We start from the raw sequence: 117,870 nt of genomic DNA, 5'->3' as shown, positions 1-117,870 counted from the left end.
AGTATATAACGGTGTGTACATAACAGTAACTATATGACTGTCTATATTTTAGCGTGTTTATATTATAGTGTATGTTTGTCTGTGTATATTTTATAGTATATAAAAGTGTCTATAGCAGTGTGTATACTGCAGTGCATGTATAACAGTAAGCACAGTACATATTATAGTGTATAGTACAATACATGTAACAGTATATTAGCAGTATTAACAGTTAACATTAGACGTTGGTGTATGCATAGCATGTGTGTTTATACATGGTGTATAACATATCAATACCAAATATATGAGTATATAACAGTGTGGACATAACAGTAAGTATATAACACTGTGTATAGTTAGGGTGTTTACAGACCAGTGTGTTCATCAATGTACAGTGTATATTAGAATATACTGTATATAACAATGTTTATAGCAGAGTGTTAATTACAGTATTAATAGCCATTTTATATACCAATTACAAATTACAGTGTGTAACCACTTATATAAAAGTATACAGTATCAAATATATATATATATATATATATATATATATATATATATATATATATATATATATATATATATATATATATATATATATATATATATATATATATATATATACTAAAAGAAAGAAAAGAAAAAAAAGCTAAAATCAGCTAAATCATTTAAATGTATATATAAATATATAAGCAGTTTTTGTGTATTATTAAGTTGATTTCTTTATAAAGATAAATATAAAAGCTGTATTTTTACCTGTGACGCCTCACAGTTCTTGGTCTGGTTCTGTATTTTAGTTCTAGCTGTAGGTGCTGATGATCTCTCACCTGTACACTCTGATACAGGCTCCCGGCTCTCACCGTTATTTATAGATGTATATTTACATATGTGTAATTGTATGGCAAAATGTGGGTGGATCACGAGTGTGTCTAACCAATTGCGCAAGGAATGTTCAAACAATAGCTGAAACCAGTTCTGTAGCTCTTTAGAAAACGTTGAGGTCAACTAATTATCTTAAATCAAAAACCCTGCAGTAAAACTGTGGTGATTCACATACAAACAGAAACCTGATTAATTAACTCACTTAAGCTTCACACATACAGCTGCTTTATAGAGACGCTGGAAAGAACAACGGCGCTTTATACTAAATATAATATAGAAAACATCTACACTCCTGGTAATGCTCTACATAAGCTTTTGGAGTGTCTGCGGGGATTTGTTCCCAACGAGATGAAAGAGCGACTGCAAGGTCAGGCTCACAATCTACAATTCAATTTATTCCAGAGGTGTTTATTTATGAGAGCACGTCTTACTGGACCTCCCGCTGTGCCCAAGAGAACAGTCATACTAAAACCTGATAGTTCCTTCCTTCAACACACTGCTCACGTCTTTATGATGGTACTACAGTGACGTTAATACTATATATGATATATTTACTCTATTTTATTATTTAAACATTTTAAATCGTTTTGTTAACAAATGTGTGTGATGTGGCACTAAGGGATCACCACTACCAACAAAATGTTGGTAACTTGTGGCGTTCTCCTGAACCTTGAATCAAACATGTGTTGTGGATTAAAACTTTGTGAAGGTACAGATCATGTGAAGGTTTAAACAGCGATTTTAGAGAGACACAGAGGACCTCCATCCTCCTTGGATGGTCTGGAGAATATTAGACTTCAAAGTAGACAAAACACACAAACATAAAATTAAATTGAACTAACAGCAAAAAATATCTAGCAAAAAAAATCTTCAGTTCTTCATTATTCAGTCCAGTCTGTAATAAAGTTCTGGACATTCTTGGTGCAAACACGCCCGTTCACATCTAGCAGGAGCAGCACTGTTGGCACTTCAGTCTCGACTTGCAGGATTCAACCTCGGGTGGGTAAACAGGTTTCCGTCAGACCACCTCAGGGTAAAAAAACAGCAAATGGCGTTAAAATGTACCTCCACCACCGTCATCAAACCTGAGTGATCAGACGAGATAAGCAGAACGACAGCAATCCGACGTCCCTGATCACCACAAGTTATTATAACCTAGAACCCCCAAACTATAGTCGGGGTGGGCAGTCAGCAGGCGCAGAAGCAAACATGTCATGTCAGCAAATCCGCCAAACATGAGAGCACCAGATTACCAAATTATTTGACATTTACATTTACAGCATTTAGCAGACACTTTTATCCAAAGCGACTTACACAGTGAGCGGAACACGATGAGCAATTGAGGATTAAGGGCCTTGCTCAGGGACCCGACAGTGGCAACTTGGTGGTGGCGGGGCTTGAACCAGCAACCTTCTATTTACTAGTCCAGTACCTTAACCACTGAGCTATCACTGGCCCTATTTGACAGATAATGACGGATAAGTTATTTCAGTGTTTAAAAATGGGGAAACGGGGCATTATTTGTTTTTCCTTTTAAGATCAAAAATTAAATAACAAACAAGAAGAAAATGAAAAACTTTTTAAAGTATTTTAATTTTCCGAAATCAACATTTTTTATCACTTCAACCGGAAATAAACACACAAGTGTGTACATGTGCTGACATGCGTGTATTTCATATATAAACAGTGTAAATCTAACACGAGTGTAAAAATAATTCGTATTTCTTTTTCTCGGTCAATAAACATCCAAACATGAAAAAAAAAAACTGATTCTGCAGTAAACAAGGAGCAACAACAATTAAATATATTTTAAAAAGTTATTTGGTTCATTTTTAGTTAAAGCTGTTTCTTAAAACTGCATGAAGCAGAACGCTGATTAAAATGTATTAAATGTTGTACTAGTTACACAGTGACGTGACCAGTTCTGCCTGTATTACAGAACTGAGTCCTACACAGTAAAAAAATTATTCATGTAAATGTTGTGATGACGATGAGACGTTTGTAAACAACATTGTTTTTTTTAGAATAACTTTTTTTTTTTTAAGGAAAATTGTTCTTGTGTGAATTATAAGGGCAGGAAAAAGTACGACAGACACAAATATTTTGACTTTTTGCTGTCTTCGCAACACTTGTGCTTGATTTACACTGTTTATATGAAGTAAATAGACGCCTATCAGCACATGAACACGCTTGTGTGTTTATTTCCGGTTGAACTGATAAGAAAAATGATGATTTTGGAAAAATAAAATACGAGCAGTTTATCAATTTCTGCTTGTTTGTTATTTGATTTTTATCTTTCAAACGAAAGACTAACAACGCCCCGTTTTCTTGTTTTTCTACTTTGGAATTTGAAGTGAAAAATTTATGACCAAAGGTACTGCCTTTCCAAACTATGTCCAATCTATTCAAATTGCAGCTTGATGCACCTGACCACAATATTAAAGGCCAAAGGATCTGTGAACTTCATCAGTATTTATAAGAGACACATCAAACAGCTGTAGCTATAAAAAGAAATTAAAATGTACACGTTCTTTGTATATTTACACAAACACGCATCAGAAAAAAATCTGACTTTATCTTTCCATGACCTGATTATAAGCCACTTTTATATATAAAAAACACAACTTCACTCCTGACCTAAATACTATAACAACGGTGGTTTTGTTGGCTGGTACAGGAACAAGGAAAAGTGCATGGATTATATTAGGGTCACTCCTCACACAGTGACAGGTGTAAATTCAATTTTCTTCTCAGGTTTTATTGACTTAGTAGCTAATCACATGATTTGCAGGAATCTGAAATGTTTTGTCCTTTGTTTGCATGACGTTGGTGCTATTGACAGGTTTTACATTTTCAATTTCAATTTTATAATATTTAGACATTAGAAAAGTTCCAGGGTGAACATACAGGAGTGTTACACACTGTGGGTTTAACTAAAGAAAGTGATCAAAAATATTATAGAAAAAACACAAAAAAGAAAGAAAAAAGATAATTTTAACTTTCAACCCAATAAAAAAAGCTGTTAAACGTTTCTACAAATTTTATTTTCAGAAATTATTGGACACTGGGTAAACTGTAGTATTTCTCCCAAACCTTGGAAAAGTGGAAAGAAAAAGTTGCAGAAAAATGTTTTCACTGATCAACTTTATTGTATTTTGTTCATATAAACATGTTTAGAATTTGATGCCAACAATGAAACGGACACTGTGCTCTAGACCAAAGATGAAAAGAGCCATCCAGACTGTTATCAGCAACAAGTCCAGGGTCTGTCATGGTATGGGGGTGTGTCAGTACCAGGGTGTGTAATGGTATGAGGTGTGTCAGTACCAGGGTCTGTCATGGTATGGGCTGTGTCAGTACCAGGGTGTGTAACGGTATGACGTGTGTCAGTACCAGGGTGTGTAATGGTATGGGGGTGTATCAGTACCAGGGTGTGTAATGGTATGAGGTGTGTCAGTACCAGGGTGTGTAATGATATGAGGTGTGTCAGTACCAGGGTGTGTCATGGTATGGGGGTGTGTCAGTACCAGGGTGTGTAATGGTATGAGGTGTGTCAGTATCAGGGTGTATCATGGTATGGGGGTGTGTCAGTACCAGGGTGTGTCATGGTATGGTGGGGTGTCAGTACCAGGGTGTGTCATGGTATGGGGGTGTGTCAGTACCAGGGTGTGTCATGGTATGGGGGTGTGTCAGTACCAGGGTGTATCATGGTATGGTGGGGTGTCAGTACCAGGGTGTGTCATGGTATGGGGGTGTGTCAGTACCAGGGTGTGTCATGGTATGGGGGTGTATCAGTACCAGGGTGTGTCATGGTATGGGGGTGTGTCAGTACCAGGGTGTGTCATGGTATGGGGGTGTGTCAGTACCAGGGTGTGTCATGGTATGGTGGGGTGTCAGTACCAGGGTGTGTCATGGTATGGGGGTGTGTCAGTACCAGGGTGTGTCATGGTATGGGGGTGTATCAGTACCAGGGTGTGTCATGGTATGAGGTGTGTCAGTACCAGGGTGTGTAATGGTATGAGGTGTGTCAGTACCAGGGTGTGTAATGGTATGGGGGTGTATCAGTACCAGGGTGTGTCATGGTATGAGGTGTGTCAGTACCAGGGTGTGTCATGGTATGAGGTGTGTCAGTACCAGGGTGTGTAATGGTATGAGGTATGTCAGTACCAGGGTGTGTAATGGTATGGGGGTGTATCAGTACCAGGGTGTGTCATGGTATGAGGTGTGTCAGTACCAGGGTGTGTAATGGTATGAGGTGTGTCAGTACCAGCGTGTGTAATGGTATGAGGTGTGTCAGTACCAGGGTGTGTAATGGTATGAGGTGTGTCAGTACCAGGGTGTGTAATGGTATGCGGTGTGTCAGTACCAGGGTGTGTAATGATATGAGGTGTGTCAGTACCAGGGTGTGTCATGGTATGGGGGTGTGTCAGTACCAGGGTCTGTCATGGTATGGGGGTGTGTCAGTACCAGGGTCTGTCATGGTATGGGGGTGTGTCAGTACCAGGGTCTGTCATGGTATGGGGGTGTGTCAGTACCAGGGTGTGTCATGGTATGGGGGTGTATCAGTACCAGGGTGTGTAATGGTATGAGGTGTGTCAGTACCAGGGTGTGTAATGGTATGGGGGTGTATCAGTACCAGGGTGTGTCATGGTATGAGGTGTGTCAGTACCAGGGTCTGTCATGGTATGGGGGTGTGTCAGTACCAGGGTCTGTCATGGTATGGGGGTGTGTCAGTACCAGGGTGTGTCATGGTATGGGGGTGTGTCAGTACTAGGGTCTGTCATGGTATGGGGGTGTGTCAGTACCAGGGTGTGTCATGGTATGGGGGTGTGTCAGTACCAGGGTCTGTCATGGTATGGGGGTGTGTCAGTACCAGGGTGTGTCATGGTATGGGGATGTGTCAGTACCAGGGTCTGTCATGGTATAGGGGTGTGTCAGTACCAGGGTGTTTCATGGTATGGGGGTGTGTCAGTACCAGGGTCTGTCATGGTATGGGGGTGTGTCAGTACCAGGGTCTGTCATGGTATAGGGGTGTGTCAGTACCAGGGTGTTTCATGGTATGGGGGTGTGTCAGTACCAGGGTCTGTCATGGTATAGGGGTGTGTCAGTACCAGGGTCTGTCATGGTATAGGGGTGTGTCAGTACCAGGGTCTGTCATGGTATGGGGGTGTGTCAGTACCAGGGTGTGTCATGGTATGGGGGTGTGTCAGTGCACATGGTAAAGATCATTTACACTCTGTGATGCAGCATTAATACAGTAAAGTACATTGAGATCTTAGAGCAACATGTGCTGCCTTCAAGACGTCGTCTTTTCCAGGGACGTCCAGCATTTTTCAACAAGACGATGCAAAACCACCTGCTGCACACATTAGAAAGGCATGACTGCAGAAGAAGAGGGTACGAGTACTGGACTGTTCCAACGGTTTTTGGAATGTGTTGCAGGCCGGAAATGCAGGAATGTTTGTTTATTAATGAATGAAATAAAGTTCACAAAACAAAACATTAAGTATCTTGGGTTCAAAATAAATGTGGGAAAGCTGGGTGTTTTTATTTGCATTTTCCATCCTGTCCCAACATTTTTCTGATTTAGGATTTTGATTCCTTGAGGATTTTTTTCCTGATACCTTGTTTTTGTGTTTTTTTACATGTTTTACCTGCTGTATCAGACAGTTCATTTATTAAAGCTTAGCAGGGTACTGTGTGCCAACCCCAGCAACGTTTTAGTGATCAGAAGGTTCCTGTACACCCATTTACTGACTGTTTGCTGGCTTTGCTGGTTTTGTCAGATGAACATGGCTATGACTGATCAGTTGCCTTTGAAAACCTGAGCACCAGAGCTCTCCAACAGGTTTGTGTTGGCAGCAAGGATAATGTGTGAGTCCAGATGAGTTTAAGCTGATTGATTATTAGATTCTCACTTATCATGTCATCAGACACAGTAAAGATGAAACTCGGGGGGGAAATGGGTATAGAGGTTTTATATTTCAGCTTTAGCAGATCCACAGGTGTACTTACTAATCACCCTCATTATTCATCCCCAATCTTGCTGTTCCTTTTTCCACTTCCTCCTTCTTTGTATGGGTGGTCTTCCTGAGAAGGAACCCCCAACACTAAAGCTGATCCTCTTAGTGTGCTTTATTAATGCTCCAGTAACTTGCAGTGAGCTTCCTGACAACATAATTCAAAATATTTTATGCATTCTTTATTTTGCTTATAATAGTTTAAATTCTATTCTCTTATAACCTTATTAAATAGTATTTTTTTATAAAAGTTGGTCTTTTTCAGCACTTCAATATGAAGCAGATGTTTTTTCCATGATGTTTCCTGATGATCTGGTTTATGGTTCCTGCAGCATTCTTTTTGTGGTGTTGTGTTGCCTATCCATTGTTGTCACTGATCAACTTTCGTGCTTTTTGTTCATATGAACATGTTTAGAATTCTTCTGATGCTTTACACACATTCAGGGCAATTTTAGTAGCTCCAGTTGGACTGGTTGCATATCTTTAAACTTTGAGAAAATCAAGAGGAGAAATGTGTCTTTCAATAAGGGTAGTATTAACTGGTCAGTTAGAGGACAGATCCCCCTATAATATAACTTCCCTTCTAGATTAGTGATTAGCTGCAGGGAGACCAAGAAAATTGTTTGAACTTTTAAACATGACCTCCCATTTTAAACACAGTAAAGCACAAAACTAAAAAAAATGTCCAGTAACTTTAGGAGGTCAGATTTGTGTTAGTTGTAATGCTGTTGTAATAATGTCCTGGTATATGATAGTTTACTGCTGGTGAAATGTAAGATCCTGCTGGCTACCTGATCAGTGTCGTGCTGCATATTAGTAGTTTAGTCGTGTCACATTTGAGTAAAACAACTCGTGAAGTATTACGAACCTCTTTTGAATGTTTTTCAAACAGAGAAATCTTCCCACAGTTCACAATTGGCCCCGTGCTAGAATTAGGACACATGTCGATACTGTTTTACAATGTGGAATGTTGTGTTACACTGGTGTCATCTGAATACTCCTGAATTTTACTCTTATTTTGCCTCTGTTCCAACTTTTGAAGTGTGTTAAAGGAATCAACGGTAACACTTTACAATATGGGTACATAACGAAGCATATACTAACACTTAACTACCAGTATATTAACAATGAGTTAATACATCAACTAATAATTAGTGCATCATGAATTAATGATATGTATACATTAACAAATTAATGAGTGACATATGAATAGCCATTAATAAAGACAGTTGTTAACAACTAACATACTATTAAGTAATGCTGGTAACTAATTAATTACTTACTGTATTAATGAACATTCTTTCAGTAATGCACAATAAATTGTATATGCAGACTATTTAAATTAGACACTATTTATATGTATATCATCTTTATATATACATGTATATAGGTCAAATTATATACCTGTAGTTATCAGGTCTTGAACAACAGTTGTAGTTGGTGTTTTTGAGAAGGTAAATGGAATCAGTATTCCACAGTTTTTTTGTCCTTTATGTTTCACACACAACACTGAATAAAGCTGGGAAATGCATGGAAAAAAATATTGACATTTCTATTATACATAACCCATCACTGACCAACTATTTTTTGGATGGTAGACCATTCTGAACACACCTGTGGCCTATCCTGGTAGTGACATGTTAATTAAGCAATAGAACAGGAGGGGTTGTGTGAGCTGCTAACTGGGCTATTAAGCTAACTGTTACAAACACATTAATGTTCCCTACATAGTGCACTAGATTGTGTATCAGATTACAGATATATGTTCCCTACATAGTGCACTAGATAGTGAATTAGACAATTGATTTATGTTCCCTACACAGTGCGCTAGATTGTATATCAGATAACGGATTTAAAACGTGATCGGGGAATAAAGGCTGTGTCGCCTGCGTGCGCGTTTGTGTGCATGAAGCTTGTCGTTAATGGCGACACGTCAGCGGAGTAACACAGTTATGGTGTGAAAAGACCGTGCTGATATTCGTGATAACAGCACGGTCTTCTCACGGAACGTTTCGTATATACAGTATATATATACAGTGTATCACAAAAGTGAGTACACCCCTCACATTTCTGCAGATATTTAAGTATATCTTTTCATGGGACAACACTGACAAAATGACACTTTGACACAATGAAAAGTAGTCTGTGTGCAGCTTATATAACAGTGTAAATTTATTCTTCCCTCAAAATAACTCAATATACAGCCATTAATGTCTAAACCACCGGCAACAAAAGTGAGTACACCCCTAAGAGACTACACCCCTAAATGTCCAAATTGAGCACTGCTTGTCATTTTCCCTCCAAAATGTCATGTGATTTGTTAGTGTTACTAGGTCTCAGGTGTGCATAGGGAGCAGGTGTGTTCAATTTAGTAGTACAGCTCTCACACTCTCTCATACTGGTCACTGAAAGTTCCAACATGGCACCTCATGGCAAAGAACTCTCTGAGGATCCTAAAAGACGAATTGTTGCGCTACATGAAGATGGCCAAGGCTACAAGAAGATTGCCAACACCCTGAAACTGGGCTGCAGCACAGTGGCCAAGATCATCCAGCGTTTTAAAAGAGCAGGGTCCACTCAGAACAGACCTCGCGTTGGTCGTCCAAAGAAGCTGAGTGCACGTGCTCAGCGTCACATCCAACTGCTGTCTTTGAAAGATAGGCGCAGGAGTGCTGTCAGCATTGCTGCAGAGATTGAAAAGGTGGGGGGTCAGCCTGTCAGTGCTCAGACCATACGCCGCACACTACATCAAATTGGTCTGCATGGCTGTCACCTCAGAAGGAAGCCTCTTCTGAAGTCTCTACACAAGAAAGCCTGCAAACAGTTTGCTGAAGACATGTCAACAAAGGACATGGATTACTGGAACCATGTCCTATGGTCTGATGAGACCAAGATTAATTTGTTTGGTTCAGATGGTCTCAAGCATGTGTGGCGGCAATCAGGTGAGGAGTACAAAGATAAGTGTGTCATGCCTACAGTCAAGCATGGTGGTGGGAATGCCATGGTCTGGGGCTGCATGAGTGCAGCAGGTGTTGGGGAGTTACATTTCATTGAGGGACACATGAACTCCAATATGTACTGTGAAATACTGAAGCAGAGCATGATCCCCTCCCTCCGGAAACTGGGTCGCAGGGCAGTGTTCCAGCATGATAATGACCCCAAACACACCTCTAAGACGACCACTGCTTTATTGAAGAGGCTGAGGGTAAAGGTGATGGACTGGCCAAGCATGTCTCCAGACCTAAACCCAATAGAACATCTTTGGGGCATCCTCAAGCGGAAGGTGGAGGAGCGCAAAGTCTCGAATATCCGCCAGCTCCGTGATGTCGTCATGGAGGAGTGGAAAAGCATTCCAGTGGCAACCTGTGAAGCTCTGGTAAACTCCATGCCCAGGAGAGTTAAGGCAGTTCTGGGAAATAATGATGGCCACACAAAATATTGACACTTCAGGAACTTTCACTAAGGGGTGTACTCACTTTTGTTGCCGGTGGTTTAGACATTAATGGCTGTATATTGAGTTATTTTGAGGGAAGAATAAATTTACACTGTTATATAAGCTGCACACAGACTACTTTTCATTGTGTCAAAGTGTCATTTTGTCAGTGTTGTCCCATGAAAAGATATACTTAAATATCTGCAGAAATGTGAGGGGTGTACTCACTTTTGTGATACACTGTATATATTCATTATTAGGAAGCCTGCAGTAGCTGGTGAATGCACCCCGAGTTCCCAGCGAAGCAGGTGTTACAGAGCTCAGAAAACAAAGGCCTTAAGTAGTAGGTCCTCTAATTAGGGCTGATCACCCGCAGCTGTGGACCGGCTTATTTAAGCTACCTACTCTAGCCAACCGCTTTGCTGACATAACTTGAAAATAAGTGTTATATTTACTTAACTTTTTCAAGGCAACCGGTTTCCTGGATTTCTTTAAGTAAGATCAACTTAGCACATTTTTCAGTGTAGAGATGTTTTTGTATAATTGTATATGTTCTAAAGACAATAAAGTAAAACATAGTCTGTCATGCTGGTCTGCTCAGTTTGTTTCTTATGATCTCATATTTTATGTGGCAAGAAACATTTGGAAGTTGTGCATTTTAGTAGATGGACTTCAAAAGATTTGCAGGCATTTTACAATTTTTTAAGTTACTCATACTTAATTAATGATTTATTAATATATACATATGACTAGTAAATGTATATGTATGTCATGACTTGGTGGGGCACATCATCATGAATTCATGCTGAATGTAGACACATTTCATGATGCATATAGATACACTACCTAATGATGTGTAAATATGTAGTTAATTAATAAATGGATAGTTTATTAAAAAAATTAAATTTGAATCATGAAACAGTGCACCAAACCAAAATATCCAGTCAACAATGGATGGGCTACAGTCTCTAACTATAGCCCACAGCAAGATTGAGCTGCAGGGTAGATATGGCTAATAAAAGGGCAGGTAAGTGTACACTACAACATCTCAGCAATGCTGTTTTGCCAGAAACATTCATGTCGTTGCAACACACATTAACATGTCACTACCAGGATAGGCCACAGGTGTGTTCAGAATGGTCTACCATCCAAAAAATAGTTGGTCAGTGATGGGTTATGTATAATAGAAATGTCAATATTTTTTTCCATGCATTTCCCAGCTTTATTCAGTGTTGTGTGTGAAACATAAAGAACAAGAAAACTGTGGAATACTGATTCCATTTACCTTCTCAAAAACACCAACTACAACTGTTGTTCAAGACCTGATAACTACAGGTATATAATTTGACCTATATACATGTATATAAAAAGATAAATAACTTTTTATATAAGTATATTTTAAACGCACAATTTAAACGTTAATCTTTCGCTTTTAGTTAATATAGAGTTTTATTTTATCTATCGTAAAAAAGCGCTGGTGTTTTTCTAACGTAAATCACTGGTTGTTTTCGAAGTCTGTTGCTAGGAAACTTCTGCTACCGGCGTCCGAACGAAGCGCGTTTGTGTTAGTTTGTTTGTTTTGTACTTCAGCGCATAAACACCTTATTCATCCAGAATTAAAACCGTTTTCTGTCCGCACGAAACGCGTTTGTGTTTGTTTTGTACTTCAGCGCATAAACACCTTATTCGTCCAGAATTAAAACCGTTTTCTGTCCGCACAAAGCGCGTTTGTGTTTGGTTGGTTTTGTACTTCAGCGCTTAAACACATTTGTTTTGTGGAGAGTTAAAACCGCTTTCTGTCCGTAGGAAGCGCGTTCTGTTTGTTTGTTTGTACACCAGCGCATAAACAACTTTTTCGTCCAGAATTACAGCCGGTTTTGTCCGAACGAAGCGCGTTTGTGTTTGCTTGTGTTTGTTTATTTTTATATTCCAGCTTATCAACGCCTGTTTCGTCTGGAATTAAAGCCGTTTTTCTGTGACTACTAGCAGAAGTGCCGGTAAATCCAACTTAAACAGCAACTTCAACTCATCTTCTAAAGCTAAGTACATTTCTCTGTTATAATGGCCCCAGCAGGAGCTCTGTATCCTTGTGTCGAGTGCAACATGTTCAGTTATTCTTTCTCCATTGTTAGTGATAACTTTATATGTGATAAGTGTAGATTAGTTGTTAGTCTGATGGAGAAGATCTCAGTGTTAGAAGGGCGCATTTGGGCTTTAGAACAGACCACTACTAGTGAGTGCTTAGATTCAGCTGTAGCTGTCCCGAATGCCAGCAGTTCAGGTGCAGAACCCCAGACTCCGGCATTAGAGCCCTCACAGCGGGGCGACTGGGTGACGTCTCAGCGACATAGACGTAGGGCAAAGCACCGACCATCTCAGTTGCACGTGTCCAACAGGTTTTCCCCACTCAGTGACCCACCCGCTGAAAAGACTGTTAATGTAAGTGCTCTGGTTATAGGAGATTCTCAGCTCCGACACGTGTGTATTGCAACCCCCATAGAGACACCAGCGACCATAGTCACCTGTATTCCGGGGGCCAGGGCGCCTGACATCAGAGCAAATCTGAAAGTGCTGGCTAATGCTAATCGTAGATTTTCGAAGATTGTTATCCACATCGGCACTAATGATGTTCGTTTACGGTAGTCTGAGGTTACTAAGAGTAACGTTAAAGAGGTGTGTGAGTTAGCTAGGTCGATGTCCGAGGCAGTAGTGTGCTCTGGCCCCTTACCCATTCGTCCCAGTGGCGAAACCTACAGCAGGTTGTTGTCGCTGAACCGCTGGATGTCTAAATGGTGCTCAGAATACAGCATTGATTTTGTAGATAATTGGTCCACTTTTGAGGGAAAGCCTGGTCTTTTGAAGTGGGATGGTGTCCACCCCACGTGGGAGGGTGCTGCTCGCATTTCTTGCAGCATAGGTGACAGGCTTTACCACCACGTTAGTGTAGCGACAGATAGTGGTAAATGACTACCCAGAGCCAAGACCAGGCAGCAGACAAACAGTATATATATATATATATACAGTATATATATATATATTCATTATTAGGAAGCCTGCAGTAGCTGGTGAATGCACCCCGAGTTCCCAGCGAAGCAGGTGTTACAGAGCTCAGAAAACAAAGGCCTTAAGTAGTAGGTCCTCTAATTAGGGCTGATCACCCGCAGCTGTGGACCGGCTTATTTAAGCTACCTACTCTAGCCAACCGCTTTGCTGACATAACTTGAAAATAAGTGTTATATTTACTTAACTTTTTCAAGGCAACCGGTTTCCTGGATTTCTTTAAGTAAGATCAACTTAGCACATTTTTCAGTGTAGAGATGTTTTTGTATAATTGTATATGTTCTAAAGACAATAAAGTAAAACATAGTCTGTCATGCTGGTCTGCTCAGTTTGTTTCTTATGATCTCATATTTTATGTGGCAAGAAACATTTGGAAGTTGTGCATTTTAGTAGATGGACTTCAAAAGATTTGCAGGCATTTTACAATTTTTTAAGTTACTCATACTTAATTAATGATTTATTAATATATACATATGACTAGTAAATGTATATGTATGTCATGACTTGGTGGGGCACATCATCATGAATTCATGCTGAATGTAGACACATTTCATGATGCATATAGATACACTACCTAATGATGTGTAAATATGTAGTTAATTAATAAATGGATAGTTTATTAAAAAAATTAAATTTGAATCATGAAACAGTGCACCAAACCAAAATATCCAGTCAACAATGGATGGGCTACAGTCTCTAACTATAGCCCACAGCAAGATTGAGCTGCAGGGTAGATATGGCTAATAAAAGGGCAGGTAAGTGTACACTACAACATCTCAGCAATGCTGTTTTGCCAGAAACATTCATGTCGTTGCAACACACATTAACATGTCACTACCAGGATAGGCCACAGGTGTGTTCAGAATGGTCTACCATCCAAAAAATAGTTGGTCAGTGATGGGTTATGTATAATAGAAATGTCAATATTTTTTTCCATGCATTTCCCAGCTTTATTCAGTGTTGTGTGTGAAACATAAAGAACAAGAAAACTGTGGAATACTGATTCCATTTACCTTCTCAAAAACACCAACTACAACTGTTGTTCAAGACCTGATAACTACAGGTATATAATTTGACCTATATACATGTATATAAAAAGATAAATAACTTTTTATATAAGTATATTTTAAACGCACAATTTAAACGTTAATCTTTCGCTTTTAGTTAATATAGAGTTTTATTTTATCTATCGTAAAAAAGCGCTGGTGTTTTTCTAACGTAAATCACTGGTTGTTTTCGAAGTCTGTTGCTAGGAAACTTCTGCTACCGGCGTCCGAACGAAGCGCGTTTGTGTTAGTTTGTTTGTTTTGTACTTCAGCGCATAAACACCTTATTCATCCAGAATTAAAACCGTTTTCTGTCCGCACGAAACGCGTTTGTGTTTGTTTTGTACTTCAGCGCATAAACACCTTATTCGTCCAGAATTAAAACCGTTTTCTGTCCGCACAAAGCGCGTTTGTGTTTGGTTGGTTTTGTACTTCAGCGCTTAAACACATTTGTTTTGTGGAGAGTTAAAACCGCTTTCTGTCCGTAGGAAGCGCGTTCTGTTTGTTTGTTTGTACACCAGCGCATAAACAACTTTTTCGTCCAGAATTACAGCCGGTTTTGTCCGAACGAAGCGCGTTTGTGTTTGCTTGTGTTTGTTTATTTTTATATTCCAGCTTATCAACGCCTGTTTCGTCTGGAATTAAAGCCGTTTTTCTGTGACTACCAGCAGAAGTGCCGGTAAATCCAACTTAAACAGCAACTTCAACTCATCTTCTAAAGCTAAGTACATTTCTCTGTTATAATGGCCCCAGCAGGAGCTCTGTATCCTTGTGTCGAGTGCAACATGTTCAGTTATTCTTTCTCCATTGTTAGTGATAACTTTATATGTGATAAGTGTAGATTAGTTGTTAGTCTGATGGAGAAGATCTCAGTGTTAGAAGGGCGCATTCGGGCTTTAGAACAGACCACTACTAGTGAGTGCTTAGATTCAGCTGTAGCTGTCCCGAATGCCAGCAGTTCAGGTGCAGAACCCCAGACTCCGGCATTAGAGCCCTCACAGCGGGGCGACTGGGTGACGTCTCAGCGACATAGACGTAGGGCAAAGCACCGACCATCTCAGTTGCACGTGTCCAACAGGTTTTCCCCACTCAGTGACCCACCCGCTGAAAAGACTGTTAATGTAAGTGCTCTGGTTATAGGAGATTCTCAGCTCCGACACGTGCGTATTGCAACCCCCATAGAGACACCAGCGACCATAGTCACCTGTATTCCGGGGGCCAGGGCGCCTGACATCAGAGCAAATCTGAAAGTGCTGGCTAATGCTAATCGTAGATTTTCGAAGATTGTTATCCACATCGGCACTAATGATGTTCGTTTACGGTAGTCTGAGGTTACTAAGAGTAACGTTAAAGAGGTGTGTGAGTTAGCTAGGTCGATGTCCGAGGCAGTAGTGTGCTCTGGCCCCTTACCCATTCGTCCCAGTGGCGAAACCTACAGCAGGTTGTTGTCGCTGAACCGCTGGATGTCTAAATGGTGCTCAGAATACAGCATTGATTTTGTAGATAATTGGTCCACTTTTGAGGGAAGGCCTGGTCTTTTGAAGTGGGATGGTGTCCACCCCACGTGGGAGGGTGCTGCTCGCATTTCTTGCAGCATAGGTGACAGGCTTTACCACCACGTTAGTGTAGCGACAGATAGTGGTAAATGACTACCCAGAGCCAAGACCAGGCAGCAGACAAACAGGCCTAACCAACTGTCTGCGAGTCGCCATCGGACGTCACCCGGAATCCTTAGGTCACAAACCATTGAGACTGTGTCTGTTTACCGTGGCAGGTGTAAGCCAAAACTAAATCAAAAAGTATGTCATAATAACTTAATTAAAATGAATCTAAATGAGCATCATGAAAACCCTAGAAAAGCTAAACTAAAGTTAGGACTTCTAAACATCAGGTCACCTGCATGCAAAACAGTGATTGTAAATGAAATAATTACAGATAATAGTCTTAGTGCACTTTGTTTAACTGAGACCTGGGCTAGACCTGATGAGTATCTAGGTTTAAATGAAGCAGCTCCCCCGGGTTACAGTTATGAACATAAGCCATGTCTTAGTGGTCGTGGTGGAGGAATAGCCACAATTTATGACAAAGACATACCTGTAGGTCTTACTGTAAAATCATCTCCAATAACAAACTCATTTGAGGTTCTTATCTCTGACATAGCCAATAAATGTTCATCTGATAAAACTAGTATGTTTAAACTGGTTACTGTTTATCGACCCCCTGGTCCTTACTCAGAATTTCTTAACGAATTTGCCGATTTTCTTTCTAAATTAGTCTTATCAACTAAAAAAGCTTTAATTGTTGGTGACTTTAATATTCATTATGAGGATAAGTGTAATCCACTCAAAATTGCGTTTGACTCTATTTTAGAATCTTTAGGCATCACCCAAAATGTAACAGGACCCACTCACCGCTGTAAACATACCTTAGATTTAATACTTACTTATGGTATGAACCTAGACAACCTGGTACCTCAGAATGACTTAATTTCTGATCACTGTCTACTAATATATGAAGTGTCCCTATCCAATAATATACAGCAACCACATCGTTTTAAATGTAAGCGCACTATTACATCTGCAACTGCAGTAACGTTTATAAACTGCCTACCAGAATTACCAAATATATCAGCATCAGAACCTAAAGAACTAGATCAGGCAACTCAACACCTAGAGACCGTACTGCGCACAACCTTAGATAACGTAGCCCCACTCAAAACTAAACTGATTAGGGAGAAAAAACTTGCTCCATGGTACAATGACCACACATGTGCTCTTAAACAAGCAGCACGGAAATTAGAACGCAAGTGGCGTCACACTACACTGGAGGTGTATAAGATAGCTTGGAAAGATGCTCTAACTGAATATAAACATGCCCTTATAAAAGCTAAATCTTCATATTATTCGTCCCTAATAGAGAAAAATAAGAACAATCCTAGATTCCTTTTTGAGACAGTGTCCAAATTAACTAAAAACCTCAATGAAACTGAATCTAAATTACCACCCGACTGTACCAGCGATGACTTTTTACAATTCTTTAACGATAAGATAGAAAAAATTCGAATTCAGAGTCAGAGTGTGTCACCTGCCAAAGTTACATATGAACTCACTCTGAGCAGCATTGGTGATAATAGTAACGAGTTAATCCAACTAAATTCCTTTAATCCAATCTCCCAAAATGAACTAACTGTGTTGATTAAATCATCAAAGTCATCATCGTGTATACTCGATCCTGTTCCAACTCGTTTACTTAAAGATTTACTCCCAGCTATTGTAGAGCCCCTGCTTACATTAATCAATGCATCCCTTAGCCTTGGGTATGTACCTAAATTATTTAAAAGTGCTGTTATTAAACCCTTGATTAAAAAACCTAATCTTGATCCACATGTTCTAGCTAATTATAGGCCAATTTCAAATCTTCCTTTTGTCTCTAAGATATTAGAAAAAGTCGTTTCCAAACAGTTATGTTCTTATTTGAATGAAAATTGTATTCATGAAAAATTTCAAACTGGATTTAGACCCAACCATAGTACCGAAACCGCATTAATTAGAGTAGTTAACGAGTTGTTAATGTCTTCTGATAATGGATGTGTCTCTTTTCTTGTTCTATTAGATCTTAGCGCAGCGTTTGATACGGTCGATCAGAACATTTTACTGGATAGGCTAGAAAATACAGTAGGTGTTAAAGGACTCGCACTCTCTTGGTTTCAATCATATTTGACTGATCGCTCTCAATTTGTTTATGTAAATAATAAATTCTCAGAAACTACAAAAGTAAAGTGTGGTGTTCCACAGGGGTCGGTACTGGGACCGCTATTATTTACACTCTATATGCTTCCACTAGGAGAAATTATTCATAAACATGGCATAAACTTTCACTGCTATGCAGATGACACACAGCTGTATATATCAGCCAAACCAAATGATACCGACACAATCAGTAAGATAGAAGATTGTGTAAATGACATAAAAAACTGGATGTCAGGTAATTTTCTTTTACTTAATTCAGATGAAACAGAGGTTTTACTTGTTGGCTCTAAAGCTGCAAGAGACAAGTTGTCTAACCTGAAGCTAAACCTAAACACTTTCTCTGTTACTCCTAGCCCAGATGTAAAAAACTTAGGTGTCACACTAGATTCAGATCTTTCCTTTGATACACACATTAATAATATTACTAGAGTTGCTTTCTATCATTTGCGTAATATTTCTAAAATAAGAAATATACTATCTGTTAATGACGCTGAAAAACTGATCCATGGGTTTATCTTCTCCAAGATGGCGCAGAGTATGGCTGCCGTGTTTGCGAGCTCCCTCCAGTGTTTGTAGTTTTTTGTTAATTTTATGTATATATGTAACTTTTTTTACACTAAATGTTGCCAGCACCTTTATCTACGACAGACAGACACTTTTGGACATAAGATCTTCAAAAACTCACCGCGCACCGGACTTCGAATTTCTCAACGAAGTTCCATTGTTTGTAAACACAGATGAGCCCCCATTCACCAACGCGTCCGAGGAAACGCCACAGGCGCCGGAAAAGGAGCAGCAGAGCCGGAATCCTGGTCAGGCTGAGACGCGTGCTAACCGTCCTCCTCTCCCCAGCATACTGCTGGCGAATGTACAGTCCTTGGACAACAAACTCAGCGAACTCGGGGCACGGATCTCATTCCAGCGAGAAACAAGGGACTGCTGTATAATCTGCCTCACAGAAACGTGGTTATCATCGGACACGCAGGACCTAGCCATTGAACCAGCGGGATTCTCTGTGCACCGCGCCGACAGAACAAAGGACCTCGATGACGTCGACTGGGAGATGTTCAGAGAAGCGTCCAACAACAACATTGATGAGTACACCGACACAGTCACTGGATTCATCAGTAAGTGCATAGATGATGTTGTTCCCACTAAAACTATCCGTGTGTATCCTAATCAGAAACCATGGCTGAACTGTGAGGTCCGTGCAGCCCTGAACTAACGTACTGCTGCTTTTCAATCAGGAAATACAGAGGAGTATAAAAAAGCCAGCTATGCCCTCCGTAAAACCATTAAAGCAGCAAAACGCGAGTACAGAGCAAAAGTGGAATCGCAGTTCAACAGCACCAACGTGAGAAGCATGTGGCAGGGATTAAACACAGTAACGGACTATAAAGTAAAAACTCGCGGTGCAGTAAACATCAGAGCTGCGCTTCCAGACAAGCTAAACGCCTTTTACGCCCGTTTTGAGGCAAACCACACCGCGCCTCTGGTAGAACCGACCGCTACGGAACCGAACACACTCACTGTCTCCGTGGTTGACGTGCGCAGATCTTTTAAACGCATTAACACCCGCAAGGCAGCCGGACGTGTCCTTAAAGTCTGTGCGAATCAGCTAGCAGGAGTGTTCACAGACATTTTCTTTTTTCTTTTTTTTTTTTTTAAATAATTTAGCGCATCCAATTTCATCCCCGTCAGTCAATCTCTCATTATGCCGGTCCCTGCTCTTGACTGGGGGCTGACGAGGCCGTTCCACGCCTCCTCCGATACGTGCACAGCCGATCGACCGTCTTATCACCCACACTTGACGAGTGGAGCGCGAGTATTGCGCACGGAGGATCACACACTCCGCCGCACCCCCTCCCGTCTCCATGCAGGCGCCCCCAACCAACCAGCAGAGGGCGCAACCGCCCCATTCCTGAGAGAGTATCCCTCCGGTCTAAAGTCCCGCCCCCCCACCTGAACAACATGCCAATCGTTGTTCATATAGCCGCCCAGCCTTTCGACCGGTGAAGGCAGAGCTGGATTCGAAACGACGCTCCTTCGAAGTCCAGCTCTGGTTGCAGCGCATGTTTTTACCGCTGCGTCACCTGAGCGGCTCACAGACATTTTCAATCTCTCTCTTTCATCCCAAAGGCTCTGACCTCTGTCGTAAGCAAGTGCTTCGAGAGGCTGGTCAGAGACTTCATCTGCTCATCACTGCCTGAAACCCTGGACCCTCTACAGTTCGCTTACAGACAGAACAGGTCCACTGGTGATGCTATAGCCCTGACACTACATACTGCTCTATCTCACCTGGACAAGAAGGACACATATGTGAGAATGCTGTTTGTAGACTACAGCTCAGCTTTCAACACCATTGTACCTTCAAGACTGGACATTAAGCTCCGCGACCTGGGTCTGAACAGTTCTCTGTGCAGCTGGATCCTGGACTTTCTGTCTGATCGACACCAGGTGGTCAGGATGGGAAACATCACATCCTCCTCACAGACCCTCAACACCGGAGCCCCCCAGGGCTGCGTTCTGAGTCCCCTGCTGTACTGCCTGTACACACATGACTGCACTGCTAGTCACAGCTCCAACGTCATCATCAAATTTGCAGATGACACGACGATCATAGGTCTGATCTCCAACAACGACGAGACAGCCTACAGAGAGGAGGTCAGCTTCCTGACACACTGGTGCCAGGAAAATAACCTCTATCTGAACGTCAACAAGACCAAGGAGCTGATTGTGGACTTCAGGAAGCAGGAGACAGCGCACGCCCCCATCACCATCAACAGAGCCACGGTGGAGAAGGTCAGCAGCTTTAGGTTCCTCGGGGTCCACATCACTGAGGACCTCACATGGACAGAACACACCACACGGGTGGTGAAGAAGGCCCAACAACGCCTCTTTTTCCTCAGACGGCTCAAGAGGTTTGGCATGAGTACCCGTATACTCAGGAAATTTTACACGTGCACTGTGGGACGTGTACTGACAGGCTGCATCACCGCCTGGTACGGGAGCTGCACTGCTATGGAACGGAAAGCCCTGCAGAGGGTCGTACGGACAGCTCAGCGTATCACCAGGGTTCAACTGCCAAACCTCCAAGACCTTTACACCAGCCGCTGCCTGAGGAAGACCAGGAGGATTATAAAGGACTCCACCCACCCAAGCCACTGCCTGTTTTTACAGCTGCCGAGCGGCAGGAGGTACAGGAGCATCAGGACCAGAACCAGCCGGTTCCGAGACAGCTTCCTCCCCCGAGCCATCAGACTGCTGAACAGCAAAGGACAAGCACACCCCTCATGATCAACACAGTGATCTCCCCCCACATATAACCCCCCCATACAACCCATTCTGCAATCTGCACCTTACCATGTGTATTTCATATCTTGCACAATAACTGTACATCTCGGACTTATTATTCAATTGTGTTTTATATATTATATTCATTCACTTTTCATAATTTTGTACATCTGCACATAAAGAGTATCTGTATATAGTGGAAATGGTGCTAGTTTTATTCTGTAAGTTAAGGTGTATATTTTTGTTTCATGTGTATTGCAACTGTGAGGGACCGAGCACCTAAGCATTTCACTCACCTTTCACACCTGTGTTAATGTGATGTGACAATAAAGTGATTTGATTTGATTTGATTATAACTTCTCGGTTAGATTATTGTAACGCTCTTCTAACTGGATGCTCTAGTACAGTGGTTCTCAAACTGTGGTACGCGTACCACTGGTGGTACGTGAAGCAGCACGAGGTGGTACGCCAGATAATCTCGGAAAAGTAACTATATGCACCGAAAAATTTTTTTTATAATAATAAATAAAAAAATAACGTGTAAATTACTAATAAAATTCTTATAATTCTGTTTTAATAAAATTAGATTAATTAAAACAAATCGTATTCAAACTAATGTGTTATTTAAAAAATTCGGGGCTACGCAGACACCGTACTTCATTACGTCTATACTTCACGTTCGCGGTTTCCATCTGGAAATTTCCGAAACGTTATCAGTAAAGTTATCAGTAAAGTTATCAGTAGATCTCTCGCTTTTATCAGATCAGATCTGCGTTTGAAGCTCACTGATCTCGTTCCTGGCTGCTCCGCTAAACAGATGCATCCCACTCACTCACATGCCGATTCTATTGAACGGATCTTTGAAATGAACGAAAGGAGCCGAATCTTTTATTTCTGCACAATTCTTATCGGCTGTAATCCACCCATTCAGCTTCCATCAGTAAAGGGGAATTAATCGTAAATCGTAATAAAGGCTGTGTATTGTCGATATTCAAATCCGAAACACTTTCAGTATTGCGGAGAGCGAGACACACACACACAGAGAGAGCGAGAGAGAGAGAGAGAGAGAGAGAGAGCTGGTAGTATAATTACAAATAATTGAGAAATAAACTATAAACTTGTTTAATTCTGTTAAATCTGATTATTTCAATGTGCTTATGTTTTAAAGCAGAAACAAACACAGTCACATCTCTGTACAAGAGAGGATTTTTCTGAAACTTAATGAAATGCAACCACAGTCTGCCTCTTCCCTATAGTGTTTTTGCCTTTTGAAATTAATCTTTCTTATTTAAGTGATGTTTGAATTAGCCCTACATTTAATGCAAATTTGATGTTAATATCGAGGGTGTCTTACCTAGTTTACCTAGTAGCGTGAAGAGTCACTTTTTGAACGGCTCTAATTAGGTGTGTGTGTGTATATATATATATATATATATACTGTATATATATACTGTATATATACACACACACCTAATTAATGTGAGCCTTATGTGGTTCTGTGATGAGAAACATAGGTGGTACCTGGAAGATAATGATAATGGGTGGTACTCGGTCTAAAAAGTTTGAGAACCACTGCTCTAGTAGATCCATAAACAAACTCCAGTTAGTTCAAAATGCAGCAGCTCGAGTGCTAACTAGAACTAGAAATTTGATCATATTAGTCCTGTTCTATCATCTCTACACTGGCTGCCAGTTAAATTCCGCATTGATTACAAAATACTTTTACTAACCTATAAAGTGCTACATGGTCTGGCTCCACAGTATCTGAGTGAACTTATTAATCACTACAACCCAGCACGTCCACTTCGCTCACAAGATGCAGGGTTACTTATAGTTCCTAAAATTAAAAAGATAACGGCTGGTGGAAGAGCATTTTCTTACAAACCTCCACAACTTTGGAATAATCTTCCTGCCTCTGTTCGGGATTCGGACACAGTCTCAATGTTTAAGTCTAGACTGAAAACATTTATTTTCTCAGGTTTTTGATTAGTGTATACAAAGGTGCAGAGCTTGGGGGTTCTTGGTCATAGAAACTTGTGGTGATCAGGGATGTCGGGATGCTGTCATTCTGCCTCTTTTATCCGATCACACTGGTTTGATGACGGTGGGGAGGTGGGCGCTGAAGTCCTATGAAAGCCTTCATGACCTTGTTACCTGCTCGCTCTCCCTTTTAGTTATGCTGTAATAATTAGGGCTGCCGGAGTCTAAAACTCTCTGTAAAACTGTTTTACTCAACTCTCATGGTACATTAATTTTAGTTCATTTATTTCTGTGTTTGTATGATTTGTGTAAATCCTATTTATTTAAAGTATCCTCCAGGCCACCCAAGAAGGACGGGCCCTGCTGAGTCTGGTTCCTCTCAAGGTTTCTTCCTGTAATTTTCAAGGAGTTTTTCCTGCCACAGTCGCCCTCGGCTTGCTCAACAGGGGTTTTTGTATCTGCTGGTTTTGGATTTTGTAAAGTTGCTTTGAGACAATGTCTAAAAGCGCTATATAAATAAAGTTGACTTGACTTGACATGATATACATATAAATAGTGTCTAATTTAAATAGTTTGCATATACAATTTATTGTGCATTACTGAAAGAATGTTAATTAATACAGTAATTAGTGAACAGCATTACTTAATAGTATGTTAGTAGTTAACAGATGGCTTTATTAATGGCTATTCATATGTCACTCATTAATTTGTTAATGTATACATATCATTAATTCATGATGTACTAATTATTAGTTGATGTATTAAGTGTTAGTATATGCTTCGTTATGTACCCATATTGTAAAGTGTTACCGAATAAACTTCTACATTTGTTTATATTTACAAAATACATTGAAGCTGATCAGTAAAAACATTGGAAATATTTTCTCTCTAATTTTATCAGCTAACTAACAATTCAAGAGAATGAACACGCCACTGATTCTTCTTTTTACAGACCCTGGTACTGACACACCCCCATACCATGATACACCTGGTACTGACACACCCCCATACCATTACACACCCTGGTACTGACACACCCCCATACCATGATACACCCTGGTACTGACACACCCCCATACCATGACACACCCTGGTACTGACACACCCCCATACCATGACACACCTGGTACTGACACACCCCTATACCATGATACACCCTGGCACTTACACACCCCATACCATAATACACCCTGGTACTGATACACCCCCATACCATGATACACTCTGGTACTGACTCACCCCCATGCCATGACACACCCTGGTACTGACACACCCCCATACCATGATACACTCTGGTACTGACTCACCCCCATACCATGATACACCCTGATACTGACCCACATCATACCATTACACACCCTGGTACTGACACACCCCCATACCATGACACACCTGGTACTGACTCACCCCCATACCATGATACACCCTGGTACTGACACACCCCCATACCATGATACACCCTGGTACTGACACACCCCCATACCATAATACACCCTGGTACTGACACACCCCCATACCATGACACACCTGGTACTGACACACCCCCATACCATGACACACCTGGTACTGACACACCCCCATACCATGACACACCTGGTACTGACACACCCCCATACCATGATACACTCTGGTACTGACTCACCCCCATACCATGACACACCCTGGTACTGACACACCCCCATACCATGACACACCCTGGTACTGACACACCCCCATACCATGACACACCCTGGTACTGACACACCCCCATACCATGATACACCCTGGTACTGACACCCCCCATACCATGATACACCCTGGTACTGACACACCCCCATACCATGACACACCCTGGTACTGACACACCCCCATACCATGACACACCTGGTACTGACACACCCCCATACCATGATACACTCTGGTACTGACACACCCCATACCATGACACAACCTGGTACTGACACACCCCCATACCATGACAGACTCTGGTACTGACACCCCCCATACCATGATAAACCCTGGTACTGACACACCCCATACCATGACACAACCTGGTACTGACACACCTCCATACCATGACAGACCCTGGTACTGACACACCCCCATACCATGACACACCCTGGTCCTGACACACCCCCATACCATGACAGACCCTGGTACTGACACCCCCATACCATGATACACCCTGGTACTGACACCCCCCATACCATGATACACTCTGGTACTGACTCACCCCCATACCATGACACACCCTGGTACTGACACACCCCCATACCATGACACACCCTGGTACTGACACACCCCCATACCATGATACACCCTGGTACTGACACCCCCCATACCATGATACACCCTGGTACTGACACACCCCCATACCATGACACACCCTGGTACTGACACACCCCCATACCATGACACACCTGGTACTGACACACCCCCATACCATGATACACTCTGGTACTGACACACCCCATACCATGACACAACCTGGTAGTGACACACCCCCATACCATGACAGACTCTGGTACTGACACCCCCCATACCATGATAAACCCTGGTACTGACACACCCCATACCATGACACAACCTGGTACTGACACACCTCCATACCATGACAGACCCTGGTACTGACACACCCCCATACCATGACACACCCTGGTCCTGACACACCCCCATACCATGACAGACCCTGGTACTGACACCCCCATACCATGATACACCCTGGTACTGACACCCCCCATACCATGATACACTCTGGTACTGACTCACCCCCATACCATGACACACCCTGGTACTGACACACCCCCATACCATGACACACCCTGGTACTGACACACCCCCATACCATGATACACCCTGGTACTGACACCCCAAATACCATGATACACCCTGGTACTGACACACCCCCATACCATGACACACCCTGGTACTGACACACCCCCATACCATGACAGACCCTGGTACTGACACACCCCCATACCATGACACACCCTGGTACTGACACACCCCCATACCATGACACACCCTGGTACTGACACACCCCCATACCATGATACACCCTGGTACTGACACCCCCATACCATGATACACCCTGGTACTGACACCCCCCCCATACCATGATACACCCTGGTACTGACACCCCCCCATACCATGATACACCCTGGTACTGACACACCCCCATACCATGACAGACCCTGGTACTGACACACCCCCATACCATGACACACCCTGGTACTGACACACCCCATACCATGACACACCCTGGTACTGACACCCCCCCATACTATGACAGACCCTGGTACTGACACACCCCCATACCATGACAGACCCTGGTACTGACACACCCCCATACCATGAAACACCCTGGTACTGACACCCCCATACCATGACACACCCTGGTACTGACACACCCCCATACCATGACACACCCTGGTACTGACACACCCCCATACCATGACAGACCCTGGTACTGACACACCTCCATACCATGACAGACCCTGGTACTGACACACCCCCATACCATGACAGACCCTGGTACTGACACCCCCCATACCATGATAGACCCTGGCACTGACACACCCCCATACCATGAGACCCTGGTACTGACACACCCCCATACCATGACAGACCCTGGTACTGACACACCCCCATACTATGACACACCCTGGTACTGACACACCCCCATACCATGACACACCCCAGTAATGACACACCCCCATACCATGACAGACCCTGGAACTGACACACCCCATACAATGACACACCCTAGAACTGACACACCCCCATACCATGACAGACTCTGGCTTTTGGACTTGTTGCTGATAACAGTCTGGATGGTCCTTTTGGTCTTTGGTCCGGATCACACAGCATCCATTTTATCCAAAAAAGACCTGGAATGTTGATTCATCTGACCACAATACACGTTTCCACTTTGTGATGGTCCATCCTTGATGCCTTCAAGCCCAGAGAACATGAGGCTTCTTTTTTACATAGTAAAGTGTTAAGTATCATTAGTGCAGTAACTCTGTATTGTAGAGCTTGATAAAGGTTTGATAAACTAATCCCTCACCCATGTGGTTATATCAGCTAGTGTTGAGAGGAGGTTCTTGATGCCGTCTGAGGGATGGAAGATCACGGGGGTTCAGCTTAAGCTTGCGCTCTTGGCCTGCACTGTAGAGGAAGAACATGCAAATCCCTTCCAATTTTTTTTTGAGGTTGAATTGTTTTTAAACATTTTCATCATTTTCTCACACATTTGTGGACAATCCTCTGGAGATCATCTGCAATCAAATAAAAGTCAAAGTAAATGTAAGGAACTCTGCATTTTTATTTTATTTGCATTTTCCTTTCTGTCCCAACTTTTTCTGATTTGGGGTTGTAGAATCGGACCTGGTATCCACTCACCACACCCTTCCTCATTAAACCCTCTGATCTGGGATCTAATATCAGTTCTGTCTTCTTCAGAATGAGATCTGATATTGAAGATTTGAGTTCATCACTTCAGCACCAAGTTCAACACTGGTAATGTAGAGACTCCTTCTGGGACTGAAGTAACAGAGTAAAAGTGGTAAAAGGGTTACATTTGCTTAATAAACTACAGCACAGGCATTATCGTTAACAGGTTTCCATGAGTAAACTGGCATTCATTGGCATATTAACTGATATTTAGTTTATTCTACAGACAATATAGTCATGCTACATTTTCATCCAGAGTAATAGTGCTTAAGTAGTCATTTACACAAGCTAGATAAACTTAGAACAAGTAAACAGAGACTAAGAAATAACATATAATAAATATATTTAGAGGTATTATTCACCTAACATGCTGAATACTATAGTTTTAATACCTTCGTCTTTGTTTCTTCTTGGCCATTTTGGTATCACTGATGCAATACCTTTAAATGTATTACAGAAATAAAACATATTTAGATATTGGTATTAAAATGTTGATGTCAAATAAACACACACCTATTTGTTTAATCACTAAGATTGCATTTTAGAAAATACTACCACTAGCCACATTGGCTATTATTAAGACAATACAATTGTAAAACAATAAATCCAATGCCAACAACTACATTGATTAGAAAGGATTCATCCAGTCAGCTCATCAGCTTATAATTATGTTATTTAAATAAATTAAACAAAATATATAACACAATTAATGAGTAATTAAAATAGTGCTTTGTAATCACTGTTTATGTTTTAGCAGCTCCAGTTACCATGTCTGCATGTTCTCCATTCTTGCTTGACTTCAGCTGCTTAACAGTCTGTGGTTGTCGTGTCCGTTTCTCCTTTTCATGAGGACATTCTCAATAAGAGATCGATCTGATCTGCAGGCAGGCCAGTCAAGCACACTCACTCAATGATACCTACACACAAACCTATGCACCTCCATACAACGACAGATGTTAGCTTTTGTACATTCCCGGAGCGTCGATGTATTTACCCGTAGAAGCTGAGCGTCTCTTCACTTCTATGGGACTGTATGGAAGGTTTTTTTCATTGCTTCGAAACTCGCCGGTCATTGGATAAATGCCACAATTTTATCGTCTGGACGCGGAGCTTCTGCAAGATGATTGGAGGATCAGTCGAAAGGCTGAATCCCGTTTTGATTGACAGCTATTTTGAGACCTACACCATCACTTAATCACTGGGAGCTTCAGTCCCATCGCGGATTTTGCGAGTTAAGTCGAAAGACAAACTGCTGCAACCCATTTCAGGCCATTTTCTTGAAAAGGAACGGAGGGCAGAATTTATATATAAATAAATTGACAAGTTTTATGATGTAAGCTGACAATGAGCTTCCTCTCTTTGAAAGACCAGCAGCCGCCACTGATCTGAAGTTAATTTTGTTCTTACCTTGACTCGACGCCATTTGGTGCCACAAATCGAAAGTAAGCTTATCAGAACAAAGGTTTGAACCTGCATCACTTCCTCTACAACAACCTCCATCTACTGTCCTCTTATAGAATTACACCCCATTATCCATTCGGTTCATCCTCATCCTTTTTATGTATTTATTTATTTATTTATTTATTTATATTGTATGTTATTGGTTTAGAGGAGGATTAGAGTGTAATAAGATTGGAGTTTATTTTGTATGCTGTAACTGCTCATCATTCCACCGTGAGATCTGATTTCATTATTCATAGGAAAAGTCTTATGTGACATTTCAGTCTGTAAAAGGTACATTTATTTAAATTTACCTTTTTCCGTGGTCAGAGTCGCGGTGGATTCAGCAACACAAAAGTCTAGAACACACGTATTCTTTGCTGAGATGATAGTGGCTTCTTCATATTGAGCTGAAGTCCCTCTTTTCACTCTGTTTTTAACTTTCCTCACAAGGTCTTCAGGTTATTCCTGATCTTCTGCTGTTAGTGTCAAAAACCAACTCTTGTTCTAACAGGGTTTCAGCAGATTTGTATCCTTGGACTGTTATCACTTAAACTAGAGTAGGGAATGTTTATTGTGGAGGCTCTTGTGTAAGTCGCTCTGGATAAGCACATCTGTGTAATGTGCAGATTGAAGATTACTGATGTTTCTTCCACCAATCCTGAATCCTTGATTATCTTCCTTCAGTCCTGATTCACTCATTAGATGTGCTATCTGTGGTATTTCCATGTTTAGATGTAACGCACCTCGTGAACCTGACTTGAGAAGAACCTTATTTATTTAGCAGTCTCAAGTTCTCCACAAGAGGGAAGCACTAATCCAGTTTTTGATTTGGACAGCACCAACATTGTGTTGCTGAATACTGTGACAGAATAGTTCTTTTCTCAGCGTCACACACCTTAATCATGGTACTTTTAAGCAGCAAATTTATTCATAGCACCAAATGTTCAATTCATTTTAATTTAAATGTTAATTGTTGCGGCATAATCCAAAAATGTAGAGTAAAACTCTTGGACAAGTTGTAGTATCATGGGTAAATATCTTTGTAAACAGCAATCACAGTGGTCCTTCCCAACTACCAAGTAGTTCTACTGTTTTCACCAATCTATCACAGGGCCTTGGCCACCCCTGCTCCCTTAGACACACACAATCAAATAGGGATGTAACGATACACTCTACCCATGATGCAATGCGATTCACGATACTGGGTTTACGATATGATTTTTCCCCGATTTTTTTAAACAAAATGAAATTAAAGACAAATTATGTCAAAGTTTCCTTTTATTATTTCTCTTAAAAAATGAAATACTGTATGTGTGATTATCCTTTATTTATCTAAATAATGAATGTACCTTTATTTCTGAGGTAGGTACAAACTATGCAAAACAATGCTGCACATTTCTCTTTTTTAAAGAAATGAGTAATACAAATAAAGAAAGTATCCTCACATTAATAAATTTGGAAAATCCCGAACCTGGCAACCCTGTAGTGACGTCAACCAGGCGAGGAGAATAGCGCCAGCACCCTCTGCTGTTTAAAGTGATATCAATTCATTATACATGCGAACCGATTTTAATCTATTTTTAACTGTCTTGTGGTGCATCGTTACATCCCTACAATCAAGTCTTTGTAGATGCCCAGTCCATAGTAGACGGTTGCTGGGTTGAGACTCACCACTACCAGGTTACCACTGCTGGGTCATTTCGCAATATCCTCAGTTGCTTGAATTGTATTCATGTACAGGTGTAAGTCAGGTTGAATATAAAAAAAAACTAAACAATAGATGTAAATATCAAGCTGTTCCCCCATTTGCCCCCCATGACAACCTTTAGGAAAGCTTATGCTTAGGTCAACGTAATTAAAGAAAAATAGACATTAATTTTAACAATTGTTTCTTTTATCAGAGTTTTTAAATACAGTGATGAGAGGATCAGATGTATGTGTGGTTATAGATAGCAATAACCAAGTTCAGGCCAAAATATGTGATTGTGATCTATAGCCAATCTGATCCTCAATCTTGAAATGATGTGCTGCAGCAAAGCTAATCACAATGTTCATCTACAATCACCTTATTTAAACCATAACAACGAAACATGGCACAAACGCTCTTATCCAGACTGACTTATGGAGGAGCTTCCATAGTAAACATCTTTAATCTAGTACACGTCTAAGAACATGAATCTTAGAGATGTTAATAAGACAGTCTGTTAGATAAGACAGAGGTTCCACCACTTGGGTGCTAGATCAGAGAATATCCTTGATGCCTGTCTTCCTCAAGTTCTGACTGGTGGACCAAGACAAGATAGACTTGTATCTCTGAATGCTGTTTGATGAGTTATCTAAGGTAGCTCTGGCTGGTCCATTTTTGGGTTTTTTAGACAAGTGTGATTGTTTGAAATGTAATGTGGAGAAAGTGCAGCAGTGGGCAGATGTGGCAGCGTTTAGGTTGGCAGGCCACTGCATTTTGGACAAGAATCTGAGTGACCTTCACAGACAGGAATAATCAAAGCTGAGGAGCAAATTAAGAACTGAGCAAATTAAGCAAATTACAACCCATTAAACGCTTTCATGCCAACCTGCATTCATTTCTGACATCAGTATTATTTTTACTATATAATTATCTCTTTGTAAAGTGCAACCAGTTATTAGTTGAACTTTCTCCCCGGCACACAACTCATTGTTTCATTAAAAATCTGTTACTTAAAGCTCACACCTCTGTAAATCACACGTGTGATAATTGTCAAGTTGCCAACAAGAGTTGGGAAATGCTGGCTCAGAGTCGACAAATAATAAGTAATGCCAACTGCTAGTAGGGCAGCGGTAGTTTAATGGCTGAGGTGGAACAGTGGTAGCCAAGTGTGTAGAGCTGTGAGTTACCAACTGGGTTTAATTCTTGCCACACGAACGCTCTTTTGACTAAATTTGCATACTAAGACATACTGCAAGTCTTGTAAGAAGCCTTCTCAGAAGAGCGGCTGCTGTTATAGCTAAAAAGATCACATGTAGATGTTTTTTTTTCTATTTTTCCCCCAATTTTTCTCCCCTAATCTGGTCATGTGCAATTACCCTGATTGCTCCTCTATACTGATTCGACCCTTCACCACTGACTGAGGGCGCCTCTCAAATGACATACGCCCCCTCCGGTACATAGTCAGTACAGGCTGCATTTTTAATCTGCACGAGTCGAATTCATACACTTGACGGGCACTGTGTACGGAGGGCCACACCCCCATCAGCATTATTCCTCAGCCCTGTGCAGGCACCATCAGTCAGCCAGCAGGGGCCGCAGTTGCACCAGTTATGAGCACCTATGGTCCGACTTTTTTACCCTCTAACCCTGAAAAACAGCCCAGCCCAGTCGGAAAGGCAGAGCTGAGATTCGATACGATGTATTCAAAACCCCAACTCCCCCAAGTATGCGCTAGCGTACTTTACCACTGTGCCACCTTAGCGGCTTACATATAGTGTATTCTCCTTCACAATTGCCATGAGCACCAATACATCCTCAAAACATGACAGACCCTTGACAGAACTCTACAATGGTAACAATCTGGTGATATGGATAGTCCTTCCTCTTCTTTGTCCGAGAGAACATGACGTCTGTTATTTCTATATACAATATAAAAGGCTCACTCAGGTTGTCAAAGGTACTGACAGCTCAGTGTTTAGTGCTCTAGGCTGTTAATTTAGAGATTAAGGGGTTTAATCCTGGCCTTATCAAGTAGTCCTTTTTAGGCTCTTGAGTATGTATGTATGTATATGTGGCAAAATGGCTTCACAATCAAACCACACACACTTAACCAATCCTAACACTACAACAGCAATAAAATGCAAAGAATGCAGAGGTGTTGGTAAATATCAGAACTGACACTAAGAGCATTACTGAAATCCTACTGAAATCCTACTGAAATCCACGCTATTGTCCTGGCCACCACTGTACCAACAGGTTCTGCCGGCTTTACAAACCACACAGTGAATGAAATGAAAGTAACTGACTGGAACATTTCCAAAATTCTTGCCTAATTCCATCTAAGTGTTTAATAATAAGCTGTGTTTTACATTAAACTTTTAAGAACACATGCTAATCCAGAGGAAGGTTGCAGTTGCTAGCAATAAACAACAGTAATAGAGTAATAAATACTGTATAAATAATTAACTATGAATTATCAGTCATAGCTACTAGCAGACGTTCTGTCTTGTGTCTTTTTCATAGTTCTTTAATAGACATGGCAGTTGTAGTCTAGTGGTTAAGGTACTGGACTAGCAATCAGAAGGTCACTGGTTCAAACCCCTCCACTGCCAGGTTGCTGCTGTTGGGCCCTTGAGCAAGGCCCTTAACCTTCAATTGCTCAAACTCTCTCTATACTGTCACTATAATGTAAGTCGCTTTGGATAAAGGTGTCTGCTGAATGCCGAAAATGTAAATGTAGACAATACACATTTAATTCTGCATTATTGCATCAGTTTCAAGTGAGCTTGTGCCTAGAAATGTCCACTAATTTTTGTTGATGTTGTTGACGTATGGCTTCTGTGTTGTATAGTATCATTTTAACATGTATTTCTATAGGCAGCAACCAACAACATTTATTGTTATGCAGATAGACTGCTTACATTTTTAAAGATATCATGCACATCGTTACATCAAGGGTGTAATGCCTAAATTTGTTTGTAATCAACTTCAAGTTGATCTAAATTGCAGGTTTGTATTCATCCTCGGGTTACACAGGGTTCAAAACAGCGGCTTGAGATGCTTTCCCCATATCTGAACATCATGCAGAAGGTAGATTGTCTGCTCTAACAGCAATTGCTCTATTATGAGTGATTAAATAATTGATAAATGAATGATTTGCTCACTATTTGGTCAAAAGTATGTAGACATCCTCATTTGTGACTATAACAACCTCCATCCTCGTTGGAGAGCCTTTTATGAGATTTATGAGTGTGTCTGTGGAAACACAGTCATGCCGAAAGAAGAAAGTTCCTTCCCTAAATTGTTGGCACAAAGTTAAAAGCACTTAATTTGTTTGTAATCAATAAGCTTACACATGTACTCAATAGTTAGGTATGGTGTCCACAAAGGAGAAATATCATATATGGCCAACATATTTCATAATCTCTTGTGGGGCTAAATTTGCGCTGACCCTGGCAACCGACTGACCCACACTGGTCACATGGTTCCTACTGTAAACACCAGATTGAATTCAAACCACTATTATAAACTAAATCCCTTATAATGTACACCAGCGGTCACGTACCATCCAACTATCATCCAAAGTAATCTTAAAAATAACAACGTTAAAAAAAAATACAACGTTATTTAGCTTGGGAAAGAAAGACGTTTAATAAATGTTCATAAAATTTAATGCAGATTCCATTCACTTTCATGATTAAAGTAATTATTGTTTAAATTATTGTTTTTTAATATTTAAAATAAACATTTTTCATTGTATAATTTATACTAATTGATTATGTTTATGATAGAAATGAAAAAGAGATGAGATTTGTGTCAAATCTTCAGAGGAGCATCCAGATGATCAAATTCTCCTTTATTACCTTTAGAACCTGTTCACCTGTAACACAGAACAGGAACGTTAGTGGTTCTTTAAATCAGCAACAATAATCTACAGAGTAAAATTACACTAGTCTTGAGGTGCCCAGTGTTATTTCTAATGGGATTTTAGTCTGGAGAAAATGATTATGGTTTAAGAGTAAGTGAAACATTTCTAATATGGCATGAATGTTAGTAGCCCATCTCTGCCTCATGGAGGCATATCTTAAAGCAGCTGTAATGAACAGGCCGGTGTGCCTAGATGTGCCCTGCAGTGCCAATGTTTGCAGTTTGGAACACAGCAGGAAATCACTCAGGTGTCACATCATGCCTATCTACCTCTCACTTCTCTTTGAGACTGTGATGATTGGCTCTGTTTGGTGTGATTTCTTCTGTAGGCAATTATGTTGGAAATCTTAATCTTCTTTCTGGAGAGCTCAGAAGGTTTTGCAGAATTTTTTTGGTTTTGCAGAATCCGGACTTCAAACCAACACCCCTACTGGCAGATCAGACACAGGAATCCATGCTGGATGCATGAACCGTCACTAGGTGGAGTGGCTGTTCATCACTCTGTTTTCTTTTGTATTTCAATGCAGAGTTTTCTTTCTTTGTTCCTTATTTGAAAACTTGGTTTGTCACTTGCTGGAGGGTCAAGCAGCTGGTATATAGATGGAAACCTGGATCTTATTTTGGCCCTATCCATATCCTATCCTCTCTCCATATTGGGCTGCATATATTTAATGTGATTTTCTAAAAACTTGCAGAGCAGGGCTTTACCTGGGTTCTCTTTGGCGTTCCCCTGTAAGGGTGTATACTCACTGGTAAAAAACAAATAAACTGGAAACCTGAAAATGAGGCCAGGATTTAGAGGGACTCCTTGCAGGTGGACATGGTACTGTTATTCTCCGCTTCTACCTTCTCTAAAGGTATGATGGGTACATGATATCCAACTGTCCTAACCCTGCATCAGCAGAGGATGTATCACTCGAAAGTGGTGTATAGACCACCTGAGCTCTTGTCTAACCCTGTTTTGTTTACCTTTGTGGCATAAGCCTGGCTTGTTTTCAACCACCCTTTATAACTAAAGGAAGACAAGCATCAAATGTAAAACGTGTACTAACCTGTACTTCAGGAGGCACGGATAAAAGGCCCCATGGAGATGGAGGCGATGTCATGGGCGTCCAACGATCTACGAGCTCTGTGGTGAGGGAGATGATGTCTGGAGTTGCATTGCTGCAGATATTAGATTTATTAGTTCCAGGACCTCATTTGACACATCGACACAATACCTAAAACTAAGCAGAACTCTTCTTTATTCCTATAAGAAACTTTTCTATACTGGATCGCTAAATCACCATGAACAGATGAAGAATCCTGCTGTGATCCTACAGCTTCAAAGTCGTATACAATATATAGACCATGTCATCTTTTTCAACCAGTCTGAATCAGGATTGCTGCTTGTGCTGGCTGGGATCCAAAACGGGGACCGTGATGTGTCTTAGTACTAATGTGATGACCGTCCACCAAAAAGGCTTAAATCTAATAGCACTGCCTAGCTCAGAGTTGGGGAATAGCATTATCCTTATGTGAGTCCCGACACTTAAAGATAAGCTTTGGATCAGAAGGTAAACTCTCTTACAAAAAGGTAATCTCCTACTGTTAACCCTACACAATCATAGTTAGAAGTGGGATAACATACCAGTGCGTAACAATGAAAATAATTCTAAAATTCTCAAAAACATCAAGACATCATTTAAACTGTTTGGTTAGATGTTGTGTAAACTTACCACTTCACAGTTGTCCTGCCTAAGACAAAGATGAACACGGCAGTGGAGGAAAACCTTGGCGTAGTTGCTGTAGAAGGCGAACATCCTGAAGGAGAAACGTCCGGTTTTGGAGACGCCGTTCTCAATTATTTCTACTGTGTTATCCTCTGGATTGGGACACCTGAAAATATAGGTTAAACGTTTACGGTTTACTGTAAATATGTGTTTGTATGTACAGGGTTTAGGAACGGTTATTTACTTGTTAGTGATGAGATCCCAGCGGACGGCATCATTCACATTATCCGTAGGAGTGGCCCAGCATGAATCCATCACCGTGGCTATCTGGCGGCTGTCCACCCCCTGAACATAGACTTCAATGTAGATCCGCTGGTCCACCTCTATGTCCACACTGCCGTTGTAGGGGTGGGAGAAAGCGGCGTCCTGGTAAGGTATCATCCTGACCTGGTACATGCCCTCTCCGGCTGGAAGAGTCTTCCGCACAATGCTTTGTAAATGGTAAAACACATACTCATTAGTCAATGATTAGTCAACGTGCTGTAGTAATCTGACCACTAGCAATGTTTTAACTCTTTATTAGCAATAGGTTTTCAATTAAGGGATGTTTATGAAGTGCAGTGTGGAAAATGTAGTGATGTAGGTGCTGGGTGGTGGTGGTGGTCCTTCTGTTCTAATTTATTTGGATCACTGACTTGACTTTTTTTTACCCCAGATCTCTGGACCTTCAGTGACTTCAATTGTGACATCATAATGTTGAAAAATACTGTATGATGCTACTCACTGGAAACTATTAAGCTAGAAAAAAGGCAAGAACATTGCTTGACTGGAGCACCAGTTCACCAGGGCTGGTTCTACATATAGGACTTGTGTTATAAATGTACATTTATACACTGGCAGATCATCAATAATAAAAGCACCTGTAAGCAAGGGTGTGGCCGAACCCCCTGAGACCCATGATTAGAAAGGGTGTTTGGTTGATTTTCTATAGATTTCTAAATAAATGGAACTGTAGTTTATCTGTACCTCAGAATGGGATTTAACTCTGTGTCCATGGTGATTGTCTGACTGAGCTGGTAGATGCAGGCGAAGCGCAGCTCCAGTACTTTGTGTCTGATAACAGTGGTTACTGTTGAGTTCATTTCCCCTCGGATAACGTTCTCATAGATGAAGTGGGTGCCATTGGCCTGGAGATATCGATCAATGAAAAGGTTGACCCCACATATAGAGTAAAAACATATTCAGGTTCTTTAAATCCATGACTTGTGTCGGTTAAATTCATACCGTGAAATTTGTGCCACACATGTGGTCGTCATGATCAAAATGGAACACCAGTCTGCCATCTTGGATCGTTCCCATGCAGCTGGGGTCACTCAGGTGAAGGCTGTTTGCCATAAAACCAGCTTCGAATAGCTGACAGCGGGACAGAGACATGGTGCCGGTACTGCTCTCACAAATCTCTGAAGAGTCTGGAGAGAAAAAAAAATAGAGTAAATGGTTAAGGGGGAAAATAAGTTCAAAGCAAGTAACTGGAGTATTTTTTTGTCTGAATTGATCAAAGTGTCTCAAAATGTACCATAGGTCTCTGGGTTTGGTTTAGGACTGTTCTCATTACAGAAGCAGCCAAAGGCGCCATTTCTCTCCCCACACCATTCATTCTCAGTGCAGTGCAGCTCCTCACAGGGGTCCACCGTTGCTAAATTGAGTAGTCAAATGTTAAAATATACGAATATACTGTTAGACGTAATTTGGAGCCATTAGAATAAATAGAGAGTACTCACGGCATGATAGCTCAGTGCGCCAATCTGGTATCTGGAGTTCCATCATGGTGCAAGCGATCTCATAAGCCTCCACTGATGGACAGAGCATGTCTCTGCCCGAGTAAGCACACAGGTCATACACACATGAAGTGAAGTAGGTTTCAGGGTTGATATAGTGATGGCACTGCTGGAAGGGTCCACTGGTGTTGGTGATGATGCTACAGAGATTAGAATACTCTTGTCTGAAGGGACAGTCTTCAGAATCATGGTTCTGGTCATTGGCACCACATCTACACAGAACACAGCATGAATATATAGATACGCAGACAGACAGATATACAGTGTCTATAGAAAGTCTTTATACCCTATCGAAATCCTTGCCTTTTGTCACATTATACCCTGAAAATGAAAATAAATTATGTCTAACTTTTTCAGCTGTATTTACACATTAAAACCCTTTTCATCAAAGTGAAAATTACACTTTAAATAGATTATTATAATTTAATTAGTAAAATACCTGGTTTGGATAAGTAACCAGCCCCTTAGAGTGAACATTATAAACTTGCTCAGATACAACCAATCACCTTCCAGATCACACACCAGGCTAATTGGCCCACACCTGACATCAATTGTACTGGTTTTGCTTACTTCAGAATAAAACCAGCTGTTCCTTGACAAGTACACTACTAGTAGTGCATGGTAACACCATGGTTGGAAAGGTGCTTTCAAAAGAGCTCCATGATAGAGGGATAGTTAAAGCTGCTAAAATCTTTTTGTATCCTTCTCCTAACTTGTGCCTTTCCACAACTCTAAGTACTATTCAGAGCATTATCAAGAAGTGGAAAGTGTATGGCACCACCAACACCCTGCCAAGATCAAGCTGTCTTTCCAAACTGGATGACTGAGCCAGGAGGACATTGATCAGGGAAGCTACCAAGAGTCCAATGGCATCTTTGAAGGACCTACAAGGCTGTATGGCTGAGGTTGGTCGGCCTGTGCATGTGACAACAATCTCGCACGCTTTACACAAAGCTGGCCTGTATGGCAGGGTGGCAAGAAAGAAGCCGCTTTGCCAAAAAACACTTGGAAGATTTTAATGACGTGGCAAAAGGTTTTATGGTCAGATGAGACCAAGATTGAACTTTTTGGACTGAACTCCAAGCGGTATGTCTGGCAAAAAACAAACACTGCACACCACCAACAGTACACCATACCTACTGTGAAGCACTGTGGTGGCAACTTTATGTTATGGGGATATTTCTCTTCAGCAGGAACTGGGCAATTGCTCAGGATTGAAGGGAAAATGGATTTTTCCAAGTACATCCAAATTCTTGAGGAACACATGCGGCCGCCTGCTAGACAGCTGAAGATGGGTAGGAGATTCATCGTCCACACTGCCAAAAAAACAAAGCAGTGGCTTAAGGATAGGAAGGAAAATGTCCATCAGTGGCCAAGTCAGAGCCCTGACCTAAATCCAATAGAAAATCTGTGGATGGACTTGAAGTGAGCAGTGCAATGTTTGCAAGAAGTCTTTCTGAGGTTCTAGATCTCAGGTATGTTTTAATGCTTTTAATAAAAAAAATTTCTTGATGTAAAGCACTTTGAATTGCCACTGTGTATGAAAGGTGCTATACAAATAGCCTTGCCTTGCCTTGCGATTGCCGATCCCCACAAAATTTGACTGAACTCGAACAATTCTGCAAGGAAGAATGGGCAAATATTCCCCAATCCAGATGTGCAAAGCTGGTAGGGACATATCCAAACAGACTCATGGCTGTGATTAAAGCAAAATTTGGCTCTACAAAGTACTGAATCAGGGGACTGATGACTTTTCTAACCCTGTTATTTTACTTCTTAATTTTTTTTATAAATTTTCAGAACCGTTTAATTTTTTCTCATTGCTTGAATGTTGTAAGGCAAAATATGGAAATAAAGCTGGAAAAAGATTTCTTTGTTCTGAGTTTTGATTTCAGGCTGTAAGACTAAAAAGTGACTGTTTCAAAGGTGTATGAAGGCTTTCTTTAGGTACTGTATCCCAGATATTTGTGATTTCTTTGTTATAATCACCCTGGGCTGCTAGTGTTTGATCTCCAGCTGTTGCCAAAGTCGTTATCGTTGGGTGCAAATGTTCCATTTGGCATGGTCTTGTCATCTGCAGGATCGCGATTATTGTTGCCACACATTCCACAGACTGATCCACGGTAGCTGGGGCCCAGTTTTACCACGAGTGTCATACTGCCATCGAAGTAGACCATGAGCTCACTCGATGCATTCACGACCACAAAGTTCTGCTCTTGGTAGATCTCTGCAATTTGGCCAAGCTGAGCAGGAAGTGAGTCCATGTCATTCCCATCAACCTGCAACAAACCCCCCAAAACTGTAGTAAAAGAACAAGAATCAAATATAAACTTCCTGAATCTTAGATTAGAGTGTTAGTACCTTCACGTTGTGGTTCAGTCCAAGGGTGATGTGTTTCTGCTCTCCTAGATAGTTCAGCCACACATCCACTGCAGATACGAAAGACACGACGGTGCTTCCACGGTGCATGTTGGTTGCCACCACACGGAATTGCAGGCCATTGTCAGCCACATACCCACAGGTCTGAGAAATCTCATATGAACACGTGCCCTGGAGAATCAGATTTGAAACATTTCAAATAATTAAATAAATAATTTATCTAGTATGCATCTGTCACATCTGAGGCTGCCGGTTTCTCTCCTCGCCAACAGAGGGCACCCTAGCCTGAGTAAAAGCTGGCTGGTGTCTCACCTGATCCCAATCAGCGGCCATCTTGGACTCTTTAAAAACCCTGGTCTTTTTTGGGTCTGGTGAAGTATCAGTGTGTACACCACATTTACATTCAACTATACGTTTCTTACCTGAAAGTGTGCTACAGCTCCATCAAAGGTGTAGTAATGGGGATCGCTCGTGACCACGCAGGAGGACATTTGGCTAAAGCAACCAAGTCTGCCATTCCGGATCGCACATTCCTGGGTGGGGCTGCAAGAGGTGGAGACGCAGCGCAGGTCATTGGAGGCAAAGCATTCACAATGCTGGGAGCATTCTTGAGTCCAGAACTTCTCACCAATCTGCAAGGCCAAATCATAATGGGTTACTAAAAGTACGTCATTGGACATGTCCTAAATGCATTGAAAACTCACATGAAAATAGAATCCATCATGCAAGCAACCACACTGCTCCACTGGTACACAGAGGCCTCCACTTCTCACAAAGCCTTCATTACAGAAGCAACCCTCTGTACAGGTCCTGTCACATATGGCATCTACACTGCTGGCACAGGTATGCCCACAGTCTGTACCACACAGTTCATAGTGGCTGCTGTTGGAACAGATTTTAGCTAAAAAAAATTCAAACACACAAGAAAGAGAGAATATATTAGTTTGTCCTGTACATGTTTGTTTATATGGTTGTAACTGTACTCAGTTTAATTCCAGGTTACTTACGACAGGTGGTGTTCTCCCTCCAGGGGAAAATCATAACGTTGGCAGATTGGCAGGTACTAACGTAGGTTTCAATGGAACGGCACAGTACATCATTACTGAAGTCAGAGATGCAGACATCAAAGACACAATTATCAAAGTGGCCCTGAGGATCCACATAGGCATGACAGAAGCTCAATGGACCCCCAGCGTCTCTAAGGATCCCACACAAAGCCTCTGCCCTAGCTTGGTCGGAACAGGGTGTAGGCTCTCCTCCTCCGTGGTGGCATGTTGTGTCATTCTCAACATTCCAACTGGCTCCAAACTCTGTAGCTGAGGAAGCCAGCTCTCCAGAGCGAGTAAGGAAATCATCACTTCGATCATTATTGAAGTTACCACACAGGCCACATGTAGCTCCACTGTAATTTCCTGGTACAGTGACGGTCGCCATGTAGGAGCCATCATAACTCACAGTGAATCCAAAGTCAGTTGTGATATATGTGTACGGTCCACTGGAGTAAACAGACACCCTGCCAAAATCTAGCAAGACAGGGAGGTTCCTGGTGATACCGTCAATCTAGTGAAAAGGAAATGAATATTTTTGCAGAGTTTGTATATGTTATGTTGTATGTTACAAGTCATATCATGTTTTACTTACGTTAGCTGTCCCGTACACGTTCTGTGAAAGGAGCACCAGATGGCCTGAAACATTGACTGAAACCTCAACAGTGATTGACACTGGGAGACCAAACCATGGTTGATTTCGTCCAATGACTTCAAAATACGGTAGCCCCTGACTATCATTACACACACTCGCCAGTGTGTATCTGCATGTGCCTTGGAAGTCGAACCTTAGTCCATCAAAAGAACTGTAGTGGGGGTCCCCTGAAGCATAGCATGTGGCATAGGGTCGAGGATGGCAGCCATATTCTCCTTCAATGATGCTGCATCTTTCATACTTATTGCAAGATGATGGGCTACAGGTGACGTAACCTGTGGTACCACTACACTCACAGAAGGACTGGCACTGTTCTCCCGACCAGAAGCGCTCCCCACCCTGCCTGTAGCGACCCTCGTGAAGGCAGCCACAGCCCACTGGAGAAACACACTGGTCTCCACTAAGCAGTAGACCATCATCACACTGGCATCCTTCCTGGCAATGTTGGGTGCACAGAAAAGTGAAAGATATACTGGGGCAAGTTGCAGGGCAGGATGTACCACACGCCTCATAGTGGCTATTTGCAGGGCAGGGGAATTCTTTAATAGAGGAATAAAAGATCATTAGTGAACTATCTAAGCCAAAATAAAGTCATGAACAAATGTGTCTGAGCTAAATCTTGTAGTACTCACCACAGTTAGTCATGTTTCTCCATTCTCCTACACTGATACCGCTTTGCTGGCAAAGTACAGCATAACCCCTCAAGGCTTCACACAGGGCCTCGCGAGCACCCCCTGTCTGTCTCAAATAATGGGTGCACTCCTCAATCCAGTCCTGTGGTTCCAGACTGCTGTGACACTGAGCAAAGGGTCCATCGGGTGAAGCCAAGATGCTGCAGTGCTGATCGAACTGACTGCTATTCTGATAATACCCCTGCTCCCAGTTATTGGACTCCACACAGTTGGCTGAAAGTGACCCATCTCGCCAGCTATCCCCAAACTGTTGTGTATCATTCAGAAATTCTCCAACTGGGCTGTAGAACTCGTCTTCAGGGTTTCCATTCAGATTCCCACAAAGACCACCAAGAATCCCAGTATAGGTGGTGGGTACAGTGATTCGGATTAGGTGTGGCCAGTCAGCTCTCACGGTCACCCCAAATGATGTTTCGATAATGACGCCCTTCACACTGCTGTGGTAGATGAGGATTTGGCCTGAGCCAACACTGAAAGGTAGTGCAACCTCCTGACCATCAACCTAAAGGTCACAATGAATATTATCAAGATATGGGTTACTTTTCAGTATGCCTAAATAAACATATACAGTGGGGCCAAAAAGTATTTAGTCAGCCACTGATTGTGCAAGTTCTCCTACTTAGAAAGATGAGAGAGGTCTGTAATTTTCATCATAGCTACACTTCAACTTTGAGAGACAAAATGAGAAAAAAAAATCCAGGAAATCACATTGAAGGATTTTTAAAGAATTTATTTGTAAATTATGGTGGAAAATAAGTATTTGGTCAATAACAAAAGTTCAACTCAATACTTTGTAACATAACCTTTGTTGACAATGACAGAAGTCAAACGTTTCCTGTAAGTCTTCACCAGGTTTGCACACACTGTAGCTGGTATTTTGGCCCATTCCTCCATGCTGATCTCCACTAGAACAGTGATGTTTTGGGGCTGTCGCTGGGCAACACCGACTTTCAACTCCCTCCACAAATTTTCTATGGGGTTGAGGTCTGGAGACTGGCTAGGCCACTCCAGGACCTTGAAATGATTTTTACGGAGCCACTCCTTCGTTGCCCGAGCGGTGTGTTTGGGATCATTGTCATGCTGGAAGACCCAGCCACGTTCCATCTTCAATGCTCTCACTGATGGAAGGAAGTTTTGGCTTAAAATCTCACGATACATGGCCCCGTTCATTCTTCCCTTAACATGGATCAGTCGTCCTGTCCCCTTTGCAGAAAAACAGCCCCAAAGCATGATGTTTCCACCCCCATGCTTCACAGTAGGTATGGTGTGTAACTCAGCATTCTTCTTCCTCCAAACACGACGAGTTGAGTTTTAACCCAAAAAGTTCCATTTTGGTTTCATCTGACCACATGATATTCTCCCAGTCCTCTTCTGGATCATCCATATGCTCTCTGGCAAACTTCAGACAGGCCTGGACATGTACTGGCTTAAGCAGGGGGACACGCCTGGCACTGCAGGATTTGAGTCCCTCTCGGCGTAGTGTGTTACAGATGGTCCCTTTGGTACTTTGGTCCCAGCTCTCTGCAGGTCATTCATCAGGTCCCTCCGTGTAGTTCTGGGATTTTTGCTCACCGTTCTCATGATCATTTTGACCCCTCGGGATGAAATCTTGCCCCAGATCAAGGGAGATTATCAATGGTCTTGTATGTCTTCCATTTTCTTACAATTGCTCCCACAGTTGATTTATTCACACCAACCTGCTTGCCTATTGTAGATTCACTCTTCCCAGCCTGGTGCAGGTCTACAGTTTTCTTACTGGTGTCCTTCGACAGCCCTTTGGTCTTGGCCATGGTTGACTGTTTGAGGCTGTGGACAGGTGTCTTTTATACAGATAACGATGTCAAACAGGTGCCATTAATAAAGGTAACGAGTGGAGGACAGAAGAGCTTCTTAAAGAAGAAGTTACAGGTCTGTGAGAGCCAGAAATCTTGCTTGTTTGTTATTGACCAAATACTTATTTTCCACCATAATTTACAAACAAATTCTTTAAAAATCCTACAATGTGATTTCCTGGATTTTTTTTCTCATTTTGTCTCTCATAGTTGAAGTGTACCTATGATGAAAATTACAGACCTCTCACATCTTTCTAGTAGGAGAACTTGCACAATCAGTGGCTGACTAAAAACTTTTTGGCCCCACTGTAGTTTAATATAATTTAAACATGGACAAGCCTACCTGTGCCTTTCCTCTTTCTTTCATTTCTACAGAGACCTGAGATCCCTGCGCCTCGAACCTCAGCACCCTAGAAAAGTCCTGAGAGACCGTGGGCACCTTCTGCACTGTCACTACAAAGTGATGTTGTGACGCTGGTCCCATTACTCTTGAAAGGACGAGTTCACAGGCTCCTGGATAACTGAACATTCGTCCATCAAAGGTGTGATATGTGTCTAGTCCTTCAACCAAACAGGTGGAATAACCGATAGGTCTGCAGCCTCTTACACCATTATGGAGACCACACATTTCCTGTGGACCACACTGGTAAGGTTGGCAGCTCATTACCATGTTGCTGCAAGTGCATTGTCTGCCACAGTCCTCGTCTAAAACCACTGACTGACCATCAGCATAGTAGAGACCTTCGAATGTGCAGCCACAGCTGTATTGTGGAACACATTCTCCAGCACTGAGAACATATCCTGGATCACAGATGCAGCTCTCCTGATTTTGCAGGGGGCAGTTGACAGGTGCAGAAGGGTCACTGCAGGTTGCTGGGCAGCTTGTTCCATTGGACTCAAAGTGACTGTTTGCTGGACATGGGATTTCTGGAGGGTAATGGTAGGAGAATGTATAGTAAGGGTTTTTGCTTGAAGAATGCATAGTTGTAACAGAAAAGAGAAGCAGGTATGATGCTTACCACAGAATTCTTCTCTCCTCCAGTGACCAAGCTGTATGCCATGCTGCTGACATTGGGCTGCATACACATTGAGTGCCTGGCACAAGGTTGGCTGGTGTCTGCCAGTCACACACAGATCATAGACACAGTTCTCCATGAAGATCCGGGGTGACAGCACTGAGTGACAGTTGGCAAATGGACCACTAGCATCCACCAGGATGCCACAATTGTCTGCGTTATTATAAAGGTTTCTCTGATCTACGGTACAGACACAATCCAGACCCGAGCACTGTGGAGACTGACAGGTTTCATCTGTGTCCCCATTTACCTTCCAGGAGTTTGCAAACTCCACATCTGAGTTCAAGATCTCTCCTGAAGGTGTGCGGAAGTCATCTTCTGAACGGTAGTTGAAGTTGCCACACAGGCCACATGTGCCATTTTGGTAATCATGAGGCACACTGATGGTCACATAGTAATTGGCATCATATTTAACGACCAGGCCGAAATCTGTACTGATGACCACAGAGAAACCCGACTGATAGACTTGAATGGCGCCACCGTGGAGGCTGAATGGTGTTGTTGTGAAGGTTCCGTTCACCTGAAGAGATAAACGGATATGAAAAATTACAGATTCATGAATCAGAAGGATACAAAACAGATCACATTCACTAAAGAAGTGAAGGGATACTAACCATGGCCTCATGGGAATGGTCTCGTACCAGTTCCAGTACTTCATTGTAGACAAATACTCTGACCAGGCGTGTCCATGACACATGTGTGCTGCCCCAATGTTCGTTCTTTCCTTCAATGCGATAGTACGGCAGTCCAACACCACAAGCCTGAACAGACAGATATTTCAAATAATCTTTTTTCATAAGTGGAAAATTTAAAACCATAATAAGTCCACAACCCCAAATCAGAGAAAGTTGGGACAGTATGGAAAATGCAAAGAATAAAAAAAACTATTTCTATTATTGACTTTGATTTTATTTGATGTCAGACAGGATCAACCTGAGATGTTTCATCTTTTATCTGCTCAACTTCATTTCATTTATTAATAAACATCCATTCCTGCATTTCAGGCCTGCAACACATTGCAAAAAAAGTTGGGACAATAAAGCATTTACCACTTTGTAATGTTCCACTTAAAAGACATTTTGGCACCGAGGAGACCAAGTGATTTAGTGTTTAAGCTTTTATGTCTTGTTCTTCCTGCAAACACATCTTAAGACGTGCAGCAGGCCAGTCCAGTACCAGTACCCTCTTCTTCTGCAGCCACGCCTGTAATGTGTGCAGCAGGTGGGAAATGCTGGGTGTCCCTGGAAAAGACGATGTCTTGAAGGCAGCACATGTTGCTCTAAGATCTCAATGTACTTTTCTGCATTAATGCTGCATCACAGAGTGTAAATTACCTTTACCAAGGGCACTGACCTAGAAAGAGCTTGAATGCTGATTCATCTGACCACAATACACGTTTCCACTGTGTGATGGTCCATCCTAGATGCCTCCAAGCCCAGAGAGGTCGACGCCGCTTCTTTTTTGCACAGTAAAGTGTTAAGTATCATGTGTGCAGTAACTCTGTATTGTAGAGCTGATAAAGGTTTGATAAACTAATCCCTCACCCATGTGGTTATATCAGCTAGTGTTGAGTGGAGGTTCTTGATGCGGCGCCGTCTGAGGGATGGAAGATCACGAGCGTTCAGATTAAGCTTCACACACTGAAATTCCTCCTGATTCCTTGAATGGTTTAATTATATTCTGCACTGTAAAGGGAGAACATGCAAATCCCTTCCAATCTTTCTTTGAGGTTCATTGTTTTTAAACATTTCAATCATTTTCTTACACATTTGTGGACAAACTGGATCCTCTGATCACCTTTACTCATCAGAGACTCTCAGCCTTTCCTGGATGCGGCTTTTGTACCAAACCATGATTACAATCACCTGTTCACATCACATCATTATTTAGTTTTCACCTCATTACTAGCCCTAAATTTCCCCTGTCCCAACTTTTTTTGGAATGTGTTGCAGCTCTGAAATGCAGGAATGGATGTTTCTTAATAAATGAAATGAAGTTGAGCAGATAAAAGATGAAATATCTTAGGTTCATCCTGTCTGACATCAAATAAAGTGAGATAAATGTAAGAATTTCTGTGTTTTTATTATTTTATTTTAATTTTCCATACTGTCCCAACGTTTTGTGATTTGAGTTTGTGTAATGGAAACACTTTGTGGAAGTGAACCTCAGAAAGGACGTAGGTGCAGGTTCCTTGAAAGTGAATGATTTGACCATCAAAGGTGTAGTAGTGAGGGTCACCAGATACGGTGCATGTTCGGCGTGGGATATTTTGGCAGCTATACTGAAGAGCATCAGGACGGCAGGCTTGAGAGAAGCTGCACGGCTCTGATCTGCACTGGAGGCCCGAACGGGTGCAGGTGCATCTTTCCTGGCAGGTGTCATCGGTCCAGAATGAGACATCAAATGGCACAGTGTCGTCTGATAAGATAAAGTAGTTCAGTTAGATCTTAGTGTGATACATGCTGATGTTTGATGTCTTCTGAAGGGACATTACTGTTAAATTCAGTCCAGAATGAGACATCAAGTGGCACAGTGTTATCTGATAAGATAAAGTAGTTCAGTTAGATCTCAATGTGATACATGCTGATGTTTGATGGCTTCTGAAGGGACATTACTGTTAAATTGGCATCCTCTTGATCCATCGTCCACACGGAAGGCCCATCTGCCCGAGACATTCACATTGCTGCTGTATGTAAAAACGGTGTAGTTATACTGAAATGAGCCAGGGATTGAGAAGTAGTAGCTGGAGTTGTCTGTGGTGTAACCAGCCTAGAAATGACCGAAAATAAAATAAAACAAAGTAACATTGTAGATTTTTTCCTCCCTCCAGATTACATTAACATTATATTATTACAGCATTATGTTTACCTGTACAGATCGGCCTGTTGGAGCAATCTCACCATAGTTCATCAGTATAAATGATCGAGCACCGTTAGAAATCAAAACTGCTTGGAAAGACGTTTCCTAAATATATCAAGGGACAAAGTGTCAGACACTAATAGAAGACCTGTTTTTCCACATTTTTAATAAACAGTTTAAAAATTACATTATAGAATAGAAGAAAAAAGTCTTACAGTTCCAGGGATTAGGTAGTAAGCTACTTTACTCCATGTTGCAACAAAGACCCAAGTAGCGCTGAAGCTCAGCTCTGGAAAGTACTGATTGATGTCTTGGGTAGCTCGAGCGAGAACGTCACCTGAAGTGTACTGCTGATATGAGACGACACCATTTCTACGATTATCAAGGTTTGTCCAAAATGGAGCAATGAGGTCGATTCCACCATACTTAGGAAACTGGTACGGACTGTAGCTGTACCACGGCTGAATAAAGGTCAGGTGTCCATTGTTGTTTACCTGCAGATTAAAGCCAGATTTCAGTTCATATGTTTTGGAAGCTTTCTTCTAATCAGAGTAGCTCACCGTCAAGAATAGTTCATGAGGTTCTAGAAGCATTAGATAAGTCTTCGCATCTTGGCCTACCTGATTTTAATATCTACCTGGATAAAACCTAAAATGTACTTACAAACGTGATGTTGTAGGATTTTCCAAAGTATGTAAACTGTTGTTGAAGACTGATAGCAGGTGAACTTCCATCATTTATCTGTGGATTGACTGTGTCTCCAGCTCCAAATGGATAAAAGTGCCCTAAAAGGAACCAAATAACATGAGCAGGCTAGAAGTAACTGCTAAGCATACGCTTTTATTTGATGTTTTTACTTAATTTTATCTGCCATCTCTGTTTTTTAAAATACATTTTTTTTAAAACGTCTCAAAGAAAATCTTGACTGTGTGTGCAGATTATTTTCATGGTTGTCATCTCAGCACCTTAAACTGAGCTAATCCCGCACCAATAATGAGCTTCCAAACATACCAGTTATGATAAGTATGAGAACTCTTGATCTATACCCTCAAATGGTGCAAGAAACCCCGGGTAACCAGCAGGAATTATGATTGTAAATGCTATTTTTGTAAAATCTGGTGGACTTGCATGTTTAGTGTGGTGTGTAAGTCAGTAATGAGTCCTGCAAATATTATCATGATAGGTGTCCAACCTGGAACATCCCGGCACCCACTGTTTGTGGCTGGTAAAACTGGACCAAAGCATCAAGTTGTTGATAGAATTAAGAAAAAAAATTACATTCAATTTTACCGTACTGAACTACGGAACTACGGTGTAGTAGTGAGGGTCACCAGATATGGTGCAGGTTTTACTTGGAATATTTTGGCAGCTATACTGAAGAGCATCAGGAAGGCAGGCTTGAGAGAAGCTGCACGGCGCTAAGCTGCACTGGAGGCCCGACCGGGTGCAGGTGCATCTTTCCTGGCAGGTGGCATCAGTCCAGAATGAGACATCAAGTGGCACAGTGTCGTCTGATAAAATAAAGTAGTTCAGTTAGATCTTAGTGTGATACATGCTGATGTTTGATGGCTTCTGAAGGGACATTACTGTTAAATTGGCATCCTCTTGATCCTTGATCCACACGGAAGGCCCATCTGCCCGAGACATTCACATTGCTGCTGTATGTAAAAACTGTGTAGTTATACTGAAATGACCCAGGAATTGAGAAGTAGTAGCTGGAGTTGTCTGTGGTGTAACCAGCCTAGAAATGACCAAAAATAAAATAAATCAAGGTAACATTGTAGATTTTTTCCTCCCTCCAGATTAAATTAAGATAATATTATTACAGCGTTATGTTTACCTGTACAGAAAAGCCTGTTGGAGCAATCGTACCATAGTTCATCAATATGAATGATTGAGCACCGTTAGAAATCAAAACTGCTTGGAAAGACGTTTCCTAAATATATCAAGGGACAAAGTGTCAGACACTAATAGAAGACCTGTTTTTCCACATTTTTAATAAACAGTTTAAAAATCACATTATAGAATAGAAGAAAAAAGTCTTACAGTTCCAGGGATTAGGTAGTAAGCTACTTTACTCCATGTTGCAACAAAGACCCAAGTAGCGCTGAAGCTCAGCTCTGGGAAGTACTGATTGATGTCTTGGGTAGCTCGAGCGAGAACGTCACCTGAAGTGTACTGCTGATATGAGATGACACCATTTCTACGATTATCAAGGTTTGTCCAAAATGGAGCAATGAGGTCGATTCCACCATACTTAGGAAACTGGTACGGACTGGAGTTGTACCACGGCTGAATAAAGGTCAGGTGTCCATTGTTGTTTACCTGCAGATTAAAGCCAGATTTCAGTTCATATGTTTTGGAAGCTTTCTTCTAATCAGAGTAGCTTACTGTCAAGAATAGTTCATGAGGTTCTAGAAGCATTAGATAAGTCTTCGCATCTTGGCCTACTTGATTTAAATATCTACCTGGATAAAAGGTAAAATGTACTTACAAACGTGATGTTGTTGGATTTTCCAAAGTATGTAAACGGTTGTTGAAGAGTGATAGCAGATGAACTTCCATCATCTATCCGTGGATTGATTGTGTCTCCAGCTCCAAATGGATAAAAGTGCCCTAAAAGGAACCGGATAACATGAGCAGGCTAGAAGTAACTGCTAAGCATATGCTTTTATTTGATGTTTTGCTTAATTTTAAGACACTCTGCCATCTCTGTTTTTTTAAATACATTTTTAGAGACAAGATCATCATTTAGAGATCGACTAAATCTGGGCAAGTTTTTAAAAAAACCTCTCAAAGAAAATCCTGACTGTGTGTTCAGTTTATTTTCATGGTTAAAATCTCAGTACCTTAAACTAAACTAATCCCGCACCAATAATGAGCTTCCAACCATACCAGTTAAGATAAGTATGAGAACTCTTGATCTATACCCTCAAATGGTGCAAGAAACCCCGGGTAACCAGCAGGCATTATTACTGTAAATGCTGTTTTTGTAAAATCTGGTGGACTTGCGTGTTTAGTGTGGTGTGTAAGTCAGTGATGAGTCCTGCAAATATTATCATGATAGGTGTCCAACCTGGTACAACCCTGCACCCGCTGTTTGTGGCTGGTAAAACTGGACCAAAGCATCAAGTTGGTGAAAAAAATTACATTCAATTTTTCCGTACTGAACTACGGAACTACGGTGTAGTAGTGAGGGTCACCAGATATGGTGCAGGTCTTACGTGAATTATTTTGGCAGCTATACTGAAGAGCATCAGGACGGCAGGCTTGAGAGAAGCTGCACGGCTCTAAGCTGCACTGGAGGCCCGACCGGGTGCAGGTGCATCTTTCCTGGCAGGTGGCATCAGTCCAGAATGAGACATCAAGTGGCACAGTATCGTCTGATAAGATAAAGTAGTTCAGTTAGATCTCAGTGTGATACATGCTGATGTTTGATGGCTTCTGAAGGGACATTACTGTTAAATTGGCATCCTCTTGATCCTTGATCCACACGGAAGGCCCATCTGCCCGTGACATCCACATTGCTGCTGTATGTAAAAACGGTGTAGTTATACTGAAATGAGCCAGGGATTGAGAAGTAGTAGCTGGAGTTGTCTGTGGTGTAACCAGCCTAGAAATGACCAAATATAAAATAAATCAAGGTAACATTGTAGATTTTTTCCTCCCTTTAGATTAAATTACGATAATATTATCACAGCGTTATGTTTACCTGTACAGATCGGCTTGTTGGAGCAATCTCACCATAGTTCATCAATATGAATGATCGAGCTCCATTAGAAATCAAAACTGCTTGGAAAGACGTTTCCTAAATATATTAAGGGACAAAGTGTCAGACACTACTTGAATACCTATTTTTCCACATTTTTAATAAACAGTTTAAAAATCACATTATAGGTTAGAAAAAAATCTTACAGTTCCAGAGTAAGAGAAGTAAGCTACTTTACTCCATGTTGCAACAAAGACCCAAGTAGCGCTGAAGCTCAGCTCTGGGAAGTACTGATTGATGTCTTGGGTAGCTCGAGCGAGAACGTCACCTGAAGTGTACTGCTGATATGAGACGACACCATTTCTACGATTATCAAGGTCTGTCCAAAATGGAGCAATGAGGTCGATTCCACCATACTTAGGAAACTGGTATGGACTGGGGCTGTACCACGGCTGAATAAAGGTCAGATGTCCATTGTTGTTTACCTACAGATTAAAGCCAGATTACAGTTCATATGTTTTGGAAGCTTTCTTCTAATCAGAGTAGCTCACCGTCAAGAATAGTTCATGAGGTTCTAGAAGCATTAGATAAGTCGTCGCATCTTGGCCTACCTGATTTAAATATCTACCTGGATAAAAGGTCAAATGTACTTACAAACGTGATGTTGTAGGATTTTCCAAAGTATGTAAACGGTTGTTGAAGACTGATAGCAGGTGAACTTCCATCATCTATCCGTGGATTGACTGTGTTTCCAGCTCCAAATGGATAAAAGTGCCCTAAAAGGAACCGGATAACATGAGCAGGCTAGAAGTAACTGCTAAGCATATGCTTTTATTTGATGTTTTGCTTAATTTTAAGACACTCTGCCATCTCTGTTTTTTTAAATACATTTTAAGAGACAAGATCATCATTTAGAGATCGACTAAATCTGAGCAAGTTTTTTAAAAAACCTCTCAAAGAAAATCCTGACTGTGTGTCCAGATTATTTTCATGGTTAACATCTCAGCACCTTAAACTGAACTAATCCCGCACCAATAATGAGCTTCCAAACATACCAGTTATGATAAGTATGAGAACTCTTGATCTATACCCTCAAATGGTGCAAGAAACCCCGGATAACCAGCAGGCATTATTACTGTAAATGCTATTTTTGTAAAATCTGGTGGACTTGCGTGTTTAGTGTGGTGAGTAAGTCAGTGATGAGTCCTGCAAATATTATCATGATAGGTGTCCAACCTGGTACAACCCTGCACCCGCTGTTTGTGGCTGGTAAAACTGGACCAAAGCATCAAGTTGGTGAAAAAAATTACATTCAATTTTTCCATACTGAACTACGGAACTACGGTGTAGTAGTTAGGGTCACCAGATATGGTGCAGGTCTTACGTGAATTATTTTGGCAGCTATACTGTAAAGCATCAGGACGGCAGGCTTGAGAGAAGCTGCACGGCTCTAAGCTGCACTGGAGGCCCGACCGGGTGCAGGTGCATCTTTCCTGGCAGGTGGCATCAGTCCAGAATGAGACATCAAGTGGCACAGTGTCGTCTGACAAGATAAAGTAGTTCAGTTAGATCTCAGTGTGCTACATGCTGATGTTTGATGTCTTCTGAAGTGACATTACTGTTAAATTGGCATCCTCTTGATCCTTGATCCACACGGAAGGCCCATCTGCCCAAGACATTCACATTGCTGCTGTATGTAAAAACGGTGTAGTTATACTGAAATGAGCCAGGGATTGAGAAGTAGTAGCTGGAGTTGTCTGTGGTGTAACCAGCCTAGAAATGACCAAAAATAAAATAAATCAAGGTAACATTGTAGATTTTTTCCTCCCTCTAGATTAAATTACGATGATATTATCACAGCGTTATGTTTACCTGTACAGATCGGATTGTTGGAGCAATCTCACCATAGTTCATCAATATGAATGATCGAGCACCGTTAGAAATCAAAACTGCTTGGAAAGACGTTTCCTAAATATATTAAGGGACAAAGTGTCAGACACTAATTGAAGGCCTGTTTTTCCACATTTTTAATAAACAGTTTAAAAATCACATTATAGGTTAGAAAAAAAATCTTACAGTTTCAGTGGTTAGGTAGTAAGCTACTTTACTCCATGTTGCAACAAAGACCCAAGTAGCGCTGAAGCTCAGCTCTGGGAAGTACTGATTGATGTCTTGGGTAGCTCGAGCGAGAACGTCACCTGAAGTGTACTGCTGATATGAGACGACACCATTTCCACGATTATCAAGGTTTGTCCAAAATGGAGCAATGAGGTCGATTCCACCATACTTAGGAAACTGGTACGGACTGTAGCTGTACCACGGCTGAATAAAGCTCAGGTGTCCATTATTGTTTACCTGCAGATTAAAGCCAGATTTCAGTTCATATGTTTTGGAAGCTTTCTTCTAATCAGAGTAGCTCACCGTCAAGAATAGTTCATGAGGTTCTAGAAGCATTAGATAAGTCTTCACATCTTGGCCTACCTGATTTAAATATCTACCTGGATAAAAGGTAAAATGTACTTACAAACGTGATGTTGTAGGATTTTCCAAAGTATGTAAACGGTTGTTGAAGAGTGATAGCAGGTGAACTTCCATCATCTATCCGTGGATTGACTATGTCTCCAGCTCCAAATGGATAGAAGTGCCCTAAAAGGAACCGGATAACAGGAGCAGGCTAGAAGTAACTGCTAAGCATATGCTTTTATTTGATGTTTTGCTTAATTTTAAGACACTCTGCCATCTCTGTTTTTTTAAATACATTTTAAGAGACAAGATCATCATTTAGAGATCGACTAAATCTGGGCAAGTTTTAAAAAAACATCTCAAAGAAAATCCTGACTGTGTGTCCAGATTATTTTCATGGTTGTCATCTCAGCACCTTAAACTGAACTAATCTCGCACCAATTATGAGCTTCCAAACATACCAGTTATGATAAGTATGAGAACTCTTGATCTATACCCTCAAATGGTGCAAGAAACCCCGGGTAACCAGCAGGAATTATTATTGTAAATGCTGTTTTTGTAAAATCTGGTGGACTTGCATGTTTAGTGTGGTGTGTAAGTCAGTGATGAGTCCTGCAAATATTATCATGATAGGTGTCCAACCTGGAACATCCCGGCACCCACTGTTTGTGGCTGGTAAAACTGGACCAAAGCATTAAGTTGGTGATAGAATTAAGAAAAAAATTACATTCAATTTTACCGTACTGAACTACGGAACTACGGTGTAGTAGTGAGGGTCACCAGATATGGTGCAGGTTTTACTTGGAATATTTTGGCAGCTATACTGAAGAGCATCAGGAAAACAGGCTTGAGAGAAGCTGCACGGCGCTGAGCTGCACTGGAGGCCCGACCGGGTGCAGGTGCATCTTTCCTGGCAGGTGGCATCAGTCCAGAATGAGACGTCAAGTGGCACAGTGTTATCTGATAAGATAAAGTAGTTCAGTTAGATCTCAGTGTGATACATGCTACTGTTTAATGGCTTCTGAAGTGACATTACTGTTAAATTGGCATCCTCTTGATCCTTGATCCACGCGGAAGGCCCATCTGCCCAAGACATTCACATTGCTGCTGTATGTAAAAACGGTGTAGTTATACTGAAATGAGCCAGGGATTGAGAAGTAGTAGCTGGAGTTGTCTGTGGTGTAACCAGCCTAGAAATGACCAAAAATAAAATAAAACAAAAGTAACATTGTAGATTTTTTTTCTTCCTCCAGATTAAATTACGATGATATTATCACAGCATTATGTTCACCTGTACAGATCGGCTTGTTGAAGCAATCGTACCATAGTTCATCAATATGAATGATTTAGCACCATTAGAAATCAACACTGCTTGGAAAGACGTTTCCTAAATATATCAAAGGACAAAGTGTCAGACACTACTTGAATACCTATTTTTCCACATTTTTAATAAACAGTTTAAAAATCACATTATAGGTTAGAAAAAAATCTTACAGTTCCAGTGATTGGGTAGTAAGCTACTTTATTCCATGTTGCAACAAAGACCCAAGTAGCGCTGAAGCTCAGCTCTGGGAAGTACTGATTGATGTCTCGGGTAGCTCGAGCGAGAACGTCGCCTGAAGTGTACTGCTGATATGAGACGACACCATTTCCACGATTATCAAGGTTTGTCCAAAATGGAGCAATGAGGTCGATTCCACCATACTTAGGAAACTGGTACGGATTGTAGCTGTACCACGGCTGAATAAAGGTCAGGTGTCCATTGTTGTTTACCTGCAGATTACAGCCAGATTTCAGTTCATATGTTTTGGAAGCTTTCTTCTAATCAGAGTAGCTCACCGTCAAGAATAGTTCATGAGGTTCTAGAAGCATTAGATAAGTCTTCGCATCTTGGCCTACCTGATTTAAATATCTACCTGGATAAAAGGTAAAATGTACTTACAAACGTGATGTTGTAGGATTTTCCAAAGTATGTAAACGGTTGTTGAAGAGTGATAGCAGATGAACCTCCATCATTTATCCGTGGATTGACTGTGTCTCCAGCTCCAAACGGATAAAAGTGCCCTAAAAGGAACCGGATAACATGAGCAAGCTAGAAATAACTGCTAAGCATACACTTTTATTTTATGTTTTTTCTTAATTTTAAGACAATCTGCCATCTCTGTTTTTTAAAATACATTTTAAGAGACAAGATCATCATTTAGAGATCGACTAAATCTGGGCAAGTTTAAAAAAAAAAAAAAACGTCTGAAAGAAAATCTTGACTGTGTGTCCATATTCCATTTACCTTTTCAGCATTTAGTGGACACTTTTATCCAAAGAGACTTACACAATGAGCTGAACACAATGAGCAATTGAGGGTAAAGGGCCTTGCTCAGGGACCAAACAGTGGCAACTTGGTGGTGGCGGGGCTTGAACCGGCTAATGCGGCTGGGACTCGGTTGTTTGAGTGCACCAATGAGCATCTGAGCAGTGATAAAGGTATGTATTTGTAGTAGTATTATAACATTGAAATGTATCTGAGCATAGAGTATGAGTGGCAAAATATTCTTAGCATGTTTAGCTAAGCCCTAAAGTATTGTTTTTTTTATTTTTTTATTTATAGGTTACTTGATCGAATACAGAGCGTCAGCCACTGTTCTTTTCTGCCTGTTTTCTTTTGTATTTTAACTCTAAACTATTTTTACAGTGTGTGGGAACTGTTCACTATATTCATATTGAATGTCCAATTGTGTAGTGGTTCTTGCAGTGTTGGACTTAAAGATTTGAAGTGTAATGGAATACTTTGTGATTGGAGTGTATTTTGGGTACTCGTTATAATAGTTCTGGCTAGAGGTGGACTACTGGGGTTTCTTTTATACTTTAAATTATCATACTAAGCCAAGTGGAAATCTTATTGTTTTTAATAAGTTTTGCTAATTACTGGTATAATAAAGGTCGTCATATTGATTTCTCTTTGTGACGGTGTATTTATTATCTTGGATTGGAGTTCCCCTTACCTCCAGGTTTAAACTAAGGGGTGACGTTGTCAGTTAATTTTATTTCTGAAATAGCCGTGCTACAATCAGTATGAGAACTCTTGATCTATACCCTCAAATGGTGCAAGGAACCCCGGGTAACCAGCAGGCATTATTATTGCATGTTTAGTGTGGTGTGTAAGTCCTGCAAATATTATCATGATAGGTGTACAACCTGGTACAACCCGGCACCCACTGTTTGTGGCTGGTAAAACTGGACCAAAGTTGGTGATGTAATCAAGAAAAAAATTACATTAGATTTTTGGGTAAAGCATATACAAGTGAGGAAAATAAGTATTTGACACACTGCTGATTTTGCAAGTTTTCCCACCTACAAAAAATGGAGAGGCCTGTAATTTTTATTGTAGGTACTATTTGAAAAAATATAATAAACTTCAGGAGAGATCTTAAATTATTAAACTTTCTTTTAAACTAAGGAATCTGTGTTTTAATTATTCAATCACATGAAAACACAGTTACAACTACTAGTAATAATAATCCTTGAAATAATGATGAATTTATTCTCCCTTTTGGAGATTATTTATTACATTTAGCATTACCTCACTGTTTTAAATATTTTTTCCATGGATTTCTAGTCTGTCAGGTTTAGGCAGCATCACTAAATAACTTGGCGAGTAAAACCTCAGTTTTATAAATCAGCTTTAACTCAAATTTGTTCATTAAGTATCAAAAACATTTTAGATTTACATGTTCTTCAGTAATCCAGGTTGTCAGCATATCACATTAAACTGCTTCCTACCAAGGCTGAGCTGCCACTTGACTTCAATTACAACCTTTAAAGGTTTAAGGAGCCCTGGAGTAGATCTGGACAAGCAGCATTATGATTCTAATGCACTTCTGGTTGACTTTCATGTTCAGTGTGGTGTGCAAGTCGGTGATTAGATAAAAGTCCTGCAAATATTATGATGACAAACAAAAAAAAAAAAACTAAATTTTGTAAATAAATACATTTGTTTGGTCACGACAACTAGAATTAAAGGTACAGCATTCAAACCCAACAATGCTTTAGCTACTGTCAAGCACGTATACTGAGGCTGTTTATTGCCAGTAAAACTGGAGCATAGCAAAAAATTACATCAAATATTTTTGGCACAATAGCCAAAGGGTCAAAACTTGGACAAACATCAGGTGTAGCAGCAGGACAGTGGGACAAAAGACAAATGAAAACTAACAAAGGTGGTTGAACTTACCAGTTCTGTCACATATAAAAGTTCTATTTAAAAAAAGCAAGAAATGAGCTGGCAAAGAAGATAGAGAGAAGCAAATATACATGGGCACTGTTGGTCAAGAAAGACTCAACTGATGAAGCTGTTGAGTGGGGTGAGGTCAGCATTCTGTACTGGACACTGGAGTTTCTTTAAACCGCTTTGTGTGAAAAGGTAAAGGACCAGACCGTGTTCGAATAGGACAGGACCTTTCCTAAACTGTTGATGCAAAGTTGGAATCATATTATTTCTTTCATAGAATTGATTTATTACACCTGTTAGCAACTGCTGTGGCTGAAACACAAGAATTAAAAAAGATGTCCAAGTACTTTTGTCTCTGCTGTGAACAGTTTAAATACCTCTGATTTAGACCTGCAGAGAGAGGTTGAGGTGTTTAATGTCTTTGATCAGTGAAGATTAGTGTTATTGTAAGAATAATGACCATCAACCGTGTACATTTTTTAAAAAACTGATCTCAAGTTTCCAGAAGCACAACAAAAAAACTCGACTCCTCAGATTACCTGTGACTTGTGCTTCCACCCGTCCACCTATAAAATAAATAAAAATTCACTTTAATGATGAGGAAAGATTGAAAAGCGTATTGTTAAATCTAGATATAAAGTATTGATATTTATTTATTTTAGAGCTTACTGTTAATGATGAGCAGTAGTGTCACACACAGAGCGAGTAAACGTGGCATCGTGAATCACTGTGTCCACGTCACAGCTACCTAACAATGAATAACATGGTGAGGTTCTTACATTTACAGTATCTGTTATTTATAATATATATATATTACACGATATACAGTATATTTATACAACAGTTATTCGTGATAACAGCACAGCCTTTTCAAACCACAACTGTATTACTCCGCTGACACGTTGCCAGTAACGACAAGCTTCATGCACACAAGGCGCCGGTTGTTTTGTAGGTCTATTTGTGCTCGTACACATCCATAAATTGATAAAATGGATGACTTTCAAATAACATTCGACCTGCAGCCCGTTTGGTCAGACTCTGAAGAAGAGTGTGACAGCAAACGCACATCAAATTCTAATTCAGTAAACGCTGTTAGGTCGGCTGCAGTGACGGAAGAACAGCTGAATACGCTGGAATTGACAAGAAACTAACAGAATACAATTCGGCAAACAAGGTGGGCTATGAAGTGCTTTACAGTCTGGCTGTTACAAAATAACATTCAGGTTAATTTGGCAACAATTGAAAAGGCTGAGCTGAACTCAATACTTCGACACTTCTATGGCTCTATCCGTGCCACAAAAGGTGAGCCCTATAGTATCAGCAGTTATCTCGGACTGCGCACGGGGCTCAACAGGTACCTTAACAAACCTCCACTTAGTCGTTCCTGGTATTTAAAGAATGACCCTGAGTTTAAGCCTGCAAACAATGTCTTCCTCGAAACAATTAAAACAATTAGACGCGCAGGCAGAGACAAAACGACCCATCATCCATCGATTTCACCCGCAGATTTCGCCCTCGCCTCTGGCACGTGCCTGTGACCAAATCACAGCCGTGATGTTATTCGCGATAAAACACACTCCCTCTCATGTTCTATTGCTTAAATACAGTACATGGTGTGTATACTACGGTGCACGTTTAACAGCAAGTACAGGACACAACAGTGTAAATGTGTCTATAGCAGTGTGTATACTACAGTGCATGTATAACAGTAAGCACAGTACATATTATAGTGTATAGTACAATACATGTAACAGTATATTAGCAGTATTAACACTTAACATTAGAGGGTGGTGTATGCATAGCATTTGTGTTTACACATGGTGTATAACATATCAATACCAAAAATATGAGTATATACAGTGGGGCCAAAAAGTATTTAGTCAGCCACTGATTGTGCAAGTTCTCCTACTTAGAAAGATGAGAGAGGTCTGTAATTTACATCATAGGTACACTTCAACTATGAGAGACAAAATCTGAAAAAAAAATTCAGGAAATCACATTGTAGGATTTTTAAAGAATTTATTTGTAAATGATGGTGGAAAATAAGTATTTGGTCAAAAATTAAAGTTTAACTCAATACTTTGTAAAATAACCTTTGTTGGCAATGACAGAGGTCAAACGTTTCCTGTAAGTCTTCACCAGGTTTGCACACACTGTAGCTGCTATTTTGGCCCATTCCTCCATGCAGATCTCCTCTAGAGCAGTGATGTTTTGGGGCAACACAGACTTTCAACTCCCTCCACAAATTTTCTATGGGGTTGAGGTCTGGAGACTGGCTAGGCCACTCTAGGACCTTGAAATGCTTTTTACGGAGCCACTCCTTCGTTGCCCGAGCAGTGTATTTGGGATCATTGTCATGCTGGAAGACCCAGCCACGTTCCATCTTCAATGCTCTCACAGATGGAAGGAGGTTTTGGCTTAAAATCTCACGATACATGGCCCCGTTCATTCTTCCCTTAACACAGATCGTCGTCCTGTCCCCTTTGCAGAAAAACAGCCCCAAAGCATGATGTTTCCACCCCCATGCTTCACAGTAGGTATGGTGCAACTCAGCATTCTGCTTCCTCCAAACACGACGAGTTGAGTTTTTACCAAAAAGTTCCATTTTGGTTTCATCTGACCACATGATATTCTCCCAATCCTCTTCTGGATCATCCATATGCTCTCTGGCAAACTTCAGACGGGCCTGGACATGTACTGGCTTAAGCAGGGGGACACGCCTGGCACTGCAGGATTTGAGTCCCTCTCGGCGTAGTGTGTTACTGATGGTCCCTTTGTTACTTTGGTCCCAGCTCTCTGCAGGTCATTCATCAGGTCCCTCTGTGTAGTTCTGGGATTTTTGTCTTCCATTTTCTTACAATTGCTCCCACAGTTGATTTATTCACACCAACCTGCTTGCCTATTGTAGATTCACTCTTCCCAGCCTGGTGCAGGTCTACAATTTTCTTTGGTCTTGGCCATGGTTGAGTTTGGAGTCTGACTGTTTGAGGCTGTGTACAGGTGTCTTTTATACAGATAACGAGTTCAAACAGGTGCCATTAATCCAGGTAACGAGTGGAGGACAGAAGAGCTTCTTAAAGAAGAAGTTACAGGTCTGTGAGAGCCAGAAATCTTGCTTGTTTGTTTTTGACCAAATACTTATTTTCCACCATAATTTACAAATAAATTCTTTAAAAATCCTACAATGTGATTTCCTGGATTTTTTTTTCTCATTTTGTCTCTCATAGTTGAAGTGTACCTATGATGAAAATTACAGACCTCTCTCATCTTTCTAAGTAGGAGAACTTGCACAATCAGTGGCTGACTAAATACTTTTTGGCCCCACTGTAACAGTATCAAATTAGACATATATAAAACATTTAAATATGCCTCGACATGACATTTTTATTCATTATGTTATGATCAATAAATATCATTCAGATGGTGCAGCACTAAATATACTAAAAGAAAAATGCTAAAATTTGATTTTAAAATCAGCTAAATCATTTAAATGTATATTTCTATTTATTATATAAGCAGTTTTGTATATTATTAAGTTGATTTCTTTATAGAGATGAATATAAAACCTGTATTTTTACCTGTGATGCCACCTCACAGTTCTTGGTCTGGTTTTTTATTTTAGTTCTAGCTGTAGGTGCTGCTGATCTCTCACCTGTACACTCTGATACACACTCTAAAAAATGATTCAGCACATTAGTAAATTAAACGTAATATAATAAGTCAGTTCAACAAAAAAAATTAAGTTTGTTACATTTGTTCAAATGTTTGAGTTTGTGCAACTTAAAAAGACATTGTTTTAGACAAACTCAAAATTGTAAACTTTTTCAACGCATTATTTTGCTTTAGTACAACATCATAGCAATTTTGAGTTGAGCCAACTAAAATATCTGAGTTGTCTGAACGAAGCAAAGAAGAGAAGAGCATCAGAAGCTCTGAGTACGTTCTGTCACCACGCATGCGCACTTCTCCGAGGTGAGTTGTAACGGTCGAGGACGACCCTGAGGCCGACACTGAGAACGCGCTGAAGTTTTGGATTTTGCCCTGACCTGCCCTGAGGTAGGTATTCAGCTATTCAACATAATACAAGTTATGTTTAAAACTTAACAAATGCATAAATTATAAACTGACTGTATAACGAGGGGAATGACTAGCATTTTAGTTTCACGTATTTTTTCAACCAAAGATTTCAAATATTGTATGGCAGACGAGTGCGAGTTCTTTTCAAATTGTTAATTTATATAAAGGTGTACGAGTGTAAACTATTTGCAAATTTGGGCTTGTCGGTGACAATTTAACCATTTTCGGTACACAGAGAGCGATGTTAGCTGATATGCTAGCGGGTTATGATGCCCATTGGTTTGAATGGCCTGGGGCTAACTGTGTTAGCTTAGTAAGCTAAACTTGTCTGTGGTACAGCACACCACTAAGCAGTCTGTTACACTTAATTATGATGCGGTATGATTGTAAGTAAGCGGCTCATTTCATGTGATTTTAATGGCTGTGAATTAGGTAAGGCCTCATTCATGGTATTCATAGTTAGCTATAGTTGCAAACTTTTAAACATTAATATGCTTATTGTCAATTTATTGAAATTTTGCTAATTTCATACATACTTGAACTTTAGCTGATTTACTGTGCATGTCTTAATTGATTATTAAACGAGAGCTAAATCATCATATTGTTTAAATTTTAATATATTATTTTAAAATTGTTTGTGTTTTTTTTGCAGATTGATATGCAATGCAATCCCAGTCCAGAAGTACTACTGAAACATTACAGATTGAGTCATTACCAAGGGCGCTCCTGGCCATTGCCGTGTTTGTATCCTGACTGTGCTTACCTGGAAAACCAGTTTGTTTATTGGTGCTAATTATACTTTTGCTGGAGTGGCACAGGTTTATGGCTTAAAATAAATGTCTGTTGTGAAAGTCAAATAAACATTTTAATAAAATTTTCTTAAATTGTCTTAAATTTCTTTCATAGCTACTTGTTAAGAGTGTAACATATTCATTTACATTTTTGTCATTTTGCAGATGCTTTTACTCAAAGAGACTTACAATTGTGGCTGAATACAATGCAAGTAATTGAGGTTTAAGGGCCTTGCTCAGGGCCCCAACAGTGGCAACTTAGTGGTGGTGGGGCTTGAACCAGCATCCCACTGAATACTAGACCAGTACCTTAACCACTGAGCTACCAACTGCCAGTTCAGATATGTAAAAAAAACTTTTGCCTGTAAAAAACATTTAGTAATTGCTTTTTTTTTTAGTAAAAAAAAACACAGTTTAGTAAACTAAAAGTAAAATGTTTAGTCAACCTTAAAAATCTAAAGGTTAAGCTGACTAAGGCAACCGGCTGCCTCACCTTTTTGAGTTTTCTCAACTTCAGGAGCCCAAGCAGTTGTGCAACTTGCTTTGCTAAGTTAGGTTGTTAGTTCACTCAAATCACTATTTAAAGTTGGACAAAATTACAATTACTATTTGATTGTACTCCGAAAAAAAATTATTTTAAGTGAACTTATAGGGAAACTAAAGAAAATAAGTACGAATGCCTGAAGTTGAGAAAGCTCAGAAAAGTGAGGCAGCTGGTTGCCAAAGCAGATGCTTTAATTTGTTGTTGCATAACAAAACATGGAATTTCCAAAGGTGCCTTTCATTTTCTTTAACTGAACTGTCATATAATTAATAAAAAAGGTTACATATACAGTTTTAAGTAGAACAGAAATACAATTTAATGTTAGAACAATTTTAATTGTTAAGTAGGTCCAAATTAACTAAGCTTCATAATATTCAGCATAATAGATTCAGATTAATTAAGCCTGATGGTGTTGAAATATATATGGTGGTTATATACAGTGCCTTGCAAAAGTATTCAGCCCCCTTGAACTTTTCAACCTTTTGCCACATTTCAGGCTTCAAACATAACGATATCAAATTGTAATTTTTTGTGAAGAATCAACAACAAGTGGGACACAATCGTGAAGTAGAACGAAATGTATTGGATATTTTAAACTTTTTTTAGAAATAAAAAACTAAAAAGTGGGGCGTGCAATATTATTCAGCCCCTTTACTTTCAGTGCAGCAAACTCACTCCAGAAGTTCAGTGAGGATCTCTGAATGATCCAATGTTGACCTAAATGACTGATGGTGATAAATAGAATCCACCTGTGTGTAATCAAGTAATCAAATAAATGCACCTGCTCTGTGACAGTCTCAGAGTTCTGTTTAAAGCGCAGAGAGCATCATGAAGACCAAGGAACACACCAGGCAGGTCCGAGATACTGTTGTGGAGAAGTTTAAAGCCGGATTTGGATACAAAAAGATTTCCCAAGCTTTAAACATCTCAAGGAGCACTGTGCAAGCGATCATATTGAAATGGAAGGAGTATCAGACCACTGCAAATCTACCAAGACCCGGCCGTCCCTCTAAACTTTCAGCTCAAACAAGGAGAAGACTGATCAGAGATGCAGCCAAGAGGCCCATGATCACTCTGAATGAACTGCAGAGATCTACAGCTGAGGTGGGAGACTCTGTCCATAGGACACAATCAGTCGTACACTGCACAAATCTGGCCTTTATGGAAGAGTGGCAAGAAGAAAGCCATTTCTCAAAGATATCTATAAAAAGTCACCTGGGAGACACACCAAACATGTGGAAGAAGGTGCTCTGGTCAGATGAAACCAAAATCGAACTTTTTGGCCACAATGCAAAACGTTATGTTTGGCGTAAAAGCAACACAGCTCATCACCCTGAACACACCATCCCCACTGTCAAACATGGTGGTGGCAGCATCATGGTTTGGGCCTGCTTTTCTTCAGCAGGAACAGGGAAGATGGTTAAAATTGATGGGAAGATGGATGGAGCCAAATACAGGACCATTCTGGAAGAAAACCTGTTGCAGTCTGCAAAAGACCTGAGACTGGGACGGTGATTTATCTTCCAACAAGACAATGATCCAAAACATAAAGCAAAATCTACAATGGAATGGTTCACAAATAAACGTATCCAGGTGTTAGAATGGCCAAGTCAAAGTCCAGACCTGAATCCCATCGAGAATCTGTGGAAAGAGCTGAAAACTGCTGTTCACAAACGCTCTCCATCCAACCTCACTGAGCTCGAGCTGTTTTGCAAGGAAGAATGGGCAAAAATTTCTGTCTCTCGATGTGCAAAACTGATAGAGACATACCCCAAGCGACTTGCAGCTGTAATCGCAGCAAAAGGTGGCGCTACAAAGTATTAACGCAAGGGGGCTGAATAATATTGCACGCCCCACTTTTCAGTTTTTTATTTCTAAAAAAAGTTTAAAATATCCAATACATTCCGTTCCACTTCACGATTGTGTCCCACTTGTTGTTGATTCTTCACAAAAAATTACAATTTCATATCGTTATGTTTGAAGCCTGAAATGTGGCAAAAGGTTGAAAAGTTCAAGGGGGCTGAATACTTTTGCAAGGCACTGTATATACAGTATATGTGTGCAAGCCCTTTTGCTGCTTGTTAATTGTTTGCACTTTTAATAAATGCAGATATTGTATTTGATGTCTAGAAATTGATTTATTTGAGTGGTAGTTAAGTGTGCTTGTATTTTAAGTAATACAAAAGCAAAAAAAATTAAGGCAATAGTTTGCATGGATCTTTCTATGTTGGGAGAACTTTAAAAAATGAGTTGGTACAACTTGAATTTGTAGTCCTTCATTTTGACTTTATTTAGTTGTATTTATAACAAAACTTGAGTAGATTCAACTTAAAAATCAACTCAAAATATTTAAGTTGACTCAACATAGTGATTTTAGTTATACTGTGATAATTTATTTAAGTATATTTTAAGTGGCATAGATAGGTTCCATTTACTTAATAGAACAGAAAGTTAATTCAACTCAAAAAGATCCATGCAAACACTTGCCTTAATTTTTTAAAGTAATTTCAACACCTCATTTTTTACAGTGCAGGCTCCCGACTCTCACCATTATTTATAGACATATATTTCTATATGTGTAATTGTATGGAAAAATGTGGGCGAATCAGGAGTGTATCTAATTAATCACGCAAAAAATGTTCAAACAATAGCTGAAACCAGTTCTGTAGCTCATTAGAAAACGTTGAGCTTAACTAATTATCTTATTAATTTAATTAATGAACTCAGCGGTTTGTCTTGATGCTACCACGTAGTTACACCATGTTAAGCTTCACACATACAGCTGCTTTATAGAGACACTGGACAGAAAAACAGCGCTTTATACTAAATATAATATAGAAAACATCTACACTCCTGGTAATGCTTTACACGAGCTTTTGGAGTGTCTGTGGGGATTTGTTCCCAACGAGATGTGTTCATGTGCTGACGTGTGTACAGTATTTCATATATAAACAGTGTAAATCAAGCACAAGTGTTGAAAAAGTAAAAATAACGTTTAACAATGTGTATGTATATTTGACGTGAATATATCTGCTCTATTAGCAAAAAAAACAAGCATTATGGGGAAGCGATTGTCGTACTGGACGTTGTTCTCCGCCGTGGTAATAATAGTTTTATACTGGATGATTGTCTGATGTCTGAGACATCATTTATTTATTCATCTTTTATTATAGTATTTCTTGTTCTAGGCCAATAAACATCCAAAAATGAAGAAAAAAAACATGAACTGATTCTGCAGTAAACAAGGAGCAACAACAATCAAATATATTTCAAAAAGTTATTTGGTTCATTTTAGTTAAAAATGTTTCTTAAAAGTGCATGAAGCAGAACGCTGATTAAAATGTGTTAAATGTTGTACTAGTTACACAGTGACGTGACCAGTTCTGCCTGTATTACAGAACTGACACAGTAAAGAACTACACAGTAAAAATATTATCAATGTAAATATTGTGACGACGGTGAGACGTTAGTAAACAACATTGTTTTGTTTTTAGAATAACCTTATTTTTTTTAAGAAAATTGTTCCTGTTTGAATTACAAGGGCAGAAAAAAATACGGCAGACACAAAAGTCAGAACTGGGGACACGGCGTAACGTTATTATTACTTTTTGCTCTGTCTTCTCAACACTTGTGCTTGATTTACACTGTTTATATGAAGTAAATAGACAGGGTTCTCCCCGTGTCCGTGTGGGTTTCCTCCCACAGTCCAAAAACATGCCACCAGGCTAATTGGAAACACTGAATTGTCCTATGATACCTGGCCGCTAGATGCACAGACCAGTGCATTGTAGTGCCGGTCCCAAGCCCGGATAAATAGGGAGGGTCGTGTCAGGAAGGGCATCCGGCGTAAAAACTGTGCCAAATCCTGCCGGCGACCCCTAAAGGGAAGAAGCTGGAAATGCCGACCCCGTAACCGAAAAAATGAGACAAAGGCTGAGGAACAACATATGAAGTAAATAGATGCCTGTCAGCACATGAACACGCTTGTGTGTTTATTTCCGGTTTAACTGATGAGAAAAATGATGATTTCAGAAAATTAAAATACGAGCAGTTTGTCAATTTCTGCTTGTTTGTTATTTGATTTTTTTTCTTTAAAACAAAAACTAATGACGGCCCATCTTGTTTTTCAACTTTGGAATTTGAAGTGAAAAACGAATGACCAAAGGTATATGGACCCTTTCCAAACTAGGTCCAATCTATTCAAATTGCAGCTTGATGCACCTGACCACAATATTAAATGCTAAAGGGTTTGTGAACTTCATACGTATAAGAGACACATCAGCTGAAACTATAAAAAGAAATTAAAATGTACATGTTCTTTGTATATTTACAGAAACACACATCAGCAAAAAAAAAAAATTTGTCCCTGGTGTACTTACACAGCTCTTTGGTCTTGGCCATGGTGAAGAGGTTGGAGTGTGATTGATTGAGTGTGTGGACAGGTGTCTTTTATACAGGTAACAAGTACAAACAGGTGCAATAAATACAGGTAATGAGTGCAGAATAGGAGGAGCTTCTTAAAGAAAAACTAACAGGTCTGTGAGAGCCAGAATTCTTGCTGGTTGGTAGGTGATCAAATACTTATGCAATAAAATGCAAATTAATTATTTAAAAATCATACAATGTGATTATCTGGATTTTTTTTAGATTCTGTCTCTCACAGTTGAAGTGTACCTACGATAAAAATTACAGGCCTCTCCATTCTTTGTAGGTGGGAAAACTTGTATCAAATACTTATTTTCCTCACTGTATATAACAGTATCAAATTAGACATATATAAAACATTTAAATATGCCTCGACATTACATTTTTATTCATTGTTATGATCAATAAATATTGTTCAGATGGTGCAGCACTAAATATACTAAAAGAAAGAAAAAAAAATGCTAAAATTTGATTTTAAAATCAGCTAAATCATTTAAATGTACATTTCTATTTATTACATACACAGTTTTGCATATTATTAAGTTGATTTCTTTATAAAGATGAATATAAAACCTGTATTCTTACCTGTGATGCCACCTCACAGTTCTTGGTCTGGTTTTTTATTTTAGTTCTAGCTGTAGGTGCTGATGATCTCTCACCTGTACACTCTGATACAGGCTCCCGGCTCTCACCATTATTTATAGATATATATTTATATATGTGTAATTGTATGGAAAAATGTGGGTGAATCAGGAGTGTATCTAATTAATCACGCAAGAAATGTTCAAACAATAGCTGAAACCAGTTCTGTAGCTCTTTGGAGAACACTGAGCTTAACTAATTATCTCAAATTAAAAACCCTGCCGTAAAACTGTGGTGGTTCACATACAAACATAAAGCTGATTAATAAACTCAGCGGTTTGTCTTGATGCTACCACGTAGCTACACCATGTTAAGCTTCACACATACAGCTGCTTTATAGAGACACTGGACAGAAAAATGGCGCTTTATACAGAAATGAAAACTCGGGTAAACGCACAGGTGGAGGAGTGTGCGTTTATGTAAACGACAAGTGGTGCCGTACGGTAGATGGTGTGTAATTCCGATCTTGAACTTTTACTTGTAAGTTTTAGACCTTTTTATCTACCCCGGGAATTTGGGAGTATTTTAATTTGTGCTGTTTATATTCCACCAGACTGCAGAGGTCGCAGCCTCCACGATAGCGGACTGTGTTTTTAAACAACTACAAAGCTCCCCTGAAGCCCCCTGTTTTATTATGGGTGATTTTAATCATTGTAAATTGGAAATGGCACTTCCTGGATTTGACCAATATGTGGATTGCTGTACTCGAGGCAATAAGGTTTTGGATAAGTGTTATGGAAATATTAAAAATGTAATTCCGACCATAATGTAGTCTGTCTTCTTCCATCCTATAAGCCAGTTTTTAAAAGGTGTACAAAGATAAAATCGATGGGGAATTTCATCATAATGACTCGAGGAAAATGTGGGAGTCCTTAAAGTCTATGTCTAATATGAGTGCAGGTAAAAGGTGCATTAGTATAGTAAATGAAGCTGGGAAAGCCAATTTGTTTTACAAATCGGCTTTCTATAACCATTGCACTTTCTTTCCGGTTTTGTTGGACCGATCCTGCGGCTTTCTTTTGGTTTTGGCATTCCCGGATTCTATAGATTTCATTCATTACCCTTTCCGCGCTTCATAAGTGCGAAAGGCCTTAGTTCTCTCGTGTGCTGCTGTAGCTCAGTGGAGAGTGTCACCACCTTGTATCCCAGCTATCGGGATTCGCGGCTCCACTTAGCTGTTTTTGTGTTTTCTTTTTTTTCTCTCTTCTTTTAGCCGGCATTGCCCACAGCGTCGATCGGGATTCGCCTGATTTGTCCTTAGTTCTCGTTTGCTGTTATTTTGTCCCTTTTATATTCTTTATTTAATAAAATTATTTATGGTTATCTGCATTCTGGGTCCGCCTCCTTTCTTCATAACAGAACTAAATGAATTCTTTTGTAGATTTTATTTAAGTGATGGTACTACAACACAGCCTCTAGGGTATAAACTAAGGAACAATAAGCCAAGTCCCAGATTACTGATTGATCAACTTGCAGTACAGAATTTGTTTTTAAATTTGGGTCACAAAAAGGCTACAGGGCAAGACGGGATTTCAGCATTCATGTTAAAATTGTGTGGAGTGGAGTTAGCTGAAGCATGGTGTCCCATTTTTCAAAGGTCACTGGACACAGGAATTGTGCCAGATATTGGGAAAAAATCTACTATTGTACCAATTCCTAAAAACACGTGTTGTATAGGTATTCCCCAGGGCTGCGTTAGTTCTCCTCTGTTGTTTACACTCTATACCAATGACTGTAGGAGTATATATCCCAATGATTTTTTGTTTAAGTGCTCGGATGACACTGCCATTCTAAGTCTAATGCAGAAGAATGACGGTGTTAATGACTACTTTGCTGAGGTATGACATTAATTTCCTCAAACTGAATATTAAGAAGACACAAGAGATTGTATTTGATCACAAAAGAATTGGTGACCACAGTCCAGTGGTTATTTATAACAATTCCATATCTCAGGTGTCTTCTTACAAGTATCTTGGGGTTTATATTGACAGTGCACTTGGATGGTGAACCCATGTAGAGTATCTCTGTGCCAGACTGCAACAGAGGCTGTACTTTCTGAGGAGACTTCGTAGCTTTGAAGTGGACCAAAGGATTATGATTCTGTTTTATAAGACCATATTAGAGAGCATTGCAAGTTACAGTATTTCTGTCTGGTTTGGTGGCCTTTCAACCCAGCTAACGAATAAGTTTGCTAGTGCTGTCAAAAATGCCTGGAAAATTATTGGGGGCAATCAGTACTCCTCATTGGGTGCAGTCTATGAGCGGTCAGTGCTGAGGCTGGCAAGGAATATTACTTCTGACCCCGACCATGTTATGTTCTCAGAATACCATCTTCTCTCCTCTGGAAGAAGATTCAGAATGCCATTGTGTAGATTGTATAGGTTTAAAAACTCTTTTGTACCACTTCTATTACTATTCTTAATTCCAACAGGTGAGCAGAGTAGGGGAGGAATTTTTTATGTATTTTTAATGAGTGTTGAGATTCAATGTTTTCATTGTATAGTAAATTGTTGTTGACTGTTTAATGTGTGATGTTTGATGTTCAATGTTTGCATTGCATAGTATGTCGCTGTATGTTTGTATAAACAATATGTTGGGCCCTGGGGTGGCCCAAGTAAAATTTCCCCTAGTGGGACAATGAAGTAAATGAAATCAAATCAAAAAATCACCAGCGCTCTCCAACAGGTTTGTGTTGGCAGCAAGGATAATGTGTGAGTCCAGATGAGTTTAAGCTGGTTGATTATTAGATTCTCACTTATCACGTCATCAGACACAGTAAAGATGAAACTCAGGGGGGAAATGGGTATAGAGGTTTTATATTTCAGCTTTAGCAGATCCACAGGTGTACTTACTAATCACCCACATTATTCATCCCCAATCTCGCTGTTCCTTTTTCCACTTCCTCCTTCTTTGTATGGGTGGTTTTCCTGAGAAGGAACCTTCAACACTAAAAGCTGATCCTCTTAGTGTGCTTTATTAATGCTCTAGGAACTCCAGTGAGCTCCCTGACAACATAATTAAACATATTTTATGCATTCTTTATTTTTCTTTAGTCTTTTTCAGCACTTCAATATGAATCAGATTTATTTTTCCCGTTATGTTTCCTGATGATCTGGTTCATGGTTCCTGCAGCATTCTTTTTGTGTTGTTGTGTTGCCTATCCATTGTTGTCACTGATCAACTTCAGTGCTTTTTGTTCATATAAACATGTTTAGAATTCTTCTGATGCTTTACACACATTCAGGGCAATTTTAGTAGCTCCAGTTGGAGAAATGTGTCTTTTAATCAAGGTAGTATTAACTGGTCAGTTAGAGGACAGATCCCCCTATAATATATATATAATATATATTATATATATATATATATAACTTCCCTTCTAGATTAGTGATTAGCTGCAGGTTGTTTGAACTTTTAAACTTGACCTCCCATTTTAAACACAGTAAAGCACAAAACTAAAAAACAAAACAAATGTCCAGTAACTTTAGGAGGTCAGATTTGTGTTACTTGTAATGCTGTTGTAATAATGTCCTGGCATATGATAGTTTACTGCTGGTGAAATGTAAGATCCTGCGGGCTACCTGATCAGTGTCGTGCTGCATATTAGTAGTTTAGTCGCGTCACATTTGAGTAAAATAACTCGTGAAGTATTGCGAACCTCTTATGATTGTTTTTCTAACAGCTCACAATTGGCCCCGAGCTAGAATTAGGACACATGCCGATACCTTTGTAGAATGTGGAATGTTGTGTACAGTGGTGTCATCTGAATACTCCTAAATTTTACTCTTATTTTGCCTCTGTTCCAACTTTTGAAGTGTGTTAAAGGCATCAACTTCTACATTTGGTTATATTTACAAAATACATTGAAGCTGATCAGTAAAACTTTGGAAATATTTCTCTCAAATTTTATCAGCTAACTAACAATTTAAGAGAATGAACACGTCTTGAAAATTCTTCTTTTTATTGTGTTGTACAAAATTGGAATGTACAACCCCAAATCAGAAAAAAAGTTGGTACGGTATGGAAATTGTAAATAATAAAATAGTTAACACAGCAATAGTTGATGTCAGACAGGATGAACCTGAGATATTTCATTTTTTATCTGCTCAACTTCATTTCATTTATTAATAAATATCCATTCCTGCATTTCAGGCCTGCAACACATTCCAAAAAAAGTTGGGACGGTAAAGCATTCACCACTTTGTAATGTTGTCGTTCCTTTTCACCACTTAAAAGAGGTTTTGGCACCGAGGAGACCAAGTGATTTAGTGTTTCAGCTTTTATTTTGTCTCGTTCTTCCTGCAAACACGTCTTAAGCTGTACAACAGTACAGGGGGTCGTCATTCTCTATTGGAGACAGGTCAGGACTGCAGGCACATCCCTGGAAAAGATGACGTCTTGAAGGCAGCACATGTTGCTCTAAGATCTCAATGTACTTCCTGTATTAATGCTGCATCACAGAAGAGAAAATGACCTTTACCAAGTGCACTGACACACCCCATATTATGACACACTCTGATACTGACACACCCCCCCATACCATGATTCACCCTGGCACTGACACACACCCCTATACCTTGACACACCCTGTGTTAGAATCCGCGCTACCCTCACCCCGCTCTTACCTGTTTACTTTTGTTTTCTCCGGCTGTTGTTTTCATCTGTACTTCCCCATCTGTAGCTGCGTCCGAAATCGCATACTTCCATACTCAATAGTACGCGAAATGAGGACGCGAGAGCGGTTAGTATGTCCGTATACATAGTATACACAAAAAGGTACGTGAGAAGTACCCGGATGACCTACTTATTGGGCGGCCGTGTTTGAGTATGCAAGCGATGCACACTTGTGGTCCGGTCATGTATCCCATAATGCAACTGGAGCTGCGTAGTCATTCGAAGCGGAATAAGAAACAAGAAAGATAGTGGAGGGGGGGGACTGAGATGGCGGCGGGTGAAGACGTGTTTCTGTGAGAGAAATTTTATACCCTAGCTGTTCCCCTCTAACGTTCTTTTTTGAGGTGGTATACAAACTGAGAATCCGACTAATGACTTGCTGAACTTCCACATTTGCAGATTAGAGATTTTATATCAATTTTTAAAATACTTTTACCTCAGACTATTTCTTGATAGCTACCTAGCTTGTGTTAACTTTTGGGCTTAAGGACTTAAGGGCTGCTATGGCTAGTAAAGGTGAAAAACATTCTCAACAAGAAATGCATTCGTATGCTAAGGAGGCTACAAACAACAAAAACACGAAAGAAAACAGGATTCCTGAGAGTAAGAAAGAAAAAGAGCTCTCAATGACTGACTTATTAGTATTATCTTATAAACAAAAGGTCTGACAGAATTGAGTCCAAAGTCTCAAGGAATGCAGCCTGCATTGAAGCCTTGGGAGAGACAGTGGACTGCATTTACAACGAGGTGGGTGGCATTCGTATTGAAATCGATGAATTGAAGCAGAGATGTACCTCCTATCAGCAAAAAATCGAGACTGAGCATTATGGGAGGAGATGGAATCTGCAGTTATACGGTCTGCAGCACCAACTAAAGATGATTTTTTTTAAAGCCTTTGACACTGTTGAACATGAATGTATTTTTAAAACTTTAGAATATTTTAAATTTGGTGATATTTTTTAGAAAAGCTGTAACAACTCTTTATGCTAATTGTAACAGTTCAGGTAAACTAGCTAGTGGGACCACAACCAGATTTTGTCTCTCAAGAGGCATTAGACAAGGCTGCCCCCTTTCACCTTATATATTTTTGCTGATTGCACAAACTCTTTCATGTCCCATGAAAATGAATTCTTTTCAAGGTATAAATGTTTTTGGTAAAGAACTGAAAGTTTGTCAATTAGCTGACGACTGTAATATTTCTTAAAAATGGTATGGAAGTTAGTAAAGCTCTTAAGGCTATGAATATTTTTTTCTAGAGTCTCTGGTGTTAAAATAAACCTTAATAAGTGTGAGCTGTTTCCTCTAAAAAAAAAATAAAAAAACACTAGTGAAATAGAAAATATTCCAGTAAAAGAGACTGTCACATGTCTTGGTATTAAACTTTGTAAAGATGAATCTTTACGTTGCTCTGCGAACTTTGATCCCATTGTTGATTTCACTAAAAAGACATTTAATTCTTGGCTGCAAAGAGACTTGTCAATCTATGGACGTGTTTTGTTATCTAAATCTGAAGGACTTTCAAGAGCAGTTTATTTGTCTCAGGCATTATTTGTACTAAATAATGTTGCCAAAAACATGGACACATTAATGATAATTTTGTTTGGAAAAACAAGCCCCATTATTTAAAGAAGGATATTATATCCAATCTTTATGAACAGGGTGGTTTAACTGTATTAGACCATTCCACTTCAAACAACATTTTTAAGATAACTGGTTAAAAAACGTTATTAAAACTAGCTTTTCACTGTGAAATATATTCCCCATTACTTATTTGAACAACTTGGAGGGATAACTTTCCTTTTGAAATATAACTTTGATATTAATAAATTACCTATTATGCTATCTAGATAGCATACAACTTTTTCATTTGGAATAACAAATACATCACTCATCAGAATAAATCTTTCTTTTTTAAGAACTGGTTTTAAGCTAATATTCTACTAGTTTGTCAGCTGTTGAATACCGATAATAACTTTGTAAGTATTAATGAGCTTCGTCTCAAGTTTAACTGCCAAATTTCAGATAAAGAATACTTAATGGTTTTAGGATCAATATCTGACAAGAGTTTGTCTTTATTTAAAAGCTACAGCACAAATCATCATATACATGATGAACGCCAAACGGCCTGGCCTCTAATACTAGGCCAGCTGATTAGTGCGAACGACCTGCAGCTGCGTTCTGCCTATTAAATGGGCGTCGCAGCTTTGTCTTTTGTTTCCATTGTATGGCTGCGCAAGTCGCTCCCTTTTTAGGGAAAGTCTGTTACCCTATTACGCTATTAGAGCGGTCGGGTGTGTAGGTTGAAAGGCCGAGGTAAATTAGGGTTTGATTCCATTGTATGGCTGCGCAAGTCACTCCCTTTTTTAGGGAAAGTCTGGTTTCATACAGCATACAGCCAAGCTGGTGCATACAGCCAACGGCGATCCGGCTTTTTACCGAAACTATTTTTTTAGTTTTGGTTTTGTGATCCCGGATCAGTATCCAGGGATCTGTTTCCCTCTGTGCCCTTTATAGCGCGAGGGCTTCTCTTTGAACTTGCTACCAAGTAGCGCAGCGAGTAGCGTGACCGCCTCGCACGCAGGCCACCCGTGTTCGCACCTCGCGTTTTTGCCTTTTGTTTTCACGTTTGTATTTTTCTATTTTTCAGTTGCGTGCGGCACCAGCGGCTTCATTCAGGTTTTTCTCTGAATTGTTTTTTGTTCTCCTTATTTTGTGTTTTGATTAATATTATTTATTGTTTAATAAAAAAAATTATCTCTGCATCTTTGCATCGTCCCAAGCCTCTCTTTATAACAATACTGCTCCTTCAAAATCTTTATGGATCTCAATGTTTCCAGACTTAATATGGGAAGATACTTGGAGTGTACTTAAACAATATTGTATTACGAATAAAACTAAAGAAGTCTTTTTTAAGATAATACATAAGATTTATCCTGCTTTGGAAAGATTCAGACTGGATATAGATTATAGTTGTTATTTCTGTAATGGAGACAGAGAAACTATTGAGTATCTTTTTTTTCTAATGTCCCATGTATGTTTTGGCATGAGATGGTTCAATTTTTGAATAAAAAACTTAAAATTAATATGTGATTGATTTATTTTTGATACCTATGGTAAATATCATATACATCAAGCTAAATGGTGTAGTTTGTTTCAGTGCATTTAATGTAGCCCTTCTTAACTACATTAACTGTATCAAATTTTCCAAGAACAAGAAAGCTAGAAAAACTTTGGTATTACTGAAGAGTTTGGAATTGTTTCTGTGTAATGCCCACTGTGTAATGTATGTATGTTTATGTTCAACGATGTAAAAATAAAAAAAGTTAAAAAATAAAATAAAAAAAAATGATAGTGGAAAACGAGTCCTCTGTTTACAAGTGTAAGTAAGATAAATAAAATAAAAATTTTAAAAACAAATAAATAACAAAAAGACAAAATTTTGGCGAGTGGGGTTTGTAATGAGTCTGTAACTATGGTGATATTACGTCATCACGTCATCACTTGATGTTGGTAAGATGTAGTACGTACGGGTGTTGTGTGCATACTGCATACTTCTGTACTGAAAGTATGTACTTCTTTACCAGCCGAGTAGTGCATACTTCCTCCAATTTAGTACGTACTCTGTAAGTATTCGATTTCGGACGCAGCTTGTGTTTGCTGTGAGTTCCGTTTCTCCGCCCTTTCATTTACATTTACATTTTTGGCATTTAGCAGACGCCTTTATCCAAAGCGACTTACAGTACAGTTACAGTATACAGTCTGAGCAATTGAGAGTTAAGGGCCTTGCTCAAGGGCCCAACAGCAGCAACCTAGCAGTGGTGGGGCTTGAACCAGCAACCTTTGGATTACTAGTCCTGTGCCTTAACCACTAGGCTACGGCTTGCCCCTTTCATCACCTCTACCTGCCTCCTCTCGTCTTCCTCGGCCCCGGACTGCCCACCCTCGCACCCGGAAGAACACCACGGCTCCTCATCTTACATCTCGGACCCCCAGCGCCTTTTCTCCAGTACCGTCCCAGCCGCGGTACAAAGTTGGGATGGTATGCAAAATGTAAATAATAAAAACACAGCAATAGTTGATGTCAGACAGGATGAACCTGAGATGTTTCATCTTTTATCTGCTCAACTTCATTTCATTTATTAATAAACATCCATTCCTGCATTTCAGGCCTACAACACATTCCAAAAAAAAGTTGGGACAGTAAAGCATTTACCACTTTGTAATGTTGCTGTTCCTTTTCACCACTTAAAAGAGGTTTTGGCACTGAGGACACCAAGTGATTTAGTGTTTCAGCTTTTGTTTTGTCTCGTTCTTCCTGCAAACACGTCTTAAGCTGTACAACAGTACGGGGGGTCATCGTTGTTCAAAATCCTCCACACGTTCTCTATTGAAGACAGGTCAGGACTGCAGGCAGGTCCCTTGAAAAGATGACGTCTTGAAGGCAGCACATGTTGCTCTAAGATCTCAATGTACTTTTCTGTATTAATGCTGCATCACAGAAGAGAAAATGACCTTTACCAAGTGCACTGACCCACCCCATACCATGACACACTCTGATGCGGACACACCCCCCCATACCATGATTCACCCTGGCATTGACACACACTTCTATACCTTGACACACCCTGTGTTACAATCCGCGCTCCCCTCGCCCCGCTCTTACCTGTTTACTTTTCTTTTCTCCAGCTGTTATTTTCATCTGTACTTCCCCATCTGTGTTTGCTGTGAGTTCTGTTTCTCCGTCACTTTCTTGAACAACACATTACTTTGTGAGTGCATTAACTTGTTGCAGTTCAAGCTCCTTAAACTCTGTTGTTTTTCCCTGCTGTTTTCCAGCCCAGCGATCCCCATACCACCTGGCTTACCACCTTGGACTTGGCTCCTTCGCTCCTGATACCCTGGTGTCACCTCTACCTGCCTCCTCTCGTCTTCCTCGGCCCCGGACTGCTTGGGACGCCCACCCTCGCACCCGGAACAACACTACGGCTCCTCATCTCACATCTCGGACCCCCAGCACCTTCTACCTCCAGTACCGCCCCAGCCGCTTCTCTGGTGTCTTCTGTTGATTGGTTCATTTATTTAATTGTTTCCTTTGTTTCTGTTATTCCCAATAAACACCCATCACCTACTTGTGGTCTCAACCCTTTTTGTGCATCTACTTTGGGTTCCCCTCTGCTACGGGTTCTCTTGAACCTCCCCATAACAGTACAATCTGGCCAATATGGATCTCTCGAATGCACAAACGGGCGAGGACCTTACTGTGGGGGTGGTCCTGAGCCGCCACTAACAGATTTTTAAGACCTTCACTCAGCAGCTCGTGGACCTGACCCAACAGGTTGCTTGTTTAACCCCTCCAGGGCCTGTTCCTTTTGCTGCCCCCCAGGGGTCATCCATGGCTTCGGCGGGCCCCCTGACCCCAGAGGTCCCTTCGGCGACACCCATTCCCAATCCCAAACCTTTTCATGGAGACCTGGATAGGTGCCGATGTTTCCTGTTTCAGCGCCCTGCCACGTTCGCCACTGACGCCAGTAAGGTGGCTTTTAGGCCACCCTCTGTTGGCACAGTTGTTCGATCCCTCTCCAGGCCCTCATGGACTCGGGTGCTGAGGACAACTTGCTCGACGAGGGGCTGGCGGCCCATGCAGGGTGCACCCTAGATCCCCCGGTCACCGGGTTACCCACCGCACCACGCCTGTGACCCTTGTCCTCTCTGGGAACCACTGGGAGACACTCTCATTTGCTGTTATCAAGGCCCCCCCAGACCCCCCTAGTCCTGAACTACCCCTGGTTGGCGCGCCCCACGATCCCCATATCGACTGGGCCCTATGACAAGTGGTCTGCAGCGATTTCTGCCATGCCAACTGTCTGGTCTCAGCCATTCCACAGTCTGGGGACCGAGCTCGCTTTATGCATTCTTTATTTTTCTTTAGTCTTTTTTAGCATTTCAATATGAATCTGATTTTTTTCCCGTTATGTTTCCTGATGATCTGGTTCATGGTTCCTGCAGCATTCTTTTTGTGTTGTTGTGTTGCCTATCCATTGTCACTGATCAACTTTAGTGCTTTTTGTTCATATAGACATGTTTAGAATTCTTCTGATGCTTTACGCACACACATTCAGGGCAATTTTAGTAGCTCCAGTTGGAGAAATGTGTCTTTTAATCAAGGTAGTATTAACTGGTCAGTTAGAGGACAGATCCCCCTATAATATAACTTCCCTTCTAGATTAGTGATTAGCTGCAGGGAGACCAAGAAAATTGTTTGAACTTTTAAACATGACCTCCCATTTTAAACACAGTAAAGCACAGAACAAAAAAAAATGTCCAATAACTTTAGGAGGTCAGATTTGTGTTACTTGTAATGCTGTTGTAATAATGTCCTCGTATATGATAGTTTACTGCTGGTGAAATGTAAGATCCTGCTGGCTACCTGATCAGTGTCGTGCTGCATATTAGTAGTTTAGTCGCATCACATTTGAGTAAAATAACTTGTGAAGTATTGTGAACCTCTTATGAATGTTTTTCTAACAGCTCACAATTGGCCCCGAGCTAGAATTAGGACACATGTCGATACCGTTGTAGAATGTGGAATGTTGTGTACAGTGGTGTCATCTGAATACTCCTAAATTTTACTCTTATTTTGCCTCTGTTCCAACTTTTGAAGTGTGTTAAAGGCATTAACTTCTACATTTGTTTATATTTACAAAATGCATTGAAACTGATCAGTAAAACATTGGAAATATTGTCAGCTAACAAAAAATTCAAAAGAATGAACACATCACTGATTCTTCTTTTTATTATGTTTTACAAAATTGGAATGTACAACCCCAAATCAGAAAAAGCTGGGACGGTATGAAAAATGTAAATAATAAAAACAGCAATAGTTGATGTCAGAGAGGATGAACCTGAGATGTTTCATCTTTTATCTGCTCAACTTCATTTTATTTATTAATAAACATCCATTCGAACTGGAATGGATCAACCATGTTCTGGTCTGGTAATATGTTTTGGCTTCAGTTGCGGCCCTGACTCACTTGCAGAAGCATTCCTCGCTTAACTGGAAAGCTGAAATGCACAAACCCTTGCCTTACCCAACTTTGAGACATTGTTATGAACTTGGCACAATGCCCAGAAAGGGGGAGAATCTGCCCCCCCCCCATATACTGGCAGGAGCTCAGCCATGGGACAACCCGGCATTTCTGGGTTAAGTTGATCTCCTGCCAGAGCTGAAGGTGCTCCCCAGCTGATGAGAGGTGGGTGATGATAGCTTAATCCAGGGTGTATAAATGCTTTGCAGGTAGTTTTAGGTTGGGATTTTTATTTATTGTATGTGTAACTATTGTGAATTATAATAAAGCTATTATAATCACGAACCAAGCCTGCCTGCTCTCTGATTCCTGAAAGTGAAAGTGTGAATCATCTATAATAAAACGAGTAGAAAAGAGTTTAATTCTTTTCTGTGGAGAAGGATCACAAAGAGCTTTACATGGAAACTCTAATTCAATTCTTCATGCTTCTTACTTGCTGTAAATTTGTTAGAAACCATTTTATTTATACAAATGTATAACTACTATTTAATCAGATTCTAAATATCACAAAGGATGCTCTAGGCTACACTAAGAGGTTGGAGGTAAGTAGGGAGTTTTTCCTTGTCACTGTCGCGCTCTGCTTGCTCAACAGGAGTTTTGGTCCTGAAATCTATAAAGTTGCATTGAGACGGGGTCTATTGTAAAAAGCGCAATACAAATAAATGTACTTTGCTTAAACACTGTAATGTATAGAGTACATTTATTTTTCATGTCAAGTAAAAGTAGACATAAATGCATAGATAATTCTTTATAAAACAACTTTCAAATCACATGTACTCCTGTTTATAAATTTAAAATATCATCATTTACAGTGACTATCACCATAAACTCCATATACAGAAGGAATAACACTGAAATCTTTAAATTGGTTCAATGCTGCAAAATATTGAAATACAAAACAGGTTCTATCAGTTTAACAATGGAGGACGACCAATACTGCATTATTTCTGTTTTGCCCTTCCATCAAATATAATAATAAACTCTTCACCTAATGACTGTGGCCGCAGTGTTGGTAGCCTTTAGCCTTAGTCTGTCTCTATGTAATACTAATTATCTAACTGTTCTAATCCAACCAAGTGACCACAAAATCTGGGTGTAGAGAACCACTGTTCCATTAGTACATTTTGATCTACTTTGCTCTATTCTGGATCACAGTGCAGTACCCTTCTGGGCTGGTGGAGGCTGCATACCAAAGTCGTAACGACACTCTTTTAAGAATCATTTAAAGGCGACACACAAGGTCCTGTGAAGCAAAATTTAGCATGTGGTAATTTCTTGTTCCCACCTTACAATCATCTAAAACAAGGTGCCTCCTGGCCTGTGTTTACATATGCGTGTGCAAGCACCTGTATCTGTTTCAGGGAAAAGGAGACTTCCAGATGGTTGTCATCATTTTAACAAAATTGTACATTGACACAGTTACTGCCAAAGATAAGCCTTAGTTAGAATATACTGTTTACATGTAGAAACACACCATAAGTTCAAAAAATACACTTTCATAATTATTAGATTTAGTAAGTGTGCCATGCCCACCTGCTGTCCCCATGCTGGCTGGCAGGGGGTGGAGTTGCAGATTGACAGAAAGTGCAGTTCATTTTAAACATTCTCTGTCCCCAAGTGTTACTTGCTCTACCTAGGAGCTAGGATTTCTGCATGTAGCTGTCACGTGAACTTATCCTTTTTTCCAGTACTGGTGTTGCAGATTTCTTCTTTTTTTCCTGCTGCTGGTTTGCTGGGTTTCCCTGTTAGGTTGTACTGATGAGTGTTTGGGTTGTTGGAACAAATACCTGGTGACCTTATTGTTTCTTCTCCAGTCTGTACCATCTTTCCACCATGTTTTGTGGCAAACACGTGGGGTGCAGTGCTTCTGCTCTAGTTACTTGGTTTTTATTTTCTTTTGAGCCACATTATTGTTTTGTACTTGTTACGCACCTCTTTTGCCAGCACTCACCAACTTGTGACAGTAAGCTTTACCCACCCTGTGCACGGTGTTTCTGGACGTAGGGCTTCAGCAATCAACGTTGTTGATTAATGACGAGTTTTCATGAGCTCATGTTATTAATTTAAAATTATCTTATCTTTTTATTTTTTCAAGCAGTGCCATCTGATAAGTCAAGGTTTCAGCGGTTCAGTAGTTGTTTTCGGCTTTTTCTCATTGTCCTCACTGGTTCTTCTCTCCCACTCTTCTTTTCTAATTCTTTTTCGTTCTTCATACTCTTTCTTCATTTTTAGTTTGTATTCCTCATACTCTCGCTCTCTCTTCTCTCTTTCTCTTCTTTCTGCTTCTTTCCACTGTTCTCTTTCCTCTTCTCTTTTACGTCTTTCATCTTCTCTTTTCTTCTTAAATGTTCTTATTTCCTCTTGTTTTTCTTCCTGTTCTTTTACAACCCCAATTCCAATAAAGTTGGGACATTGTGTAAAACGTAAATAAAAACAGAATACGATGATTTGCAAATCCTTTTCAAACCATATTCAATTGAATACACTTCAAAGACAAGATATTTAATGTTCAAATGGATAAACTTTATTTGTTTTGTAAATATTCACTCATTTTGAATTTATTGCCTGCAACACGTTCCAAAGAAGTTGGGACAGGGGCAACAAAAGACTGGGAAAGTTAAGGAATGCTCAAAAAACACCTGTTTGGAACATTCCAACAGATTAATTGGAAACAGGTAAATGTCATAAATGGGTATAAAGGGAGCATACCCAAAAGGCTCAGTCGTTCACAAGCAAGGTTCACCACTTTGTGAACAACTGCGTCAGCAAATAGTCCAACAGTTTAAGAACAACGTTTCTCAACGTGCAATTGCAAGGAATTTAGGGATTCCATCATCTACAGTCCAAAATATCATCAAAAGATTCAGAAAATCTGGAGAAATCTGTGCAAGTAAGCGGCAAGGCCGAAAACCAACATTGAATGCCCGTGACCTTCGATCCCTCAGGCGGCACTGCATTAAAAACCGACATCATTCTGTAACGGATATTACCAAAGAGGAAAAGGACTGTCCGGATTGTTATCAGCGCAAAGTTCAAAAGCCAGCATCTCTGATGGTATGGGGGTGTGTTAGTGCCTATGGCATGGGTAACTTGCACATCTGTGACAGCACTATTAATGCTGAAAGGTACATACAGGTTTTGGAGCAACATATGCTGCCATCCAAGCAACGTCTTTTTTAGGGACGTCCCTGCTTATTTCAGCAAGACAATGCCAAGCCACCTTCTGCACGTGTTACAACAGCGTGCCTTCGTAGTAAAAGAGTGCGGGTACTAGACTGGCCTGCCTGCAGTCCAGACCTGTCTCCCATTGAAAATGTGTGGCGCATTATGAAGCGCAAATTATGACAACGGAGACCCCGGACTGTTGTCCAACTTCTTTGGAATGTGTTGCAGGCATCAAATTCAAAATGAGTGAATATTTGCAAAACACAATAAAGTTTATCCGTTTGAACATTAAATATCTTGTCTTTGTAGTGTATTCAATTGAATATGGGTTGATATCGTATTCTGTTTTTATTTACGTTTTACATAACGTCCCAACTTCATTGGAATTGGGGTTGTATAATTTATACTAATTAATTATGTCTGTAATAAAAAAGAAATTAGATTTGTGTCAAATCTTCAGAGGAGCATCCAGATGATCAAATTTACCTTTATAACCTTCCGAACCTGTTCACCTGTAACACAGAACGGGAACGTTAGTGGTTCTTTATATCAGCAACAAAGGAGCTTCCCTAGTAAACATCTTCAATTTAGTACAAGTCTAAGGACACAAACCTGCAGTAACAATAGAGGTAGAAAAAAGACTTCTGTTTATTTTTACTAAACAGAGATGTTAGTAAGACAGTCTGTTAGATAAGCCAGAGGTTTCAGCACTTGGGTGCTGGGTCAGAGAATATTCTTGATGCCTGTCTTCCTCAAGATCTGATTGGTGGATGAAGATAAGATAGACTTGTATCTCAGATTGCGGTTTGATGAGTTCTCTAAAGTAGCTCTGGCTGGTCCAGTTTTGGATTTTTTAGACAAGTGTGATTATTTGAAATTTAATGTGGAGAAAGTGCAGCAGTGGGGAGATGTGGCAGCATTTAGGTTGGCAGGCCACTGCATTTTGAATCAGTTAAAGGGATTCTGATTGTGGACAGCAGGAGACCTGCCAAAAGGGTGTTACAATAGTCCAGCCTGCAAATGACAAGAGAGTGGACAAGAAGCTGAGTGACCTTCACAGACAGGAATAATCAAAGCTGGGGAGCAAAGGAGGAACTGACATGATCTTGTCAGGTTAACAACATGTGCCAAAGAGGACAGCTTGTTATTTAGGACAACAACACATTTTCATGTATCATCAGATGGTTTCAAAGCAACTTACAACTGTTACTGAATACAGTGCAGGTAATTAAGGGTTAAGGACCTTGCTCAGGTGCCGTACAGTGGGAACTTGGCAGTGGTGGCGCTTTAATCAGCAACCTTCTGATCACTAGTTCAGTGCCTTAACCTCCCTGCTACCGCTGCCCTGAACTGAAACTCCAGAAATATAAATCAGCTCAGTCTTACTGCATAGAAAAGACTTAGTAAGACCCCTCTTGAAAGACTGTATGGAAGGGATGTATATAAGCAAGACATAAAAGTGCACTAATAACTTCTTACACTTCAGTATACAATAAGTAACCCAGAAACTAGTGTAGCGCCCCCTAGCACACCTAGCTGTGTTTGGAAAGCACACTCCCCGAATTCTTTTATCAGCTTTAGAAATCTCTTTCTTAAAGGTAATATTAGGATTTAAAAGGGTAGCAAAATAAAAGTTATATTGTTAATGCAAACTACTATTAGTTAAACCAGACAAACTCGTTTGAAGTTCTTATATCTGACATAGCCAACAAATGTTCATCTGATAAAACTAGTATGTTTAAGCTGGTTACTGTTTATCGACCCCCTGGTCCTTACTCAGAATTTCTTAACGAATTTGCTGATTTTCTTTCTAAATTAGTTTTATCAACTAAAAAAGCTTTAATTGTTGGTGACTTTAATATTCATTATGAGGATAAATGTAATCCACTCAAAATTGCGTTTGACTCTATTTTAGAATCTTTAGGCATTACCGAAAATGTAACAGGACCCACTCACCGCTGTAAACATACCTTAGATTTAATACTTACTTATGGTATAAACATAAACAACCTGGAAATTGTACCACAGAATGACTTAATTTCTGATCACTTTCTACTAATTTATGAAGTGTCCCTGTCCAATAAGGTACAGCAACCAAATCGTTTCAAATGTAAGCGCACTATTACTTCTGCAACTGCAGCAGCGTTCATAAACTGCCTACCAGAATTACCAAATATATCAGCATCGGAACCTAAAGAACTAGATCAGGCAACTCAAAACCTAGAGACTGTATTGCGCACAACCTTAGATAACGTAGCCCCACTCAAAACCAAACTGATTAGGGAGAAAAAACTTGCTCCATGGTACAATGACCACACATGTGCTCTTAAACAAGCAGCACGGAAATTAGAACGCAAATGGCGTCACACTACACTGGAAGTGTATAAGATTGCTTGGAAAGATGCTCTATCTGAGTATAAACACGCCCTTATAAAAGCTAAATCTTCATATTATTCGTCCCTAATAGAGAAAAATAAGAACAATCCTAGATTCCTATTCGAGACAGTGTCCAAATTAACTAAAAACGTCAATGAAACTGAATCTAATATACCACCCAACTGTACCAGCGATGAGTTTTTAAAATTCTTTAATGACAAGATAGAAAAAATACGACTTCAGAGTCAGAGTGTGTCACTTGCCAATGTTAAGTATGGACTCACTCTGAGCAGCATTGGTGAGAATAGTGACGATAATAGAAACGCGTTAATCCAACTAAATTCCTTTAATCCAATATCCCAAAATGAACTAACTGCGTTGATTACATCATCAAAGTCATCATCGTGTATACTCGATCCTGTTCCAACTCGTTTACTTAAAGATTTACTCCCAGCTATTGTAGAGCCCCTGCTTACATTAATCAATGCATCCCTTAGCCTTGGGTATGTACCTAAATTGTTTAAAAGCGCTGTTATTAAACCCCTGATTAAAAAACCTAATCTTGATCTGTCACGTGGGAGAGAAAGGACTCAAACGCGGAGGTTTAAATAAATAAAAGTTTATTTATTAACAGAAAAACACAGAACATCACACACAAGACAGAACTCAAAAACAAACATAAGGAACCCCGATGGACTTCAGCTGGGGAATGCAGGCAGCAACAAAAAGAAAAGAAGAAAACTAAAAGACGCTGGGCGCGAACCCCGGCCGCTCGGGTGAGAGCCGGGCGCGTAACCAGCGCGCTGCTGCAGCGGGGGAAAAGCAGATGACTACATGCGCTTAAGGCGCTACAATTATTTGAAGCTACAAAGCCTCGAAATCGCCTCAGGCGCAGTTCGAGGTAACAGACGGCTCCGTTATCAGCCGCAGCTAGAGCCAATCTGTTAAAGCACACGAAAAGGGTGCAGATTCGAACCGGGTGAGCTGGCAGAACGGCCACGCGCTTGGCGGTGTCGCCACCCAGCGGTTGCAGAATCCCAGACTAAATGTTTTACGCTACAAAGCCCCGAAATCGCCTCAGGCGCAGTTCGGGGTAACAGACGGCTCCTTCATCAGCCGCAGCTAGAGCCAATCTGTTAAAGCACACAAAAAGGGTGCGGATTCGAACCGGGGAGGCTGGCAGGACAGCCGCGCACTTAGCGGTGTCGCCACCCAGCGGTTGCAGAATCCCAGAATAATTATTTTAAGCTACCGAAAACCCCGAAATCGCCCCTGGCGAAGTTCGGGGGAAACAGAGGGCTCCGTCATCAGCCGCAGCTAGAGCCACTCTGTTATGCAAACTGAGTAAAGAGAACCGGTTAACAAAGCAGTTACACAAGCTCCTAGTGCGGATTCGAACCGGGGGTGCTGGCAGACCACCCGAGTGTCTTACCGAGACGCCACCCACCGGCTGCCGAATACCACAGCTAGATTAGCTAGGTAAACATTAGCGGGGAGAGGACCAGCGCCGTGTCACGGGGCTGGCTTCACCCGCTAATGCTAAATGCTAATGGGTAAAATAAACACAGTACGAGGACTGCACGACATCGCACCACGCTACTTCTAAGAAGGTAAAAGAAAAGCTAATTACCTCAACCTTGCAGTCTACACACCCTGATGGCCTAATGCCACCGGGGGTACCTCTAAAACTACAAAAGAAGCGTGGGGGAGCCGTCAGCAGTCCCCACGGACACCGCAGTGCCCCAAAACAAAAGGAGCAAACAAGACAAAAGGTGCGACACCTGCAGCCAGGCGGCGTGCCCTTAAATAAGGGAGCCGCAGCTGCAGGTCGTTCACCCTAACGAGCTGGCCTCTTATTAAAGGCCTAGCTCTGTACTGCTCTGTAAGGCCTGTGACATCAGGGAAGAGTGGTAAGTCCCACAAACGCCACAGAACCATTACATGATCCACATGTTTTATCTAACTATAGGCCAATTTCAAACCTTCCTTTTGTCTCAAAGATATTAGAAAAAGTTGTTTCCAAACAGTTATGTTCTTATCTGAATGAAAATTGTATTCATGAAAAATTTCAATCAGGATTTAGACCCAACCATAGTACCGAAACCGCATTAATTAGAGTAGTTAACGAATTGTTAATGTCTTCTGATAATGGATGTGTCTCCTTTCTTGTTCTATTAGATCTTAGTGCAGCGTTTGATACAGTCGATCATAACATTTTACTGGATAGGCTAGAAAATACAGTAGGTGTTGAAGGACTCGCTCTCTCTTGGTTTAAATCATATTTGACTGACCGCTCGCAATTTGTTTATGTAAATAATAAATGCTCAGAAACTACAAAAGTAAAGTGTGGTGTTCCACAGGGGTCGGTACTGGGACCCCTATTATTTACACTCTATATGCTTCCACTAGGTGAAATTATTCATAAACATGGCATAAATTTTCACTGCTATGCAGATGACACACAGCTGTATATATCAGCCAAACCAAATGATACTGACACAATCAGTAAGATAGAAGATTGTGTAAACGACATAAAAAACTGGATGTCGTGTAATTTTCTTTTACTTAATTCAGATAAAACTGAGGTTTTACTTGTTGGCTCTAAAGCTGCAAGAGACAAGTTGTCTAACCTGGTGCTAAACCTAAACACTTTCTCTGTTACTCCCAGCTCTGATGTAAAAAACTTAGGTGTCACATTAGATTCAGATCTCTCTTTTGATACACACATTAATAATATTACTATAGTTGCTTTCTATCATTTGCGTAATATTTCTAAAATAAGAAATATACTATTTGCTAATGACGCCGAAAAACTGATCCATGCGTTTATAACTTCTCGGTTAGATTATTGTAATGCTCTTCTAATTGGATGCTCTGGTAGATAGATCCATAAACAAACTCCAGTTAGTTCAAAACGCAGCAGCTCGAGTGCTAACTAGAACAAAAAAATTTGATCATATTAGTCCAGTTCTATCGTCGCTACACTGGCTGCCAGTTAAATTCCGCATTGATTACAAAATACTTTTACTAACCTATAAAGCGCTAAATGGTTCGGCTCCACAGTATCTGAGTGAGCTTATTAATCACTACAACCCAGCACGTCCACTTCATTCACAAGATGCAGGGTTACTTATAGTTCCTAAAATTAAAAAGACCACAGCTGGTGGAAGAGCATTTTCTTACAAAGCTCCACAACTTTGGAATAATCTTCCTGCCTCTGTTCGGGATTCGGACACAGTCTCAATGTTTAAGTCTAGACTGAAAACATATTTATTTTCTCAGGCTTTTGATTAGTATAGACAAAGGCGCAGAGCTTGGGGGTTCTTGGTGATAGAAACTTGTGGTGATCAGGGATGTTGGGTTGCTGTCGTTCTGCCTCTCTTGTCCGATCACTCCGGTTTGGGTAGGAGAGGTGGGCGCTGATGTCCTATGAAAGCCTTCATGATCTTGTTACCTGCTCGCTCTCCACTTTAGTTATGCTGTAATAATTAGGGCTGCCGGAGTCTAAAACTCTCTGTAAATCTGTTTTACTCAACTAGCATTGTACATTATTAACTACATTCCTTGTTGTTTTACTCCAAGGGCATTCTGATGGAAACCTGTTTACCCGCCGAGGTTAAGGATTAAAGTCGAGACTGCCGTGACAACGATGCTGCTCCTGTCAGATATGACGAGTCTGGAGTAATTTGCACCAAGAACGACTACAGACTTTATTGAAGACTAGAGCGGATAACAACTCTATTATTATTTATTTGTTTATTTATCTATTTATTACCAGTTATGACTTTTAGATCATTTAATTCTGTGTTTGTATGATTTGTGTAAATCGTGTATTTATTTAAAGTGTCCTCCAGGCCACCCAAGAAGGATGGGCCCTGCTGAGTCTGGTTCCTCTCAAGGTTTCTTCCTGTAATTTTCAGGGAGTTTTTCCTTGCCACAGTCGCCATCGGCTTGCTCAACAGGGGTTTCTGTATCTGTTGGTCCTGGATTTTGTAAAGTTGCTTTGAGACAATGTCTATTGTAAAAAGCGCTATATAAATAAAGTTGACTTGACTTGACAAATAATGCAACAGTTAATCTCGACTATAGCTCCCAAAACCTTAGTTATCAACCTTGTGAAGTTGCTTTATTAACTTTTCCTCCAGAGGGCTCATAAAAGAAGCCGTTTGTTTGAATCAGAGATCAACAACACTGAAGAGTGTAGGGAAAGTTTGGAGTTCCCTGTCTGGTGGGCCATAAAATCCAGTAGATAAGAAAGCTTTAGAATAAGACACACCTGGTCCTGGCTGCCCCGAGAGGAGAGGCTGTGCCAGCACTCTCCCAATGTACCAAATACCACCACATTCAGGCGCAATTCTTCCCCAAATTTCCTTATGGGATTAATAAAGTTCATCACCCCCAACTTCAACTCCCTCCCAGATCCTGGCCAGCTGGCTCACTTACTGGCCCAGGTGAAAGACAGTGGATGACTGCTTACATTTTATCTTATTATTACTGTAACTGTAAATATTAGTTTTTCATTTTAATTTTTTTATTGTTACATTGTTGTTACTACTTGCTCTGTTTTTCTTACATTTTCAGATTTCTCTACCTCGACCAATGGTAAAGCATCTAAAATATGACAATTAACCTGAATGCAGCAACCAGCGCTCTAAACTACGAGAGCAAACATCAACATATTTTCAGATTCAAATTTTATATGTATGTCTGTAACTTTTAAAAAATATATATTTAAATGACAATTTTCTACTGTCATTATTATTTGTATTATACAGTGGACACTTGAGTTACGAATGGTTTAACATACGAACATTTTGGGTTATGAGCGATCTTTTTCAACTTCACGTACGAACAAATTTCGGATTACAAACCAAAATTCGCGAAACACGTGACGTCACGAACAAGTTGTCTCTAGGCGTCTCTCTCTCTATATATAATATATATACAGTGAGCGAACATTTGGGCAGTAAACAGAAGGGACAGTGAGTGAGAGAGAAGAAGGAAGTCGCTGAGTAAAGTATTCTTACTTTCATGCAGTTACACCTGCAGAATACAACACTACTGAAATAAAGAAGGAAATAATAGAGAAATATGAGAGTTATTGTTGTTTCTGGTAGATACATTTTATATAAAAGAATGAATGTATTATGGTGTATGGTGCAGCACACGTACTGTACTGAAATGTGATGTGTGTTTATGTACAGTACTACTGTGTATTGTTGTTTATTATTGTTTATTACAGGGATGTCTGTTCTATAATTTAAGATTATTTGGGTTTGGGAGGTCTGGCACGGATTAGTTCTATTTACATTATTTCTTATGGGAAAAATAGGTTTAAATAACAAACACTTTGACTTAAAAACAGCCCTTCAGAACCAATTACATTCGAAAGTCAAGGGTCTGTATTTCATAAATGTGTAACTAAGCTTTGGCAATATGAATGTCCATATTTTGTCTTGCCAATAAAGCTACGTTTGAGTCTGAGTGAAGTCCTGTGGAATATGAAGGTTGGAATTTTCCAAAAGATGTTCATGATCCAAGGGAATACCAGGCTGTTGGAGGTTGGCAGCATCTTCACTAGACAGAATGCACCCTCATACCATGACAGTTGTTGGCATTTTCAACTTTTACTGGTATCAGTCTGGGGGGGGTCCTAATCACAGTAGCATGACTTTGTTTTATTCAATGTCATCTGATGGCTCAAATGTCACCCACATTCATTAGTGGTTTCCATTATTGTCCTATATGGAGTGACATTTCTCCAGATTTCCTGAATCTTTTCACAATATTATGCACAGTAGATGGTGAAAAGCCTAAGTTATTTGTAATCTTGCATTAGAAAGTGTTCTTTTTAAACTGATTGGAAATTCTCTCTTGCTTGTACCAACTGATCCTTTGGTGGATCCTTATTTTATACCCCATCATGATTCCCTCACCTGTTACCAACTCACCTGCTCACCTGTGGAACCCTGTAAATGGAATACTCTAAAGCAGGAGCGAGCAAACTTTTTGGCTCAATGGCCACTCTGGGTTTTAAATTTTGACAGAAGAGCCAGGCCAGTGGGGAGCAGATTGTGGGGATGAGCTACTCTAACTCACTTTCTTAATTGCTTATCCAATCGGTTGGGTGGTGCTGGAGCCTATCCCAGCTTTTCAATGGGTGCAAGGCACACAGTAACACCCTGGACAGGGCGCCAGTCCATCTCAGGGCAGACACACACATTCACCTATAGGTCAATTCAGTGTCTCCAGTTAACCTGACTGCATGTTTTTGGACTGTGAGAGGAAACCAGAACTCCCGGAGGAAACCCACGCAGACACGGGGAGAACATGCAAACTCAACACAGAAAGGACCCAGACCGCCCCGTCTGGGACCTTCTTGCTGTGAGGCGACAGTGCTACCCACAGAGCCACCGTGACACCCGGGGATGAACTAATATAAATTAAATTTAAGACTACTTCAGAAGTAGAGATGACATACTTTACCAGCCCTATCTTTCCATTTCAATAGGAACAGTGTTCTTGATCACCCATTTTTGCCAGCGTATCAACTCGGCTTTAGCAGTGGTCGGTATTGTTTAGCGTGTACCATCTAGTGGAATCAACTGAAATGCAAGGTATTGATGGTAATGAAATGAGTGCAGTCATTAGGACAATTTTGTAAATACTCGACAGGCCAGATTAAACAGATCAACCACTTAACCAATTAACAAAACGTCCCAACTTTTTTGGAAATGTGGTTTGTAGAAACTCACAGTGTAAATGTGGAGGTTCTACATTAAAGTCTTTCTTTCTTACCTGGAACCGTTTGCACAGTTTCCTTCTCCAGGCTGATGTGCTGAACCACACAGGTGTATCCGTGTTCCTTCAGCTCCTCAGGTGAGACTCTCAGAATGGCTCTCTTCTGGAAGCTTCCATCCTGGTTGGGTAGAGTCTCTCTGATCTCCACGTCCTCGTGCACTTCTTCTCCGTCCTTCTGCCAAAACATCAGCAGTCCTCTGGGGTAGAAACTTGTAGCGTGGCACACCACCTCTGGGGAGGGGAAGTGCTTGTGGAAGACAAACACCTCAGCAGGAACTGTGGAGACCGGGGTAAACATTACAGACTGCAGGACTGAGCTCAGACAATAAAAGTGAATAATATTTGGACACTAATGAATCTCTACTTTAATTGATTAATAGAGATGTACAGCCGATTCCAGTTCTGACTTCTTCACACACATAATGGCTACTCAGTTTTCTCTTTTATTTTGGCTAAATATACACATGAAAGCAGATCTGACATTAATTCTTTACTTCGGTTCACATGAAGCAGCAGAGTTTAAAAGACGTTCACCTCTGCTTTGTTCTGGTCAGGGTCAGAGCGGGTCTGATTAATTGAGCAAAAGACAGGAAACACCTTGGACATGTTGCCAGTTCATCACAAGGCACACACACACACACTTTCACTCCTGTAAAGCAACCTTGAGATTGTGAAAGCTGCTATATAAATCAAACGTATTATTATTGGCACCCCGTCCAGGGTATTTCTTCCTTATGCCCAGTGTTTTTCTGTGAAACCGGACCCATCGTGACCCTGACCAGGATAAAGTGATTGATGAATACTAACTAAAATTAATGTAGTGTTGCTATCTGCACACACACACACACACAATTTCCAGTGGCTCCAGTTAACATCAATGCAGGTCTTGGGAGGTCTTGGGAGAAAACAGAAACTCCAGGAGGAAACCCATACAGACATGAGGAGAACATGCAAACTCCACACAGAAGGAACGATTCCAGAACCAAGACCCTTCTTGCTGTAAGGCGACCGTTCAACCGTGGCTAAGTGGGTAGCACTGTCGCCTCACAGCAAGAAGGTCCCGGGTTCGTTCCCAAGGTGGGGTGGTCCGGGTCCTTTCTGTGCAGAGTTTGCATGTTCTCTCCGTGTATGTATGGGTTTACTCCGGGAGCTCCGGTTTCCTCCCACAGTCCAAAGACGTGCAAGTGAGGTGAATTGGAGATACAGAATTGTCCATGACTGTGTTTGATATCACACAGCGTTGTCTGATTCCCACCGGTGTGGAACACATAGCATCACCTAGTACTGATACAACACAGGTACAGGTACAGACGGTATCACACAGCGTCGTCTGATTCCCACCGGGGTGGAACACAAGTTTAAAAGTGAAACAGGGAGGAAAATCCAGATAAACACAGATACACGTGGAGCTGTAACACTGGATCTGACGCTTATTCCACACTAATGCAGATTCGTCTCATATTTGCACTTTGATGATGTTTTACTGCACCGCAGTGAGCAAAGTGCAAAACGCTTCTCATGTGAATGCGCCCGAACACACATTGAAGTCTGAAACATCTGAATCGGAGTCTTTATCAGTCTGACACATGAACATCGTTAATTAGAGATTTGCAACTGGAATCAGACTAGATTAGAAATGGCAGATTTTTCTTTGTTTTAAACAACCAATCAGTGATCATCAGATTATTGATTTGTTTGTTTGTTTATTAGGATTTTAACGTCATGTTTTACACTCTGGTTACATTCATGACAGGAACGGTAGTTATACTCATTACACAAGATTCATCACTTCTCAAGGTTATTATATCGTCTGGCCCATAGTACTAGAAAAGTTGACGCTGTGTGTTCCACCTGACCCGTAGTTTAAGGATAAACAGTAAAGACGTCTGGGACGCCTGTCTATGTAAGACAGAGATATCACCATGGATGAAATCGCTATAGGAGCGTCATTGTGTGGCAGTAGAACTGGAACACTGTACTATTGGTGACGACCGGTAGTATAAGTTACTTGGTCTGCTGTAAGTCTGTGGGATAGTCTTACTATTTAGTATTGTAATTTCCCCGTTAATATGTATAATTAATCCCTTATAATAACGTGTATCTCTCTTGTTTTAATTTCATATTCTCTAAATTGTAGGGTATATTCTACAATATTTTCTTTAATTTTTATCTCTCTTGTTTGAATTTCACGTTGTCTTAATTGTAACTAAATGTTTGCAAGAAGTCTTTCTGAGGTTCTAGATCTCAGGAATGTTTTAATGCTTTTAATTAATTTTTTCCTTATGTAAAGCACTTTGAATTGCCACTGTGTATGAAAGGTGCTATACAAATAAACTTGCCTTGCCTTACAGCTCGAGCTTCTGAGAAATGTTGAGAATCAGATTCAGCGTCTCCCAGAGTCTAAAACGCTTCTGGTTCAAAATAAAGCTTAACGTGGTTTAATGTAGTAAAAGAAGGAGACAGGAGCACTAAACTTCTCTCCATTATTACTGCTCATAAGTTCCTCCACTAATCACATTCCTCACTCGTTTTGCCATGTGAATGCGCCCTAAATGTGAATAAGTGAACTCTCTCATGAGTTGGTGATGTGTGGATGGATGAGAGTGAAGGACAGGAACAGATAATTTAGGATGGATGTTTCTCTTCCACATCCTGATGATGAAAAAGCGAGGAAATAAGCAGCAGGTTTTCAGTGATGAACAGAGTAACAGAGAGGATAAAATACTTTACCTTCCCTCTCCAGAGTCTCTCTGCTGTACGATAAATACTTCTTTATCCACTCGACACAGTCTATCTTCAGGTAGTGCTCCTTAAGCTTGTAATAGCCAACGTTAGGATCCCACTTGTTTTTAATGATCACTGCTTTGGCATTAGCTGCTGTCCAGGTGATGGTGTTCAGATCAAAGCTGAGGAAATCTTCTCCGTTATAACCGTACTGCATGTGTCCTCTCACGGTGCCGTCATCATCGAGCTCGCAGCCGTACATCTCCTGCCATGTGTGTACTCCTGCACACACACACCCAAGTATAAGCGTGATGGAATCACCTGAGCGTCTTCTTCTAACTACGTCACAATACATTGTACAAACACTGTATAGTCAGACAGATGTGGACACCCCACCATGAGCCTCTATTGGATTTATTTTATGTTCCTGACCTTGTTTACCTTAAGTTGACATCATCTTTGTCGTCATCACATCGGCTTCATAGAGTGATCGGCCCACCTACCATGGAGTTTAGCAGGCAGGCTCGGTTAGAGAATCCTGCACCTCTGCGCTGCCGTATATGGCCGGCATTTGAGGCATGGAGGCGCAGTCGACTGGTGTGTTGGTTCCTTGTAACTGACAGTCACGAAAGTCACCTGTTGTCATCTTGTTGAGGATCTTGTTAATTCGCTCCAGGTGGAGGTGTATCTATTTATCACGCTTTCTTCCCCACTAAGTTGCCAGCTCCTCCGTTGGCCACCTGCTTAATTGATGATTTTGTATTTCAGCCTGTTCACAAAATCCACGGCAGGTGGGCCCGTTCACATAGCTTATTAATTCCTCTTTTCCTTCTAAGTTTCAATTTCAGTGTTTAAAAGCTCTGCAAAGTAACACAGAATTAAGCTGTTTAAATAGTACAGTAAATAGTAAAGATAAACAGATGTTTTTACCCTCAGTCCGATTAAAGAACCGCATTATTATTGGCAGATCCACTTCGAATCGCTCCTGATTAGCCTGTGAGTTCAGAGTGTTTATATTCCAGTAATCCGGATAATCGACCTTCTTCATCCAGTCCGCCTTTGGGATTGTTCTCCTGATGTTGCTGTCATAGTAGTTAATCTGCTCTCCATCCACAATACCCACTTCAGTGTATTCTGGGAAATCGATTCCTCTGACTCCAGTGATGATGTATTGATAGGAGTGGGTTCCTGTAAAAAAAGAAAATCAATTTGAATAAATGATCATAAGCTGGATGCCCTTCCTGATGCAACTTTATATGGCCACAAGTATTTGGACACCTAAACATCCCATTTTACAAACTAACAGTATATTGTCTAAGCAATTGAAAGTTCAGAACCTTGCTCATGGTGCCCAACAGTGGCAACCTGGCAGTGGTGGGGCTTGAACTAGCGACCTTTGGATTACTAGTCCAGTACCTTAACAACTAGGCTACAACTGCCCCAAGTCTGCTCTTTTCAGCTGTAACAGCCACTCTTCTGAGAAGCCTTTTCACAAGGAATTTGTGCCCATTCATTCAAAAGAGCATTTGTATGCCTGGGCACTGATGTTGGTCAAGAAAGTCTTAGTCGATGTTCCAGTTAATTCCAGAGCTGTTGAGTGGGGCTGAGGTCAGGGCTCCGTCTTTATAGAGCTTTGTGCACAGGGGTACAGTCATGCCGGAACAGGAGGGTACCTTCCCTAAACTGTTGCTGCAAAGTTGGAAGCACGTCTTTTGTTTATAATTGATATTCAGGGGTGTCCACATACTATTGGTCAAATAGTGTACTTGTTAAAAAATAACAATACAAAAGGATAGTGGGTGCTGAGGATCTGGGTTTGAGAGTGACCCCCTGTCACTTTGTGGCTATGTGTTCCTTCTGGTCCTCCCGATTCCTCTTAATTCCGAACAATGCAGAAGGTGGATTTACCACTGCATCAAGTGTGATTGACTTAGATTGTAGATGTGCAACAGTTTGAGGAAGGCCCTTTCTTTACTCTTTATTAATGCACATGGGTTCGAAATCAGGGGCAGGTGTAGCCTAGCGGTTAAGAAACTGGACTAGTAATTTAAAGGTTGCTGGTTCAAGCCCCACCACTGCCAGATTGTCACTGTTGGGCCCTTGAGCAAGGCCCTTAACCCTCAATTGCTTAGATAATATAGTGTTCCATTACTGTAAGTCACTTTGGATCAAAGCATCTGTTAAATGCTGAAAATGTAAATGTATTGTAAAGGTATTGGAAAAAAACAATAATAATTTACTGTCATTAAGATTCATTAGAATATAATAATACATTATTCGAATGAAACAAGATGCTGAACCCACCTGCTGATGAACGATGAAGAGAAAACATAAGAAGAACCAGAAGTTTCATCACAATGCTACCGTTCTTCATCTCTCAATCCAAACTCTAACCAAATCCCATCAAAAAGAAACCAAAACAATGATCCACCACTTTATTATCTTAGTAAAGGTGCGGATTTTGGGATGAGAAGAACGTCTGGAACGATCCCTGTCTCTCTCTTTCTCTCTCAACAGGAACGGTCTACCTGTAATCAGGAGGAGGGATTTGGAGCTGAATTTGGACCAGTCAAAATTCAGGATTTAGTTCTGAGTCACCAGTGTGCAGGTTCATGCAGAAAGTGAAAGCAGCAGATGGTGGAGAAAAAAAAAACATGTCATTAAGTGCTGTTGAGTGGACTTCGTCTCCTGGTGACCAAATGGATGGTGTCCCTCCAGAACATACTGTCTTTGGTTTGGGTCTACAGGCTTTTTAATGGCTCATTTGTTCGTTCGTTCTGTTTTACCAGTGCATTATCCTATTCAAAGTCGCGGTGGGTAAAATGTACTAGGTAGGAAAGGTAGGAAACACACTGGACATGTTGCCAGTCCATCACAGTGCACACATTCATACTTACTTGCTTTTGCGGCAATCGTGCAGTTGTTTCCTGTGGCGGTGCTGCGGTCAGTTTGTGTCTTACTTTCTTACTGCTGGATCCGTTGTTGTTAATATTTGATCCAAGCAGGCAAAAGTTGTCCACCACTTCCAGATCTTCTCCATCGAAGGTTATAAAGTTAGTATTCTTTGCTGTCATGACTTTTGCCTCCTTCATATGGAGCTGAAGTCCCATCTTTTTACTCTGTTTTTAATTTTCCTCACCAGGTCTTCAGGTCTTCCTGATCTTCTGCTATGGGTGTTAAACACCCACCTTGTTCTAACAGGGTTTCAGCAGATTTGTATCCTTGGACTGTTATCTCTTAAACTAGAGTAGGGAAATGTTTACAGTTGAAGCTCTTGTAAGTCGCTCTGGATAAGCACATCTGTTAAATGTGCAGATTGAAGATTATTAATGTTTCTTCCACCAATCCTGAATCCTTGATCATCTTCCTTCAGTCATGATTCTCTCATAATATGTGCTATCTGTGGACTGTTGTATTTCCAGGTTTTGATGTAACGCAACTCATGAAGCTGGCTTGTGAAGAACTTATTGTCAACCTTATTTTTAGAAGTCTCAAGTTCTCCACAAGAGGGAAGCACTAATCCAGTATTTGATTTTGACAGCACCACCCTCCTGTTGCTAAATACTGTGACAGAATAGTTATTTTTGCAGTGTCACACACCTTAATCATGGTATTTTTCAAATGTATTCATAGCAGACAGGATGAAGCTGAGATATTTCATGTTTTATCTGCTCAACTTAATTTCATTTATTAATAAAAATTCATTCCTGCATTTCAGGCCTGCAACATATTCCAAAAAAAGTTGGGACGGGGGCAATTTAGAGCTAGTAATGAGGTGAAAACACTAAATAAGGATGGGATTCCAATGATGTGTTTGGTACAAAAGCAGCATTCAGGAAAGGCTGAGAGTCTCTGATGAGTAAAGATGATCAGAGGATCCAGTTTGTCCACAAATGTGTGAGAAAATGATTGAAATGCTTAAAAACAATGAACCTCAAAGAAAGATTGGAAGTGATTTGCATGTTCTCACTCTACAGTGCAGAATATCATTAAACCATTCAAGGAATCAGGAGGAATTTCAGTGCGTAAAGGCCAAGGGTGCAAGTTTAATCTGAACGCTCGTAATCTTCCATCCCTTATACGGCATCAAGAACCTCCACTCAACACCAGCTGATATAACCTGGGTGAGGGATTAGTTTATCAAAGCTTTATCAGCTCTACAATACAGAGTTTGCAGGAAGAACGAGACAAAATAAAAGCTGAAACACTAAATCACTTGGTCTTCTTGGTGCCAAAACTTCTTTGAAGTGGTGAAAAGAAACGGCAACATTACAAAGTGGTAAATGCTTTTTTTTGGATGGAATGAATGTTTATTAATAAATGAAATAAAGTTGAGCAGATAAAACATGAAATATCTCAGGTTCATCCTGTCTGACATCAAATAAAAGTCAAAGTCAATGTAAGAAACTCTGTGTTTTTATTATTATTTTCATTTTTCATGCTGTCCCAACTTTTTCTGATTTGGGTTGTAGAATAAATATGTGCTGTTTGTCTCAGGTGCGTTGTCATGTTTACCAACCATGTAAATGAGGTTCAGTGTGTTTACATTGTAATCAGATAAACACTACTTACTAATGATTACTTTATTAAATGAGGCAGTTGTGTATTCCGCAACACCGGTGTCTTCATCATCGTCTTCCTCCTGCTTTTGTGGTTTGGTGGCTTGTAACTTATTACTGCAAAATACAGAAAGAAAAGTGGAATATAGAGGAGGACAGAAAACACCACATTCTTTATTTTTTATTCTTGATAAATACACTGATAATATGATTTACCTTCTTTATGGTTCCCTTCAGTTTTTACTGTTAACAGTACAGAGTTTGTATTGTAGCACTGAGTAACTCATTCAGGGTCTGGATTCAAAATAATTGTGCTTTATTGTGCAGAACAGAAGCAACAGTGGGAAATGTTAGTAGTGTTACGCTATTACAAACAGATGTAGCCCACGCCTCCCACAAACCCATGATCCCTCACTACAAAACCCATGTGTCTCTGTCACATTCATTGCTAACAAGTACAGTATGTACAGTACAATAACATAAGGTAAATGAGATGTGTTTAACATTGTGGTGACAGTTTGATTACGTCCCATTTCTATAAAAAGATGGTTTGATTAGTTGTGTGCTAAGGAGCTCCAGCTGCCTGCACACAGCCCTGGTCTCAACCTAACTCAACACTTTTGGGATTAAACAAACAAACCCTCCCCATCCCTTCTTATACTGTTAGCTCTACTATGGTTTCTTGTTGTGCTCTGGTGAATTTTAAGATTACTGTGTAAATTAGTCAAACTGAGTCAACTTTATTTATATAGCGCTTTTTACAATAGACATTGTCTCTAGCAACTTTACAAAATTCAGCACCAACAGATACAAAAACCCTTGTTGAGTAAGCCGAGGGCGACAGTGGCAAGGAAAAACTCCCTGAAAATTACAGGAAGAAACCTTGAGAGGAACCAGACTCAGCAGGGCCCATCCTTCTTGGGTGGTCTGGACGATACTTTAAATAAATACACGATTTACACAAATCATACAAACACAGAAATAAATTATCTAAAAGTTATAACTGGCAATAAATATTTAAATAATAATAGAGTTGTTATTCGATCTAGTCTTCAATAAAGTCTGTAGTGAGTTCTTGTCATTCTTGGTGCAATTACTCCATACCCGTCACATCCGGTAGGAGCAGCATCGTCATCACGGCAGTCTCGACTTTAATCCTTAACCTCGAGCTGGTAAACAGGTTTCCATCAGAATGCCCTTGGACAGGTCTAGCCCAGGTCTCAGTCTCGACTTTAATCCTTAACCTCGGCGGGTGAACAGGTTTCCATCAGAATGCCCTCGGGGTAAAACAACAGAGAATGTAGTTAATAATGTACAATGCTAGTTGAGTAAAACAGTTTTACAGAGAGTTTTAGACTCCGGCAGCCCTAATTATTACAGCATAACTAAAAGGGAGAGCGAGCAGGTAACAAGGTCATGAAGGCTTTCATAGGACATCAGTGCCCACCTCTCCTACCCAAACCGGAGTGATCGGACAAGAGAGGCAGAACGACAGCAACCCAACATCCCTGATCACCACAAGTTTCTATGACCAAGGACCCCCAAGCTCTGCGCCTTTGTATACACTAATCAAAAGCCTGAGAAAATAAATATGTTTTCAGTCTAGACTTAAACATTGAGACTGTGTCCGAATCCCGAACAGAGGCAGGAAGATTATTCCAAAGTTGTGGAGCTTTGTAAGAAAATGCTCTTCCACCAGCTGTGGTCTTTTTAATTCTAGGAACTATAAGTAACCCTGCATCTTGTGAGCGAAGTGGACACGCTGGGTTGTAGTGATTTGTAGTGATTAATAAGTTCACTCGGATACTGTGGAGCCAGACCATTTAGCGCTTTATAGGTTAGTAAAAGTATTTTGTAATCAATGCGGAATTTAACTGGCAGCCAGTGTAGAGATAGGGCAAAGCACCGACCATCTCAGTTGCACGTGTCCAACAGGTTTTCCCCACTCAGTGACCCACCCGCTGAGAAGCCTGTTAATGTAAGTGCTCTGGTTATAGGAGATTCTCAGCTCCGACACGTGCGTATTGCAACCCCCATAGAGACACCAGCAACCATAGTCACTAGGGAAACACCCTAGTTGCCACAGAAAGTCTGTCCACAGGACTTGTTTCCAAAATGCATCAGGCTTGATTAGATGTTCTTTTGCAAACTTCTGATGCTGGATATTGTGGTGAGAACGCAGGAGAGGTTTTCTTCTGATGACTCTTCCATGAAGGCCATATTTGTGCAGGTGTCGCTGAACAGTAGAACAATGTACCATAACTCCAGAGTTTCTTGGTCTTCCAGACCTTATCCTGACCTCCACTGTTCCTGTTAACTGCCATTTCTTAATTACATTTCGAACTGAGGAAATGGCAACCTGAAAACGCTTTGCTATCTTCTTGTAGACTTCTCCTGCTTTGTGGGCCTCAACCATTTTCATTTTCAAAGTGCTGGGCAGCTGTTTAAAGTTTTAATGATGGAATCACCACTCTTGGAGGTGTTATAAAGAGAGGCTTCAGGACCCAAAGATGCAGAGAAAAAATTTATTGACAATAAAATAATAATAAACACACAAAAGATCAAAAAGGGAAAACAGAAAAACAAATTAGGTAACCCCGATCGATGCCGCTAGACGCCGCAGGCAACAGGAACTGAAAAAGAGAAAATGGAAAAATTTTGAAAAACTCAGACGCGAACCTCGGTCACCTGGTTGCGAGGCAGTCACACTTACCGCTGCACTATATACAAAAGAACGGTATTGGAACACTCAAGCTTATAAAGCGCCGGTGTCGGCACAAATGCGGCACTATAAAATGTTCCTTAAGGAAAGACCTCGACGCTATAAAGCGCGATCAGGGGTGACAGAATCGGCCAAATCCCCGGAGAGGGTCGCGGATGCTGGGGGAGCGCCGATCTGTAACAAACAAGACAAAAAGAGAATTAGTGGATTCGAACCGGGTTGTCGGTGACAGAGGCAAGTGCTTAGCCAGCTGCGCCAGCCCCAAATTAGCAAACAAGTGAGACTTTACAGTATAAGAGCGCCGTAAAATACCTGCGTGAATGCTATAGCTAGCCTCCGGCTAACAAAGCCGAAGTGAGCTATTGCTATGCGCTGAAAAAACAAATTCAGCGCGTGGGCTGAGCGTAGCCGCACCAATCTTTCCCTAACACAGGAAAATAAAGGGACCCTATCTACCTCAGCCTTCCAGCTTACACATCCGACCGACCTTTCGTCGCCCGGGGTAACCATCTGACCCTATACAAAAGGTCAAGACACAGTTCCATGAAAAATCTAAATCAAAGGTGCGACGCCTGCAGCTAGGTGACGCCCACTTAAATAAGCAGAGGTTGTTTGCACAAATCAGCTGGCCTCCTATTAGAGGCCTTGCTGTTTGGCGTTCTGTAACCCCTGCGACGCTGGGAACTGGTGGTACGTTCACCAGACGCCGCAGACACCCTAACAGGAGGAGGTTTCTTCAATTGTTTAATTTTGTAGAAAAAAAATAAATCACAGACATGCCACAAAACTATCATTTTTCAAAATCCCAACCTTCCGGTATTAAGAAACAATAAAAAAGAAATCTAATTGTTGTGGTCAGTCACAATTGCTTTTTTAGATCAAGAATCGCTCAAATCTGAGGAAAAAATGATGGAATCATGAGAAAACACTGCACCATTTGTTATAAAGAGAGGCTTTAGGACCCAAAGATGCAGAGGAAAAAACTGGCAAAACAGAAAACGATTCGGGAAAGCCCGAACGGAGCCGCTGGCTTGCTGGCAACTGAAAAAGAGAGAAAGAACAGAACAAAAATGAAACAGTCTGCCTATGCGAGGCGCGAACCCAGGTCGCTCGCTCGCAAAGCGAATGCGTATCTCACCACACTACACCGTGGCTGAAACTGACGCTGCCCCTATGCCTTATAAGGAGCGTTTAAGAAAAGCGAAAGCCCGGACACTGTCCGAGGAAATCGCGCAGAAAAAGGTAAACGCCTTTTAAAGCGTGAATAATCGGCTGTGTCACCAGCAAGGCGCTGGGAAGGAGCCGATCTACCTGAAGGAAAGAAAAGAGGGAAGGCGCGGATTCGAACCAGGGTTATGCCGTTGGTAATGCGGCGTTCAAACCGCTGAGCCAAACTGGCGCAGACGAACTCAGAATCCGCTTAGTGCCTTAAAGGGCTGCGGTAGTTGGAGCGAAGCGTCTAGCGTTAGCCCGATGCTACTCACATTAGCCGGGCGCCTAGCGACGCTGAAAACAAACCGCAGCTCGCGGGCTGCACCAATCGCACCGTCTTTCCCTATAAAGAGAAATAAAACCCTCAATACCTCGAAAAGATATACTTAAATATCTGCAGAAATGTGAGGGGTGTACTCACTTTTGTGATACACTGTACATAGTCATACACAGTACAACTGGCAGTGAAATGCTTTAGTGACTGTTCCAAGACAGTAATAATTACAAAAACTACAAAATAGTTAAATAAATATATATATATATATATAGAAAATATAGAATGTTTTTAAAGTAAGAATGTAGAAACATTAGAAAAATTAACAATATAATTAAAAAGAGCAATTTAAAGTGAACAAGTGTGTAAGGTGACAAGTAGTGCAGAAACTGTGCAACATAATGCTATACAGATGAGAATAATACACAAATACTAATCTATACATATACAGTGTATCACAAAAGTGAGTACACCCCTCACATTTCTGCAGATATTTAAGTATATCTTTTCATGGGACAACACTGACAAAATGACACTTTGACACAATGAAAAGTAGTCTGTGTGCAGCTTATATAACAGTGTAAATTTATTCTTCCCTCAAAATAACTCAATATACAGCCATTAATGTCTAAACCACCGGCAACAAAAGTGAGTACACCCCTAAGTGAAAGTTCCTGAAGTGTCAATATTTTGTGTGGCCACCATTATTTCCCAGAACTGCCTTAACTGTCCTGGGCATGGAGTTTACCAGAGCTTCACAGGTTGCCACTGGAATGCTTTTCCACTCCTCCATGACGACATCACGGAGCTGGCGGATATTTGAGACTTTGCGCTCCTCCACCTTCCGCTTGAGGATGCCCCAAAGATGTTCTATTGGGTTTAGGTCTGGAGACATGCTTGGCCAGTCCATCACCTTTACCCTCAGCCTCTTCAATAAAGCAGTGGTCGTCTTAGAGGTGTGTTTGGGGTCATTATCATGCTGGAACACTGCCCTGCGACCCAGTTTCTGGAGGGAGGGGATCATGCTCTGCTTCGGTATTTCACAGTACATATTGGAGTTCATGTGTCCCTCAATGAAATGTAACTCCCCAACACCTGCTGCACTCATGCAGCCCCAGACCATGGCATTCCCACCACCATGCTTGACTGTAGGCATGACACACTTATCTTTGTACTCCTCACCTGATTGCCGCCACACATGCTTGAGACCATCTGAACCAAACAAATTAATCTTGGTCTCATCAGACCATAGGACATGGTTCCAGTAATCCATGTCCTTTGTTGACATGTCTTCAGCAAACTGTTTGCGGGCTTTCTTGTGTAGAGACTTCAGAAGAGGCTTCCTTCTGGGGTGACAGCCATGCAGACCAATTTGATGTAGTGTGCGGCGTATGGTCTGAGCACTGACAGGCTGACCCCCCACCTTTTCAATCTCTGCAGCAATGCTGACAGCACTCCTGCGCCTATCTTTCAAAGACAGCAGTTGGATGTGACGCTGAGCACGTGCACTCAGCTTCTTTGGACGACCAACGCGAGGTCTGTTCTGAGTGGACCCTGCTCTTTTAAAACGCTGGATGATCTTGGCCACTGTGCTGCAGCTCAGTTTCAGGGTGTTGGCAATCTTCTTGTAGCCTTGGCCATCTTCATGTAGCGCAACAATTCGTCTTTTAAGATCCTCAGAGAGTTCTTTGCCATGAGGTGCCATGTTGGAACTTTCAGTGACCAGTATGAGAGAGTGTGAGAGCTGTACTACTAAATTGAACACACCTGCTCCCTATGCACACCTGAGACCTAGTAACACTAACAAATCACATGACATTTTGGAGGGGAAATGACAAGCAGTGCTCAATTTGGACATTTAGGGGTGTAGTCTCTTAGGGGTGTACTCACTTTTGTTGCCGGTGGTTTAGACATTAATGGCTGTATATTGAGTTATTTTGAGGGAAGAATAAATTTACACTGTTATATAAGCTGCACACAGACTGCTTTTCATTGTGTCAAAGTGTCATTTTGTCAGTGTTGTCCCATGAAAAGATATACTTAAATATCTGCAGAAATGTGAGGGGTGTACTCACTTTTGTGATACACTGTACATACATATACATATAAAACAGTATACACGCATACTCTTATATACACATACATATGTCCACATATATACACATACATATACATATAAATTAGATTGTGCACGTTGTGTAAATTGGTCCTAAATGCTATTTTGGTTGAGGACTTGAATACCTTGTGGGAAAAAGCTTCTTCTCATCCTCTCCGTTTTGGCTTTTAGAGCACGAAAACGCTTCTCAGACCGTAACAAAGAAAACAGTCCATTACTGGGATGACTGGGGTCCTATACTATCCTCCTGGCCCTTGTCCAGCACCGTTTCCTGTATATGGACTGCAGGTCAGGAAGCTCAGTCCGGATTATGCGTTCAGCTGAACGCACCACCCTCTGTAGAGCCTGCCTATCCTGCTTGGTGCTGTTTCCGAACCAGGTTGTGATGTTTCCTGTTATGATGGATTCAGTGGTGCAGGTGTAGAAGTTACGAAGCACCTTAGATGGTAGTTTGAAGTCCCTTAAGCGTCTGAGGTGATAAAGACGCTGACGGGCCTTCTTTGCCAGCGCAGTGGTTTGGCAAGACCATGACAGGTCCTCAGAGATGTGAACTCCAAGGTACTTGAAACTGTCTACTCTTTCCACTGCGGTGCCACTGATCATAACGGGGTGATAGTTCCTCTTCTGCTTTATGCTGCAGTCCACTATCAGCTCCTTTGTCTTGCTGACGTTAAGGAGGAGATTGTTGTCCTGGCACCAGTCCTCCAGGTGTTTAATCTCCTCTAGGTAGGCCCTCTCATCGTTGTTAGAGATCAGGCCCACCACAACAGTGTCGTCAGCAAACTTGACAATGGTGGTAGAGCTGGAAGTGGCCACACAGTCATATGTGTACAGTGAGTACAGCAGGGGGCTCAGGACACAGCCCTGGGTGGCGCCAGTGCTAAGGGTGAGTGTGGGTGAGATGTGTTTTCCTACCCGCACAGTTTGTGGTCTGTCCATCAAGGCAAGGGCAAGGCAAGGCAAGTTTATTTGTATAGCACCTTTCATACACAGTGGCAATTCAAAGTGCTTTACATAAGGAAAAATTAAAAATTAAAAGCATTAAAACATTCCTGAGATCTAGAACCTCAGAAAGACTTCTTGCAAACATTTAGTTACAATTAAAAACATGAAATTCAAACAAGAGAGATAAAAATTAAGAACTTGAAAAATTAAAAGAAAATATTGTAAAATATACCCTACAATTTGGTAAATACGAAATTAAAACAAGAGAAATAAGCAAATAAAACATAAAAACTAAAAGAAAATATAGTAAAATATACCTTACAGTTTAGAGAATATGGAATTAAAACAAGACTAAAAGAAATATGGTAAAATGAGGGTAATAGTAAAAATATCGAGCTCAATCATAGGCACAAGAAAAAAGAAAAGTTTTTAACCTGGATTTAAAGATTTCTATGTTTGAGGAACATCTAATATCTCCTGGCAGTCTGTTCCAGTTATATGCAGCCCAACAACTAAATGCTGCTTCACCGTGTTTAGTTTGGACTCTGGGCTCTACTAGCTGACCTGAGTCCATGGATCTAAGAGATCTACTGGGTTTATATTCTCTGAACATTTCTGAGATGTATTCTGGGCCGAACCCATTCAGTGATTTATAGACCAGTAGCAGCACCTTAAATTCTATTCTGTAACTAACCGGAAGCCAGTGTAGAGATTTTAGAACTGGAGTGATGTGCTCAGTTCTCTTTGTCTTGGTTAAAACTCTTGCAGCAGCGTTCTGAATGAGCTGTAACTGTTTAATGGTCTTTTTGGGAAGTCCAGTTAAGAGACCATTACAATAGTCCACCCTACTGGAGATAAAAGCATGGATCAGCTTCTCTAGGTCTTGTTGGCACACTAGACCCTTGATTTTGGCTATATTTCTAAGATGGTAGAAGGCTGTTTTGGTGATGGTTTTAATATGGCTGGTGAATGTAAGATCTGAGTCTATTAGAACGCCAAGATTTCGGACTTGGTCTTTGGTTTTTAGAGCCCGGGAACTGAGGTGTTCAATGACACTAGACCTCTTTTCTTTGTTGCCAAACACGACAATCTCTGTTTTGTCCTTATTTAACTGTAAAAAATTCTGGCTCATCCACTTATTGATGTCCTCTAAACACTGACACAGTGAATCTATTGGGCTGTAATCATCTGGTGAGAGAGCCAGATATATCTGTGTGTCATCTGCATAACTATGGTAATCAATGTTGTTAGCCTGTAGCATTTGGCCTAATGGCAGCATATAAAGATTGAACAGGAGAGGTCCGAGAACTGATCCCTGGGGGATTCCACATGTCATAGCCACTCTGTCAGATTCATAGCTGCCAATAGTGACAAAGTAACTGCGGTCTTTTAATTAAGACCTGAACCAATTAAGGACTGTTCCGGAAAGTCCAACCCAGTTTTCCAACCTGTCCAGCAGTATTCTGTGATCTACAGTGTCGAAGGCTGCACTAAGATCCAGTAAAACCAGAACTGATATTTTACCTGAGTCACTATTCAGCCGTAGATCATTTACCACTTTTATGAGAGCCGTTTCAGTGCTGTGGTGAGCTCGAAAGCCTGACTGAAATTTGTCAAAAGAACCACTGGAATTCAAAAAACTGCTGACTTGATTGTAGACAACTTTCTCAATGATCTTAGCTGTGAAAGGAAGATTTGAGATCGGCCTGTAGTTGTTTAACACAGACGCATCCAGAGTTCTCTTTTTTAGGAGTGGCTTAATGGCAGCTGTTTTAAGTGATTTTGGGAAAACGCCTGATGATAGTGAGCCATTAACTATTTGTTGCAAATCAGTTTTTACAGAGTTAAAAATAGTTTTAAAAAATTCAGATGGCAGCATGTCGAGACAACATGTCGATGATTTAAGATGCTGAACTGTTTTCTCCAGAGTTTTTTGGTCGATTGTATTAAATTGTGACATAATAGTCATGTTATTTTTAGGTGTCTGTAGGAGCAGCATGGTTTTATTGTTTGACTGAGTGGAGTTAATGGTCAGTCTAATAGTTTTGATTTTTTCACAGAAGAAATGAGCAAACTCATTACATTTCTCTGTGGACAGAAGTTCTGGCGTGATCTGTTTTGGAGGATTTGTAAGCTTGTCGACCACGTTGAATAGAGTGCGGGTGTTGTTGATGTTCCTGTTAATGATCTTAGAGAAGTGCAGCTGTCTAGCCCTGCCTAACTCTGAGTTAAAACTACAAAGGCTTTGCTTATAGAGATCATAGTGGATTTGAAGTTTAGTTTTCCTCCACTTACGTTCAGCTCTCCTGCATTCTTTTTTCATAGCCATTACCATCATTGTGTTACGCCATGGTGCTTTCTGTTTGCTCAACGTTTTCATGACTTTTACCGGAGCAACCACGTCCATGACAGTCAATATTTTCACGTTAAAGTTATCCAGGAGTTCATCAACTGACTCTGCAATTAAAGTTGGTGATATAGCTATGGCCTCCATAAACCGAGAACTAGTACTTTCATTTATATTCCTTTTCTTAACAGAAACAGAGCTAGTTTGAGCATCTGGAGTGATCAGCATTTCAAAGAAGACACAAAAATGATCAGAGAGGGCCAAGTCCTTGACCAAAACAGAGGAAATGTTAAGACCTTTAGAAATAACTAGATCCAGAGTGTGCCCTCGAGTATGTGTAGGCCCTTTCACATGTTGCAATAGACCAAATGTGTCAAAAAGTCCAAAAAGTTCTTTGGTGGTGTTGTCCTTGTTATTATCTAAGTGGATGTTAAAATCCCCAGTTATGATGAAGAAGCTGTACTCAGTGGAGATAAGTGACAGTAGTTCAGCAAATTCATCTATAAAATGTGCAGAGTATCTTGGAGGTTTATAAATGGTTAAAAATAAAATGTTGGGAGTACCCTTTAAAATAAAACAGAGGTATTCAAACGACTTAAAATTGCCAAGTTCAGTCTTTTTGCACTGGAATACATCTTTAAATAAGGCAGCTACTCCTCCACCTTTCCTACCACTTCGACACACATTCATAGAACTGAAGTTTGCTGGTGCAGTTTCATTAAGAACAGTAGCACTGCTGCCTTCTGCTAACCATGTTTCAGTTAGAAACAGAAAATCTAAACTGTAGGATAGAATTATGTCATTCACTAAAAATGATTTGTTGGCTAGAGATCTAATATTAAGCAGAGCTAGTTTTAAAGGAACCACAGGAGCCCCTGGGGCAGCCCGAGGTTGTCGTGGTACAGGTAAGAGGTTAGACTGGTTGACTTGATATGCTGAATGTGTTCTATTCTTTCTATTTCTAATCAACACAGGAATAGAAAACATTTCAGACATACTGGGTCCAAGCTTACTCTCCGAACTGTTGTCAGTATCATATCTGCTATAGCAAGGACCCTGAACACATCACAACGTGTTATCATTGTTTTGTATTCTGCAGCCGCTATCAGTAGCACTCGCTGAACATTCTGAACTCTGTACAGCCAGAGTAGATGAAGTACAAGGCTGCTGCTGACGGTGTTGAAGTGGCCTCAGAGAACGGGTAGGGGGCTGTGGACAGGGGGGAATCAAGAAGTTAGAAGTTAGAGATCCAGTGACACAAGGATGGATGAAGTCCCAGGTTCTCCAACTTGATGGTTAGTTTAGAGGGGATAATTGTGTTAAATGCTGAGCTGTAGTCAACAAACAGCATTTTAACATAATTACCCCTCCCGGTGTACAGGTGTGATAATGTGGTGTGAAGGAGGTAGGTGATGGCATCATCTGTGGAACGGTTGTGGCGGTACGCAAACTGTAAAGGGTCCATAGAGTCCGGAAGTGATGAGGTGATAAAGTCTCAGATGATCTATCTGGACTATTTGCAGGCCATGCCACTGACATTATATGACTTTCTTGAAGGAAAGTTTTCACGTCCTTTGCCCCATGGCAAGATGCATTATTATCTTGAAAAATGAAGTCATTATCACCAAACATCCTTTCAACTAAAGAAATAAGAAAAGTGTCCAAAATTTCAATGTAGACTTTGTAGACTCTCACGTGCCTTTACCTGATATGCAGGCCCATATCATCAGATTTTAGACACAGCTGACTGGGAACAACCAACATCTTTGGCGACATCCCATGATGATTTACCTTCATAAAGAAATTTTATAATCTTCTCCTTTGTTTCAACTGACATCTCTCGTGTTGGAGCCATGATTCATGTCAATTGGATTTGTGCAACAGCTCTCCAAGCTATGAGCACTCTTTTTATAGAAGAATAATTTAAAATAATTCTAATTTTATCTGCTGCAGGTGTTTGTTTTAGAACTGCAAATTACAGATTGATTCCATCACTTTTTCCTCAGATTTGAGTGATTCCATATTGTTTTCTCTACTTGATCTAAAAAAAGCAATTGTGACTGACCACAACAATTAGATTTCTTTTTGTTAAGGTTGGGATTTTGAAGAATGATAGTTTTGTGGCATGTCTGTGATTCATTTTTTTTTCTACAAAATTAAACAATTAAAAAAGCCTCCAAGAGTGGTGATTCCATCATTTTTGCCAGGGGTTGTATGAGGACCGTTACCACAGTGCATCCTGTGCTTTCCATTCACTTGCTTTTAGCTCCACCTCTAGCGCTGATTCTCCGCTGTCATGTGACTTCTAGGAATACCTGTTCTTCTGTCTTATATAAATCTGTTTGATTTCTTTTAATTTCAAACTAGCACAGACAGGCTCTAGTGTTCAGGTAAGATTTTATCTATGATAAACTACATACTGAGTGTGTATTTTATTATACTGATACTTAGGAACACATTAAATAAATTAGATGATGGTAAATATGTATAAGTTTTTAATTAGGATTTAATACAAAAAAACTGACTATAAATCCTTTGTGATTTATGCAGGTGTTTCTATTAAGTCTTTTGTTTTATGGTTTTATGTTTGTTTTATGTTTTAAAGCAACTAATTTTTTTCATTATTTTAAAGCAGAATTTGTGTTCAGTAAGGAACACATTATACACTGTGCTATGTAGTGGTTATAAATATATGTTTAATCCATAATATGTGCTTATACTTTTTTTGACACAATGTTATTTACGTTACACTGCTGCAGTTTAAAAGTGCAGCAGATTTTACCTACAAATACGACTTAGATAAAACAGTCAATGACCAACACTGGTGTAGTAAATAGAAAATAAAATTTCTATATATGATTCTATAAATACCTTATGTATATTAACCTTTTTAATATATAGAACTTTTTTTTAATAAACAAGGTCGCTTTCCAAGCAAAACATTGAAATTTAAAGTTTACATACTTTTATTAATTGAAAAGTTTGATGTACTTTTTGTCTGTTTTTTTTATGTACTTTTTTCCACCTAGAGCATGAATGAATGTGCAACAGTAAATGATACAGCTTCATTATTGCCATTCTCTACAGAAGAAACGGTTTACAGGTTCATAGTGGCTTAAATGTGTACTTTGTAATGGCTACACCAAAACTCTTCTCTTTTTTAAAAGTGTGCATTTGTAAGATCACTTTTGTAAACTTCAATCTGTAACATTTATGTTCTTTTAAAAGTTGCAGTTTTGTTTAAACATAAATATAAATAGTACCTTATTGAGAAGAGAATCTTACATTTTTCTGCCACCCTCTATTAATGGAAGAGGAAGTTTTATTTAACCACGTTTATAAGCGTTTTTCATACATCTAGGGAAGCCAATTATTTTTAAATAACCATCTGAGACCTTAAAACCTTACGACAACACAAAATGTATTTGGTTATTTTTCAGTTTTGTGCTTAATTAGCAGTTCAGCTGGTACAGTAAAGGTTGTGTCTAATAAAGTTAATTACTGAGTGACTATGTTGAGCATTTATTATGTTATCTTGTACTTGACTGTTTGTATACGTGAAACAATTTGTGTTGCTTTTCCCTGGTCAGATCAGTTCAGTTCTAATTATTTGTTTTTTATTCCATGTTTTTTGTAGCTATAGAAAAGATCTGTGTGATCTATAGATTTCTCACTGGGATCTTATCCAACAGCATATGATAAATCACAGAGGCAAAACCCTAGAAGATTTTTCTCATAGAGGGTTAGAATAGTATTTACTACTAAATGTTTTGTATACTGGCTAATATTAAATTACATTTTAATTTATTTAAAATCCTAATAAATAAATTTGAGATATATGTCAGAGATACAGATCAATGGATCTATCAGGATGTGTTACCTACAGTTTATAATAATATAAACCCAATTACATGTGCTAACTCTCATGCAAATTAGGCGATGGCATCATTTTGATATTATTACTATTATATTATTATTATATTATATTACTATTATTCTTCTTCTTATTATTATTATTGCAATTATTATTCCACGTGTGTATATAGCTCTAGTTATAACTATATACTTATATTAATCATAGATATATGTTACTAATATTCTCTGTTTTTCTTTGCACTATGCTACTATTTGCACTTCTGGTAGATGCTGACTAGATTTTGTTGCCTTGTACCTGTACTGAGCAATGACAATAAAGTTGAATCTATCTTTAATTTAGACTTCTAGCAACTGTTAGGACAGCCAATAGCTACTTTCCATACTGAGGAGTTGGCAACACTGTACTGAAAATTATTTACATAAACTTATTGGTGCTGCTACACAGATAGACATTGGCATCATAATGAGTCAAGTTTATTACAAGTTGAATTTTGAATTGTTGAAAATGAATTGGTGGACTTTGACAAATGTTATCGACAAGTTTACCCGGGTAAAAGATCATTGTGTCTTTTCAGTGAATGAACGTCACTGGTGAGAGTGTTTTGTATTATTTCAAGGCGTGTTTTTTGTAGGAAGGTTTTGTAATGCACTACAGAAACAAACAAAACAAAACCTGAACCAGTTCCACTTAACAAAAGATGAAACAAGAACAAAACGATTTTGAGACTTATTATACTTATTAACTCACAGTCACAATAAGCCAGTCATGACCCAGAATCCATTAATCAAAGTGCCAGTTACATCTACACTGTAAAAAAATTGTCCTGTAAAAGAGTAAAATTCTGGCAGCAGGTTTCCAGCTAATTACTGTACTTTTAACCATATGTATACTGTAGTCTGAATTACAGTTCTTTACCATTTTATTAGAAAGCAGTAAAATACTGTTAAAATGCAAAATACAGTAAAATTCTGGCAGCAGGTTTCCAGTCATTTAGAGTGTTTTCATTTTTTTATTATATTTTTTTTATTAGGCCAAATGAAATAAACACACAAACAAGATTTCGAAATAAAAAATGATAATCACTATAGTGACGATAACGACTGTATTTAATTACAAATTCATGGTAAATTTGTAACTGAAACGCTGTAACGTAAACATTTTCAAACAACTGAGAATTTAAATGTTTGCTACTTACAGGCAATGCTTCTGTATCAGATTGCAAGAGAATTAATGTCTATTTATTATTGTATATAAATGACTGGTCTCACCCCACGTTCTTTTGCTGCTAAAATGTAAATGGCTTCTTAGCAAAGGTCAAAGTTAGTTAATAATAATAATTATATTCAATATAATTAACTATTATAAATAATATATAATTCTTTATACTTATGTAATTGTAATTATAAGTGGTATGGTGACACAGCAAGTAGTGGCACCACATAACTAACACATAACACCAGCATCCTTATGTCCTGGTTTTAAGTCATACCTCCAGTCATATTTTATGAAAAGTTTGGTGTGCTCTATGTATGTACAACTCCAAATCAGAAAAATGTTGGGACAGTATGGAAAATGCAAATAAAAAGCAGTGTTTTGTGTATTTATTATAACTTTTATTTTATTGCAGAGAGGTTGAACCCAATTTATTTCATGGTTTGTCTGGTCACCTACATTTTATTTGTCATTATACATTCATTTCTGTAATTCATGTTGCTCAAAACTTGCAGGTAATTTTCTGCATTAATGCTGCATCACAGAAGTGGCAAGGGCACTGACACACCCCCATACCATGACAGACCCTGGCTTTTTAACTTGTTGGGTGTGTGTGACCTTTGAGCCATCAGACATATAAAAGAGAAAAATTCATAATACCGTAATTGTGAAATGTAGTCACATGGGCGTGGGAGTACTTCAGAAAACTATTGTTAATGAAAAAAGCTTGCCAGTGCATGAAGCACTCTATTACTTAAAAAAGCTGAAAGCCAATTCTATGCAGAAACGCCTCATAGTTTCTTTGCTGTGAGATCAACTCAGATGGACAGTGAGTTCACTGTGCCAAGGAAAAAAATAATGTTCAGACTGTCATTAAAAAGTCTTATTAATAGAAAGAGAAATGAAACACAGGGGTTAACACGCCTCCATGCCAACCTTTTTGTTTCAGGCATTAAATACTTAATTTACAGATATTTTATGGAAACTTTCATAAATACAATACAGTTAATCAGTAGAAACATTAAAAAGAGAATTAATGTGTCATAATTGATATATCAATGTTGTCATGGTGATGGTGGATGCCGGCGCATTTGGCTGCCGCTACCGTTACTGTATTTTATTGTATTTTTATCGGGGGTTTTTTTTTCTTTCTTTCATGTTCATCTTTTTACACACCCCTGTGGCTTTATTTCTTTTTATGTTACTTTTGTTCTTTCTACTGTGCATCGCGTCTGCGGCTGGTGGCGAACGGTGGGTGAGTTTTCCTGGGATCGCCACAATGTTGAACTATTCCATTGACCAGCTGATGAAGTTCAACAATTGCACTACTCCATCGTGTATTCTAGTCATCAAACAGCTTGGACTCCTTCACCGACCTCGTTATATTTACAGAGGCTCCCAGAGAAAGCTTGTTTATTTTCTAAACAGTAATGCTATTCCGTCCTTCTGGTCAGCCGTGCGCACTGCCGCTCCGCAAACACGTCATCAGAGCGCTGCTGCCTTGCACACTAGTAGCGGTGTAGTCTCCATGACAACGCTGTCCACGGAGTGGGATGGGAAACGCGGAGTGGGTTTTAATCTGCTTCAACCGATACCGAGATTCACTGCATCATCCAATCTTAAAATTGAACTGTTTAATGTACAATCATTAACAAACAAATCAGACCATATCCTGGACAAATATCTGGATTTAATGTGTCTCACAGAAACCTGGCATCAACCAGAGGTTTTTTCTGTTTTAAATGAGACGTGTCCTCCTGGTTATTGTTATGTTCAGAAAGTCCGTAGCACTGGTCGTGGTGGTGGCCTGGCTGTTATTTACCGGAGTGGTTTGGATCTGTTTACTTTGTCTCTACCCGAGCTGTCTTCTTTTGAATGCTTGGCA

The 117,870-nt window shown here is 40.3% G+C and overlaps 2 protein-coding genes across 2 annotated transcripts; both read right to left on the bottom strand.

Annotated features, from left to right (window-relative positions):
- Positions 1 to 35,993: 35,993 nt before the first annotated feature.
- On the bottom strand, positions 35,994 to 83,982 carry LOC134302507 (alpha-tectorin-like). The gene is made up of 23 exons (XM_062987632.1): positions 83,904 to 83,982; positions 57,138 to 57,259; positions 51,070 to 51,348; positions 49,033 to 49,128; positions 48,780 to 48,933; positions 48,329 to 48,582; positions 46,779 to 46,925; positions 46,108 to 46,684; positions 45,432 to 46,015; positions 43,197 to 43,758; positions 42,505 to 43,103; positions 41,871 to 42,423; positions 41,568 to 41,764; positions 41,286 to 41,495; positions 40,846 to 41,034; positions 40,474 to 40,763; positions 38,428 to 38,696; positions 38,223 to 38,342; positions 37,931 to 38,115; positions 37,673 to 37,833; positions 36,891 to 37,136; positions 36,653 to 36,812; positions 35,994 to 36,098 (listed from the first exon to the last, which is right to left on the bottom strand). Exons 1-23 carry the CDS (start codon positions 83,980 to 83,982, stop codon positions 35,994 to 35,996), a joined length of 6,138 nt encoding a protein of 2,045 aa, XP_062843702.1.
- LOC134335772 (BOLA class I histocompatibility antigen, alpha chain BL3-6-like) lies at positions 83,763 to 99,095 on the bottom strand. The gene is made up of 6 exons (XM_063018372.1): positions 99,026 to 99,095; positions 97,652 to 97,909; positions 96,728 to 97,003; positions 93,995 to 94,273; positions 85,307 to 85,332; positions 83,763 to 84,033 (listed from the first exon to the last, which is right to left on the bottom strand). The coding sequence occupies exons 1-6, from the start codon at positions 99,093 to 99,095 to the stop codon at positions 84,007 to 84,009; spliced, it is 936 nt and encodes a 311-aa protein (XP_062874442.1). The 3' UTR covers positions 83,763 to 84,006.
- Positions 99,096 to 117,870: the final 18,775 nt, after the last annotated feature.

Source organism: Trichomycterus rosablanca, chromosome 2, assembly GCF_030014385.1.
Source record: "Trichomycterus rosablanca isolate fTriRos1 chromosome 2, fTriRos1.hap1, whole genome shotgun sequence".
NCBI lineage: Eukaryota > Metazoa > Chordata > Actinopteri > Siluriformes > Trichomycteridae > Trichomycterus > Trichomycterus rosablanca.
This window is presented reverse-complemented; position numbering and strand designations above follow the sequence as displayed.

What these genes read in the sequence shown, in the direction of transcription:
- LOC134302507 (XM_062987632.1), bottom strand. Translation starts at nt 83,982, where the DNA reads ATGAAAGACGTAAAAGAGAAGAGGAAAGAGAACAGTGGAAAGAAGCAG. An exon ending in AAGAGGATGCCAATTTAACA is followed by an intron (nt 48,583 to 48,779) that starts GTAATGTCCCTT and finishes TTATCTTATCAG; the next exon opens with ACGACACTGTGCCATTTGAT. An exon ending in GCACCTACGTCCTTTCTGAG is followed by an intron (nt 46,926 to 48,328) that starts GTTCACTTCCAC and finishes CTGTCTGTTCAG; the next exon opens with GCTTGTGGTGTTGGACTGCC.
- LOC134335772 (XM_063018372.1), bottom strand. Translation starts at nt 99,095, where the DNA reads ATGAAGAACGGTAGCATTGTGATGAAACTTCTGGTTCTTCTTATGTTT. An exon ending in TCTTCATCGTTCATCAGCAG is followed by an intron (nt 97,910 to 99,025) that starts GTGGGTTCAGCA and finishes CTTTTTTTACAG; the next exon opens with GAACCCACTCCTATCAATAC. An exon ending in AGAGACTCTGGAGAGGGAAG is followed by an intron (nt 94,274 to 96,727) that starts GTAAAGTATTTT and finishes CGGTCTCCACAG; the next exon opens with TTCCTGCTGAGGTGTTTGTC.